The sequence below is a fragment of the Sus scrofa genome, chromosome 15 (assembly GCF_054392235.1).
Source record: "Sus scrofa isolate SSC_HxYL_T2T_F1_AM1 chromosome 15, Sscrofa_HxYL_maternal_Yorkshire_Landrace_v2.0, whole genome shotgun sequence".
Taxonomy (NCBI): Eukaryota; Metazoa; Chordata; class Mammalia; order Artiodactyla; family Suidae; genus Sus; species Sus scrofa.
In genome coordinates, this window is record NC_139397.1 from 45,616,190 (window position 1) to 45,734,944 (window position 118,755).

The window sequence follows — 118,755 nt, forward strand, 5'->3', positions numbered from 1 at the left end:
CATACAATGTTAATTTCATTTTGCTATGTTTGAGGATCTGGCATCCTGTTTTCCACAGAATGTGTACCATTTTACATTCCCACCAATGGTGCCCAAGAATTCCAAGATTTCCAATTTCTTCACAACTTTACCAGCATTTTTTTTTTTTTTTAATAGTGTAACTGAGCAGAGCCCTGTAGGGCTCCTGGGCACAAAAGGTTTTCTGTGTCCCCCATTTCTTGTTTTTAGGAAATGGGCCTCATTCAGCCTCCATGGCCTTCCCCAAGTTCCAAGGGGGCAGGTTCAGACAGTTGCTGATCAGGGAAGGAAGGGGAGGCAAAATAAGAGGGGAACAGTCAAAAAACAATAGGACAGACTTGGGGCAGGATCCTGATTCCTTCTCAAGGGATACACATAATGATGAGGCATCTTATACACCTCAGAGGAAAGTTATCTTTCTTATGCCTCTTTTAGAAATGAACACTTTAAAATTGAACAGCTTGGAGGTTTTCCTTGTGCTTCTCTGTGATGGATTGCACCCTAAACACTATCACCCATAAGCTAAAGATTAGTACCCTGAGCACAATTGCCTGCGGGTTGAAGATTATTAGCACTGATGTTTTCCAGGAACTTTCCTAGTTTGTTCTAATCTCTCTTCAATATGCCCTTTTAGCAAGTACTGTTATTCTAGGCAATAACCCAGAAAACCACCACCAGGATCATGCCAAGTTCTCCTGTTGCCGGCTTTGATGACTAAGATTCCTCCAAAAAAAGAAAAATGCATATTTGTCCCAATCCTGATCCTTATCTGAAACCCTGTTTTTCTCCTTTTATTTATTTATTTTTTTGTTTTTCTCCTTTTAGACTATAATTTAGACTCTGCAATTCTTCCCCAAGGGAGGGAGCAGTCTTTAAGGCCTTGGCCTATTGTGGCCTCCTTTGCCTGGCAAAGCAATAAAAGCTATTTTTTCCTCCTTTACCCAAAACCCTGTGTCCGAGTTTCTATTTGTCACTAGTGGACAGAGGCCAAGTTTCAGCAACAATAGTAGACATAGCAGTGTGTGTGAGGTGGTATCTTGTAGTTTTGATTTGCATTTCTCTAATGATTTAGCAGCTTGAAGCACTCTTTCGTGTGTTTATTGGACATTTGTATCTATTATTTGGTGAACGGTCTATTAAAAACCTTTGCCCATTTTTGCATTGGGTTGGTTTTGTGTGTGTGTGTGTGTAATTGAGTTTTAGGAGTTCTCAATACACTCTAGATATTAATCCTGTATCAGATATATGATGCAAATGTTTTCACTCATCCTGTGAGTTGCCTTTTTACTCTGAGGACATTGTCTTTTGATGCACAAAATGTTGAATTTTCATAAAGTCCAAATTGTCCATTTTTCTTTTGTTTCCCATGCCTTTGGTGTCATATCCACAAAATTATTGCCAAATCCAATGTTGTGAAGCTTTTGCCCTATGTTTTCTTCTAAGAGTTATGTAATTTTAGATCTTACATTTAGGTATTTGATCCATTTTGAGTTAATTTTTGAATGTGGTGTTAGGTAGGGTCCAAATTAATTCTTTTGCATGTGGATATACAGTTTTCCCAGGAATACTTGCTAGAAAGACTGTTCTTTCCTGATTGAATGGTGTTGGCACCTCTGTCAAATATCATTTGATCTTATATATGTAAGGGTTTATTTCTGGGCTCTTTATTCCACTCCATTGGTTATAGATTTTATATATATATGGTCTAAATATATATAGAGTCTAAGTAGTAGTCTATTACCTAAAGCATAAAGCTGGTATTCACACTGTTTTGATTACTGTAGTTTTTTATTATTTTTTTTTTTTTTGTCTTTTTGTCTTTTTAGGGCCGTACTTGCAGCATATGGAGATTCCCAGGCTAGGGGTTGAATCAGAGCTGCAACTGCTAGCCTACACCATAGCCACAGTGGCATCTGAGCCGTGCCTGTGACCTACACCACAGCTCATGGCAATGCTAGATCCTTAACCCACTAAGTGAGGCCAGAGATCAAAATGGCAACCTCATGGTTCCTAGTCAGATTCGTTTCTGCTGCACCACTCCGGGAACTCCTGATTACTGTACTTTTGTAGTAAGTTTTGAAACCAGGAAGTATGAGTCCTTCAGCTTTGTTCTTTTTCAAGGTCTTTTTGGCTGTTCAGGGTTCCTTGAGATTTCAAGTGATTCTAGGATGGCTTTTTCTATTTCTGGAAGAAAGAAAAAAAAAAAAGTCATTGGGATTCTGGATAGAGATTGCATTGATCACTTTGGGTAGTTGTGCCATCTTAATAATATTGTCTTACAATTCATGATCATGGGAAGTATTTCAATTTATTTATGTCTTTAATTTCCTTCAGCGGTGTTTTGTAGTTTTTAGTGTACAGGTCTTTCAACAGTTTGGTTAAGGTCATTCCTAAGTATTTTATCATTTTTGTTTCTATTGTAAGGGGAATTGTTTTCATAATTTCCTTTTCAGACTGTTTACTGTTAGTGTATAGCAAATGACTTTTGTCTGTTGTCTTTGTATCATGTGGTTTGTTGAATTCATTTATTATTAGCTCCAACAAGTTTTTGTGCAAACTTTGGGTTTTTAAACATAATTATATGTCATCTATGAACTGAAATAATTTTACTTCTTCCTTTCCAATTTGGAAGCCTTTTATTTCTTTTCCTTGCCTAATTGTTCTGGCTACAACTTCTAGTACTATGTTGAATACAATTGGTGAAAGTAGGCATCCTTGTCTTATTTCTGACCTTAGAGAAAAAGCTTTCAGCTTTTCACCATTAAGTATGTTTGCTGTGACTTTTTCATATATGGCTTCTATTATGTTGAGAAATTTCCTTCTACTCCAAGTTTACTGAGTGCTTATTTGTGAAAAGGTGTTGAACTTTTCAAATGCTTTTGCTGCATAAATTGATCATGTGGTTTTTGTCCTTCATTCTGTTAATGTGGTATGTTACATTGATTTTTGTTGAACCATCCTTGCATTGCAGGAATAAATTTCACTTGGTCATGATGTATAATCTCTTTAATATGCCGCTGAATTTGTTTGCTAGGATTTTGTTGAGAATGTTTGCATCAGCGTTTATAAGGGATATTGGCCCAACATTTCTTCTTTTGTAATGTCTTTATCTGACTTTGGTATCAGGGTGGTGCTGGTCTATGGAATGAGGAAGCATTCCTTTCCCTTCAACTGTTTGGATAAGTTTTAGAGGGATAGATAATAGTTCTCTAAATATTTGGTAGACTTTATCAGTGAAGCCATCAGCTTCAGGTCTTTGCTTTGTTGGGAGATTATTGATTATTGATTCAATCTCCTTACTTGTTATAGGGTTTTTCAGATTTTCTATTTCTTCACAAAATTCTTCCCAAAGGGGATTTTGGCCATAAGTAACACACCAAGAGTTATTTATGTTCTAATTACTATTCAATTGATTAAAGTATCAAGTTTAAATATCTCATACCTCTTAAGCCTAAAGTCTCAACTTAAAATATTGTTATCTATTAATACATACAGTAGTTTTTGCATAACAAGGTCTTGCAGAGTTCCTGCTGGGGCACAGTGGTTAAGAATTTGATTGCAGCGGCTTGGGTTGCTTTGGAGGTGTGGTTTGATCCTGGTCCAGGCAGTGGATTAAAAGATCTTGCATTGCCACAACTGTAGCATTGGTCACAGCTGCAGCTTAGATTCAATTCTTGGTCCAAGAACTTCCACATGCTATGGGTGCAGCCATTAAAAAAAGAAAGAAAGAAAGAAAGAAAGAAAGAAAGAAAGAAAGAAAGAAAGAAAGAAAGAAAGAAAGAAAGAAAGAAAGAAAGAAAGAAAGGAAGGAAGGAAGGAAGGAAGGAAGGAAGAAAGAAAGAAAGAAAGAAAGAAAGAAAGAAAGAAAGAAAGGAAGAAAGAAAGAAAGAAAGAAAAGAGGTTTTGTTTCTACTTGTTCTTTGGTTAACTTTCAATTAACCATGGGCTTTACAGATTAAATCTTCCTCTTAATTTTTTCATACCACTTCTGTACTTAATTGATCAAATCCCTTGGACATCTCAAACTATACTTTCAAATTTAATTTAGCTGATTCTCTTAAATACACCAATACCCACCCACTGCCAAGTAGTCTTATTCCCAAGTCAAATCTCATCCTAAACCATTAGGCAACTCCTTTTTTTTTTTTTTTGGCCATGCCTTCGGCATGTGCCAGCGAGCAAATCTGAACCACAGCAGTGAGCCATGCCGCTGCGGTGACGATGCCAAATACTTAACATGCTGTGCCACAGGGAACTCCTTAGCGACTCTTATGAATCTAATAAAACAGACCCAGAAATGTAACAGATTTTCTTACCTGTTTTAAACATCTGAAATGAAGTACATATGAAACAGTAGAATATAACTCATTATTACAGATAATCTACCTAGCACCAAAGTATCAACTCAGGTAGATTCTTCTTTACATCCTGTAGCCAAAATCCAGCCTTTGCACATCAACACCAATTAAGTCTCAGAGACAGAGTTTGGGGTGAAGCAAAAAGAACACCTTCATTGCTTTGCCGGCAAAGGAGGCCACAGAAGGCTAATGTCCTCAAAACTGTGTCCTCCCTTGAGAGAGAAGGGCAAGGGGTCTTATATGTTTAGCTCAAAAAACAGGGCTGTTGATAAGGACTGGGGTGCTGCCATTTTTCCTCCTGCGTAGATGATTTCAGAGGCATCAAGGCCGACATCAACTTCTGGTCCAGTGACAGCTGCTGGAGTTATTCCCCTTGACCTTCTGTCTTCAGTAAAGATGCTCACAAAGGGAAGGGGGCGTTAGGAAGTGTTTCAGGGGAGAAAAACTACCATGTGCATGATGGGATTGTAAACACAAAAGAAGAAATCTGTGAAAGGTAATCCAGCAAGTAACCATTTATGAGAAGCAGGTTAGTGTGAGTTAGTGAGAGTGCAGCATAAGGGGAATGGCTTTACCTAGTTTTTTAGCTGTACCAGTACCTCCTCATCATTAACTCTTGAGTCACCCTTTTGAAACTTGAGGGGAGGCCTGGGAGGTTAAAGGAAAAATCTTTTTTTTTTGCCTTTTTGCTATTTCTTTGGCCCGCTCCTGTGGCATATGGAGGTTCCCAGGCTAGGGGTCGAATCAGAGCTGTAGCCTCCGGCCTACACCAGAGCCACAGCAACACGGGATCTGAGCCGGGTCTGCAACCTATACCACAGCTCACGGCAATGCCGGATCCCCTACCCACTGAGCAAGCCCAGGGATCGAACCCACAACCTCATGGTTCCTAGTCAGATTCGTCAACCACTGCGCCATGACGGGAACTCCAGGAAAAATCTTTTACTTCAAAACAGAGCCCAGGAGCTTGTATGTGCTTTCAATCCCGACACCACAAATGCACCCCTCTTAACCCAGGGGCACAGAACCATTCTCTCAGGCCACTTCACACTGAGCTGCCGTGGGCTGAACTCTTGGTGGGATATGATTGCCCAGGACAGGGGTCCAGAACGATTTCCAGGATGATTCATCCTAAGTTGGTCTTTACTAGGCTGAGTCACTATGGAGATAATTGGACTTCTTAAGCCTGTGTCTTTTTTTTTTTTTTTTTTTTTGGTAATAGTAAAATCTCCCGTGACTTTTCATCGCTTGAGTACAGCTGATAAGATCCTGCATCCCCCCCAGGATTGCAGTGGATATTTTTATTTTATTTTATTTTTTTTCTTTTTAGAGCTGCACCTGCAACATAGGGAGGTTCCCAGGCTTGGGGTCGAATCGGAACTGCAGCTGCTGGCCTACACCATAGCAGCAGCAATGCTGGATCTGAGCCATGTCTATGAGCTACACCACAGCTCACAGCAATGCTGGATCCTTAACCCACTGAGTGATGCCATATATACTAGTCGGGTTTGTTACCTCTGAGCCACAACGGGAGCTCCTACAGTGGATATTTTTGCTGTTTGATTTGTAATGATGAAATTTTGATGTTGACCAAAATTAAATATAATATACACAGTCTGGCTTCTTCCACATACTGTAAACATCATTAAAAACTTGTACATACCTCCCCCCCTTTTTTTATAGCATGCCTCATATGGCTCTGCAGAGAACTATTGCTTTCTTTCCAAGGCCAAAATCATCACAATTTGCCCAGTGGGCACCTCTTTCAACTGGCTCCTTTATCTTCTAAAATTGCCCTGGATCATTTTGAAAGCATACTTTCCGGCAACACATTGGTGTTCCAGGCCCACCTTAATTATCTTTGCTGTAAGATATAGAATCAGATACTTACCAAGGCAACCTGCTTCCTTTTGGGGAATTTTATTTGAGACCAAAATCTAGGAATGTAGGGTACACATTAGATCACCCTACTTGATCCTGAAAGTGGGCAATAGCACAGCAGCCAGTGTAGAGGCAACCCCAGAAAAGATACATTTTTAAAATGTCACGAAGGAGTTCCCATTATGTCTCAGAAGGTTAAGAACCCAGCTAGTATCCTTGAGGATGTGGGTTTGATCCCTGGCCTCACTCAGTGGACTAAGGATCTGGTGTTGCAGCAAGCTGCAGCATAAGTTGCAGATGCAGCTTGGATCCTGCATTGCTGTGGCTGTGGTGTACGCCGGCAGCTGCAGCTCTGATTCAGCCCCTAGCCCAGGAACTTCCATATGTTGCAACTGCAGCAGTAAGAGTGGAAAAAAATATCCTGCAATCACATAATTTTATTTTTATTTTTATTTACTTATTTTTGACTGCACTCAAAGCATGCAGAAATTCCGGAGTCAGGGATCAAACCTGTGCCAGAGCAGCTACCCAAGCCATAGCAGTGACAACACTGGACCCTTAACCTCCTCAGCCACCAGGGAAATGCAGAATCACAACATTTTAAATTCAACTCCAATTTAACTGACTAATTTAACAAATATTGTTCTACTTTCTACAGAAAAGAAATGCATGGACTTTGAGAAGAGACTTGTGGTTGTCAAGGGGAAGGGGGAGGGAGTGGGATGGACTGGGAATTTGGGGTTAATAGATGCAAACTACTGCCTTTGGAATGGATAAGCAATGCAATCCTGCTATATAGCACTGGGAACTATGCCTGGCTACTTGTGATGGAACATGATAATGTGAGAAAAAAGAATGTATACATGTATGTGTAACTGGGTCACCATGCTGTACAGTAGAAAATTGACAGAACACTGTAAACTAACTATAACAGAAAAAATAAAAAGCATTATAAATGAAAAAAAATCTTGTTCTAATGTAAGATATTTTCTTGTCCTTTCTGAAATACCAACTTCCTTTATTGCCACATTCTTTTACTGACTTTACTGAGCATGCCTGTTATAATACTGACCCACATAGACCAAAGTAGATCCCAGATTCCTTGCCTAGGCTGCCCTGCACAGTCCCCTCTTGCTTCCAAAATCCTATTTTTCCACCATCACTCCTTGGTCCCTTTTGACCTCAGAGGCTGGGACTTCTGGTGATGACCGTGGCGTGAACAGTTTGATTGAGCAATATCAGCTCACTGAGGTATAACTGAAATGACTTTATTTTTCCAATAATTGCTTCCTACTGTGCTCTTCAAACCCTCCAGGTTCCTGTGTACTACAGGCTGCCTTAGGGATGCACAGTCCAGATCTGTAATTTGTCAGTTCATATCAATTCCTGACACAGTATCATTTTGGTTAAGACTCAGTCTCATCGTTGTTTTGAAGCTTCAACCTCGTCTTTCCTCCAAAACTGCCTCTACCATGTCAACCTTCAATGTAGACTAGATGTTCAGCTTCCATGACTTGGGGTGGGGGCTACACTCTTGTCTATTTTCCTAGGGATTTTTCATTTGGTAAGAAGGACAGAAAGAGGATAAAAGATGTTTCGATCCATGACTGCTCATTGCTGGCCCTCCTTCCTGTTGGTCATGATGTGAACAGCTGAGGCTGGCAGTAACCTCGTCCTGTCTCCGTCAGTCAGTCTCTCTGCTAATCCTGCCTGATTTCTGGTGGTAGCGGAGGCAAATAGGCAAGGCAAGAGGAGATGAGTCTATTCCTTTTTTTTTTTTTCTTTTTAGGGCCACACCTGTGGCTATGGGGTTCCCAGGCTAGCTACGCTACAGCTGCAGCAACACCGGATCTGACTAGAGTCTGCAGCCTAAACCACATTTCATGGCAACGCTGGATCCTTAATCCACTGAGTGAGGCTAGGGATTGAACTCGCATCCTCATGGATTCTAGTTGGGCTCATTACTGCTGCGCCACAATGGGAATTCCTCAGCTGTTTTGTTTTTTTTTCCTTTTTTGCTATTTCTTTGGGCCGCTCCCGTGGCATATGGAGGTTCCCAGGCTAGGGGTCGAATTGGAGCTGTAGCCACTGGCCTACACCAGAGCCACAGCAACTCGGGATCTGAGCCGCGTCTGCAACCTACACCACAGCTCACGGCAACGCCGGATCGTTAACCCACTGAGCAAGGACAGGGACCGAACCCGCAACCTCATGGTTTCTAGTCGGATTCGTTAACCACTGCGCCACGACGGGAACTCCCCCTCAGCTGTTTTTTGACGCAGCTCTCCAAGTGATTCTGACATGCAGCCAGGTCGAGGGCTTTCTATCAGGGAAGAGCAGTTAAATCATTTCCCAGAAGAAAGCCCGGGCACTGGCCACCCCTTGTTTGAGTGCTCGATAACGGCCTGTATGGCCTGGATGGTGGTGGGCAGGGGAGCCTCTCCACCCCACACCCCAGGCTTTGGACCAGAGCACAAGATGAGTCTGACCCTGACCCTGAGATGAACCTGACCAGCCCACCCCAAAGAAAGGCCTTGGTGCCGGACAGAGGAATTCTGACTGGAACATTCTGGCGCTGGGTTCTCTCTCGGTCTCCTGGCTGGCCTTCCTTTTTGCAAGCTTGCTCCCTATGGTGAGTTCTCCATACAGGCCCATAAAGTTTGTTTAAAACATAAAATATCTCATGCTACTTTTCTGCTCAGAACTCTCCAAGGGTTCCTTCCCATCTCACTTACAATGATGTACCCAATCCAAAGCTGTCCCCTGGCCACAAGACCCCATGTGACCTGTCTCCTGATGGCGCTCAGCCACCCTTCTGAATTCTGTGCGTGTGTGCGCATGCGTGTGAGGTGTGTGCATACGTGTGTGGGTGGTGTGTGTGCACACACATACAGTCCACATGGGCCATCCCAGGTTGCAACTGAGCAGGACACTGTGAGGCTTTCCCAGAGTGGATCTCCACCCATGTCCTCTGCCTGCCTTTTGTTTATAAAAAAACTTTAGTCAAAGAATCATTTTAGGAGTTCCTGTTGTGGCGCAGTAGTTAACGAATCCAAACTAGGAACCATGAGGTTTCAGGTTTGATCCCTGGCCTTACTCCGTGGGTTGAGGACCCGGCGTTACTGTGAGCTGTGGCGTAGGTCACAGACTGCAGCTCGGATCTGGCATTGCTGTGGCTGTGGCTGTGGCCAGCAGCTGTAGCTCTGATTTGACCCCTAGCCTGGGAATCTCCATATGCCACGCTTGTGGCCCTAAAAAGAAAAAAAAGAAAAAAGAAAAAAAATCAATTTAATCAGAAAAGTGAGAAAATACAGAGAAAAAGGAAAACAGTCAATAAGACAGAATAATAATAGTTTAGCCTTTCAACAAAGACCTTTAGTTCTTCCTCAAGGACTAGAGATAATATCCTGAGTCATGTCCCTGGAGCTGTTTTGCTGGTGCTGAAGCTTCCACTGGGCGGAAGAAGTCAACTGTATGCTGCCCGCAAGCACGTAGACCCCATCGGGTCGGAAGCAGGAGGTTGAAGATGCTGACTCCCAATGACCTCATTAGCAACCAATCAGAAGTATGTCCGTGAGCTGACCACGCCCTGCTCCTTGAATATGATAAGACTCCTCACTAACCCCTTCAAGGGGGGCGCAGTCCTTGAGGTACTAGCCTGCAGTGTCCCCTCTTTGCCTGGCTCTTACAGCTATTTTTTTCCTTTTCCTCCAACTCTGTCTCCGCGTTTCTATTTGGCATCAGTGTACAGAGGCAGCTGATATTTTGGCAAGAAGGCCACTCCTCTTTCGGCACCTGGCGAACCACTGGGTGGCTGGCAACAGTTGCTTTGTTCCCACAGCTGATGGGCACCCATCAGATGTCAGCCTGCAGGCAGCTCGTGCCAGGGCAGCCAAAGGTGGTCCATCAGGACCAGCCTCATGCTAAGGAAGACTTCCTAGGGTGCTTGGAGCCAACCTGGGAAGGAAAAGGAGCTTGTGGAACCCCTGTGCCGTTGCTATTACAGGTGGGATGGGAGATATCAATTGTGAACTTGGAGGAGGAAAAGTGCTGTGACCTCATTCTCTTCCTTAAGCTGATGAGATAGGATTAAGTCAAGACAGAAAACAGCATCAGTTGTGGGTGGCTCTTGAATGAAGACTGGTGACCTCAGGCAACTCAGGCAGTGTCTTGTCTCCAACTGCCCCTCTCACCCAGCACTGCTGACCAGCTGTGAGTTCTGGGTTCCCAAGAACCCTCTCGATTCTGTCCAGGCCCCTGTAGCCATTCAGTCACTCTTTATTGTACTGTATATCCAAAGACTGCTGGGTGTCAAGTAGTGTTATTCAGAAAATAAAAATTGGAATTCCCATTGCAGCTCAGTGGTAATGAACCTGACTAATATCCATGAGAACTCAGGTTCGATCCCTGGCTTTGCTCAGTGGGTGAAGGATCTGGCATTGCTGTAAGCTGCAGTGTAGGTCACAGATGCAGCTTGGATCCTGAGTTGCTCTCGCTGTAGTGTAGGCCAGCAGCTATAACTCCAATTCGACCCCTAGCCTGGGAACCTCCATATGCTGTGGGTGTGGCCCTAAAAAGACAAAAAAAGAAAAGAAAAATATAGGATGCCCATGGAGTTCCCTGGTGGCTCAGCAGGTTAAGGATCCAGTGTTGTTATGCCAGGCCTCAGGCATGGCCAAAAAAATATATAGGAAGCCCAGATAAATATGAATTTCAATATAAAATGAATTACTTTTTATTGTAATATGTCCCAAATAGTACATATACCATTGGAACATACTTGCACTAAAGCATTATTGATGGTGAATCTAAAATTCAGGTTTCACTGGGCACTACTGTGTCTGGCAACCTTAGTTTTGAGGAGTGGGCCCTGGCCTTCTCCTCCCCAGGGCACCTCTCACATGGACTTGGTGCAAAAGAGAGTGATGGAAACTTCCATTTTACATACGGGCTCGGTTTGCCTTTAAGAAATCAATTTCTGGAGTTCCCTGGTGGCCTAGCAGTTAAGGATCTAGTGTTGCTGCTGTGGCTCCAGTTCAACCCCTGGAACTTCTGTATGCCATGGGTGCAGTCCTGCCCCCCCACCCAACAAAAAACAGACCTAAGTTCACTTGTTTACATCCTACATTGAATGACAACAGGACAATGGCTATTAACATTTAATTAAAGTGTGTGAAGAACTGCCTGGAACACATTGTAGCAGGGGCCTGTCTGTCCCTAAAGAGTTTTGGTTTCATGATGAAAATAACAAATCCCAGAAAAATGTCAGAGTCAACAAGTTAATGAAGAGGCCTTTCCAAATGGTACATACGGCCTGATATCAGCTATTTAAATGTGTGCATAGAAGAAAGAATGGGGGGAAAAACACATGCAAATATATTTGGATAATTATGGGCTGTTATAAAGCACTGTCACCCGCCTTACCAGCTTGTGCAGGAGAATGAAGTAATTGAACACACAGTCAAAAGGCCTGGTTTTCACGGATTATTCACAGGGACTCCTGGCCCCAGGCAAAGACCTCCTGCCCCAGGTGTTTCTGGGTGTGACCCTCTTCTCTCAAGCCAGTCTGCAAGCTTTGTCACCCCTCAACGTCCCCTCCATTTCCAGTGCCCCTGCACCTGGCCTGTGTCTGCTGATGCACAGGGAACTTGGGGGACCCAGTAGCCTTGATCTCGGAGAGACAGCAGTGGGTGATGGCTTGAAGGAATTGAACCTGGGCAGCCTGGGTGAAAACCAGGAGTCCTAATCACTAGACCAGCTAGAGACTAAGAGTAGAACTGCCTTGGAGATCCCGTCATGGCGCAGTGGTTAACAAATCCAACTAGGAACCATGAGGTTGCGGGTTCGATCCCTGGCCTTGCTCAGTGGGTTAACGATCCAGTCTTGCTGTGAGCTGTGGTGTAGGTCGCCGTCGCGGTTCGGATCCCGTGTTGCTGTGGCTCTGGCGTAGGCCGGTGGCTACAGCTCCGATTAGACCCCTAGCCTGGAAACCTCCATATGCCGTGGGCGTGGCCCAAGAAATGGCAAAAAGACAAAAAAAAAAAAAAAAAAAAAGAGCAGAACTGCCTTGATTCTTGTCCCCTGTTGAAAGCAAGAATGTTTCAAGGAGGCAAATGCTGTGAAAAGAGGTATAAAGTTTATTGTGAGAGTCACAGTAGAACCTGTGGGAGAGCACACGGAGAAGCAGTCTGTTTTATCGAAGGCAGAAGCAGAGCAGCAACACACACCCAAAGGAGCAAGGGTGTGGGCGTCCCCAGAGTGAGGAGCACCAGAGAGGTGACTTAAACCACTCAAATGGGGCAGATCTTCCCGGTCTTTGTTTCCCTTTAGCCAATTATCTTGTTTTACCTTTTACTCCTGACCAGACCCAGGCCCCTCCCTGATCTGCATGCGCATCTTTTGGCCAAGATGGATTCCAAAGCAAAGCATGGCAGGAAGGTTACCTAGACTTATTATGGTCTGGCACCCCCTCCCATTCTGATGGGGTCGGGGGGATCTCTCTGGACATGTGTTGAGGTCTCCCAACCCTGAGGATAGGGAGTACACAAGCTCTTGGTCTTTTGTCCAGGCCGGGCTCAGCCTCTCTTCCGATGCTGTCATTACCATTGTTTAACAAGTTCACAGAAGACAAGTACCAGTTATTTGCCTTGTGCCTGTTGACATTTCTATCTTGAAGGGTAGACAGGTGGCTGGTTGCAAATGTTTATCCAGTAGCCCATCTATCTCCTGCCTCGGGAAGTGTAAACAAGAGGCCAGTTATAAATGTCTTTCCTGGAGCCCATCTATCTCCTGCCTCATCCTCACCAACACTGCTCTTTCCAGGAGTGGCTACTGAAGCCAGGGTCAAGGCTGCTGCAGGGCCAAAGGGTGGGGCCAGAGCTGGCGGGTGGGGTGGGGGTGGGGGTGGGGAGCAGCCCCTCCCCAACCCTTCCTGCCTCTGGCCCGAGGCGCACACCTTGCTCTGGAAGTCTTGGCACCACACTAAATCTTGCACCAGGAAGCTCCAACAATGGCCATTATATTAATGACACTTGATTTCTATAAAGAAAAAAAAATTTTTTTTTTTTGGTCTTTTTTAGGGCCGTGCCCTCGGCATATGGAGGTTCCCAGGTTAGGGGTCTAACTGGAGCTGCAGCTGCCAGCCACAGCCACAGCCACAACAACACAGAATCCGAGCCCTGTCTGTGACCCACACCACAGCTCATGGCAACGCTGGATCCTTAACCCACTGGGCAAGGCCAGGGATCGAACATGCAACCTCAACATTCCTAGTTGGATTCGTTAACCACTGAGCCATGATGGGAACTCCAAGAAAAATAATTTTAAAATATATACATCATATCTACATTTCATTTTTTTTTTCTGAAGAAACGTTAAGAAGAAACTTTAATTCCTGAAATGGCTGGGACACAAATAGACCTGAAGGGCCACAGTGACCTGCAGAAAGCAAGTGGGAGGAACTGACCTCTTGAGGAATCTTTATTCTAGAATCAGGTATGAGTTGAGAGCTTTGCCCCGAAGATTCTTCATCTCCTCAAGCACCTTTTCCGCTGCCTTCTCCACCGGCTGTGCTTGGTCTTTCATCTCTCTAGATATATTTAAAAAACACAAACCCCACAAGGACACATCAGGGCACCTCATCAAACACTCCGGTCAACTCACCATCAGCATTGCCAGTGATGCCTCGCTAAGGCTGGACAGTTTAAACTATATTCAGCGATCATTTAGTTACCAGTGAAAACACCTGGCTGATAAGTGACTCAAACCAGGCATCGACAGAGAAAAATGTGCAACCTTGAAGTCGAGAGTTGTATTTTATTTGGCGGATAGAACTGAGGACATAATCCCTGGCCACAGCCTCTCAGTTCTGAGGGACTGTTCCGAAGAGGTAAGAAGAGAGCCAGGATATCTAGGAGTTTTTGCAACAAAGACCAGGTAGTGGGGCCATCAAAAGTTTACTAATAATTAAAGAAAACCAGTGTCTCAAGTTAAGGAATTTAGCTCTTTTCTGTGTATGGGAAGATGCAAAAGCCTGGGCTCACTGACATCATGCCTTTGACAGGCACCTCAGGTATCTGGGGCCAGTGTCCTGTGCTTTCTCATCTGAGTCCCTTCAGGGCTCACCATTGGGGTGGGGGAGTGGGGGAGGAGGCCACAGTGGCAAATGATTTGATGGCCAGCATCCTATTTCTACCCTGAGTTCCTTCAGGGCTCACCCTTTTTTTTTGGTCTTTTTTGTCTTTTTAGGGCCACACCCGTGGCATATGGAGGTTCCCAGGCTAGGGCTCGAATTGGAGCTGTTGCTGCTGAGCTACGTCAGAGCCACAGCAGTGTGGGATCCGAGCCGTGTCTGTGACCTACACCACAGCTCACAGCAACGCTGGATCCTTAACCCACGGAGCAAGGCCAGGGACAGAACCCGCAACCTCATGGTTCCTAGTCGGATTCATTTCCGATGCGCCACGACGGGAACTCCTCACCATATATTTGTAATGTGATGACTTGATAGCTGCAACATCCTTTGTTTACTGATACAGCAGGCAACATTTTTCATTCACACTGGTTTCCAATCTCAGCTGCACTGGTGTCTTAGCACAGCCAAGTTACCTAAACTCTCAGTTTCCATTTCCAGGTACACACCCAGTGGTAATTCCCATCTCCCAGGATTGCTGGGAAGATGAGAAGAGAATTTATTTACTCATGGACATCTTATCATGATGGCTTCTAAATGTTCGGTCAGCATGAGTTGATTCTCCGCGTATGGGAATAAAATTGACACACAATGTCTCTGACTCTGACAATGGCTCCTGAAAAGTGCAAATCAAGAGGAAGGGTTATGCACCTGGGTCACGTAGTGGCTGATGTGAAGCCTAGAAATGTTCCTGGAGTGGCAAGTGGTAAAACTTTCCAAATATCTGGGAGGACGTGATGAGTGTATTTGGTGGAAAGCATAGATGTCTTGAGATTGTGAGCTCAGCTATATATCTGTCTAGATAGAAGACTTCAGTACAAAAATTAAGTGCTTCCCCCATGTCAGAGCAGCACTATTTACAATAGCAAAGACATGGAAACAATTTGAATGCCCGTTGACAAATGAATGGATAAAGATGATGTGGAACATATAGACAATGGAATACTACTCAGCCATAAAAAAGAATGAAGTTATGCCATTTGCAGCAACATGGATGGATCTAGAGATTGTCGCATTAAGTGAAGTAAGTCAGACAAAGACAAATACATATGACATCACTTGCATGTGGAATTTAAAATATGGAACAAATGAACTTAATTATGAAACAGAAACAGACTCACAGACATAGAAAACAGACTTGTGGTTGCCAAGAGGGAGAACTGGGAGCTTGGGATTAGCAGATGCAAAATATTACATATAGAATGAATAAACAACAAGGTCTTACTATACAGCACAGGGAACTATATTTAATAGTAAAACATAACGGAAAAGAATATGAAAGAGAATGTATACATTTATGAAATACATATTTGCTATACTTTGCTATACCACAGAAATGAACATAACATTGTAAATCGATTATATCTCAATAAAATAAATTTTAAAAAAGAAAGGAGTTCTGAAACATTTCCTAAAGAGAGTGAAATGAAAAGTTTTGGCAAAAGCCTGAAAGATTTGAAAAAGCAGAACTATCTGAAAATGAAAAATTAAAATGTTCCCTAATGCATATAATTAAAAAAAACTAATTGGCACCACTTATGAGATCAGTCTAAAAATATACAGATTATGTCAGCCCTTCAATATATTAATGACTGAATGATATGATAATCTAAGGAGGGCTGAATGATGTGTCCATGTGTCGGCAACCAAAGCCACTCGCACAGTTTCTTGCACATTTTGCAATATAATTCTCCTTAGTGGGTCTTCAGGGGGGAGGAACACTATCAAGGCAGCAAAGAATCTCTCAGGTTAATGAAAGTCATCGAGGGAGAGCAGGTGATGCTTTGCATCCATGAAAATAAATATTTGCTAGAAACCAAATAGACAGCATTCTACATGGGGACATCAAGTACCACTGATGTGTTATGTCCATCCCGGCCTGTCCAAGCTCTGGTTATGTGTGTGTCTGATAGTGAAGACTCTGTCCACTTCTGGCTGAGGCTGAAGGAAACAAGGAAAAGGCGCAAAGTATGGACAGAGAAGACAAGACTGAGCATCAGGTGATGCTTCAAATGAGCTGAAGAGAGTTTCAGAACCAAATAACTTTCAAAAATTGTCCATGGGACCTACTGTAGAGCACAGGGAAATTTACTCAATATCTTGTAATAACTCATAGTGAAAAAGAATCTGGGAGTTCCCACTGTGGCTCAAAGGGATTGGTGGCATCTCTGCAGTGCCAGGACGTAGGTTCGATCCCCAGCCAGGCACAGTGGCTTAAGGATCTGGTGTTGCTGCAGCTGTGGCGGAGGTCGAAACTGTGGTTTGGACCTGATCCCTGGCCTGGGAACTCCATATGCTGCAAGATAGCCAAACAAAACAAAACAAAAAAACTATTTAAAAAAAAGGGAAAAGAATCTGAAGAATAGATATATACAACTGAATCATTTTGCTGTATACCTGAAAGCAACACAACATTGTAAATCAGCTATATTTCAATAACAGTTTAAATAAAAGAAAAAAATCACCTGTGGGTTATCAATCTGTTGGAATACTATGCAGCGAACAAATGGATAATTATACTGACAATTTTGACACATTGTCAAAAAGTAATTTAAACTACCAAATAGGTGAATTCAAAATGCCGTGGATCCATGTGTTGAAAATGTGTGAAATGTATGTATAGTTTGAAAAAAACTGAAAGCTAAGATGGCATGTGGAAAATGTTTAGAGTTCATTGTTGGGTTGTTTTGTTTTGTTGTTGTCTTTTTGTCTTTTTAGGGTCGTGCCCATGGCATATGGAGGTTCCCAGGCTAGGGGTCCAGTCGGAGCTACGGCTGCTGGCCTACATCATAGCCACAGCAACGCCAGATCTGAGCCATGTCTGCGAACAACACCAGAGCTCATGGCAATGCTGGATCCTTAACCCACTGAGCAAGGCCAGGGATTGAACCTTTGTACTAGTCAGATTGTTTCTGCTGAGCCACACTGGGAACTCCCATTGTTGGTTTTTTTTGTTTGCTTGTTTGTTTTAGTAAAGTAGCGGAGCTGAAATACATAATAAAAGAAAAAAGATCTTCTATTTTGGATGAATATATAAAGTAATAATTTCTATTCCATTTAATAATCATCTGAGTAACCAGTAGACCTCAATATTAGCTCTGTAGTGAAAATGGAGAAAAACCAGGTTAAATAGCAAATGAGCAAAGAGCTACTGGATGTTACTGTGCTCACCGGGCAAACCATTTTATGTCCAGGAATAATTTTTGAAACTGAAAAAAAAAGTTTTTATTTAAATCTCTTATTCAACTGTTTGAAAACTGAAGCAAAATGGAAAGTGCATCTATTTGCTGTTTTATGTGCTATGCAGTCTAACATGATATTTCATTGTTAATTAGCTGATCAAAACAGATGCTCACTGAAATTCTAATAAAATCACTATCACAAACAAACCAAAGGATCCCCCTGCTTCTCTCAGATACATAGGCATTCCTTTCAGAAAAGGCAGGGCCTCCTCAAGACACTCCCTAAAAAGAGGACGGAGTTCCCACGGTGTCGAAATGGGGTCGACGTCACCTCTGCAGTGCCAGGACCAAGGTTTGATCCCTGACCCTGCACAGTGTGTTAAAGGATCTGGCAGTTGCTGCAGCTGTGGTGTACATCACAATTGCAGCTTGGATCTAATCCCTAGACCGGGAACTCCATAAGCCTCGGGGTGGCCAAAAAAGAAAAGAAAGGAAAAAAAGAAAAAGAAAAAAAAAAGGACAAACTGAGAAATTTATGACAAATACAGGAAGGGTAATTATCCTTTATATACAAGGTACTCTTCCAAATAGGTAAGAAAAAGAGAAATACTTTCCGTAATATAGGCAAACAAGCCTCTCATAAAAGAAAAATAGTTGCTGACTATAGGAAAATTTTTTACTATTAACTTGTAAACAAAGAAGTTAGAATTAAAACAATGACGTGGTCATTTAAAAATCTAACATATAGGTAAAGAAGAAAGAAAGCAGGATAAAAAGAATGTATATATGCGTGTATATATATGTATGTATAACTGAATCACTTTGCTGTATAGCGGAAGTGAAGGCAACATTGTAAATCAACTCTATTTCAATAAAGTAAACTTTTTTTAAAAAAAGCATGGGAGTTTGTTGTAGCTCAATAGGTTAAGAATCCAACTAGTATCCTTGAGGAGTGGGTTTAATCCCTGGCCTGGCTCAGTGGGTTAAGGATCCAGAATTGTTGTGGCTATAGCATAGGTTGGAAGTTACAGCTCCAATTTGACCCCTAGCCTGGGAACTTCCATATGCCACAGGTGTGGACGTAAAAAGAAAAGAAAATTTTTAATTCAAAAAATAAGAATAAAAAAGCATGACTGTAGTCCACTTTGTTCAGGGCATTTGAATGTGGGCAGCCTGCCCTCTGCTGGTAGGAGGCATGTTGATAGCCTTTCCAGATGGCAATGAAGCACTATACATTAAAACCTTAAAATGGGAGTTCCCGTTGTGGCTCAGTGGTAATGAACCCGACCAGTATCCATGAGGACGTGGGTTGGATCCCTGGCCTCGCCGAGTGGCTTAAGGATCTGGCATTGCTGTGAGCTGTGGTGTAGGCTGGCAGCTGCAGCTCCAATTCAGTCCCTAGCCTGGGAACTTCCATATGCTGTGGATGCAGTTCTATAAAGAAAAAAAAAAAAAAAAAAAAAAACTTAAAATGAACATTGATCTAGCATATACGGTTCTAGGAGTTTATGCTAAGGAAACAGTCTGATAAGTCTGCAAGGAATCATGGCACAAGGATGTTTATTGCAGCCCTGCTGGTGAGAGCAACACCCTGAAAAGAGTTGCTGAGGTCATCAGTAGAGGATGGGTTAGACAAATTATGGTACATCTACAAGTGAGAGATAAAGATGTAGGTCTGTATTTATAAATACATGTTTACAATATACTGCTAAATAAGAGTCTGGAAGATAATAAAAATATGATTAATATGATTGAAATCCTATAAACATGTACTGTTGGCCCTCTGTATCCGTGGGTTCTGCATCTACAGGTTCAACCAACCCTGGATGGGAAAAAATTTCAGAGTGTTTCAAAACCCAGAACTTGAATTTGCCACGTGCTGGTAACTATTTACAAATCATTTGTGTCGTATTAAGTATGATAAGTCATCTAGAGATGATTTAAAATATACGGGAACAAGTCTACTCTCCAAGTCCATGAGTCTATTTTCTGTGGAAAGGTTCATTTGTGCCGTATATTAGATTCCAGATATAAGTGTGGGATGGACTGGGAGTTTGGGGTTAATAGATGCAAACTATTGCATTTGGAGTGGATAAGCAATGAGGTCCTGCTGTACTGCACAGGGAACTCTATCTAGTCACTTGTGATGGAACATGATGGAGGATAATGTGAGAAAGGAATATATATATATATATATTCGTGTGTATTATTAGGTCAGTTTGCTGTACAGTAGAAATTGACAGAACATTGTAAATCAACCATCATGGAAAAAATAAAAATCATACACAAAAATAAGATATCCTTTCGAAAAAAATTTAAAAATAAAAATGCAAAAAAATAAAATATACGGTAAGATGTACATAGGTTATGTGAAAATTCTACACCATTTTATATGAGGGACTTGGGCAACCATCAAGTTTGGTATCCATTGTGGAGGGTTGTCCTGTAACCAATCCCCATGGATACTGAGGGATGACTGAACATATGATTTAATAAAATATAATAATGGAATCCTAAACATCTAAAGCATTGTAAACATGTCTCTTTTGACACGTTTTTAGATTCAAACAACATGACAGTTCTATAAGTCACGGAGGACAAATTCTGCCCCAGGCTACCTCTTACCAGTAAAGGCATAAAAGCATCCACTTACTTCTCCTTCTTGGTGTCCTTGTAGTCCAACATAGGGAACTCCACTTCGATCATTTCTGGAGTTAGCATAATTTCTACACTCTGTTCACAGAGCTCACTGAAAACGAATAAGATATTTAGCTGGAATGGTTTTTCCTTCCAAAAATAAAACAGAAAAAATCTTGTGATCATGTAAGAATTAGGCAGTTCTATAGTTCCCACCGTGGTGCAGTGGAAATGAATCTAACCAGGAACCATGAGGTTTTGGGTTTGATCCCTGGCCTCTCTCAGTGGGTTAAGGATCTGGCATTGCCGTGAGCTGTGGTGTAGGTTGCAGACACGGCTCTGATCCTGCATTGCTGTGGCTGTGGCATAGGCTGGCAGCTGCAGCTCCGACTGGACCCCTAGCCTGGGAACCTCCATATGCCAAGGGTGCGGCCCTAAAAACAACAAACAAACAAACAAACAAAAGAATTATGCAGCTCTTGTGGCCTTCAATGTTACTTCCACCTACTCTTTAGGCTGATAAATAGCTTTCTACCAGCAAACAATAGGAATGGTTATTTTTAAGCAGAGTATAAAAAGCAGTTTAAAAATGGGTTACAGGAGTTCCCGCTGCAGCTCAGCAGTTTAAAAACCTGACATAGTCTCTGTGAGGATTTGGGTTTGATCCCTGGCCTCACACAGTAGGTTAAGCATCCGGCATTGCCACAAGCTGCAGCATAGGTGGCAGACAAGGCTTGGATCTGGCGTTGTTGTGGCTGTGGTGTAAGCCAGCAGCTGCAGCTCCAATTCAGCCCCTAGCTTGGGAACTTCCATATGCCACAGGTGTGGCCTTAAAAAAAAAAAAAAAAAAAAGAATCCATATTCTTTCCATATGTACATGAAACATCTACTAATATTGACCATATCTTGGACCACAAAGAAAGCTTGAATGATTTCAAATTCAGAGTATGTTCTATGGCCACAACAGAATTTGAATAGATATCAATAGCAGGGAAGATAACTTATAAAAATCCACAACTGCCTTAAAAAATTAAACCGTGTATTTCTAAACAGTGTATGTGTGAGAGAAGAAATTACAGGGACCGAGGTTATTTTTATCTTGTGGTCTGCTCTCCCCTTGAGCAGGGCTCAGCAAACTTTTCCCATAAAGGCCTCTGTGGGTCACATGGTGTCTTTCACCATTGCTCAGCTCTGCTGCTGCAGCATGAAAGGAATCCCGGAAAATACATACACGGATGATTGTGGCTGCGTTTCAATAAAACTATTTACAAGAACAGGTGGCAGGTCAGATTCGGCTATTTGCTGACCCCTGGCCTGCAGCGCTGATGTTTTATGGTCGGAGTTGGGTCACTGCAGGTGGGGACTCCAGCTGCAGCAAGGTAGGGAGAGGGTGGAGGATGCAAACTCACTCCATCAGGGATCCTGCCCTGGAAGGAGAACATCTCCCGTCTGCTTGTATTCCTTTGGCAAAGGCTTTGTCCAACGCATGACTTAACTGCAAGGGAGGCTGGGAAATTTAGCTTCTGGGTTTCTACAACTCTATTCCTTTAGAAGAGGGGAGGAATGGACTAGCGGTTTGGGATTGGCATATGCACACTGGTATAAGGAATGACTGGCCAACGGGGTCGTGCTGTCTAGCACAGGGAACTGTACTCAATATTCTGTGATAATCTATACAGGAAAAGAATCAGAAAAACAATGAATTTGTGTATATGTAGAATAGTTACTTTGTTATACAGCAGAAATTATTACAACAATGTAAATCAACTATACCTTAATAAAACTTTAAAACATTAAAAAAAAGAAGAAAAAATTTTTTTTTCTTTTTAAAGGTTTCATCTGTGGCATGTGGAAGTTCCCAGGCTGGGGGTCGAAATGGAGCTGCAGTTGCTGGCCTACACCACAGCCATGGCAAAACTAGATCCTTACAGATCCCTGTGGCAAAACCAGCCGCACCTACAACCTACGCTGCAGCCTGCCACAACTCTGGGTCCTCAACCCACTGAGCGAGGCCAGGGATGAAACCTGCATCCTCAGGGACTTTACATCAGGTTCCCAACCCGCTGACCCAAAACAGAAATTTGCGATTTAACTTTGCGGACAGCTGCAGTCTCTACCACACTCAGTTACAGAGCTATGCCCCCAAGATCAATAAATGCTTTGACATTTAGAATTACAAACAGGAACACTTGGCAGCCATACCTAACCAGAGCTGGGCGGAGCAGCTTTGGGAAAATAGCCTTGAAAACTGCAAGACGTTCCAATCCCCTAACCTTCGCTAAGCAGCTGCCCTAACCGAAACCGGATGCTGGGACTTCGCAAACTTGGTCTTCCTGTTGGCAGTTACCTCACTGTTCAAGTGCGGGTGATTTCAGGTTGCCCGGTGAATGTGACTGATCGCAAAGCATGGCGCCTGATGCAGATTTAATGCTCAGTAAATGTTAGTTATTATAATGACCACCCTCCTCCTCTTCTTCACCTGTAAAGTAGGTGCTATTATTCCCATTTCAAGACGAGGAAACTGAGTCACTGTAGTCTGCACACCACTGTGAATGGAAGAGGGGCAGCAGACCACCTCCCCAAGGCGCCGTCCAACAGGACTCTTTCTTCAAGAAAACGTGTATCACTCCGCCGGCTGCGGCCGCGGCGGCCTCAGCAAATTGCCTCTGCACTGAATTGAGTGGCCAACGCTTAACCTCCAGGTTCAAACCTGGATTCCAAGATTTAGACGCTGAAAAGTTGCTAAGTATCACTGCCTAGGGGCAGATCTTAGAGGAACTAGATAAGCACCGCAGATACTGACGTGATTTCACTTCTTGATTATTTACACGGAAAAATGTTTGAGTGACAAGAATAGGTCTTTGACCTATTCTCACTGGCTCATTAGTAACATTAAAGTAAGCACCTCGGTGTGGAAGCCTACATTTCTCCCCCCCCACCCCGACTCTCTCCCCCATTTTTTTTTTTTTCTTTCTTTCTTTTTTTTTTTTTTGGTCACACTCGCAGTATGTGGAAGTTCCCAGGCCAGGAACTGAATCCAAGTTGTAGCTGCAACTACAATGCCACAGATGTTTTTTTTTTTTCTTAAAAATTTTTTTTTCTTTCCTTTTTCTTTTTTCTACCTTTTTTTGGGGGGGGTGGGGGCCTATAGTTTTTTTTTTTTTAAGTATTTATTTATTTAGGATGTGTATTCAAAAGTTCCCTGGCCAGGAATTGAACTGGTGCCACACTGGTAACCAGAACTCACAGCAGTGACAATACCAGATCCTTAACCTGCTGAGCCACCTGGGAACTCCCGGCAATCTGTATTTCTTCATACCTCTCCAAATCTTACTGGTCCTCCAAGTACTAACTCAAGTTCATGTGACCACTGAACCCTTCTCAGCCCACGAGTACCACCTCTGCTCACCCCTCGCTTGAGCACCTCAAGATCAGCCAATCTGAGACCTTAGACTGTTCTCGACCATGAACTCAGCCTCCTACCTTCTTCGGGGTACAGCTGAGTGTTAGCCTTGTCTGGTTGGGTTGCAAGCTCAGGCACTGTACACGCTCTTTGGAACCCTCTCATAGCACCTGGCATATTTTTGGAAAACAGACTACACTAGAGGCCAAAGATTAAAAAAAAAAAAAGTACCGTTCAAATGTCTCCATCTTGTCTTCTTCTGGTAAGGCATCAAGAACGGCAGGGACATTTACAGGAAGCATGACCAAATTGAAGGAATCACAGCTATGGAAAAAATCACAGGAGCAGCCAAGGATAAATGACCACGTTAGTGATCTCGGGATCTTTCTCAGTTTTCTAAAGCACTTCTGTTTTACCACTGGTATTTTAGAGTCTCCTTCACTCTTGGAAACCTACTCGTGTGTTTCCCTAGGGGTAAAGGCAGGGGGGATGATATGTATCAGTCAAATACAAGAGAATGTCACCAAATATGACATTTCCCAGGGTTTAGAAAAAGAACTTTTCAAACACGTAGTGTCTAAACTTACATAATTTTCAGAGTTCCCACTGTGGCTCAGTCAGTTCCAGAAGATTCTTCTGGACATTTCATTCATCTCTAAAATCCCAAAGTCTGGGCACTAACACTTCTTTGGTTACTGCTGACTCTCAGATCTCATGGAACTCACAGAGACTCAACAAATTCTTTCTGAATTTATCAATGAGCTGTTTTGATCATTACAAATACAAAAATGACCTTGTAATCAATAAACATTAAATAACGATATTGTGATATTGCGTGGTTTAACAATAAGCAGATACCTGGGAATTTGGGGTTAGTAGATGCAAACTATTGCATTTGGAATGGATAGGCAATGAGATCCTTCTCTGTAGCACAAGGAACTCTATATAGTCACTTGTGATGGAACATGATGGAGGATAATGTGAGAAAAAGAATGTATATGTATGTGTGTGTATATATATATGTAATATGACTGAGTCACTTTTCTGTACAGCAGAAAGGAACAGAACATTGTAAATCAACTATAATAGAAAAAATAAAAATCTTAAAAAAAACCCTGCAAACAAACAAACCAACAAACAAAAAAAAAATTAACAGATAACTCTCAGGGACAAAAACATAAGGGAAATGCCAGCTAAGAAATAGGTCATCTATTCAAATAAAATGACTGTAAAGTTGAAGTATCACTAGCAGATTTGTAGGAAGTTAAAAAAGGACTGCTGTTATTATAACTCTTTTAGAAATGAAAACATGATCTAGAATCTTACATCATGGAAATGCATGATAAAGAAAAATAGAATCCTCGCTTGATTTTCTAATCTGTTATACAATTACAGTTTATTTTGACACAAATTGGCTCAACAGAGCACTCAGGCACAGAAGCTGGAAGTAATAACTCCCAAGTGGAGGGCTTTCTTTAATTCATGTAGAATTCATGTTTATTCATGGTTAATTCAAACCCTAGGTAACTGCATTCTGAGTGCTTTTTGAAAGAACAGCCTTGGGAGGTTTTTCCAAGGACATTGCTCTGGGGAGAAAAAAAAAAGGATGTTTTTCTCTTAATTCTTGAGACCTGTCCTTGCTGACAGCTGGTACACACTGGCAGTGTCTACAACCCACCGTTTCTCATTTTGCTTATTCAGTCCCCAGACGGGAACCCCACACCCAGCGATGTTTGGTTTACAGATGACAGGGGTCAGGGTTTTGTTTTTCGTATTTTTCTTTTTAAGGTACACCTGAGGCACAGGGAAGTTCCCAGGCTAGGGACTGAATCGAGCTGCAGTTGCCAGCCTATACCACGGCCACAGCAACACTAGATCCTTAACCCACTGAGCGAGGCCAGGGATCAAACTCGCATCCTTACAGAGACAACATCGGGTCCCTAACCTGCTGAGCCACAATGGGAACTCCAAGAGGTCAGTTTTGCAGTGACCTCACCCCACAGCAAAATGAGGCCCTGTGTCAAAGTGGTGGCAGGCCATTGCCATCTGGTGGCAGCAAAGTGATTTCAAGTTTTGGTGGATGGGGGATAGGGTAGCGCAGATGAGGGAGGAGAGTAATTAAAGATGGTGCTAGATGTTCCACTTTATTTTTTTTATTTTATTTAAGAAGAGTTGATTTACAATGTGGTATTAATTTCCGCTGTACAGCAAAGTGATTTATATATATCTATAAAATTATATATATATAAAATTTTTCATATTCTTTTCCTTGATGGTTTATCACAGGATATTGAATCTAATTCTCTGTGCTCTACAAAAGGACCCTGTTTGCCCCTCCTATAGATGCTCCACTTGAGTCCTCACAAGCACCCAACACAGTGAGGATGCCAACATGGTCCCTTGTTTCACAGATGAAGAGGTTATTGCTCACAGGGCTTCAGCAATAGGTGACTTGCCCAGGGACACAGCATGGGTGACAGGGCCAACAAGTAACATCTCTCAGATGCCAAAGCTTTCCTTCTCTATACAATGTCATGGTTCTTCCTGGCCCTTGATGTGGGAGAGTCCCGATTTTAGGAATATGCCAGGATGGAGTTCAGGGGTGCTGAGTGTATTTTGAATTGGCAGAGGGATGCGTGAAGCATGGATGAGCGGAGCCAAGAAGGACCCCATGGGGCCTCCCTAGGTCCTCTCTGAGGCACCTAGATAACAGTAGCTGATACACACTCCTGAGTATATAATATGTGAAAGTCCTAGTACATGGAAGATGTTAACTACTTGATGACCATGAGCAGTAGCCCCTAGACCTACTGAAGACTGAGGATTGATCATGTCAACCCCTGTGACCCAATCCCATTTCTAACCACTAGCCAATCAGAGAACTGTACATGAGCTGTTCACACACCCTGCAACCCCCTCTCCCCAACCTGGCCTTGAAAAATACTTCCGTGATATAAATTGGTACAACTACTATGGAAAACAGTATGGAGCTTCCTCAGAAAACGAAATATAGAACTGCCATATGATCCACTCCTGGGCATATAACCAGACAAAACTACAGTTCAAAAAGATACATGCACCCCTATGTTCATTGCAGTACTACTCACAATAGCCAAGACATGGGAGCAACGTAAATGTCCATCAATAGATGAATGGATTGCGAAGATGTGGTGCATATACACATGTATACAATGGAATACTACCAAGCCATAAAAAAGAATGAAATAATGCCATTTGCAGCAACATGGATGCAACTAGAAATCTCGAACTAAACGAAGTAAGTTAGAAAGAGAAAGATAAATACCATATGATATAACATATGTGGAATCTAAAATATGGCAAAATGAACCCATCTACAAAACAGAAACAGACTCACTGACATAGAGAACAGACTTATGGTTGCCAAGGGTGACAGGAGGAGGGAGTGGGATGGACTGGGAGTTTGAGGTTAGTAGATGCAAACTATTCCATTTAGAATGGAGAAGCAGTGAGGTCCTACTGTACAGCACAGGGAACTATATCCAATCTCTTGCGATAATACATGATGGAAGATAGCATGAAAAAAAGAATATATATGTATATGACTAGGTCACTATGCTGTATACCAGAAATGGACACAACAATGTAAATCAACTATACCTTAATACAAAATAAATAAAAATGCCTCCTTGGAGTTCCTGCTGTGGCACCGTGGGTTAAGAATCCAACTGCAACAGATTGGGTCGCTATGGAGATGTGGATTCTATCCCCAGCCTGGTGCAGTGGGTTAAGGGATCTGGGAATATCCATATGCCTTGGGTGGCAATAAAATAAAATAAAATAAAATGCCTCCCTGAAACTACTCAATACTCTGATAACCTATATAGGACAAGAATCTGAAAAAGAATGTATATATATGAATAACTGAACCATTTTGCTGTATAGCAGAAATGATCACAACATTGTAAATCAACTCTACTTCAACAAAACTTTAAAAAAGAAGAAGAAGAAATTAAGCCCCCCCCCCCCAAAGGAAAAGCCTCCCTGAAACCCATCAGGAGTTGGGGCTTTCTGAGCACTAGCTGTGCTCCTTATCTGGCCCCTATACCATATGATAGCACTTATATGTGGAATCTAAAATATGACAGGAGTTCCCGTCGTGGCGCAGTGGTTAACGAATCCGACTAGGAACCATGAGGTTGCGGGTTCGGTCCCTGCGCTTGCTCAGTGGGTTAATGATCTGGCGTTGCCGTGAGCTGTGGTGTAGGTTGCAGACGCGGCTCGGATCCCGCGTTGCTGTGGCTCTGGCGTAGGCCGGTGGCTACAGCTCCGATTCGACCCCTAGCCTGGGAAGCTCCATATGCCGCGGAAGCAGCCCAAAGAAATAGAAAAAAAAAAAAAAAAAGACATAAAATATGACAAATTGAACCTATCTACAGGACAGAAACAGACTCACAGACATGGAGAACAAACTTGTGGTTACCAAGGGTGACAGGAAGGGAGGGGCATGGATGGGGACTGCCCTTTCCTCTAGCACAAGCCAGGGTCAGTAGACTGGTGTTTCTGCACGCAGGCAAGTGGGCCCAAGTTTGGTTCAGCAACGCGAACTCAGAGAAAAGGAACTTAGATTTCTGAGCCCTTGCCATGTCCCAAATCCTATGCTTGGTCTCATGTTAATCTCCAGGCAAAGGAGGGTCGTGGAAAAAAGCCCTAAGGGAATAACCCCAAAGGGAGAGCATGTGGAAAAGCCTCTGGAAATAAGGCTGGATTTTATGTAATTCAGGAAGAGCTTTTCTGCTGGTGCTGGAGGAAGAAGTTAAGTGTTCTGGAGTCACAAGCTGCATTTCAACTATCTCCTCTAATCCCCGGAGAGGAGGTGATGGGCTGCATATATGGGGTTGGTGCCCACTGGGGTGAGCATTCCTGCTTCTCCTGAAATGCAAATATCAAGGCCAAGCAAGGTTTTCACAGCAAGTCCCACTGGCTTGTCTTTTGGAAAAGACACCTGGTCCTAGAGAGCGTGGCTGAGGTCCTACAGCTCCTGGAGGCCATGGGGCATTCTGGTGACAGGGAGGATCCAGGACACATTGGAAGGAGCCGAGGGTGTGAGTCACAGGCCAAACCAAGTAGGGTACAGAGCTCAGGCAGAGCTGCAGACTCCCGGGGCCATGGCAGGGCTCTGCCCCCTCGGGGGAGGGGGGGCCCTCACTCTGGGCCAAAGGATTTGAACAAAGGGTCACCACTGATGCTCATCCTGTTGGGATATTGGTCACCTTTGCTTGCTCACCAGCCTCATTTAACTATGTTAATAAAGACAATGGACTAAAGAAGCAAATTCAAGGGCTGGGGAGGAGGTTACTAACTGCACAGGATCCTAAAGAAAAGGCATCAAGCTACTTGTTTGATATCTAAGAGCTTCAAAGAGGTGTTACATCAGAAAATTAGCAAGAATGCAGTTACTCTAAATTTCTTCCTTCCTGGTCTACAGTGGTCTCATCCACCTGTTCCGTCTCTGGAGCAGGGTTCTGCCAATGTGTGATGATGGCTGTGGGGCCTTCCTGTGAATGGCCAGGCTGGGGCACAGACACAAGTGGAGCCTTTGGAGTTGGACATGGAGGGTATAGAAGACTAATCATGGCAACTCGAAAATGTTAACAATGAAAAAAAGGGGTTTCCCTTATAGCTCGGGGGTTAGGGATCTGATGTCACTGCAGGGGCTCAGGTTGCTGCTGCCACCTAAGTTCAATCCCTGGTCCAGAAACTTCCTACATGCCATGGGTTTGGCCAGAAGAAAAAAAAAAAGGAAAAAAGAATACAAAAAGGAATTCCACTGGAGTTCTTGTGGTGGCTTAGCGGTATCAAACCAGACTAGTATCCATGAGGATGTAGGTTCGATCCCTGGCCTTGCTCAGTGGGTTAAGGATCCAGTGTTGCTGTGGCCATGATGTTCATCGGCAACTGCTGCTCTGATTTGACCCCTAGCCTAGGAATTTCTACATGCTACAGGTACAGCACTAAAAAAAAAAAAGAAAAAGAAAAAAAAAAAAGAAAGAAAGAAAGAAAGAAAGAAAGAAGGAAAGAAAGAAAGAAAGAAAGAAAGGAAGAAAGAAAGAAAGAAAGAAAGAAAGAAAGAAAGAAAGAAAGAAAGAAAGAAAGAAAGAAAGAAAGAAAGAAAGAAGGAAAGAAGGAAAGAAAGGGAAAAAAAGGAGTTCCTTGGTGGTTCAGTGGATTTCTGATCCGGCATTGTCACTGCTGTGGCTCTGGTTTGATCCCTGGCCAAGGAACTTCTGCATGCTGTGGGTGTGGCCAAAAAAAAAAAAAAAAAAGAATATGTGATGTTAAAAAATGGACCATGGGAGCTCTTGTTGTGGCTCGGCGGGTTAAGAACCGGAAATAGTGTCCATGAGGATTCAGGTTCCATCCCTGGCCTCACTCAGTAGGTAAAGGATCCGACAATAACATTGCCACAAACTGGGGAGTAGGTCGCAGATGCAGCTCTGATTCGACCCCTAGCCCAGGAACTTCCATATGCTGCAGGTATGGCTGTAAAAGGAAAAGAAAAAGGACCATAAATATTTCAGCAGAGTTGTATGGAATATGGATTGGTTTCTACTCTAAAAGTAAGGACTATAAGCCACCTGTGACACTGATTTTTTCTTTTTTAAAATTTTTTATTAAAGTGTAGTTGATTTACAATGCTGTGCCAATTTCTGCAGTACAGCAAAGTGACTCAGTCATGTGGTCTATCCCAGGAGACTGGATATAGTTCCCTGTGCTGTAGAGCAGGACCTCATTGCTTATCCATTCTAAATGGAATCGTTTGCATCTACTAACCCCAATCTCCCCATCCATTCCACTCTCTCCCACCTCCCTGATTTTTTAAAAGTATATAATATAAAGTCAAAATTAATATAAATGAATTAATATAAAGTCAAAATACGAATCACCACATTGTATTTCTCTGGCTAGCAAATTTCCCTCATGGGCTGAAAGCATAATTTGACATATTATTGGCATGTAACTCTGGGGGGGGGTCACAGCCTCCTAAGTCCATGGAGCACACGTACCTCAGTGAGATGACAGTGCACTGGGCTTACCTCTGTGACGTCTCTATCTTACTGGTTTCGGGCAGGGATGAGAGGGCCAGGGACTGGAACTTCTTCCAGGTCATCACTCCGGGAATGATGTCCTATAATTGCAGCCGGCACCAGAGTACCAAACATAAATCCTAGGAAGAACTTCCATTTCATTCAACTAACTCTTTTTCAGTCTTAGGTTTAGTTCCCAAATGTATCATTTCATTAAGTTTGGTAGAGTTTCTTTGAAGCTAAAAAAGACAACTGCTTTATCAAAGGACGTTCAACAGGGCAACTCGAATTAAAGTGGAGGGAGGAGAGGTTCCCACCCCTGATTTATTAGGCGCAGGAGCAATGGTCCTGATGATTGGAGGCTGATCTTGCCTCTCAAAGCATTTTGATTACTGTGAATGTGATGCTAATGCAACATTCAAAGAGGATGGGCCAGTTCATCAAATGGTTGTCCAGGCAGGGGCACACGTGCAACTGCATGGAAAATTCGAGGAGGGTGTTGTCAGGAGACTGCCAGCTGAGTGCAGGGAGTGCAATGGGGACTGACATGCAATATGGCTGGAGATGCAGGCTGGTCATGAAGGGGCTTGTGGGTCAAACTAATGCGGCTGGAGTTGTTCCCTTGTGCAGCAGGGACCACGGCAGGTTTTCAAGCTGGAAAACGATTAGATTTGTGTGGGAGGGAGATTTCTAGGGAGGGCTGATGCTGGTACAGTGGGGGACCATGGGATGGAGGAGAGGGAGGGTCACAGGCTGTTTGAGGCCACTGGTAAAACCTCCAGGATGGCTGGATCTGGAGGATGAGAAAGAGGAAGGGAGCAAGGACCACAAAGGTCATTGCACAAAGTCACAGAAGCAAGAGGCAAAGGTAATGGGGAAAGAGGTGTAAGGTGGGGCTGGCAGAAGTCGGGGTGAGTTCATGACCCAAGGGAGGGTTTCACTGAGTTTGAAGGGCATGAGGGCAACCCCTGAGAGATATCGCTGGATATTGAGGTCAGGCTGATTATCTAGAGGAAGAAGGAATTCTTGGGAGCCTCTTCTTTACTGTGCCACCTTGTCCATTCTGACATTTCCAAAGTGTTGGGGACCAAAGAAAGAGGAAATTAGACCATGAGGTTATGGGCACTATGTGCTTGTTGAAATGGGAATAAAACGAATATTAGGCATGGCCTTTGAGGGAAAAAGAGAATAAGAATGTTGAAAAGGAAGTTCCTATTGTGGCTCAGTGGTAATAAGCCTGACTAGTATCTTTGAGGATATGGGTTCAATCCCTGGCCTCAATCAGTAGGTTAAGGATCCAGCATTGCCATGAGCTGTGGTGTAGGTCACAGAAGGCTTGGATCCCTTGTTGCTGTGGCTGTGACATAGGCTGGCAGCTGCAGCTCCAATTAGACCCTTAGCCTGGGGAACTCCATATGCCACACTTGTGGCCCTAAAAATCAAAAAATAATAACAATAATAATGTTGAAAAAAGTACCACTGGGAGGTAAGCACAGGCGGGATGGGAGTGGTGTTGAGTCCCCACCTGCACCTCTTTAGGGCTGATGGTGTGAGAAGGTCCACAGCCGTGGTTCCCATCCTTGTCCTGAGGCTGTGGCTGCAAACCTTCTTTTTCTCAGTTCCAGCTGTGACCCTTCCTCCTTGTCCCCTGCGTGCCCCTGCAGCCCAGGGCCAGCTCTGCCAATGAGCATGGTGATGGCCTTACCGTGTGGTGGAGAAACTGCTTCTGGGTGAGGGGAATGCTGGATCCAGAGTGGGACTCTTTGGTGAACCTGTACTTGGGGTGAGAGCACAGGTGGTAATCGATCAAGGTTTCTGCATAGGTCAGAGGGTGCATCACAGCAAATAGTCCTGGGCTGGGATTCTGCAGGACAGAGAGGAAAAAGGAATCTCCTTTGTTTACCAGTCTCCTGGTTGGGCATAGGACAGACGTCAGCTGATGTTCCCCACATCCCACCGGTGTGAGCGCTCTGACCCCATGTCAGCCCGTCTGGGAAAGAGAAGCAGGAGAGCAGAGGTGGCTTCAGGTGGACAGTGGTCTCCGTCATTCACAAACATCACTTTTCTGGTGGAAGGGCTTCATTCCGTGCCACGTGGATTTACTAAGCTCCCTTGGAAATAAGTACAAATGAAATCACAGCTTAAACAGCTTAAAGTATTTGTTTCTAAATTTGACCAATTAGGAGGATTTATTAAATAAGAAAACTGGTTTTAAAAAGCAAATAAGTCTCTGGTTTGGAAGACAAAAATAGCTTCTTAAAAACTACTTTACAAAGAAGACAAAGAGGGTGGCATTGGATATATCAGGAAATGTCAACATTTAACATTGTTTTGGTAATGTTTTTAATTCAGGAAGGCTCCGTCGGGATGTAGTATCTGGCTTTAAGGGAGATCCTGTTTTTATACTAATTTTCCAACAGTACTAATGGAGGCAGAGAGCAAGCACATCAAAACAGACAAAAATATAGAGCCTTTTAATGTTTCTTCCTGGGCTTGTCCAACAAAAACCCTACTCTTTGGCCCAAACAACATAGTTTTTTGATCCTCACAGTTGTTTAATTTCAGCTGTTTGGGAATCACTAAGTTGAGATTTTGTTCTTTTTATTTGTTTGACTAATGTTTAAAAACAATTAAAGATGGAGTTCCCATTGTGGCTCAGCAGTAACGAACCTGTCTGGTACCGTGAGGATTTGGGTTCCATCCCTGGCCTTGCTCAATGGGTTAAGGATCCAGTGTTGCCATGAGCTGCAGCTCCAACTCCTAGGCTTGGAAATTCCATGTGCCACAGGTGCAGCCCTAAAAAGCCCAAACAAAAACAAACAAAAAAAGAAAAAACAACCAATCTCCACATAACTTACAGAAACCCAGGTTTGCCAAGAAATAAACATCTCCCACAACTGAAGGGCTGGGGGCCAGGGAGGAGTTAAGTACTCAGAGGCCATATGGGGAGAGCCTAGATGCTGGGTATGTGATAAATGTGTTCTAAGAACGCTGGGAAAGACTGTCCTTTGCTAGTGCAGAGAGGCTGACCTGCAGCCGGGGCTGAGAAGGAAGATGCCAGGGTGCTCTTGCCCAAATGCCTGGGTGTAAAAGGAGGAGGGCATGGAGGCAGTGATTCCCACTGGGGGAGTCAGCCGTGCCCACAGTGAGCTCTGCAGCAAAGGGAAGAGTGAGGAACCACCTATATGTCTACAATGGCACCATCTTTTCTGGCTTCTTGAAGTGCTGCAGGGAGGTAGGGCAGAGATGGAGGAAAAGGCAAAGACTGGGTCCCCCCACGCTTCCCCAGGTAGGGGCTGGGGAGTTGGAAGGGAACAAGGAGAAAGGTGGGGGCCTGGTGAGACAAAGCGGGGAGGCTGAGAATACAGACAAAGGTGGGTGTTGGGTGGGGAGGTGGGGGTTTTGTTTCCTGCTTCCGCACAGGTCCCCTTAAATAACAGACTGCAAGGACAGGACGGAAGGACGAGCAAAGGTCAGAAGACAGAGCAAGTGCCCCAGCCTGGGCTGACCAGGTCCTCTGCGCCTAATTATATCCAGAGACGTCCAGAAGAGGATCGAGGACCTTAGCCCCAGCCAAGGAGCCGGGGAGACACACAGGGCTGAAGAAGCTCACTTCACGGTAAGGGGAGAAACTGGGGTATAAGAGCCTGAAAACTGCTGACACCCATTGCCAAGAGTCACCCCTGTGGTTACAAAGGCCAATCAGGACAGCACCTAGGAAGAGACAGAGACCCCGGCTGGACTTGGTCACAGTGTGATCAGGAAGCAGTGTCATTGATGGGTGAGAGGCTGGCTGCCTCGTAGGGACGAGGATCGGGGCGAAGGTGCACGTGACCAGGGTGCTTCCTTTCCCCTTAGGGAACCATAAGTTTGTTTTCTATTGGCTTCTGTCTTCTTATGAAGTAACTGCTGAAATAAAAAGGACGGCAAACAATGACTTCTGCCCCTATCACTTACAAAAATGTAGAGTGGGTCATAATCGGGGGCCCTGGCCAAGGCCTCCGGGAGTTTGAGGCTCAGGATGGAGGTCTCTCCTGGGAGCTGGGGCGCGCACACTGCATCCTCCTTGGGCAGGGCTATGACAGTGGTGGCTTCGTCCTGCACCAGGACCAAGGGCAGTGTGTTAGTCCCCATACTGGGGAAGCAGGAAGGGGAGGCAGTTTTCTCGAAAGTGGGGGGACGTTACCTCAGCTCCTTGCTTCAGGGCCCGGGCGAGCTTCTGAGGTCTGTAGCTGTTTGAAGCCTTCTGGACAGAGATGGGCTGGTACCCCTTGATCTTGTACTGTTGAGGAACCTGAGGTGAGAGAAGCCCTTGAGAGGCATTTCCCAGCCACCTGAGGGCCAAAGGAGAACGAGCACCACGTCTAACCATCAGATTGTGGGCACAGTTGGTTTGGACCAGCCCTGAATGGGTTTCAGTCCCGAGCCCTGTTCCAGCACTCAGGACTGTTCACAGTTACTCACCCTATCCCACAGCTTAACTCTAGAAATACACTGAACACTGGTTTGTCAGTTTAAAACATGCATATTTTGGACTTCCCGCTGTGGTTAAGAATCTGACTTCAGTGACTCGGGCAGCCTAGGAAGTGCAGGTATAATCCCCAGACTGGCACAGTGGGTTTTAAGAATCTGGTGTTGCTGAGTAAAACAGCAGCTGCGGCTCGGATTCAGTCGCTGGCCTGGGAACTTCCATATGTTACAGATGTGGTCATAAAATAAATAAAGAAATAAAATTTGCATTTTTTTTTCTTTTTTAGGGCCACACCTGCAGCATATGGAAGTTCCCAGACTATGGGTTGAAATGGAGCTATTTCTGCCGGCCTATGCCACAGCCACAGCAATGCCAGATCCAAGCCACATCTGTGACCTACACCATAACTCATGGCAACATCAGATCTTCAACCCACTGAGCGAGGCTAGGGATCGAACCCACATCCTCATGGATACTAGTTGGTTTCTTAACCCACTGAGCCACAACGGAACTCCAAAATATGCATATATCCTATAGCACAAGAAAGGCTGACTCACTTTTGTTCACTTATCCTGTGTCTTTTCTTCAAGTTTCTAACATACGTAGTTCACATAGCTTCAGCTATGCAGAATATCTGGTATATCCACAGAACAGATTCTGGTTTCCATGAGCCACATTAGGAAAAGAAAAGGTTACACCTCATGTGCCACATAAAATAATAACAGAAAAGTACAGCATACTACAATATAATCCATAATGGAATAAAACTAGTAAAACAGTGCAATTCAAATTCAAAAATATTTTGGAGTTCCCGTCGTGGCTCAGTGGTTAACGAATCCAACTAAGAACCATGAGGTTGCGGGTTCGATCCCTGGCCTTGCTCAGTGGGTTAGGGATCCGGCGTTGCTGTGAGCTGTGGTGTGGATTACAGACTCGGCTCCGATTCTGCATTGCTGTGGCTCTGGCCTGGGCAGGCGGCTATAGCTCCGATTCGACCCCTGGCCTGGGAATCTCCATATGCCGCGGGAGCAGCCCAAGAAATGGCAAAAAGACAAAAAAAAAAAAATCAAAAATATTTTGTTCACTTTATAAGTTACCCAATTAATGAAACCATTTAGTAAGTCTGACCTGCAAATTGAAGAAGGAATAGGGCTGCTTGATTTGAATTTCTGATGATTTAATTGGGACTGGTCCAAGGCCATCAGGTGCCTAAAATGCGAAAATTTAAAAGTGACACATGAACAATGTAAAACAACTATATTTCAATTAAAAAATTTTTTATAAGTGACACATGATCAACACTGAGCAAAAGTGGCTATGCTTCATCCCACTCCTGGGTATGTATCTGGACAAAACTATAATTAAAAAGATGCATGCACCCCTATGTTCATAGCAGCACTATTCACAAGAGCCAAGGCATGGAAACAACCCAAATGTCCACTGACAGATGAATGGATTAAGAACATGTGGTATATACACACAATGGAATACTACACAGCCATAAAAAACAACAAAATGATGCCATTTGCAGCAACATGGATGGAACTAGAGACTCTCAAACTGAGTGAAGTAAGTCAGAAAGAGAAAGACAAATACCATATGATATCACTTATATCTGGAATCTAATATACAGTACAAATAAACCTTTCCACAGAAAAGAAAATCATGGACATGGAGAACAGCCTTGTGGTTGCCAAGGAGGAGGGGAAGGGAGTGGGATGGATTGGGAATTTGGGGTTAATAGATGCAAACTATTGCCTTTGGAGTGGATAAGCAATGAGATCCTGCTGTGTAGCACTGGGAAGTCACTTATGTCTAGTCACTTATGATGAAGCATGATAATGTGAAAAAAAAGAATGTATACATGTATGTGTGACTGGGTCACCTTGCTGTACAGCAGAAAATTGACAGAACACTTTAAATCAGCTATAATGGAAAAAAAAAAAATCAGTATAAAATAAAAAATAAAAATATATATCTAGGTTCCACAGTAAATATTTAGTGATCTCTTTTTATCTCTATCATCCTTTCCAGCCATTAATTATCTAAGTCTCAGATAATTCTTATTGCTTGAAAATCACAGATTTCTTATTTCCTAGAAACTAAAGATTCTGATATTTTAAATCATTTAATTATCTAATGCAGAAAACACATGGAATTTTTAAAGCCAGTCCTGTAATTCTTGAATAGATTAACCTGCAAAGCCTAACACATTATAGGATGTGAAGTTTATTCTTTGAAACTATAGAACTGTTTTGCATATGCTCTTTCTTTTTTCTTTTTCTTTTTGCCTTGCCCAAGGCATGCGTAAGTGCCCGGGTCAGGGATCAAACCCACACCACAGCAGTGATAACAACAGATCCTTAACTGCTGAGCCACTAGGGAACTCCTGCATGCACTCTTTCCATATCGATTTAAACACGCTTTTTATGGCTAATTATGTGAACCTGGGGGACTCAAGTGACATTTTATTACTGATAGGGTGACTCTGTGTCCCTGTTTCCCTCTCAGCTGTAAAAGACTCGTTGAAAAATTAAATGAATTGACAGAACTGAAGCCATCAAGAGGGAGGGAAGGAGAGAGAGAGAGGTGGACTTGTGAGTCTGGTGGGTTGGACTGTTAGATGTGGGACACCCCCACCCCACCCCCAACTTGGCTTCTGCAGTCCCCAGAAGCAGCAGGGGAGCTTGGCTGAGTGGGCGCCTTCCTGGGCCATGCCAGGCTCCCCTGGTTTCTCTGTCCGCCCTTCTGCTCTCATCCCATTCCCTGGCCATCCGGTGGGGCTCTGTGGTCTTGCTGGGGTCCAGGCTGGGCAGGACCTGGGCCAGGCACTCAGCAGCTCTGCAAGGGTGACCAGGTGCCAGGCAGGGGGGTGGGGGCAGCCGGTGATCCCAGGTCTCCCCGGGGCACCTCTCAGGAGGAGGGGGTGGAGGAACAGCGAGCAGAGGGGCACCTGCCTGACAAGCCCCTCCCTATAGCCTAAGCGCACCCACCAGCTCGTTGGAGGCCTGCGGAGGGCTGTAGGACGGGAAGGCAAAGGGCAGCACGGTCTCAGGTGACACAGGGAACTGGATGGGATAATCATCTTGGCTGACCTGGGACCGCAGGTATTTGGAGGAATTCTGGTCTGTGGACAAAAGACAAAACAGCACTCTGTTAGGGGAGGTGATCCTTGAGGTATTTTGGAGGGACCACCACCTTTTATCTTTTTACAGCTGCACCTGCGGCATATGGAAGTTCCCAGGCTGGGGGTGGAAACAGGTGCAGCTGCTGGCTTAGCCACAGCCACAGCAATGGCGGGCCCTTAACCCACTGAGAGAGGCCAGGGATCGAACCTGCATCCTCACAGACACTGTGTCAGATTCCTAACCCACTGAGCCACAATGGGGACTCCGGACCACCATCTTTAGTTGTGTATGTGCCACACACCAGTTAGTGGGTCCTTGCTACACACTGTAAATTAACCATACTTTAATTTAGAAAAGAGGAAAAAAACCTTCATGTACAAATGCTAAAGACATCACCAGATGTAGAGACACTCAACAGGTATAAATGCCAACTGTTCGAGTCTCTCTGGTGATGGGAGATAACAGCACAAAACAGGAGGTCACAACCGAATGTCACAGACGTTAAACCTGGTCGAGTGGTCAGCCTTGCTCACAATCAGTTGGGCAGGGTTCCAGCCACAGATGCTGTGGAGGTCTGATTCACATCAGGCAGGGTGAGTGGTGCCTCCCCAAGCCCTTCCCCCTACGCAATTCTATTCCCCGGACCTGCATCATAAAGGGGACTTTGCAGACATGACTATTTAGGATCTTGGGATGGGGTGATGGTCCCAGGTAGTCTGGGTGGGCCCAGCATCCTCACACGATGCATGTGAGAGGGAAGCAGGAGGGCTGGAGAAGGTGTGATGGCCAGACAAGCAGTCAGAGCCGTGTGAGGAAGGGGCCACAAGCCGAGGAGTACAGGAGGAGGCAGGCACTGGTTCTTCCCTGGAGCCTCCAGAAGGAACCAGCCTTGCCCACACCTGGGATTTACCCCTCTGACCTCCAGAACCATAGGATGATAAATTGCATGGTTTTTTTTTTCTTGTTTTTTTGTTTTTGTCTTTTTGCCATTTTCTTGGGCTGCTCCTGGGGCATATGGAGGTTCCCAGGCTAGGGGTCGAATAGGAGCTGTAGCCACCAGCCTTGGCCAGAGCCACAGCAACACGGGATCCAAGCCACGTCTGCAACCTACACCACAGCTCACAACAACGCCAGATCCTTAACCCACTGAGCAAGGCCAGGGATCGAACCTGCAATCTCATGGTTCCTAGTCGGATTCGTTAACCACTGAGCCACGATGGGAACTCCAAATTGCATGGTGTTAAGCCACTAAGTTTGTGGTGGTTTGTTTTATCAATATAAAACCAAACAGTACACACAACTTATAAAAACACAGCTAACTTCATTATAAAGACCTCCTCTCAGAGGACGTTCCCGTGGAAGCACAGCTGTTCTGAGCACTACCTTGTGCTGTGGACTGTCTTCCCTCAGTGAACTTTCTTATGACGGCTTCTCCACGCATGTTACGGACAGCATCCAGCATGGTAAGTAATCGGCGATGCACAATGACCTGGCGTTAGAAAGAGCAATGGCTGCACACCATTAGTTGGCACATGCTCATGGCGGCATTCTGTTTAGCTCACTTTTCCCAACCACAACCAAGGGCTGAGGCCACCGCTCTACATGGTGATTCCCAGGGAGGATGGCATGCTACCCTAGACAAGGTCTCAGGACATCAAGGTCTGTGCGGTGCAGGCCCGCCTGGGCACAGAAAAAGACCAGGTTATCAAATGGCCCTGTCCCACCCAATTTATGAGCCCCAGTTTTCTCATATTTCCAGAATGGAAAGAGTGACTGGTTCTATGTTCCTTCTTTTCGGTGTATCTGAGTAGTAATGCTCCCGCCGCGTTATTTACAAGGGGCAAACTAAGGGGCAATTGGGTTTGGGGCTGCAGTTGGGGGCCATGCTGACGCAGGCTCCTGAGTTTGGCATTCAGAACAGATGCTGCTGGGGATGTACAACCTGCACACAAAGCTGCTCGAAGGGTACCTTCATCCCACGGTTCCTGCCTTTCTCCATCCTGAGACAAATTCATTTAACAAATACTGTGAGGTGGCTGCTCTGTGGACCATTCTTTCCAGGTACTGCAGACACAGTGGGGGACAAACAAGTGTCCTGCCTGCATAGAGCAAGTGTGTGTGTGTGTGTGTGTGTGTGTGTGTGTGTGTGTGTGCACGCGCGCGCGCGCACGCAAAGTGGAATGATAACAACCACGTGAATGGGACTTCCCCTTGTGGCTCAGTGGTAACAACTCCAACATAGTGTCTGTGAAGATGTGGGTTTGATCCCTGGCTTCGCTCAGTGGATTAAGGATCCAGCATTGCTGTGAGCTATTGTGTAGGTTGCAGATGTGGCTCGGATCCCTCATTGCTGTGGTTGTGGTGTAGACTGGCAGCTACAGCTCCAGTTTGACTCCTAGCCTGGGAACTTCCATATGCTGTGAGTGCGGCCCTAAAAAGAAAACAAACAAACATATGAACAGACAAACAAGATAAAGCCCATGAAGAAAAGAAAAAAGAGTAACACACAAAGACGTGACTGGAGGGGGGGGCTGGAAGAGGGGTAGTCTAGCCGATTCTGCGAGGATTCAAGGCCTCTCGGAGGAATGAGTTTTGACCAGAGACTGTACTGATGAGGAGACAATGAGCTTGGAAAGAGTTTTGAGCAGAGGAAGCAGCAGGTGCAAAGATCCTGATTCAGGAACAAAAGAGGCAGGTTTAAAAGACAGAGAAGTTTAAAATGATGCAAAAGAACTTATTTACAAAAGAGATACAGACTGACAGATTTCTAAATCAAATTTATGGTTATCAAAGGGGAAATCTGGGGAGAAGGGATAAATTAGAATTTAGGGATTAACATACATACACTCCTATATATGTAATAGAGAATCAACAAGGACCTGCTAGATAGCACAGGGAACTACACTCAATATTCTGTAATAACTTACATGGGGCAAGAATCTGAAAAAGAATGGATACATGTCTGCGTATAACTGATTGATTTTGCTGTACACTTGAAATTAACACAATGTTGTAAATCAACTATGTTCCAAGAACATTTTTTTAAATTTATTTTATTTTATTTTATTTTATTTTTTTGTCTTTTTGCTATTTCATTGGGCCGCTCCCGCAGCATATGGAGGTTCCCAGGCTACGGGTCTAATCGGAGCTGTAGCCGCCAGCCTACGCCAGAGCCATAGCAACATGGGATCCGAGCCGCATCTGCGACCTACACCACAGCTCACGGCAACGCCGGATCGTTAACCCATTGAGCAAGGGCAGGGATCGAACCTGCAACCTCATGGTTCCTAGTCGGATTCGTTAACCACCGCGCCACGACGGGAACTCCCCAAGAACATTTTTAAAGAAAGGACAGAGGGAAATCCAGTATGGCCTTGTTGCCTGGATACAAACTGTACATCTCATTCCAAATGCAACGCGAGGCCTTTGGAGGGTTTTACGGGGAGAGGCCTGATCGTCTCTCGGCTTTGGGACTCCATGTCTGGCTGCTATGCAGGCACAGGAAGAGGAAGGCTGGGTGCACGGGTCTGGGCGAGAGAGGATAGAGCTGTGACCGGGCTGTGACCGGGCTGGGGAGACGGCAGGAGTCACCAGGCTAGTGACACATTTGCACATCTCTCTGACAGTACTTGGTGGGGAGTGTGAGGAAGAGCCGGAGTCATGCTTCAGAGGCAAACACAAGCCTGATGACACAGGGGAGCTGGCTCCAGAGCAGCCAAGGTCGTCCCACTCAGAGGAAGCAGGCTGGGCCAGTGTCTTGCTGTGCTCCACCTTTTTTTTTTTTTTTTTTTTTTGCCTTTTTTGTCTTTTTTAGGGCCGCACTCACAGCACATGGAGGCTCCCAGGCTAGGGGGGTCTAATCAGAGCTGTAGCCACTGGCCTACACCAGAGCTCACGGCAACGCCGGATCCTTAACCTGCTGAACGAGGCCAGGGATAGAACACGCAACCTCATGGTTCCTAGTCGGATTCGTTTCCACTGCGCCAGGAGGGGAACTCCTGCTGTGCCCCACCTTTGTGCTGCCTCTTTCCACCACTTCCTCCCCCACATGGAGCATCTTGTGGCCACCTCTGTTCTGCACAGGTACAGAGTCCACCTAGGCAAAGCCCCAGCAGGAACATTGGTTTCCAGGGCCTGCGAGGTTGGTGAGCAGGTCACTGAGGCAGCGAGCCACTCCCCACTCCCAGACTGTCACCAGGCTGGAAGCACTGTTTACAAGCTCACCTGGTACATAAAACTTTTGGAGTTTCTTCTATGTGTGACTCCTTCAACTTTCACAACAACCCTTTGAGACACGTCTTACTGTTATCCTCGGTGACAAATGAGGAAGCTAAGGCCCAGAGGTCATGGAACTTGTCCAAGAGCAGAGAGCTCCTGAGGAGTAGCACCACGAGTTAGGGGCAAGCAGCCTGGCCCCAGGAGCGCAAGTCTTCACCTGTCTCCCTGCCTGAAGGTGCTTCTGCCTGCCCTCGCCAGGCAGCCACGTGCCGGCAGCAGAGACAAGAGATCCAGATGCAGCATAAGATGCAAGAGGAACCCTGGAGATGATGCAGAGCGGAAGCTTACAGGACTGTTTCCTGGAGGAGGGGCAGACTGAGCTGGCGGAAGGATAGGTGTGGACAGAGGCCGGCCAGATGGAACCACATTTCAGGTGAAGGCTGAGGGGCGGGGAATAAGCTGGTGTTTGGGAAAGAAGATGGAAACCGGGACAACGTAGAGCTGTGGGGCTGCCGGACCTGGGCCTCCTTTCACACTTTATTGACCTTAGAGGCTAAGAGGTCTTCACGGGATCCTGATCCCAGGAAATGGGGATGGAAGACCAGAGTGACAGTGAGGAAGCCAGGATGCTAGAGACAAGACCCCACAGGAACACCCCATTACAACTGATCAGCACCCTCCTATTCCAGAGTCATTACATGGCCCAACAATCCTGCTCTTAGGTACAGACACCCAAGAGAATTGAAAATATATTCACAAACATAAATGTTTGTAGCCTCATTAGTCCCCCAGTGAGAGCCCAAAGGTGAGGACAGCCCAAATGTCTCAGTCGATGACTAGATAAACAGAGCGTGGTACTTCCATACAGTGGAACAGTGTTCATCCTGAAAAAGGGACGAGCTCCGGAAACCTGCTGTATCGCAGATGAACCTTGAAAACATGTTAAGAGAAAGAAGCCGGTATATGAAATGTCCAGAATAGGCAAATCCCCAGAGACAGAAAACAGACAGGGACTGGGGGTGGGGAGTGACTGCTAATGGGAGCCAGGTTTCTTTAGGCAGTGATAAAAATGCCCTAAAGGGAGTTCCCATCGTGGCTTAGTGGTTAACGAATCCGACTAGGAACTGTAAGATTTCCGGTTCGGTCCCTGGCCTTGCTCAGTGGGTTAAGGATTCCGAGTTGCTGTGGCTCTGGTGTAGGCCGATGGTTACGGCTCAGATTAGACCCCCAGCCTGGGAACCTCCATATGCCACGGCAGTGGCCCAAGAAATGGCAAAAAGACAAAAAAAAAAAAAAAATGCCCTGAAGTTAGACAGTGGTGATGGCTGTTCAACTCTGGCAATGTCCGAAAAAATACTGAATTGCACACTTAATAAAAGTGAATTTTATGGATGTAAATTGTTTCTCAGTAAAGCTGTTATTTTTTAAAAAAGCTCATTGTTCAAAAGGGAACCCTCTTATACTGTTGGTGGGAATGTAAATTGGTTACGGTCACTATGGAAGACAGTGTGGAAGTTCCTCAAAAACTAAAAATAGAACTACCATGTGATCCAGCAGTCCCAATCCTGGGCATCTATCCAGACAAAACCATTAATCAAAAAGATCCATGCACCCCAGTGTTCATTGCAGCACTATTCACAATAGCCAAGACATAGAAGCAACCTAAATTTCCAATGACAGAGGAATGGATAAAAAAGATGTGGTACATATATGCAATGGACTATTACTCAGCCATAAAAAAAGAAGGAAATAATGCCATTTGCAGCAACATGGATGGACCTAGAGATGAGCATACTAAGTGAAGTTAGGCAGACAGTGAAAGACAATTATCTTGTGCTATCACTTGTATGTGGAATCTAAAATAAGGATACAAATGAGCTTATTTGCAGAACAGAAACAGATTCACAGACTTTGAAAAGAAACATGTGGTTACCAAGGGGAACAGGTAGGGGGAGGGTTGGGCTGGGGGTTGGGGATCGGCATATACACACTGAGATATATAGAATGACTGGCCAACAGTAACCTGCTGCAGAGACAGAGAATTCTACCCAATATTCTGCAATAATCTAGGTGGGAAAAGAATCTGAAGAAGAATGGGTGTGTGTACATGTATAACTGAGTCACTTTGTTGTATGGCAGAAATTATCACAGCATTGTAAATCAACTATACTTCAATGAAACTTTAAACATGAAAAGAAAAAAGGTCATTGTTCAATTTCCTTGTGCTGATGACTAAACAGTTTACAACTTCAATCTGGTGCTGAGACTTACCTTGCGTGCTGCTTGTTGAAACCGTCTTTGCGCCCTGAACCTGTTGACCCAAGTGTTATTAATGACAGGATCAAAATTAGGATGAAACTCCCTGATGTTCTGTAAACAGAAAATACAGGCACATCTTAGATTTATATGTTAACTCCTGCCATGAGCATTTAATAAAAATGTGTTTGAGTTGGATCTCAAACCAAGATATTATTTGTTCTTCCACTGAATGAGCATTTATTAAGCACTTCTGCTGTACACAGTATTCTAGGAAATACTTCTTGGGTGAGGGGCCAAAAGAGGAAGACAAGATTTGGGTTTTAAGAAGTGTACAGCCTGGGAGTTCTCATTGCAGCTCAGTGGTAACAAACCCGACTAGCATCCATGAGGACATGGGTTTGATCCCTGGCCTCGCGCAGTGGGTTAAGGATCTGGTGTTGCCGTGAGCTGTGGTGTAGTTCGCAGATGCAGCTGGGATCCTGCATTGCTGTGGCTATGGTGTAGGCCAGCAGCTACAGCTCCATTTTGACCCCTAGCCTGGGAACTTGCATATGCCAAGGTTTGGCCCTAAAAAGACAACAACAAAAAAAAAAAAAAAAAAAAAAAAGAAAAAGAAATGGACAGCAAAGCTGGACAGCAAAGCTCAAGCAGACGCATGTGGCCCTCAGTTATAAGAATGAAGTCACACAGAAGTCCGTCCCCCGTATGGGTACTGGCCCTGCACACAGAACTGGGAGGCAACGACTGCATGATTCCAGGTGGAAAGGCTGCACATGTGGGTGAGAATGTTTGTGAATCAGTCAATGAATGCGAAGGAAGGGGGGCCTGGGTGTGTTGTAAGGCCAGCCAGAGCCTCAGGCACTGCAGGGTCTCAAACCCAGGAAAGCAACACAAAGAGAAAGTCGTCAGAAATGAATTAGTCTCGCACTGGCACCTGCAGTGGGCGGTGGAGGGGAGGGCAGACCCACTGTCAATCGATGGCTGGATTAGGTGAGGGTGGACATGATGGCTGGACTTGGACCTGGCCTTGTGGAAGAGCTTCAGCAAGACTTTGTGGCCAGATTAAATGTGCGGGAGGAGAAAAGAGGTAAAAATAATTCAGAGATGGCAAACCCAGAAAAGTGAGAATGATGGAGGTGGGAAGATTAGGAAGACTTTTTATTTATTTATTTATTTATTTATTTTTGGTCTTTTTTGCCATTTCTTGGGCTGCTCCCGTGGCATATGGAGAATATGGGTGGAATCGGAGGCTAGGGTGGAATCGGAGCTGTAGCCACCAGCCTACACCATGCCACAGCAACACAGGATCCCAGCCTCGTCTGTGAATAGACCACAGCTCATGGCAACGCCGGATCCTTAACCCACTGAGCAAGGCCAGGGACCGAACCCGAAACCTCATGGTTCCTAGTCGGATTTGTTAACCACTGAGCGACAACGGGAACTCCTTTTTTTTTAATTTTTAAAATTGAAATTTTGATTTTAACCAGAAATGATCACATGACAGAGGACACACAGGTGGACAGGCTACTGTCCCCATTTTATACTCGAGGACACTGAGGCACCAAGCCTATGAGGGCTCTTCCTGAGTCCCAAACCCGCTGTGGAGCTGGGACCCCAACTCTGGCTTCTGACTTCCTGCCTTGAATCCTTCCCACCAAGGGAAGGGGGCAAGGCACAGTGGCCCACCGAAGGACCTGGGGACAGGGGTGTGGAGAGCAAAAGGAAATAAAAAAGGAGACCAAGAGGAGAAAGGAGAGTTGTGGAAAGGAGGAGGCAGTGTGCGATGCTGTTAATTCCAAGGGGAACATTAATTGTGGATACTGGACTCATGCATATGTATTAAAAAAAAAAGGGAAAAACTCCAGAAAGGTAAGCAAATTAATATTATTAAATATCCCTTGGCGAGTTCTTGCTGTGGCACCATGGGTTAAGAATCCGACTGTAGGAGTTCCTGTCGTGGCATAGTGGTTAACGAATCTGACTAGGAACCATGAGGTTGTGGGTTCAATCCCTGGCCTTGCTCAGCGAGTTGAGGATCCTGCGTTGCCTTGAGCTGTGGTGTAGGTTGCAGATGCGGCTCGGATCCCGCGTTGCCATGGCTCTGGTGTAGGCTGGTGGCTACGGCTCTGATTCAACCCCTAGCCTGGGAACCTCCATATGCTGCGGAAGCGGCCCCAGAAAAGGCCTGGGAACTTCCATGTGATTTGGGTGTAGCCAAAAAAAAAAAAATTAAAAACCCCTTGACAAAAGGATTTCTATAACATTGTTTATCATTCAAAAAATAAGCATCAGAGTCCCCATTGTGGCTCAGCAGGTTACAAACCCAACTAGTATCCATGAGGATGCAGGTTCAATCCCTGGCCTCACTCAGTGGGTTAAGGATCTGGTGTTGCCATGAGCTGTGGTGTAGGTCACAGACTTGGCTTGGATCCCGTGTTGCTGCAGCTGTGGAATGGGCCGGCATCTGCAGCTCTGATTCAACTCCTAGCCTGGGAACTTCCCTATGCTACAGGTGAGGCCCTAAAAAGCAAAAAGCAAACAAAATAAGCATTATACCACAGAGAAATCTACTCAATACGCTGTGATGGCCTATATGGGAAAAGAATCTGAAAAAGAATGGATATATGTGTATGTATACCTAATTCAGTTTGCTGCACACCTGAAGCTAACACACCGCAAGTCATCTATACTCCAGTAAAATTTTTAAAAATAAAAAAATAAAAAATAAGCCTCATAAAGAGCTGCTGATAATTAGATTCCAAATAAAGAAAAGTTACTCACTTCTTCCAGATCCCGTACAACCCGTTTGGGGTTAACTTCTGTCTTGAGTCTCTGAAATTCCTCTTCCAAAATGGGATCTCCTCTGTCTAGCTGGGGTTTTCAATTATTAAAAATATTAAAATTGAAGGTCAGTGCACACAACTGCATTTCTCTTTAAAACTGGTAGAAACCCATTAAGCAACTGGTCAAGTTACCCTTGGGAGCAATGGTTAAAATGAATGTTGTAATTACACTTACTGTTTAAACAAGGGAAGTTTTTACGGAAGCCCAAACCCAATATCTCCTTCCTATCATTAGAGAATAGTCTCTGGAAATTAGTTCTGAAGTATTTAAAATTCACAGAAAAGTAAAAAATAAAAATTCATGGAAAGGATTTTAGGAGACTGTAACCATGGGAGAATCATGGCTTAGCAGCAATGAACCCAACTCGTATCCATGAGGATGAGGGTTCGATCCCTGGCCTCCATCAGTGCGTTAAGGATGAGGCATTGCTGTGAGCTATGGTGTAGGTTGAAGACTTGGCTTGAATCCCACGTGGCCGTAGTGGAGGCCAGCAGCTGCCGCTCCGATTCGACACCTAGCCTGGAACTTCCATATGTCACTGGGTGCAGCCCCCAAAATAAATGAATAGATAAATAAATAAAAGAAATGTAAGGGGTCTGCCAAGATTTAAGCTCCTCAGAGCTGATTATCTGGGTTTAGCAAAGGATGTGATCCCTCCCCTTTCCAGGAGCTGGAGATTGGGAGTCCGTCCCCTCCTAGGGTTAAGTGTCCCCCAGGTGCTCCCCTCCCCCACTGCCTGCTTCCGTGATGCCCCTGAACAATTGTTCTTGGCCCCCCGGGAGCCACTGGGAAACCAGGTCATCACCAGGAATGCAGGCTGGGCTTGGATCAGCATCTACACAGCCTGCCTCCATGGCCAAGGGGACGGTGCACACCACAAAAACATGTGTCATATGCCTGTCTGTGGGTTTTGTTGTTTGTTAGGTAACTTTTTAAACTAGCTTGGGTCTCAAGTACACTGTTCATCATTTTTAAAGATTTAACTGGAAGAAATCTATTCGGATCACCACACCTACACCCTGTTCAGAAATATGAGATGCCCTGTGATGGTCACCAGGGCAGGGAGCTGCCCAGCTCTTATCTGCATGCAGGGGGAGCCTAAGCTTGAGATGGGACGTTGGGCTCAAAATACAGATTTCGTGGATAGAGAAACTCAGTCCTCCGGCACCACTAAAAGTCGAATAAAATATAGGCACTTTAAAGAAGAGACTGGCAAATGCATCGTTAGCTACAAGAAAGAGAAGGGAGACATATCTTTATTAGGACTCTACTTGGTTATGATAAACACTTCAGAATTTAATAATAATAACATTTTTGTTATTATTTTGGTCACACTCTCTGCATGCAGACGTTCTGGGCTTAGAGGTCGAACCTGAGCCACAGCAGGGATAACATCAGATCCTTAACCCGCTGAGCCACTGGGAAATGCCCAGAACTTGGTATTATTGACCAGCTCCCGTGAGTGAGAAGTGATCACCCCAGAGACTCTAATGCCCAACCCCTTCCGCAGTCTCTGGCTTCCTGCCAAATGCCTCAGCCTCCAGCTTTAGTTCCATCTGCCTCCAGTTTGGCTCCTGGTCTTTGGGTCTCTCACACCATGCTCTGCAGATCGCGGGACCGGCACACCTCACACCCCACATTCCAGCCCAAATTCGAGCTAGTTCCTGCCTCTAAGTTGGACGCCTTTTTCCTTTTTATTACTTTTCAAAATTTTACTGTGTCTACTAGGAAGCTTTCCAGTTAGATGAATCCTCTCTCCTCGCTGGCCTCTGAATCCCCACAATATTTAGGAGGGTCTCATATGACATTCACATTCAGCCTTGATTTGCAGTTAATGATGGACTTGCTAATAGCCTCCCCTCCCAACTGTGGTATTGTTTTTCCTTCTGGTATGGCGTCTTGCAATATGGCAGGAATTCAAAATATTTAGTGAAGTAAATGATATCAAATTGGCAGTACTTCTGACCTTGTACTTCTGGTTTATTCTTTGCCGCTCCTCCATAAGGTCTTTTTTCAATTTAAAGGACATGGGGTCTTTCCCGAGGTGCACCTGCCTGGGGAGGGGGAAAAAACAAACAAACAAACAAAAAAACAGCCTCCAGAAGCCATCAGAATACCACAATCCATTTCAGGATTGTCTTAGCTATGCTCCACAGCTGAAGAGACATGCTGAGACACTGGAGGAGACCCCAATGGGGGAGAGAAGTTGTAGAGATGCTGGCAACATAACTAAGGTGAGTAATGTGTTTGATGAAGTGAAGCTTATCTTCCAGTGACACAGGCTAAAATACTTCTGCATTAAAAAGTCTGGGTGCCCAGGAGTTCCCATTGTGACTCAGTGGTAACGAGCTAGACTAGTGTCCATGAGGATGCAGGTTTGATGCCTGGCCTCGCTCCGTGGGTTAAGGATCAGGCGTTGTTGTGAGCTGTGGTGTAGGTCACAGACGTGGCTTGGATCCCGAGTTGCTGTGGCTGTGGCGTAGGCCAGCAGCTGTAGCTCTGACTCTACCCCTAGCCTGGGAACCTCCATATGCCACAGGTGTGACATAAAGAGAAAGAAGAAAACATGTTCAGATGCCAGTTACAAAAGGCCATATATTATATGATTCCACTCATATGAAATGCACAGAATAGGCAATACGACAGAGACAGAAAACAGATTAGCGGTTGCCAGAGGATGGTCGTGACTATTTTATGGTTCTGGGGTTTCTTTCTGGAGAGATGCAAATATTCTGGAAATAAGTAGTGATGGTTGCACATCATTGTGAACATACTTTGAACTTCTGGGTTGTACATTTTTAAATGGTTAATTTTATATTGTGTGAATTTATCACACTTAAAAAAAATTCTGGTATGTAATGGACCCATCATGGAATCTGACACATATTCAAAGAATAAAGTAGCTATGATTTTAAAAGCAGAGTGGGGGGCGGGGGGTATGTCTAGAGAACTGTTATAGATTAAAGGAGACTAACACAAAAACTAAATACAAATTGTATGCTCTTTGATTGAACCTCGGATTCCCCGTTCCAAAAACAAAAAATCCCATGTATAAGAGACAGTGTTGGGACGACTGGGTAAATTTCCATATAGGCTGATTATTTAATATTGTGTCAATATCAAACTTCTTGGGAGTTCCCGCTATGGTGCAATGGGATTGGTGTCATCTCTGGAGCACTGGGACACAGGTTCCATCCCTGGTCTGGCACAGTGGATTAAGTATCCAGCGTTCCTTGGATCTGATCCCTGGCCAGGGAACTCTATATGCCTCAAGATGGCCCAAAAAGAAAAAAAAAATTGAACTTCTTAGAAATGATTATGGTGATGCTGGAGAAGGTCCTTATTTTAAGAGCTACGTGCTTAAGTCTTCAAGGCTTCATGACACCGGCAACTTACTTTCGAATGGCTCAGGGGGTAAAAAGTGTGTGTGCATGGGTGTAATTGTACTTGTGCATGTACAGGGTGTGTTGGTGTGTAAAGAGTGGAGGAAGTACACATGGCCTGGTGTTAACTGATGGAACTATAGCAAATGTACATGGGGGTTACTGGCAGGTTTAAAAATCTTACAACAGAAAAACTGAGAGAAAATATTAAATGAACAACACAGGATCAGAACTGAATTTAGTAAGAAGAAATAGATCAGCTGAACAGACCAATCACTAGAGATGAAATTGAATATGTCATAAAAACACTCCCTGCAAATAAAAGTCCAGGATCGGTTGGCTTCACAGGCGAGTTCTACCAAACATACAAAGAGGAACGTATCCCCATCCTCCTTCAACTTTTCCAAAAGATTGAGGAAGAGGGAACACTCCCAAAGACATTCTATGACACTACCATCGCCCTAATACCAAAGCCAGACAAAGATACTACCAAAAAAGAAAACTATAGGCCAATATCTTTGATGAATATAGACACAAAAATTCTCAACAAGATTTTATCCATATAAAAAGGATCATACACCACAACCAAGTGGGATTCATCCCAGGTTCACAAGGATGGCTGAACATACACAAATCAGTCAACGTCATACACCACATTAACAAAAGAAAAGTCAAAAACCACGTGATCATCTCAATAGACGCAGAAAAGGCATTTGACAAAGTCCAACATCCATTCATGGTAAAAATTCTTACCAACATGAGTACAGAGGGAACATACCTTAACATAATAAAAACCATTTAAGACAAACCCACAGCAAATATAATACTCAGTAGAGAAAAGCTGAAAGCCTTTCCAATAAAATCTGGAACAAGACAAGGATGCCCACTCTCACCACTTTTATTCAACATAGTATTGGAAGTCCTAGCCACAGCAATCAGACAAACGAAAGAAATAAAAGGTATACAAATTGGAAGAGAAGAGGTAAAACTGTCACTGTATGCAGATGACATGATACTATATATAGAAAACCCCAAGGACTCAACCCAAAAACTACTAAAACTGATCAACAAATTCAGCAAAGTAGCAGGGTATAAGGTTAACATTCAGAAATCAGTTGTGTTTCTGTATACTAACAATGAAATATTAGAAAAGGAATACAAAAATACAATAACTTTTAAAATTGCACCCAAAAAATCAAATACCTAGGAATAAACCTGACCAAGGAGGTGAAAGAATTATATGCTGAGAACTATAAAACACTAATCAAGGAAATTAAAGAGGATTCAAATAATGGAAAGATATTCCATGCTCCTGGATGGGAAAAATTAATATGGTAAAAATGGCCATATTACCCAAAGCAATCTACAGATTCAATGTAATCCCTATCAAAGTACCTATGACATTTTTCATAGAACTAGAACAAACAATCCAAAAATCTATGTGGAACCACCAAAGACCCAGAATTGCCAAAGCAATTCTGAGGAACAAAAACCAAGCAGGAGGCATAACTCTTCCAGACTTCAGGCAATATTACAAAGCCACAGTCATCAAGACAGTGTGGTATTGGTACCAAAAAAGACATACAGACCAATGGAACAGAATAGAATACCCAGGAATAAACCCAGACATCTACGGTCAATTAATCTTTGACAAAGGAGACAAGAATATAAAATGGGAAAAAGTCTTTGCATCAAGTGGTGCTGGGAAAACTGGACAGCTGCATGCAAATCAATGAAACTAGAACACACCCTCACACCATGCACAAAAATAAACTCAAAATGGCTTAAAGACTTAAATGTAAGACAAGACACCATCAAACTCCTAGAAGAGAAAAGAGGCAAAACATTCTCTGACATCAATCTTACAAATGTTTTCTCAGGTCAGTCCCCCAAGACAACAGAAATAAAAGCAAAAATAAACCAATGAGACCTAATCAAACTGACAAATTTTTGCACAGCAAAGGAAACCATAAAAAAACCAAAAAGACAACTTACAGAATGTGAGAAAATAGTTTCAAATGATGCAACTGACAAGGGCTTAATCTTTAAAATATACAAACAACTTATATAACTCAACAGCAAAAAAGCCAACAACCCAATTGAAAAACAGGCAAAAGACCTGCGTAGACATTTCTCCAAAGAAGATATACAGATGGCCAACAAGCACATGAGAAAATGCTCAACATCGGAGTTCCCATCATGGCTCAGTGGTTAACAAATCCCACTAGGAATCGTGAGGTTTCGGGTTTGATCCCTGCCCTTGCTCAGTGGGTTAAGGATCTGGCGTTGCCATGAACTGTGGTGTAGGTTGCAGACGCGGCTCAGATCCCACATTGCTGTGGCTCTAGCATAGGCCGGTGGCTACAGCTCCGATTCGACCCCTAGCCTGGGAATCTCCATATGCCGCAAAAGCGGCCCAAGAAATGGCAAAAAGACAAAAAAAAAAAAAAAAAAAAAAAACAAAAACAAAACCCAAAAAACTCAACATCACTGATTATTAGAGAAATGCAAATCAAAACTACTATGAGGTACCACCTCACACCAGTCAGAATGGCCATCATTAATAAGTTCACAAATAACAAAGGCTAGAGAGGGTGTGAAGAAAAAGGAACCTTTCTACACCATTGGTGGGAATGTAAATCGGTACAACCACTATGGAGAACAGTATGGAGGTACCTTAGAAAACTGTGTATAGACAGCTACCATATGACACTGGAACCCCTCTCTTGGGCATATATCCAGACAAAATTTTCCATGAAAAATACAGATGCACCCACATGGTCATTGCAGCACTATTCACAATAGCCAAGACATAGAAACAACCTAAATGTTCACTGACAGATGATTGGATTAAGAAGATGTGCCATATATACACAATGGAATACTACTCAGCCATTGAAAAGAATGAAATAATGCCATTTGCAGCAACATGGATGGAACTAGAGACTCTCATACTGAGAGAAGTAAGTCAGAAAGAGAAAGACAAATACCATATGATATCACTTAAATCTGAATCTAATATATGGCACAGGTGAACCTTTCCACAGGAAAGAAAATCATGGACATGGAGAACAGACTTGTGGTTGCCAAGGGGGAGGGAGTGGGATGGACTGGGAGTTTGGGGTTAATAGATGCAAACTAGTGCCTTTGGAATGGATAAGCAATGAGATTCTGCTGTATAGCACTGGGAACAATATCTAGTCACTTATGATGAAGCATGATAATGTGAGAAAAAAGAATGTATACATGTATGTGTGACTGGGTCACCTTGCTGTACAGTAGAAAATTGGCAGAACACTGTAAACCAGCTATAATGGAAAAAATAAAAATCACTATTAAAAAAAACTGAATTTAGGATGTGATTTCAGGTATGTTACAAAGAAGCAGAGAAGGAAGGAAATACACCAGTGCTAACAGTGGTCACTGCATTAGAGTGATTTTTTTTTTCTTTTCTACACTTAAAATTTTTTTTTCAAGTTTTCTTGAAAAACTACACACAATGTCAGTGTGTCCATTGTGTGTCATTCTACACACAGTGAGAGTGTGTCCATTTTTTTTATAACAAGGAAAGGATCCCTAACCCACTGAACCAGGCCAGGGATGGACCCTGCATCCTCAAGGATACTAGTTGGGTTCATAACCCCCTGGGCCACAATAGGAACTCCTGGAAAGAGTATTTTTTAAATGGTCATGTGTTACTTGGCACACTTCCTGTTCAACTGAGGCCAGACATTGAACACAAGCTCACACAGAATTCTGTGGCACAGAAGGGCTTGTTTCTCATGAGGGGGTAGCAGGTGGTGAAGCCTGAGCCTGCCCTGGGTCTTGGGGCCTGTTCTCTGTCTGAGAGGCCAGGAGGTGAGGGTGTGGACGAGGTAGCCTCTCAATGACCCTTTCCAGGAGTCTCTTTTAAACTCAGTTCAAGAGTTCTAAAGTTACTTCAGCTAAATCTGTACACATGGATATATGTGGGATGATCTCCTTAAGACATGTAAAGAGGGAGTTCCCTGGTGGCTCAGAGGGTTAAGGATCTGGTGTTGTCACTGCTGTGGCATGGGTTGGATCCCTGGCCCAGGGACTTACACATGCTTCTGGTGCTGCCAAACAAACAAACAAACAGACAAACAGACCTGTATAAAGAGTTCCATTTTTTTTTAATTTATTTTATTTTTTGTCTTTTTGCTATTTCTTGGGCTGCTCCCACGGCATATGGAGGTTCCCAGGCTAGGGGTCTAATCGGAGCTGCAGCCACTGGCCTACGCCAGAGCCACAGCAACGCAGGATCCGAGCCGCGTCTGCAACCTACACCACAGCTCACGGCAACGCCAGATCATTAACCCACTGAGCAAGGGCAGGGACCGAACCCGAAACCTCATGGTTCCTAGTCGGATTCGTTAACCACTGCGCCATGATGGGAACTCCCAAGAGTTCCATTTTGTTTGCAGGAGCACAAAGCAGAAGCCCAGTATCTGAGTTTTACAAATTCCACTGGGAGCCTCCACCCCCCACCAAGCCTGCAATGCCAGGCCCCCAAGAGGGTCCCTGGGGACATACAACCCAGGGTACAGGGGACTCGGAGTGAAGTGAGGGTGATGGCACAACACTTGGGGTGACTGAGTCCCCCAGATCTGTCCTAGAGTGAGGGGTTCCTTCAGCTGGGGCAGCAAGGAGCAATGTCCCAGCTTCTCTCCCATAGTTCCCCCACACACCCCAATTCCCTCCAGTTCTGCCACTGGTGACACTTAGGAAAAAGCATGCTTCCCTCACAGTGACTTAATCCTAATAGAAAACTCATTCTGAAACAGAGGATCCATTAAAGGGGAGAAAAATAATCAAATACTTCAAAGGGTCTAAAAAAGTTATTACACTTTAGTCTCGTATAAAAAACCATTACTAAAAACACTGTTACTTGATACAAATAATCACTCCATATTTACCACTTAAGGTGATTTTCAAGCTCTTCATAAGTGTCCTGTCTGACCTTCTGTTCAAAGAGCGCTTCCTTCATCTGCCTTGTTTTTGAAATCTCAGTGCCTTGGTCCAAAACTGTGGGCGGGGGTGAACAACGATGATACCAGTAATCAAATGAGTCATTTGCTGAGAGAAAAACACATTTCTTTCTCTTTTTAATTTCTTTCTTTCTTTTCTTTTCTTTCTTTCTTTCTTTCTTTCTTTCTTTCTTTCTTTCTTTCTTTCTTTCTTTCTTTCTTTTTCTTTTTTTTGTCTTTTTAGGGCTGCACCCATGGCATATGGAAGTTCCCAGCTAGGGGTTGATTTGGAGCTATAGCCGCCAGCCTACACCACAGTCACAGCAATGCCAGTCTGAGCAGCGTCTTCAACCTACACCACAGCTCTTGACAACGCTGGATACTTAACCCACTGAGCGAGGCCAGGCATCGAACCTGCGGCCTCATGGATACCAGTCGGGTTTGTTACAGCTGAGCCACAAAAGGAAGTCCAAAAAACGCATTTCTAATGGCAAAACATAACATCGATCTGAGTTTCCTTGCTATTGCTCAGAAAGGGTAAATATGGTGAGTTCCCGTCCTGGCTCAACAGAAACGAATCTGACTAGCATCCATGAGGACGCAGGTTCGATTCCTGGCCTTGCTCAGTGGGTGAAAGATCCGGGCGTTGCCGTGAACTGGGGTGTAGGTCCCAGATGCAGCTCAGATCTGGTGTTGCTGTGGCTGTGGTGTAGGCTGGCGGCTATGGCCCCGATTAGACCCCTAACCTGGGAACCTCCATATACCTCAGGTGCAGCTCTAAAAAGACAAAAAGCAGGGGTTGGGGGAGGGGGGATAAATGTGACACACAACCCTCTTTCAGATCCTGCCCAGGGGCTAATTTATGGTGGGTAAACTGCTTACCTTCTCTTAATTCTTTAATCTTCAATTTTCCTGGCTCTTGGTTTAGCACAGTTGCCACGGCAAATGGATTTGATAAATCTACCGGAAACCTCAAGTTCTGATATTCAATTTCCTGAGACCAAATCAGGAGGGAAAAGTCATTATTTTACTTCTCTGTAGTTCCCTCCACTGTGCTTAGCCTAACTCCCACTTTACCTTAAGCTTTGGAGGCTTAAGATTTGTTGTCAGTCGGTGAAAACGGACAGGTATCATTGCCTTTTCTGGAGGAACAGCTACTTTCCTAGCAAGAGTATTTAATCTTTCAAATTCTTCTAATCTAGAATTTAAAACATATATTAAATTATTATATAGCCCAACAACTCAAGGTGCCTAATCTTAGTCCCTTCTGATAATACCATGACTTATAGTCCATTAAATATGATATTGAAACTGAAAATGAATCTGGTGCTAAAACAGGGGCTTACTGAAATAAATGCGTCAGAATTTCAGAGCATAAACATTTAAAAACAGCCTGCCGATGGCTGCTTTCCTTGTATTCCAAAGAACATCACAGGTGAAAACAGAACATGCTGAAAAATGCTCACAGTCTAGCATAATTTCATTTCTAGGCTGTTCGTTTGCCTCAGCTAAATGTATTTACTATGCTAAAAAAGAATTTACAATGATTTATGTTCCTAGTCAAAGAGTAATTATGCCCACTGTCTGTTGCAGGATCTTTAAAAAAGGTGACTCAGGGAGTTCCATTGTGGCTCATTGGGTTAAGGACCCAACACAGTCTCCAGGAGGATGTGGGTTCGATCCCTGGCTTGGCTCAGTGGCTTAAGGATCCAGCATTGCCGTGAGCTGTGGTATAGGTTGCAGACTCAGCTCGGATCTGGCGTGGCTGTGGCTGTGGTCGGCAGCTGCAGCTCCGATTAAACTCCTAGCCTGGCAACTTCCATATGCCACAGGTGGGGCCCTAAATAAAAAAGAAAGGGAGAGAGCGAGCGAGCGAGAAGAAAACGCCAAGAGTGTTTTAAACACAGATGTGAACTAGTTTATATAGGATGGATAAACAACAAGGCCCTACCATAAAGCACGGGGAAGGATATTCAATATTCTGGGATAAACTGTCATGGAAGAGAACATGAAAAAGAACATACATCTGTACGGCTAAGTCACTTTGCTGTGCAGCAGAAATTAATACAACATTGTCATATATATGCATCTATTATATTTCAATTATATTTTAATGCTCTTTGGAAATTAAACATCTATTTCCCATTACATGTTTCTTTAGAATTGTTACTTTTAAAAAACATAAGAAGCCAATTAGATGTTTTGTACAGAAATTTGGTGATTCTTATTTACTGTCCTTGAAATAAAGTAGAAAAGTCTAAACAAACAAAAAATACTCACAACATTGTGAATAATTAGACTTCAATAATTTTTTTTTTGGTCTTTTTGCCTTTTCTAGGGCCGCTCCCGCGGCATATGGAAGTTCCCAGGCTAGGGGTCGAATTGGAGCTGTAGCCGGCCTATGCCAGAGCCACAGAAACTTGGGATCTGAGCTGCGTCTGCGACATACACCAAAGCTCACGGCCACACCAGATCCTTAACCCACTGAGCAAGGCCAGGGATCGAACCCGCAACCTCATGGTTTCTATTCGGATTAGTTAACCACTGAGCCACGACGGGAACTCCAATAAATGTTTTTTTTAAAGAGTGTTCTAAAAGGATTTCCCACTGTAGTGGGTTAATGACCCAGCTTGTCTCTATGGCAGTGAGGGTTTGATCCCCAGCCCATCACAGTGGGTTAAGGATCCAGCATTGCCACAGTTGTGGAGTAGGTTGCAGCTCCAACTTGGATTCAGTCCCTGGCTTGGGAACGTCCATATGCTACAGGTGCAGCTGAAAAAGAAAATAAATAAATAAACAAGATATTAAACTCTAGGTAGGAAACTGAAACATCACAGTTTAGGAAAAGTGTGCATCTTCACCTGCAGGTTATTTCTGCTGTGCGATGCTTCAGCATCCATCAAAGCATGTCTGTGGAAGGATAAACATGTAAAAATCCCACTCCAGTATTGCCTCTGAGAAGGTCGGTTATGTGTTGCAATGCAGATAGGAGCTGGCAAACAGCATCCTGCTTAGCCAGTTAACCTGACACAGGAAAAATCAGCTCTGTCTTTCATTCTTATCCAATGTTACTTGTTTGTTGGCTGAGTTCTACTGAGCTAATGTACGGGGTTTGGGTTCAGCAGGCACATCAATATTCTACAGTTGATTTGAGCTGCTCTGGAATTTTTAGAGAGACAATCATAATATACATACAAAATAAATCAGGGAGTTTCTTTCTTTTCTTTTCGGGCTGCAACTGCAGCATATTTAAGTTCCCAGGCTAGGAGTCAAATAAGAGCTGCAGCTGCCAGCCTACACCACAGAAACACTAGATCCTTAACCCGCTGAGCGAGGCCAGGGATCGAACCTGTATCCTCACAGAGACAACACTGGGTCCTTAACCCACTGAGCCACAGTGGGAACTTCTGTTCCTTCACTTAAATATGCCTGATGATGTTAATATGTGATGTTGATTATGGGTGAAGGGGACAGGAGGAAAATCACACTTCTTCATTTCCAAAATATTTGTAAGGCGTTTCCAAGATTAATATTTATGCTGTAAAAATGTTTCCTCTTAACTTTTATATAACTAGATACACTTGGATATAATAATTCAAACTGGAAATGGAACTGGGGGATAATTTGTTACAAAGGAAATGGAAGTTGGGGGATAATTTGTTACAAAGGAAAATTGAAACGCATTTTACACCTTTACTCTGTCTTGAAGGCTGATATTGCTTTAAGAAAAGCGTTTTCCTTTCTGCCTTATGTCAAAGTCACTTGTCACACATGACTTATTTGGGCTTTTCTGTCATATCTTCAGAGTGTGGACCATTTCCCATTGGGATTTTCAGTGGACATTGCCCATGACAAGCACTCAGCCCATTATGTTATGTTTAAACTTTGAACATAGCTATGTTGATATGGTCTTATGATTTAAATTTTCAAATAGACAATGATTCACACATATGGCCAACAACTCAAACAGCACATCAGTATTCATCAGTGAGAGAAAGAGTTCCCAGAAAACCCCTTTTCTCAGTCATCTCTTCTCCTCTTGGTGGAAGCAATTACTGCCACAAGCACAGAAATATTTTATGCATCACTGTTATATTTTAAAGTGTATTTTATGAAGGTTCATCATTTAAATACATTTTGAAAATTGAGATCTGACACAGACAGTATATTAGTTTCAGGAATATTAGTAAGTTTTTGTTTGTTTTCAATGGCCGCACCCATGACATATGGAAGTTCCTGGGCCAAGAATTGAATCTGAGCCGTAGCTGCCACCTACACCACAGCTTCGGCAATGCCAGATCCTTTAACCCACTGCACAGGTCATGGTTTGAACCCGTGCCTCTGTAGTGAACTGAGCCACTTCGATTGGATTCTTAACCCCCTGCATCACAGCAGAAACTCCTTAAGTAAGTTCTTGATGACATTCTGTTACATAAAAGAAGCACAGAATGGAAGAAAGGAAGACTTTGAAAAAATTTTGAGAATAAACAAAAACAGGGAGTTCCCATTGTGGCTTAGTGGTAAAAAACCCAACTAGTATCCATGAGGATGTGGGTTCAATCCCTGGCCTCGCTCAGTGGGCTAAGGATCCAGCATTGCTGTGAGCTGTGGTACAGGCTACAGATGTGGCTTGGATCTGGAGTTGTTTGTAGCTGTGACTTAGGCCGGCAGCTGTAGCTCCGATTCAACCCCTAGCCTGGGAACTTCCACATGCCAAGAGTGCAGCCCTAAAAAGCAAAAAAAAAAAAAAAAAAAGTTAAAGAATAAACAAAGACATGCCCAGGTGACCGTACTTTAAAGCCATGTTGGGGTAGCATGTTCCTGTGAAGACACATTCATAGGGCTGAGAGTTGAACTGTGAGATCCATAGCTGCAGTTTGATCTGTGCGGTCCCATACTGAAAGGGGGTAAACCTGACAGTGGCATTCATCTTCCCATTCGCCGGAATTATTCCTGAGAAGAAAACAATGAGAAAACGTGATACTTGCTCTTCCAGCCAAGTTCGGGCAAAGACCCTCACACACACACACACACACACACACACACACACACACACATTCTTCCCATGATAAGCACAAGTATTTCTATTATCTCTATGTAGTCTTTTTATTAAATACACATGAATAAACTTCTGCATGTTTACACTGATCTTATTTACCAATGACTACATTAATGCTCTGTAATAAGAACGAGAGCGTGTCAGTTATATAAATACATACCTACCAGTCAGCATTAGGGAGTCAGAATTGATTCCCAGAACCATAACCTTTAAGCTAATTCCCAGATGTCAATGTCAATGCTGTAAGCAGCAAGGAGAAGCTCAGGAACACATGCAAAAGTTTGTGTCCAAAGAATTCAGTTCCCTATGTTATGTAATTTGAATTCTCTCCTTTCAAAACTTCAGGATGGATGACTGTTCTCCAAAGTCAATATCAAACAAGGCTTATTTCTCCTTTGTATCTCTGGTGCTAAAGGGCTTGGAACCCAGTAAGTGCTTGGCAAACGTGGAAAGAAAAATAAAAGGCGGGGGGTGTCAGTGTAGCAGGTGCGAGAAGGGCTAGTGTTTCTGACTTCTGCTGAAGGCTCTCTGGTTTGCTTTGTAGGGGGCTTCCTTGGCCCTGGGGCATCTGGTATTCCCACAGTCCCCGCAGAGGCCTTATACAACCCACGCATTTGCCTGGCATCCCCTCCTTTCCACCTGTGCCTCCCCCTCTTCCCCGGAATCCTGGCCCACCCTCTCTCCTGCTCTCTGTGCCAACCCCATGACCCTTTCATTCAGCCACCCAAGCCGGCACTGAGTACTCACTGGGTGCCTGGCACAGATATAGTCATAAACAAAACAAAGTTCCAGATCTCACAAAGTTTACATTCCAGTCAGGATATTTAACAAAAAGGAATGAACAAGTGAATGTAAACTCTCAAGTCCTGTCATGGATACAAAGCAGGCCACAGACAGGCAAGCGGAAAGCGGAGTTCGGTGGGCTGAGGTGTGGGGAACGCTGGGCCCGGGTGAGAAGATACTGCAGCCCAGCCTCAAGGAGGAGAGGGGCCTCTGCACCCCAGGGTCTTGGAACCTACTGTTCACTCAGCCTGGGAAGTCCTTCCTTTAGGTTTTCTTTTCTTTTTTTGCTTTTTAGGGCCACACCTGTGGCATATGGATGTTCCCAGGCTAGGGGTCTAATCAGAGCTGCAGCTCCTGGCCTATGCCACAGCCACGGCAACGCCAGATACAAGCTGCATCTGCAATCTACAATGCAGCTTGTGGCAACGCCAGATTCTTAACCCACTGAGCAGGGCCAGGGATCGAGCCCACATCCTCAAGGATACCTGTCAGGTTCATTACTGCTGAACCGCAATGGGCACTCCCTCCAGATGTTCTTTTAGTTCTTGACTCCCACCCTCTGAAATTACCTCTTTATTGTCTGCCTTCCCTGCTAAGTCTTAAAAAAGCAGGTGCCTGCTCATTACTGTGTTCCCAGCTCAATAAACACTTGTTGAAGCTGAATGAACCCAAACTTAAAAGGCTTCATCAGTGTGCGTGTTACAGGAAATGCCTCCTGATGCTCCACTGACAGGAGACTCCTCTCCCCCCACTCTCAGCCCCCCGAGGGTGTTCTGCTACCACCTGGATGGTTACACTTCAAGGTTTCAAGTCTCCCAACTAGACTGCAACTCCCTAAGGCAGACATCAGGCTCAGAGCTTTTTTATCTTCCCAGATCCCGAGCATGGTGCTTCAGAAAACTACAGCCAACCCCAAAGACTCACCAAAAAAGTCTGCTAGAATTAATAAAAATTCAGTAAAGTTGCAAGATATAAAATCAATACAGAAAAATCAGCTTTGTATCTATACACCAACAATAAATTACCAGAAAGTGAAATTTTATTATTTTTATTTATTTGTTTTTATTTTATTTTATTTTTTAGGGCGGCCACACCTGTGGCATATGGAAGTTCCTAGGCTAGGAGCTACAGCTGCCGGCCTATGCCACAGCCACAGCAGTGCAAGATCCAAATCGGGTCTGCGACCTACACCACAGCTCAGAGCAGCACTGGATCCTTAACCCACTGAGTGAGGCCAGGGATCAAACCTGCAACTTTAAGGTTACTAGTTGGATTTGTTTCCACTGAGCCACTATGGGAATTCCCAGAAAGTGAAATTTTTTAAAAAAAATCCCATTTACAATAGCAACAAAAAGAATAAAATACCTAGGAGTAAATTTTTTTCCAGTTTTACTGAGAAATAATATACAAATCTCTGTATAAGCTTAAGGTAAATGGCATAATAGTTTCTTTACGTATTTGTGAAATGATTGCCACAATAGGTTTAATTAACATCATTCATCTCAAATAGATATAATAAAAAGAAAAGAAGGTGTTCCTGCTATGGCTCAGCAGTAATGAAACTGACTAGTATCCATAGGTTGCAGGCCCAATCCCCAGCCACATTCAGTGGGCTAAGGATCTGGTGCTGCCAGGAGCTGTGGCATAGGTTGCAGACAAGGCTCAGATCTGGCATTGCTGTGACTCTGGTGTAGGGCGGCAGCTACCGCTCTGATTTGATCCCTAGCCTGGGAACTTCCATAAGACTCAGTGCAGCCCTAAAAAGTAAAAAAAAAAAAAAAAAAAAAAAAAAAAGAAAGGCAGAAAAGAAAAAGAGAAAAATTCTTGTGATGGGGAATAAATTTAACCAGGGAAGTGACAGACCTGAACACTGAAAACTGTAACATGTAACACATTGATGAAAGAAATTGAAGAAGACAGAAATAAATGCGGGAAAAAAAAAAAAAAAGAAAGAAAGAAAGGAGTTCCTAGTTAGATTTGTTAACCACTGAGCCATGAGGTTTCAGGTTTGATCCCTGGTCTTGCTCAGTGGGTTAAGGATCCTTCGTTGCCGTGAGCTGTGGTGTAAGTTGCAGGATCCCACGTTGCTGTGGCTCTGGCATAGGCCCACGGCTACAGCTCCCATTAGACTCTTAGACTGGGAACCTCCATATGGCACAGGCGTGGCCCTAGAAAAGACAAAAAGACAAAAGAAAGACAGAAATGGAAAGTTATCCCATGTTCATGGATTGGAAGAATTAATATTATTAAAATGTCCATACTACCCAAAAGATATACAAATTAAATGAAATCCCTGTTAGACTTCTAATGGTATTTTTAAAATAGGAATAAAGCAAACGATCCTGAAATTTGTATGGAATCACAAAAGACTCAGAATAGCTAAGACAATCTTAGGAGAGAAGAAAGGAGCTAGAGGCATCACTCTTTGTGGTTTCAAATTCTATCACAAAGCTACAGTAATCAAAAAGAGTATACTATTGACACAAAAATAGACAGATAGATTAATGAAAAACAATAGAAAACCCAGGAATAAAACCATGCATACATGGTCAATTGAGAACAAAAGCCCCTTGGAATATACAAAGTGGAAAGAAAAGTCTCTTCAACAAATAGGAAAAAAATGAAATGGGGACCGCTATCTTACACCATACACAAAAATGAATTCAAAGTGGATTGAAGATTTGAATGTAAGACTTGACCATAAAGCTCCTAAAAGAAAACACTATAAAAAGCTTCTGGGCATTGGTCTGGGCAATGATTTTTGGGATTTGATACAAAAAGCAAAGCAACAAAAGCAAAAATAAACAAGTGGGACTACATCAAATTCAAAAGCTTCTGCAAAGCAAACCAGCAACAAAATGAGAAAGCAATGGAAGAAAATATTTGCAAGCCACACATCCCATAAGGCATTAATACCCCAAATACACAAGCAACTCATATAACTCAATGGCAAAAAACCCCAAATAACCCATTTTTTTAAATGAGCAAAGGACCTGAATAGACATTTTTCCGAAGAAGATATACAAATGGCCAACAGGTACATGTTCAACATCATTAATCATCAGGGAAATGCAAATAAAAAACACAATGAGATATCACCTCATACCTATTAGAATGGCTGTTATCAAAAAGATAAGAGATAACACATCCTGGCAAGGATGTGGAGAAAAGGGAACCCTTGTGTACTGTTGGAAATATAAACTGGTACAGCCACTATGGAAAACAGTACAGAGTTTCCTCAAAACATAAAAATAGAATTATCCTATGATCCAACAACCCCACATCTGGATACAGATCTAAAAGAAATGAAGGAGTTCCTGTCATGGCTCAGCAGAAAGGAATCTGACTAGCGTCCATGAGGATGCAGGTTTGATCTCTGGCCTCCATCAGTGGGTTAAGGATCCGGTGTTGCCGAGAGCTGTGGTGTAGGCCAGCAGCTACAGCTCAGATTTGACCCCCAGCCTAGGAACCTCCATATGCTGAGGGTGCAGCCTTAAAAAAAAAAGGAAATGAAATCATTATTTTGAAGCAATAGCTGCACTCCCATATTAACTGCAGCATTATTCATAGTATCCAAGGTATGGAAACCTGTGTCCATCAACAGGTGACTGGATAAAGAAGCTGTGGGATAGATAGATAGATACAGATATGTAGATATATGCGATGCAATATTATTCAGACTTAAAAAGGAAGGAAATCCTGCCATTTGTGACAACACATATGAGCCTAGAGGGCATTATGCTAAGTAAAATAAACCAAAGACAAAACGCATGGTGTCACTTACAGGCATATCTAGAAGAAAAGAAAGTCCAGTTTCTAGAGACAGAGTAGAAAAGTGCTTACTGCGAGCTGGGGGCTGGGGGGTTGGGGAAAAGGAGAGGTTGGTAAAAGGGTACAAACTTTCAATTTTAGAATGAATAAAGTCTGAGGATCTAATGTAAAACATGATGACTATAGCTGGTAACACTGTCCTGTAGAATTGAAATTTGCTAAGAGAATAGAACTTTAAAAAAAAAAAAGTTCTCACCAAAAGAGAGAGAGAGAACTACATGCTATGTGAGCAGATGGATATATTAATTAACTCAGTAAGGGTCCCCTTTCACAATGCATGCCTATGTCAAATCATCACATTGTACCCTTTAAAAAGCTTATAATTTTATAGTCAACTATACCTCATAAATCTAAAAGAATGCAAAGTAAAAACAAAACTATTTCAGTATTTCCAGCAGACCACAGTGGGCAGATATCCAAATCCCAAACCTACACATTCACAGATGGAAACTGGGAAGAGGAAATCAGTTCAGGAAGAGATTTCCCTCTCAAAAGTCCTAAGCGTCTTTGAGATCTGTGCTTTGGGGTGTGAAAAAGCTGATGGCCTACACCACATCTGATGCAAATTCCTTAGACCCTTCACTAAGATTCTGAAGGCTTGGAAAGAGACAATGTTCTCTGTATAAAGAAAATGTGTACATATATACAGCAGAATACTACTCTGCCAGAAAAAAGAAATCATGCCATTTGCAGCAACATGAATGGACCTAGAGATGATTATACTAAGTGAAGTTAGTCAGACAGTGAAAGACAAACATCATATGATATCATTTATATGTGGAATCTAAAAAAGGATACAAATGAATTTATCTGCAGAATAGAAACAGAAGCACAGACTTTGAAAACAAACTTACGGTCACCAAAGGGGACAGGTCATAGGGGGAGGGATGGACTGGGGGCTGGGGATTGGTATATGCACACTCTGGTATATGGAATGATTGGCCAAGGGGGACCTGTTACGTAGCATAGGGAATGGTACCCAGTAGTCCATTGATGGTCTATATGGGAAAAGAGTCTGAAAAAGAATGGATGTGTGTATATGTATGACTGAATCGCTTTGTTGTACAGCAGAAATTATCACAAAATTGGATCAACTATACTTCAATAAAACTTTAAAAGTAAATAAAACTATGACACAGGAGTTCCCTTTGTGGCACAATGGAAACAAATCCGACTAGTAACCATGAGGTTGCAGGTTCAATCCCTGGCCTCGATCAATGGGTTAAGGATCCAGCATTGCCGTGAGCTGTGGTGTAGGTTGCAGATGAGGCTCAGGTCCTGCATTGCTGTGGCTGTAGTGTCAGCTGGCAGCTGTAGCTCTGATTTGACACTGTGGTGTTGGCCGGCAGCTATAGCTCTGGTTTGACCCCTAGCTTGGGAACCTCCATATGCTGCAAGTGTACCTCTAAAAAAAAATAATAATAATAATTAAAAAATTAAAATTAAAAAAAAAAACTATGACACAAATGAACCTATCTACAAAACAGAAACAGATTCCCAGACATAAAGAACAGACTTATGGTTGCCAAAGGGGAAGAGGTTGGGATTAGCAGATGTAAGCTATACACCCAGAATGGATAAACAACAAGGTCCTACTGCACAGCACAGGGAACTACATTCAATACCCTGTGATAAACCATAAAGGGAAAGGATGTATTTTTAAAATGTAACAAAAAAGAAACAATATTTCTATTGTGTCTGAAACAATTAAAAGTGACTACTAAACCAAGGACGTACCTAGAGTCAAAACTAGAATTAGAATGGATTAACTTCTAGGGAGTTCCCACCATGGCACAGCAGAAACGAATCTGACTAGGAACCGGGAGGTTGCAGGTTCAATCCTGGCCTCACTCAATGGGTTAAGGATCCGGCGTTGCCATGAGCTGAGGTGTAGGTTGCAGACAAAGCTCAGATCTGATGTGTCTGTGGCTGTGGCTGTGGCCAGCAGCTGTAGTTCTGACTCGACCCCTAGCCTGGGAATTTCCATGTGCTGCAGGTGTGGCCCTAAAAAGCAAAAAAAAAAAAAAAAAAAAAAAAAAAGAATGGATTAACTTCTAAATTCAAGTTTTGATTTTGGGAGAAATTTACCTGGACACTATTATAATTTATCTGCATGATGCAAATTATCCTAAACTGTCTTTATTCCCATGTTGGTGTCCAATTCCAATTACACGCTATGTCAGATACATAAAAGTTTGTTAGTCTTACACTTTTGAAAATAACATAGTCAAAGCTGCCTTATTCTCTTTCATAACTTGGCACCTACTTTCCAAATCTTCTTTGATCTGAGAATTCTTGGGGGATGAGAAACTTGAGAATTAATTCTCCTTACCTGATGATGGCTCAACAGTAAAGGCTGGATGAGACTGAATCAAGGTGACATGAAACTCGAAATCCACAGGGCAACTGCATTGCAGAGGAATCACATAACTTTTGCTACCAAAAAAAAAAAAAAAAAAAAAAAAAAAAAAAAACAAAGAAAGAAAAGAAATGTGGAAAATATTGTTTTTCTTTAGAACCAGCTCTCTTGGTACCAAGGAATAGAGACTCATTATGTAATAAGCAGCCACAGAATGACGACCGTCCCGATACTCATGCAATAATTCCTGGGTCACGGCAACCTATGCATTTCCCAGAGAGTGAGCTGTGCCAGTCCTACCCAGCGGTAATATGATTCCCTCACTGACAGAGGAGGAAACCAAGGCACAGGGAGGGTTACCGTCCTGCCCACCCTGACATGGCTGGTTAGTGGCAGAACCAGGATTCACAGCAGGTCAACTGTCCTGAGTTTCCACCCCAAACATCTCAGGCTTGCTGCCTCTTGAGTCTGAGCAGGTTTACCCTACGGACGCTCATGGTCATGGGGAGAGGGCATGTCCACTACACAGCAGGCCCTGGGGAAGCCTGGAACTTGGATTACCAGGCTTCACGGACAGCCTGGGAAGCCGTGGCCTTCACGGAGCATGGCACTAGCCCATGTTGAAGAAACCACACTGCAGGCTATGTTTGACTGAAATTTGCTAGAGGCTTCATTCGGTTAGAAGCTCAACAGCCAGCAGAGGAGCCAGAGAGGGACCATGTTTTCAGAATTGCTCTCACAGGGGAAAAGGCCAACTTTGTGATGAGCTTGAGGCGAGGCTTACGACATCACAGGAGCTGCCACAGTTGTGGCACTTTTTTTTTTTTTCCTTGGGGCTGCACTTGTGGCATATGGAGGTTCCCAGGTGAGGGGTCTAATCGGAGCTACAGCTGCCAGCCTACACCACAGCTATAGCAACTCAGGATCCGGAGCTGCATCTGTGAACTTTGCCTCAGCTCAGAGCAACGCTGGATCCTTAACCCACTGAGTGGGGCCAGGGATCAAACCTGCATCCTCATGCATACTAGTCAGCTTCTTAACCTGCTGAGCCACAACAGAAACTCTGAGATGGCACTTCTTAGAGAACCCTGAGCACCTCCATATCCACTCCATTTATGAGGACAAGCACAGGTCAGCCCGAGTCTGTGGGATGAGTGTGGGGAGAAGCAGGGTTCTCTGGCCAGCACTTGGCTTCCCGCGTGGAGCTCAGACAGGTCATCTGGATCCCTTTCGGCAGCTCCGCTGCAGGGGACTCAGCCCTGCCCCCGGCCCGGCCTCTCCTGTGCCTCCTCCCTTCTTTCTCCACCACCTAACTCCTGCTCCTTCCCGGCCCATCATGCCCTCCTGCTTAGTGGCTGGTTCCTACCTTGTGACCTTTTCCATGGGGACTTCCCTGCCAACCAGGTTTGTCCCTCACTCCCTCAGTAGGAAACTTGTCTCCTGGCTCCTACTCCTGGGAGAACTGGATGGTAATGGGTCTGAGCAGAGCTGCCAGGTTAGCTTTTGTGTTCCCTTCCAAGCAGTGCTCATCCCAACCTGTCTGCCTATGGGCTTTTCCCATCAAGACCACCTTCTGGGATGTGAGGGCGCTCTGGCTGTGACACCTGTCACCCCACTGATCGCCAGGGTTGATTCGGCTGATCTGGCTAGCTAGGTGGGTGTCCCCTTCCTCCCTCACCACTCCATGAAGGTCCTTCCCTCAGTCAAAGAGGATGACCATCCCCAATGGAGAAGGACCATTCTTCAGTCAAGGGTATACCAGCAGGCGCACTCCCCTGCTGGAATCCAAACCAGCTCTCAAGGCCACTCCTTGACCCACCAGCACCTGTCTACCTGGGAGGCTCAAGTTCTCTGAAGGCAAAGCCGAGCTAACTTGCTTCCTCAGCACAACCTCAGCAAAATCCCAGACTCCGGCACAGATTAACTCAATGAATATTTGTTGGAGAAAAGTAACCCTTCTTCAGTAACAACTTGAGGAGGAGTCCAGTACAGCTCAAATGTGGCTTTAAAACTTAAGCCAAAGCATTTTTATTTGGCTTTAAATTCATTACCTTTTTTAAATGTCTGAAATATTCCAGTTTAAAGAAGAATATAGAGAACAACATAAAGATCCCTTTATCCACTACCAGGTGCTATTAATTCTTTTGCTTTGGGCAGGTCAATGTCTTATTTCTTTGTTGTTGTTGTTTGTTTGCTTTGGCTGTAGCCTGCAGCATGTGGAAGTTCTGGATCAGGGACTGGACCTGAGGCACAGCAGTGACAAAGCCAGATCATTAACCACTAGGCCACCAGGGAACTCCTTACTTTGAAAGACATAACATTGTGGAACAGTTGAAGCTCTCCGTACACTTTTCCCTGGTGCTTGTCTCTTCCTCCCTCCCCGGGGGTGACCCCTACCTGTATTCACTACCATCCCTGTGGATTTTTATTACATCATCACTTATGTATGTACCCATAAAATACATGATATCCACTGCTTGCTTTCAACAATGTCATTTTAAAACTTGCTGATTCTGCTCAACACTATGCTTTTGAGACTGATCCATGATGACACATGACATCCTGTTGGTTCATCCTAACCAGTGTGGGTCTACACCAGCCTTAGTTCTCTATCCTCCTGCTGAGAGGCGTTCAAGTAGTTTATGCCTCTTCACCACTGCAATGTGGTCGGGACTCCCTGTGCATCAGTACCAGAACTGCTCCAGTTATAACAGAGAAATGGAATGACTGGTTATTGGTCAAGTAAAAATACCAACTTTACTAGAAATGGCCAAAGTGCTCTCCAAAGCATGGGTACCAATTTGCCCTTTCACGAGTGGCATCTGGGGGCTCCAGGTGGTTACCAACACAGACTTCACAAACATGTTAACTTCTTCCAACCCAATGGGGTGAAATTGGCACCTTGTTGTATTTTGCTTTTCATTTCTTTGACGTTGAGCTTCTGCTCAGATGTGTCCATTTGGTTTTCCCTGCCTATGAACTGCCTGTGTGTATTCTTTGCCTATTTTTCTACTGCGTTGTTCTGTTCTCTTATTAATTTGTAAATTCTAGATATTCACTTTGACAGTGATATTCCTTGATATAAATTCTAGACAAGGGTCATTATCAGAGTAATCACTTAAGCCAAAAGTGAGATGAATACTTCATAGGTTTTTTCCCCCAAACTCATAAATCTTATCCCAAATCAGTCTCTACTATAAGTATAGGTTCATCCATCTTTACTTTCATTCTCTCTCTTTTATTTTATTTTATTTATTTATTTATTTATTTTATTATTTTTTTTTCATTTTTTCATTTTTTGGCAGCCCATAGGCATATGCAGTTCTTGGGCCAGGGATCAGATCTGTGCCATGGTTGCAAACTACACTGCAGCTGCAGCAATGCTGGATCCTTAACCCACTGTTCTGGACTGGAGATGGAACCTGGGTCCCAATGCTCCAGAGACGCTGCCAATCCCATTGCACTGCAGTCGGAACTCCTCTTTTTTTTTTTTTGGCCACGCCCACGGCATACAGAAGTTCCCAGGCCAGGGATTGATCCCATGCCACAGCTGCAGCCCAAGCCCCAGCAGTGACGATGCCAGATCTTTAATCCTCTGAGCCATCAGGGAACTCCAGCTTTACTCTCTTTAGAGATGCTTTCTAATTCTGAAATACAGGGTACATAAAAGTCATTACATTTTCAAGGCTATTCAGCCTAACAGATACTCAGGCCCCACTGGGTATCAGCTTCTTTACCACACTGGGTAGATAAAACTAACATTACAAATTACAAGCACCCCTCAAGATATAAGTAGCCTTGGATAGTGGTCAATGTGAAGCCTTAAACTGCCCAAACCTGCTCTCTGAAGAGTAGGCCAGTGACTCACAAGCCCCATGGGCCATCCGACCCTCCAGCCAGTACCCTCAGGGGTCTGCTCAGAGCTGCCCCAGAAAGGCAAAGTCTACCGCTCAGGGTTCTTCTGCTAAAAGTTGAATGCTGCATTTCCCTGAACTAAAACAAAACCAAAAAACCCTGCTAGGGATTTTAGTATATGCCCAATCTGTAACTAATTTCAAAGCTCTGATAATTCCCATAGAAAAGGTGTCAGAGTATTTGTTTAATGATGATTACATGAAGCCAAGTTCCTGATGCATTAATCAGTCGGAAAAACAAACAATTCCTTAAGGGCACAGAATTCCAGGTGCCTCAATTTAGAAGGAGACACAGCAGTGCAAGGAATACAAATTCAGTGGGATCCCTGAACCTTGCTTTCATTGCTGCTGTTCATATTAAGGATGTCACATTAGTGCAGTTGGCTTCCTTCATCATAAATCAAGGGCAGTCTAAATTAATTTGGGCCAAGAGAAATTTGGCAAATATGAAGTTTAGCCTATTTAGAACTTTTCCACGTGTGAAGAAATAGAATCTCATTAGATTCTGAAGGGACTTAAAAATTCTCAACTAAATTCCCATTGCTAAACACAGTTTGAACTCATTTGCAATGAATAAGCATGAATAAATATACACATCTTATACTTATTAATCCTTGGATGCGAACAAGAACCTGAATTACAGTTCTTATATAACTTATAGAAAGCAGCCAATTATTAAAGCAGGTGCTCCCCTTGTGGCACATCGGAAACAAACCTGACTAGGAACCATGAGGTTGCAGGTTTGTTCCCTGGCCTCGATCAGTGGGTTAAGGATCTGGTGTTGCCATCAGCTGTGGTGTAGGTCACAAATGTGGCTCGGACCTGGTGCTGTTATGGCTGTGGCGTAGGCTGGCAGCTGTAGCTCGGGTTTGACCCCTAGCCTGGGAACCTCCAAATGCCACGGGTGCTACCCTAAAAAGTAAAAAAAAAAAAAAAAAAAAAATTAAAGCAGATAAAAGTTAGTACTTTTGGAGGTAATTACAACTTTTATCACTGTTGCTTTATTATTTAAGCATTAATCAAATACACTGAGGCTATGTATAAAAATATATTAAGTACTTTAAAAGAATTATCCCCCCCCTGCTTTTTTTTTTTTTTTTTTGGCCAAGCTCACAGCATGAATTTCCCAGGTTGGGATGGAACCTGAGACACGGCAGTGATGATACTGGATCTTTAACCTGCTAACCCACCAGCAAATTCCAAATTATTTCTTATTTTTAATAAAATCCAACCCAAACCTTTTAAATGTTAGACTTATATTATGATCATGTACAAACTCTGTGCCTATTAGAAGAAAAAAATACAAATTTGCATTACAGAAAGTAAATATAGAAAATACCCCGATATAAACTTAAATTTCTTTCTTGTCCCATCTCTAAATAAACGTTAATAGAGGACCAGAGCCCACATTCATTTCTAGTAAATTATGTAACATTTGTTTTTACCTTATTCTGATGTTATTTTTATCATTTACCCAAGTATTTAATATTGTGTTTGTCTAAGCAGTAATCGAGAATTTCCTGAGAGAATGATATTGTGAAATTACTATAGATAAGATTTCCTCCCTAATTAAAAAAATCTCGGAGTTCCCATCCATGGCTCAGTGGAAGCGAATCCAACTAGCATCCATGAGGATGTGGGTTCAATCCCTGGCCTTGCTCATTGGGTTAAGGATCCAGTATTGCCGTGAGCTGTGGTGTAGGTCACAGATGATGCTTGGATCCAGAATTGCTGTGGCTCTGGCGTAGGCCAGCGGCTACAGCTCCTATTCGACCCCTAAGTCTGGGAACTTCCATATGCCAAGGGTACTGCCCTAAAAAGCAAAAAACAAAAAACAAACAAAAAAAACCAACTCAGTGTTTAGGGAGTGGAAGGAGCGAGCCATCTTGCCATAAGTAGTATTTGACTCCTTTTTGTAGAATGAAAGTTAAATGATAATAAGCATGACAAATGCTAACTTATTACAAGGTGCTAGATTCAGATGGCACAATAAATTAACCATTGTGCAGGTACAAAATTCAAGGGAAACACCATCAAGATGAAGGGACTCCTCCCCACAGAGACACATGAATAATTTAGACTGTAACATGGATTAGAACATATCAATTTAGTAAGTCTATCCCTTTGCCAACTATTGATATAGGAATCTTTCTTTCGGCCCTGTCTGCAGCATGTGAAAGTTCCCAGGCCAGGGATCGAACCTGCTCCACAGCAGTGACCCAAGCCATAGCACAGACAACACCAGATCCTAACCCTCTGCACCATCAGGGGACTCTAATCGCTGCTTCTTCTGCATCTAGCAGTGGCTGGAGCATGTCCAAAATTGTAGGGAGGAGTCTTTTTATCACTAATAATATTTTGCATTGTTGATGCATGGTAACATTTAAATGCCAGTGCTGCAAAGCCACGGCAAGCAGACGCCGTGCACCCAGTGGTCCAGGAAAGGAAGGAAGCCCAGAAATGGTACACCTGGCACACATCAGCCCTACACTATCCAGTCATGACACCACCCACGTGCTCACCTGTACCGGACAGCAGCTCACACCAGCTCAACTGCACATGGAAGCCACCCCGTCGCTCCAGAGAAGTATAATCACAGAGCAAAAGGAAGACAGATGGAGAGGTGACAAGTGGGTGTGTAAATCCAGGGCCTGTCTGCTTGCTGTGGCTTTGCAGCAATGCTCCTGGTCTTCTCCCTCACCAGTTGGTGTGTCCATCACCGGCTCTGAGAGGGCTGTGGCTGAGGATCTCTCCTTGACCTTCTCCAGACAAGTGCCCTTGGCTGAGGGCCTGAGCACCCCCTTCTCTGCCCTTTGCTCCTTTATGAGTTATGCCTTAATAAATCATGTGCAATGAGTTTTTGTTTCTGCTTCTGCCCTGTGGGGCTCATGGGCACAAAAGCCTTTCTGTGTCCCCTCATTTCTTATTTTTAGGCAATGAACCTCATTCAACCTCCAGGACCTTCCCTGAGTTTCTAGGAACAGGTTCAGACAGTTGCTGTTCAGGGGAGGAAGGGGATGCAGAGACAAGGGAGGAAGAGTCAAGAAAAAATAGTACAGGAGTTCCCACCATGGCTCAGCGGAAACGAATCCGACTAGGAACCATGAGGTTGCAGGTTCAATCCCTGGCCTCACTCAGTGGGTTAAGGATCCAGCATTGCTGTGAGCTGTGGCGTAGGTCACAGACGAAGCTCGGATCTGGCGTTGCTGTGGCTGTGGCATAGGGTGGCAGCTGTAGCTCCAATTCGACCCCTAGCCTGGGAACTTCCATATGCCAAGGGTATGGCCCTAAAAAAAGGCAAAAGACAGAAAAAGAAAGAAAAAAAGAAAGAAACAATAGTACAGCCTTGGGGCAGGATCTTGGTTCCCTCTCAAGGGATACACATAAAGATGTAGGCATCTTATACACCTAAGAGAAAAGTTATATTTCTTATGCTCCTTTTAGAAATGAGTACTTTAAAACTGAACAGCTTAGAGTCCTTCCTTGTCCTTCTCCCTGGCTTAATTGCACCCTAAACACAATTACCCATAAGCTAAAGATTAGTCACCCTGAGCATAATCGGCTGTGGGTTAAAATTATTAGCACGTGATGTCTTACAGGAACTTTCCTAGTTTGTTCTAATCTCTGATCAATACGCCCTTTTCACAAGTACTGTTATTCTAGGCAATAACCCAGAAGACCACCACCAGGATTGTGCGGAGACCTCCTGACACCAACTTTGATGACAAAGATTCCCCCAAAGAAAGAACACATGTTTACCCCAATCCTGATCCTTATCTGAAAACCTGTTTTTCTCCTTTTTACCATTCAGCTCCCCACAATTCTTCCCAGTGGAGGACACAGTCTTTAAGGCAGTAGCCTGCTGTGGCCCCCTTTGCCTGGCAAAGCAATAAAAGCTCTCTTTCTCCTTCATCCCAAACTCTGTCTCCGTGTCTTTACTCAGCACCAGTGGAAAGAGGCAGAGTTTTGGCCACACTGCTAAGGAACCTAAGACCCTACTACCACGTTGAAATATTTGCCATCATTGCATGTTTTTGAGGTGTTCCAGGCCCTCTCCTGTCTCAGGTCTGGCTCTCCACAGCAGTCCTGACCAGCACCCCACCCCGCCACCCCTGCGATTCCCCACACAGGCCACCAGAGTGAGGTTTCAACAAGGGAGATATGACTCTGCGCTTACATCCTTTGGTGGGGGCCTCAGGGCAGAACCCACATCTCCCGGCAGAGCTTCTGAGGCCCCCCTCACTCAGCCCTCTCCCTACTTCCCCTGCCACAGTCTTATAACCCAGGTCCAGTCTCATGAACGCTCTAGACAGGCCCAAACCTGCTGTGCCTTTCACATCTCTGACTCTGCCCAAGCCTTTGCAGTGCCTGAAACAGCCCTCTTCTCTCCTATTCTGCTCCCTTCTGCTGCTGGCTGATTTCTTGTCATCCTTCAAAAGCTCAGGGCAGGGGAGTTCCCTGGGGGTCCAGTGTTAGGTTTGGGTGCTTTTGCCTCTGTGACCCAGGTTCAATCCCTGGTCTGGGAACTAAGCTGTTACACCAAGTTGCTGCACGCCACGGCCAAAAGGAAAAAAGCTCAGTGCAGGCTAGTTCTCCTCTAGAAAGTCCTGTCTGAGCTCCCCTGTCCCACCTGCCTGGCTCAATTCACACTGAGCTAGATTAGGTAACCTTGCTCGAACACACTGAATTAGAAATAAGAAGTGTCCATTTAATCGTGAGATCAGGGCTTAATCATTTCTGGAACTAGTAGTGCTTGGCATATAGTAGACATTCAATAAAGGTTTGTTGAATGAATGAATGAATGCCAGATAAAGTGCCTACCCAAACGATACCTTCAACCCCCAAAGCAGCCCAGGATTACGAGGGGACATTTCAGGTGAAAATTCTTTCAAATACTCACCCTTTGTGCTGCTACCTTTGTGGGCTGAACACTGCAAGGGCAGTTTGGGCGGTTAAAAGTTGGGGAAAAGCCATTAAGTCAAGTGCATCAAGTCTTAGGAAGGCACAGCCTGCTGCCCAAATGTTGGGAGAAGCAAAGTAGCATACCTATCTTTTGAAAGATTTTTGAAAATATCACAACATGACACACAGTAACTCAGTTTCATAAAGTGTTTAGCCACAGTTTTCATTCTGAGTACAAATGAAGGGCATGATGTAGGAAAGAGCTTGGGAGAAGCCTCCAGGGGAAGTGGCTAGATGTATGTTTTAAGAACCAAGACTGGAGTTCCCGTCGTGGCGCAGTGGTTAACGAATCCGACGAGGAACCATGAGGTTGCGGGTTCGGTCCCTGCCCTTGCTCAGTGGGTTAACGATCCGGCGTTGCCGTGAACTGTGGTGTAGGTCACAGATGCGGCTCAAATCCCGCGTTGCTGTGGCTCTGGCGTAGGCTGGTGGCTACAGCTCCGATTGGACCCCTAGCCTGGGAACCTCCATATGCCGCGGGAGCCGCCCAAGAAATAGCAACAACAACAACAACAAAGACAAAAAAAAAAAAAAAAAAAAAAAAAAAAAAAAAAAAAAAAAAAGAACCAAGACTGATACTAAAGCCGTCATTTCCCCCTGCCTACGAACAAACCAGTGCTGTCAACCTTGACAGCCTCGCTGACGGTCCAAACAAGGAGTGCCTTGTGGAGGAGAGAGAAAAAAAGAGAGAGAAAAAAAGGAAGAAAGGAAGACTTGAACTAGGAAGTTAGTTGCTTCCTGCCACTTTAATTTTGCTTAAAAATTGCTCATTTACCCACTTAAAGGAAATAGTTATATTTGGCCCTAAAATGCACAGAGTGAGTGGGTCCTGCCAGGAAGGACTCTCCTTGGTTAGGTCCTGGGGGTCCCTATACTGACCACTTAGTGCTGAGAAGGACTGGGTGAAGGGAAAGGCTTGATATGGGGAGGGAAAAAGTTCTGGCAGAATGTTTTGGGGAAAATAAATAGAGATAAAAAGAGTAAGGGGCCAAGAATATCCATCACCCAAAATGTGAAAGTCTGATAACACCCAATGTCAGCAATAATGCAAGAGAAACAGGAACTCTCATGCACCACAGGTGGGTGTGTGATGAGTACACCCATTTTGGAAAACAATCTGGCGTCAGTGACACTGAAGTCGTGTGGACCTGCAATTCCCCTGCTACGTGTGCAACCTGGAGAAACTCTGGAACCTGCGCCCTAGGCTGTGTACAAGCATACTGAGCAGGAGTGCTGGTCACAGCAGAAAAAGGAGTGGCAATAACCCTCAATTAGCTGCAATACAGATGTAAAAACTTTGGTAAGTCCATACAGTGGACCCCATGGCAATGAACTAGAGCTTTATGGATTAACATGGCTGGACAACGAATACATAATGTTGAATGAAAGAAAGCAAGTTGCATGGAGTTCCCACTGTGGGGCAGTGGGTTAAGAATCCAACTACAGTGGCTTGGGTTGCTATGGAAGCAGGAGTTCAATCCCTGGCCTGGCACACTGGGTTAAAGGATATGGTGTTGCTACAGCTATGAAGTGGAGCCTGCTGAGAAAGAAGCCTGCACAGGGCAGCAAAACCCAGATATGGGGGGGCGTCGGGGTCCTGAAACCTGAATTAAACCCCTAGATCCAGCCATGCCTGAAGATGCATCCTGTATCTGTCAGGTTAACGACCAATAAATTCCTTTTATGATATCTTGACTTAGCTGGGTTTGGGGATTTTGTTTGTTTGTTTGCTTTCTTCCCTCCTCCCTTCCTTCCTCCCTCCTTCCCTCTCACCCTTTCTTCTTACTTTCTTTTGCCTTTGCAATTACAAGTCCAGTCTAACTTAGCTGTAAGGAAGACTTCCCATTAGGAAAAAATAGAAACCCAAGTTTTTAATCTATGTATCTCTTAACTTTTTACATGCCACTTTGGCAATTAATTTTGATCACTTACCTTTCACCAAGTAGAACATTTGATAGATTTATAAATGAGGGGAAGTCCAGTGTGTTCGCAACAGGATAGGCATGGATGGGAACAAGCAAAGTCTCGTCTCCCTAAAATTAACAGGGAAAAACCCAAGCTTACCACACGTACAGCTATAATTTTTGAAGACAGATTTATAGATAATTTACTTCTTATTTTCTACCATGAAAAAATACCCCCCCAAAAAAAAGAAAAAAAGGAAAAAAATCTTTAAAAACCTGAGTACTTAAATAGAACATTTGAAATATTGAGTTTTCTTAGCTATAAACAAACTAGAGGAAATTTTAAGTACATCTTATTGAAATGAGAGTCAATATTATCCAGGAAAGCTAAAGGTAATGCTGTCACAGGAGATGAAGACAGTAATCTGTTTCTATTTCAGAAAATTATAGGGAAACATAATCCTAAGGGGCCTGAGATAAAGAGAAACCAGCACAGAATCAGCTGATCCAGACAAACTGGCCAAAGTCCAGAGGCCTGCTTCTAGACCTGCATGGGGCATGATCTTAAGTAAGACCTTTGACCTCTCCACAAGCCTTTCTTCCTTTGCTTTCAAATGGGGACAATTCTGCCTTTTTTTAAAGGTGTTTAAGAATTAAAGCAGGAGTTCCCGTCGTGGCGCAGTGGTTAACGAATCCGACTAGGAACCATGAGGTTGCAGGTTCGATCCTCGGCCTTGCTCAGTGGGTTAAGGATCTGGCATTGCCGTGAGCTGTGGCGTAGGTCACAGACGTGGCTCAGATCCTGCGTTGCTGTGGCTGTGGTGTAGGCCGGCAGCTGTAGCTCCAACTGGACCCGTAGCCTGGGTACCTCCATATGCCGCGGGTGTGGCCCTAAAAAGCAAAAAAAAAAAAAAAAAAAAAAAAAAAAAGCCTCTGATCACTTTCAATCACAGAATAAAATGCAAACTTTAAAAAAAAAAAGAATTAAAGCAGATGGTGGCGGGAAGGGAGTGGGACGGACGGGAGTTTGGGGTTAGTGGATGCAAACTATCATATATAGAATGCATAAGCAATAAGGTCCTACTGTACAGCACAGAGAACTATATCCATTCTCCCGGGATAGACAAGGATGGAAAAGAATACAAAAAAAGAATGTATATATATGTATAACTGAGTCACTTTGCCATGCAGCAGAAAGTGTCACAAAACCATAAATCAGGAGTTCCCGTCGTGGCTCAGTGGTTAACGAATCCGGCTAGGAACCATGAGGTTGCAGGTTCGATCCCTGGCCTCACTCAGTGGGTTAAGGATCTGGCATTGCCGTGAGCTGTAGTGTAGGTGGCAGATGTGGCTCGGATCTGGCATTGCCGTGGCTCTGGTGTAGACCAGCAGCAACAGCTCGGATTCGACCCCTAGCCTGGGAACCTCCATATGCCGTGGGTGAGGCCCTAAAAAGATAAAAGACCAAAAAAAAAAAAAAAAAAAAACCATAAATCAACTAGAATTTTTTAAAAATCTGAGGTTAAAAAAATAAATAAAGCAGATAATGGCCTTAAAAAGTTTAAAGTACAAGAGATAATTACAAGGTGTTAGCTAGCATTGCAATTTAGTTGCAGGACACACTCCCTGGCACTCTACACATTGTCTGTTCTAGGGATTCTGTTCTTGGTACAGAATACTAACAGCAATATTTTGGTTTCATTTTTAGATTTTTTTTTCTCCTTGTATTTTTTATTTATTTACTTTTTAAAAAGTAATTTTATTTTTACTTTATTTATTTATTTATCTTTGGCCACACCCGCAGCACGCAGTTTGCTGGGCCAGTGGCTAAACCTGAGCCACAGCAGTGGCAATGTCAGATCCTTAACCACTAGGTTACCAGGGAAATCCACCCCTCTTTTTAAAAATTGAAACTCACTTGTTACTAAAGCACACTCTTCCACTTTAGTTTTGAAAAGTTATATTTCATTAATCTGGAGTTCCCATCGTAGCACAGCAGAAACGAATCCGACTAGGAACCATGAGGATGCAGGTTCGAACCCTGGCCTCGCTCAGTGGGTTAAGGATCCAGCATTGCCGTGAGCTGTGGTGTAGGTTGCAGATGCGGCTCAGATCTGGCATTGTTGTGGCTGTGGTGTGGGCCAGCAGCTGTAGCTCCAATTAGACCTCTAGCCTGGGAACCTCCATATGCCATGGGTGTGGCCCTAAAAAGCAAAAGAGAAAAAAAAAGTTACATTTCATTAATCTTAAGGCTTTTCAACTTTTAAGAGTTGGGCACAGAGCACAGAGGGAGACGAGGGGTAGGTGGGTGCTGCCAGTTTTGGAAGAGGGATTGATAGAGTGTAAAGCTGGCTCTGGCTGGAGACCAAGGATGAATCAGGCGACCTGGAAAGCATTCTCAAGAATCCCACAGCACAGCCCTATGGGGTCAGGCCGCACAAGTTCCCACCTCCCTATAGACCCCTGGGGTTACCTCAGAGGACATTCTGGTAGAATGTCCTGCCAGTCCTCAGTGTTTATAGACACAACTTAGGGCTGCTGGTGATTTTTTAACACAGCACTTAAATAAGGATGTTTAAGTTATTTGAAAAGCCTTCTGCATCTACTGACCATGTGGTTTTCATTCTCCAATCTGTTAATATGGTGTGTCACACTCATAGATCTGCAGATATTAAAGAATTCTTGCATCACTGGGATAAATCCCACTTCATCATAATAATGATCCTTTTAATATATTGTTGGATTCGGTTTGCTAATATTTTGTTGAGGATTTTTGTGTCTACATACATTAATGACATTGGTCTGTAATTTTCTTTTTGAACTTTCCAGAAAGTGAACATAGAGGGACCCTACCTCAACATAATAAAGGCCATATATGACGAACCCACAGCTAACATCATTCTCATTGATGAAAAGCTAAAAGCTTTCCCACTAAGATCAGGAACAAGGCAAGGATGTCCACTCTCACCACTATTACTCAACATTTGGGAAGTCCTAGCCACAGCAATCAGAGAAGGAAAAGAAATACAAGGAATCCAAATTGGAAAAGAAGAAGTAAAACTGTCATTGTTTGCAGACAAAATGTTTCTTTGCACAGGAAAGCCTAAAGATACTACCAGAATACTATTAGAGCTCATCAATGGATTTGGTAAAGTGGCAGGATATAAAATTAATACACAGGAATCTTTTGAGTTCCTATACACTAACAACAAAAGATCAGAAAGAGAAATTAATGAAAAGCAACATCAACACCATGGTATTACAAGATGAATGAGGTCTGGGGGCTTGGGCAGATGGGAACCTAAGCAAGCAGTGTCTCTGGCCCTGCCCCAGCTCTCAGCAACTGGAGGTTTCCCAACAGAGACCAACAGACATCCCTGGACAAGGACTCTCCAGCCACTCAGTCTGGCTGCCCTTGACATTGGGCTGAACAACCTCATACTCAGCCTTCTGTCTCTCTTTCTTCTTCCCTTGAGGATATAAGTTCTGATACCACTCTCCACCCCACCAAAAAATAGCTTGATTTTAAGAAACTTACCTTACAGTGAACACGGATACAATCATAATAGTATCGCCACTCATCTGGGGAAAATATAACGGTGACTGTGAGGGACAAGCCAGGGACAAGGCGGTTCTCCTAGAAGATAAGGGAGCTCTTGTTGGGACAAGCCCCAGGGCACCAGGAGAAGGACCAGGGTGACAATGCTTTACACACCCACTCAGGCATATCCCACCGTGAACACCATGGGAGGGAGAAGGGCCACCAAAGGACTCTTACTTACCTTTTTTACATACTTGATCTGAAAGTATTTGGTTTGTGGGGGTAAAATATGAACATGCGTGTCTTCATTGCAAATGTTGACCAGATGCTGGAGAGGAAAAGGAGCATTCAGTTAACACACTGCTTTATCTGTCTGCATACTCACCTCCTCATTCATTTATACCTCATCCTTTGCTGAAGGGATTTGACGAGATACAGTGCACTTTTAAACTTTTTAAAAGATTCAGAATCTACCAAATGCAGCCTAAAGAAAAATGAAAAAGGAGTTTCCTTCATGGCTCAGCGGTAATGAACCTGACTAGTATCCATGAGGGTACAGGTTATCGAACCCGGACCTTGCTCAGTTGGTTAAGGATCCGGCATTGCTGTGAGCTGTGGTGTAGGTTGCAGATGCAGCTCGGATCTGGCGTTGCTGTGGCTGTGATACAGGCTGGCAGCTACAGCTCCAATTTGACCCCTAGCCTGGGAACATCCACTACTGTGGGCACAGCCAAAAAAAAGAAAAAAAGAGAGAGAAGAAGGAAATAAACACAGCAAACACCATTTAAAGGTTCGGATCTGGTGTTGCTGTGGCTGTGTGTAGGCCAGCAGCTGCAGCTCCAATTTGACCCCTAGACTGAGAACTTCCATGTACCATGGGTGTGGCCCTAACAAGGGAAAAAAAAAAAAAAAAAAGGAAGAAAGAAATATGCCCATTTGTCTCTGCCCAGCCTAAAAATTTTCTAGAGCTGCAGCCCTGGAGGCCCCAGGCCAGGCCTCTCATGCTCCCCCACCCTTGTCCCAATCAGCTACCCTGGGTGCCTTTTTGTGGAACTCAGCTTAGTCCTGTGAAGTAGCTGAGCTAAGAAGACAGCCAGTCCCCACTCCCAGTTTCTCTGATGACATGTCACATGTCCTGGGGACACAATGACATTCAGGCAGTCAAAAAATCAGGAAAAAGAGTGTGGTTTGGTTTCCAAAATTAAGGCCAGAGGCTGGGCCTGTCACACAGCCCACTGCCCAAGGCCTCGCATTCACTGAGGCCCTAAATTAAACATTATCTTCTGATGAGGTTACGCAGACATTTGCATTGGTCAAAAGTTCTCATTTGGAGTTCCCGTCCTGGTGCAGTGGAAACGAATCCAACTAGGAATCATGAGGTTGCAGGTTCCATCCCTGGCCTCACTCAGTGGGTTAAGGATCTGGCATTGCTACGAGCCATGGTGTAGGCAGAAGATGGGGCTCAGATCCCAAGTTGCTATCTATAGCTGTGGTGTAGGCTGGCAGCTGCAGCTCCGATTCAACCCCTAGCCTAGGAACCTCTATATGCCTCAGGGACGGCCCTAAAAAGCAAAAAGAAAAAAATGTTCTCATTTGTCTGTCACCTGTGAACATTCTTCAAGTACAATTTCTACGACCCTGTTTTGCATATCTTTTTTTTTTTTTTTTTTGGTCTCTTTAGGCCCGCACTTGTGGCATGTGGAAATTCCCAGGCTAGGGGTCAAATCGTTGTTGTAGCTGCTGGCCTACACCACAGCTCACAGCAACGCCGGATCCTTAACCCACTGAGTGAGGCCAGGAATCAAGCTCACAGCCTTATGGATACTAGTTGGGCTCTTAAGCCACTGAGCCACAATGGGAACTCCAATAACATGTATCTTGTTGGAGGTTTACAGGAACATTGGGACCTGCCTTCTGTGGACAGCTGCAAGAACAAAGGATTTCTGGAGTTCCCTCCATGGCTCAGCGGTTAACGAAACTGACTAGGATCCATGAGGCTGAGGGTTCCATCCCTTGCCTCACTCAGTGGGTTAAGGATCCAGTGTTGCCATGAGCTGTGGTATAGGTTGCAGTCATGGCTCAGATCCCTTGTTGGCTATGGCTGCAGCATAGGCAGGCAGCTGTAGCTCTGATTCAACCCCTAGCCTGGGAACCCTCATATGCTGCGGGTACAGCCCTAAAAAGCCCTTAAAATTGCTTTGCAGGGAGTTCATGTCACGGCGCAGTGGGAACAAATCCAACTAGGAACCATGAGGTTTCAGGTTCAATTGCTGGCCTCATTCAGTGTGTTAAGGATCTGATGTTGACGTGAACTATGGTGTAGGTCACAGACACAGCTTGGATCCTGCATTGCTGTGGCTGTGGTATAGGCTGGCAGCTGTAGCTCTGATTGGACCCCTAGCCTGGGAACCTCCATATGCCACGGATGCACCCCTAAAAAGCAAAAATAAAAATAAAAATAAAAATAAAATAAAATAGCTTTGCAATTTTGGTTCAGGGAATTTGGGATATTTTGGGGGCACGAGCCACCCACCTCCTTGCATGGTCCTGCAATAAACCTTTCTCTGCTCCAAATTTTAGACCCCTAGCCTGGGAACCTCCGTATGTCATGGGTGCAACCCTAAAAGGCAAAATAAATAAATAAATAAACAGCAAGAAGAAAATACTGAATGATTTTTTTATAGAATAAAACAATATAGCCCTTATTCATGATAATAAAGATACATTATTTGGCTGCAAGATCCCATATTCACTGTATGAGTCTGGATCTACAATTATTCACATTTGGATTAACAAAGAAAAAAATAAGATTAAATAAGAAATAATAAAAAGACTCAAGCAAAAATTTAGATATTTACAAAGGGGAAAGGTGGGAGGAATGGACTGGGGTGTGGGATTGGCATATGGACACGGAGGTATATGGAATGATCAGCCAACAGGAACCTGCTGTACAGCACGGGGAACTCTGCCTAATATTCTGTGATAATCTATGTGGGAAAAGAATCTGAAAAAGAATGGATATGGGTACTTGTATAACTGAGTCACTCTGTTGTACGGCAGAAATGATCACAACATTGTCAATCAACTATACTTCAATAAAACTTTGAAAAAATGAAAAAAAAATAGATATTCAGGTACAGAGAGTGTAGAAAGAGTAAGAAAATGTTTAGCTTTTACTTGAGATCTGATGTGAGATGGGGACTCTTTAGGACTGAGGCTGGGCTCACGGTCCCACAGGCAGCTGCAGAAATCTGAGAGGACAGTCAACAAACAGACCATAGTGATGCTGGGGAGAAAAACCCTCTTCACAAGGACAGTTACATTTCAGTGTTGCCTAAGACAAACACGTTCCAGGGGACATGTTTGCCAATGAACTTTTTCTGATGAACTTAAAACAACACAAAGAACAACCCACTCTCTACATTTTGGAAAGTAAAGTTAACCACCAAGAGACTGACTTCCAAAACATATTGGGGGAGTTTGCATTGTGGCTCAGCAGTAATGAACCCAACTAGTATCCATGAGGATTTGCATTCGATCCCTGGCCTTGCTCAGCGATTTAAGTATCCGGTGTTGCTGTGGATGTGGCGCAGGCTGGCAGCTGCAGCTCCAATTCAACCACTAGCCTGGGAAATTCCATATGCTGCTGGTGTGGCCCTTAAAAAAAAAAAAAAAAAAAAAAAAAAAGGCAAAACGTATTGGGAATACTGGATAGTCTATTAATTTTGGAATTCTCCATTTTTGGTTGCAAATACTCATTGCATGCTATGATAATCCTTATTCTCTGTCCTATTGAAGTCTGTGCTGTCTGAGCCTAAGAAGGACTGAAAGCATCTTTTGGATGATGGACATCTGTGCAAAGACACAGCACCCGGGTTAAGAGGCAGCACTGAGTCCAGAACCCTGGGGAAGAGCCGGGGTTTAGGGCTCTTCCCTCTACTGCCTCATTGCTCAGGACCTATCAGTGCCTAAATTGCACCTCCTGTCTTTCTTTTGATACTTTGTCAGCAGGTCAGTTTGTTAAAAATAATGTCCTTTCAGGGCTAAAATGGTATTCCTGACTTTTTAATTACAACTAAAACTGGGGGCGGGAGGGGGGGATCATCATTCAAGGGGAAAGCAAGGCCTTGAGATGAATTGTTGAGAAAGTGTATTTTAAATTAATATTTGAAGTTTATTTGAAAATGTGAGCAACCCAGAATTGCCCTTGAGATGAGAAAAGAAAAAAATCACCTAAATTCTACAGTCTCACAAACTGGGAGCAATAGATGTCCTGACCCCCCTCTGAGCAATCTGTTTCCTGGGAGCTGACCTTCTCCTGGACCTGATCCTCACAACTGATGCTGCCTCCACTGGGCACCACATGGACTCTTAAGTGAAAAATCAGGCCCCAGTTCAGTTTTTCAGAACTGCCCACAGGTAAGCAGTTTGGGGCAGGAAAGAGCTCTCTGCAGGAGGCCCTTTGTCAGTCACTAACCTTTTTTTTTTTTTTTTTTTTTGTCTTTTGTCCTTTTTAGGGCCGCACTCGCAGCATACGGAGTTTCCCAAGCTAGGGCTCTAATCGGAGCTATGGCCTACACCACAGCCACAGCAACGCCAGATCCAAGCCATGTCTGTGACCTACACCACAGCTCACGGCAATGCCAGATCCTTAACCCACTGAGTAAGTCCAGGGATCGAACCCGAAACCTCATGGTTCCTAGGCAGGTTCTTAACCACCTAAGCCACAAAGGGAACTCCCTCCCCGCTGCTAACTTGAAGCCAGGCATTCATCTCTGGCCCAAGCACACTGTTTTAATCTTTTGATCACATAATACTTATCTAACTTGTCAGTTTTTCCCATAGACCAAATAAGTAGCAATGAAGAATCAGTCATTAGAGAGTTCCCGTCGTGGCACAGTGGTTAACGAATCCGACTAGGAACCATGAGGTTGCGGGTTTGGTCCCTGCCCTAGCTCAGTGGGTTAACGATCTGGCGTTGCCGTGAGCTGTGGTGTAGGTTGCAGACGCGGCTCGGATTCCGTGTTGCTGTGGCTCTGGCGTAGGCCGGTGGCTGCAGCTCCAATTCGACCCCTAGCCTGGGAACCTCCATATGCCGTGGGAGCGGCCCAAGAAATAGCTAAAAAAAAAAAAAAAGAAAAAAGAATCAGTCATTAAAAGGTGACCAGATCTCTTCCCCAGCTTCCCCTTCAGTGATCTCACAAACACACTGTGTGAACAAAACAGGATCTAAAGAAAGATCACAGGCCCACAGTGAGATCACTGAGATCGCTTCCTGTCCCCTTTAAAAGCTCACAGCCAGGGAGAATCTTCAGAGACTGTTTTTGGGGGGCACTGAGTCCACCGTCTCCCCAGATTATCGGCATACTTTTTGCTTTCTTTTTTGCTTTTTAAGGTTGCACTCGCAGCATATGGAGGTTCCCAGGCCAGGGGTCAAATCCTACACCACAGCCACTGCATCCTCATAAATCCTAGTTGGGTTCGTTGACCGCTGAGCCATGAAGGGAACTCCCTTGGCATTCTGATTAAAAGCAACTCGCCTTTCTACCAACATTTGCCTCTTCTGATTTTCGAGAGGCGGGCGGGGAGCCAGACCTGATTTTGTAACACCCACAACAAACCAACCTACAAGGCAAACAAGGAACTGGACACCAGGCAGCTGTGGGTTCAAAAGCTTTCACTCACAGGGGTTTCCCAAGCATTGCTCACAGCTCTCGACCCCCTCAGGAGATACCTGTCTCCTCCCTCCACAGGGCAGAGCAAACCCAGCCCTTCAGTGAACACTTCAGCCTCCAGGTCGGGGGCGGGGGTGGGGGGGGGGGCGTTTCAACCCCTCCCCTTGAGGACACAGCTTCTCAGGTTAACACCTAACAGGGATCTGGGGGCAAAATGCAAGCAGCCGTGTAATGTCTTTAAAGTGTTTTGAGACAGGTGGAGCCTGGAGCCTGGGACTCTTTGCTGCAGTGCTTGCACCTGGACAAACATCTCCTCCAAATGATAAGGCACTACAAATAACCGTGTCCATGTGCAGTTGGGGCAAATTATGAACAACAAGATTCAAAAAGACCAAAAACCCAGCTGCCCCTTCTGAGGTGTTGGGAGCAAAAGCAGGGTGTTAGGCATGATCTCTGCACTCAGCACCACCAAGGGGGTGGGCAGACTACCCAAGCCATCCCTTCAGCCAGACCCCTGGACCTGTCCCCACTGTCACTCCATTTAAGGACCTAGCTCCCCTGACCCCCCTGAGGAGGGAGCAAGGGAACTTACTTACTTTCACCTGAGTCCCAATAAAGCCTTGTCTGCATTTCCTGCCCGGCCTCTTATCAATGTCTATTGGCTTAGGAGGTCAAGAACCCTGGTCGGTAACACTTTTATCTTAAATGCATGTTGGTAATGGATTTTACTCTAAGATTTTGCTCTATAATGCATTTGTCCAAAATGGGAGAGTAAAACTGATGCTCCAGAAAAAGCACTGTGTTTACATGGGTGGCTTCAACTCTCCACCGTCACAACTGAGAAGCTGCTTGGGATTCACACCCCCAGTTTTGAGAAGCGAGATCCTGTAGCAAGGGTGTCTCTGGAGGCTGCAACAGAGAATGGAAAACTAACACAATTATTTCAGAAAGCCTGAAGGGACTGTTCCTTTACCTAAGTTCCTCTAGGCTAACAACATGGTTTTGGGCTGGCAAGAGTTAACACCGATTGTCTCAGGGGAAAATTAATTACTTAATAAATAGAGTTTCCCAGACAAAGTCTTTCTGCAGAGCAGAAAAAGAATGAAAGAGATCCTGGTTTTGAGAAAACTGGGAACCATTATTTCGACTTTTAAAGTAAATTGAAACATTGATTGTGATATGAATCTAAGTTAAAGGCTTTAACCAGATCGGGATCAATCTCAAAGGTTAATGAACAATTTTTTTGCGGTTTTAAACACACATTCAATCATTCCATTCTTGGGCAATTTGCAGTTTCCTGTTACAAAACCAAGATAAAAGCAGAGTTGGATTCCCCCATTTCCCCCCACCCCCCCAAACACCACCACCTTGTTTAACAAGAATCTCAAGGTAATCGCCTTAGGCTTCTGCATTTTTGCTGATAGAAAATGGGAGGCTGGCTCTCCCCGAATGTTATTGAGATGAACTAATTCGGCACTTTTATCTATTTCTGTTTGTTTTCATGTCTGATAGAAACAGTGTGATTACTGAGACTTTACCCTGTGTTTACTTGGAATCAGTGAATCTCTGCCAAGTCACTCTCTTCCAATAAAGTGAATTCATTATCTTGACAAGTATTTATTGAGTGCCTTCTGTGGGTTAGGCATTATGTTATACAAAAGACAGAGATGGCTTCTATTCTTCAGCAGAATGAAGTTTTTACCTCCCTCCAAAAAATCCCATGATCCAGGTAAACTACATTGTACCCTGGTCCCCAAATAGGCCACATGCTCACCCGGCTGAACCCCTCTCCATGTCTCCTGCTGAACCCTAGATGTCTGTTCCCTGCTTCTCACTCTGCTTTGTGCTATCCCAAAAGGCTTCTCCCCTGCAAGCCTTTGGTACAATGTAACCAGTAAGCTTAAGAAAAGATGCTCAACTTCATTATTCACTAAGGAAAGGCAACTGGAACAGTAGTGAGTTGAATGGTAAACTCAAAAAGATATATCCACACCCTAATAACTTGAGTGTGACCTTATTTGGGAAAAGAGTGATTGCAGCTGCTAGTAAGTTGAGGACCCTGAGATAAGATCATCGTGGATTACCTAGATGGGCCTTAAGTCCAGTGATGTGTCCTTTTAGAGACAGAAGAGAAGACAAACAGAGTCAGAGAAGAAGACTTGTGAGGATGGAGGCCAAGTATAGCAGTATGCAGCCTCGAGATAAAGAACACCTGGAGCCACCATAATCTGGAAGAAGAGAGGAGATATTCCTTCTGGGGCCACCAGAAGGATCATGGCCCTGCTGACACCTGGATATTGGACTCTGGTCTCCAGAATAAGTTTCTGGATTTTTAAGCCTTGAAATTTGTGGTCATTTATTAAGGCAGCCACGGAAAATTAATATACCATACAACCCAACAACTCGACTTCTTTTTTTCTTTTTGTCTTTTTTGCCATTTATTGGGCCGCTCTTGTGGCATATGGAGTTCCCAGGCTAGGGGTCTAATCGGAACTGTAGCCGCCGGCCTATGCCGGAGCCACAGCAACGCCGGATCTTTAACCCACTGAGCAAGGCCAGGGATCGAACCCGCAACCTCATGGTTCCTAGTCGGATTCATTAACCACTGTGCCACGACGGGAACTCCTCAACTTCTTGATGTATATCCAGGAGAACTGAAGATATGTCCACACAGGATAACCTGCTGTAACGAAGTGGGTTAAGAATCTGGATGTGGCAGCTCAGCTAACTGTGGAGGCACAGGTTGGATCCCTGCCCTGGGAACTTCCACATGCCAAGGGTGTGGCCATAAATTTTTTTTTTTTAAATGTGAACACACAAAAGCATGGGCACGGATGTTCTTTTTTTTTTTTTTTTTTGCTTTTTTTGCTTTTTAAGGCTGCACCTGCAGCATGTGAAAGTTCCCAGGCTAGGGGCCTAATCGGAGTTGTACCTGCCAGCCTACACCACGGCCACAGCATCAGGGGACCTGAGTCACATCTTTGACCTACACCATAGCTCATGGCAACACTGGATCCTTAACCCACGAAGCAAGGCTAGGGATCAAACCTGAGTCTTCATGGTACTAGTTGGGTTTGTTAACCCCTGAGCCATGACAGGAACTCCAAGACACAGATGTTCATGATGGCATTACTCCTAATAGCCCCAAGACAAAATCCAACTGTCCATCAGTTGATGAATAGATAAACAAAATGTGGTCTATTCACACAATAAATACTATTTGGCCATAAAAAGGAATGATGTATTCATTCATGCTACCAACTGAATGACCCTGGAAAACAGGCTGCATGAAAGAAGCCAGTCGCAGAATGACCACATGCTGTGTGATTCCATTTATAGGAAATGTCTAGAACAGGCCAATCTACACCCACAGAATGTGGATCAGTGGTTGGCTAGGGTGGGGCTGGGTAGGTAAGGGAATTAGGAGAGCTGGGGGGGCTGGGGATGGGTGACGAATTGTTCATTCATTATAGACAATGAATAACTATGAATGATAGTTATTTTAGACCTATCCTATCATCATCTAGATAGCAAACATAATTACCAGGAAACATAAGTCCCCACATGATTCACTTCGGTCTTTGTGTCCTTACAGGCTGAGGGGTACATTTCCTAACTGCAGTTTTATTTTTAATTAATTAGGAGTTCCCGTCGTGGCGCAGTGGTTAACGAATCTGACTAGGAACCATGAGGTTGCAGGTTTGATCCCTGGCCTCACTCAGTGGGTTAAGGATCCAGCGTTGCCATGAGCTGTGGTGTAGGTCGCAGATGCGGCTTGGGTCCCACATTGCTGTGGCTCTGGCGTAGGCCAGTGGCTACAGCTCTGATTAGACCCCTAGCCTGGGAACCTCCACATGCCATGTGAGTGGCCCTAGAAAAGGTAAAAAAAGACCAAAAAAAAATTAATTAGTTAATTAATTAATTTGCCATGTCTACAGCATGCAGAAGATCCTGGCCAGGGACCCAATCTGCTCCACAGCAGTGACCCAAGCTACAGCAGTGATCATGCCAGATCCTTAACCTCTAGGCCACCAGGGAACTCCTTTCCCTTGAGAGGAAGCACTTGGCCCCTGACCAGTCCCTCTCCTGATCCCTTCTCTCTCCCTCCACTTTGATATGTAAGAACACATGGAAGCTGAATCCGGTAGTTCTGATATCCTGCTCGTTGTGACTTAAGGGGATTCTGGTGGGGTCACTGAGGTTGTAGAGCTGATCTAAATGTTCAGGACCCCTTTACTGGGGAAGACAGGAAAGCTGTAGTCACCCCAAGGCCACACCAATCTGACCATCCAGATCAATGAAGGGGACCCAGAAGGCCAGGATCTTGCTGTGGCTCTGGGGTGGACTGCTGTCCCCATAGCTTCAGCCACTCTCTGTGCATCCTTTCCTCTGTCCCTTCTGGATCCTATTCAGTGGTACCCCTGCCATCCCAGATCCAGCTGGAATCCCTCTGGCCAGAATGACTGATTTAGGTATGGACATCTGACCAGAACAGATGAAGCAGAACCCTTGCTGGGGCTCCTAAGGACCCACCCTCCTTTCCCTGGTGGTGTAGTCGTGGAGCAAGAATGCACTGGTTTGGAGGAAGGCGGCCTGAGAGTCAGTCTGTCTCTATCACTGGATTCTTGAGGCAACTAGTTCACCTTTTGCAGTCGTGGTTTCCTCTCTCTACAAAAGGGTAATAATACAACCTCCATGAAGCTAGTGCAGGGACTAAACCAGTCACGTGAGACACAAAGCCCAGTTCCTGGTCCCTACAGTCATTCAGCCACAGGACCAATTTGGAAAGAGTGTTGAGAGGAGCCTTTGGCCTGGGAGGAAACTTGTCCAAGGACACTGACGCAGCTTTAAAATTTCTCATCCTAGGCTGGGATTAACAGGTACACCCTGCTGTATCTAAAATAGATAAGCAAGGAGTTCCTGTCGTGGCTCAGTGGTAACAAACCCGACTAGTATCCATGAGGACACGGGTTCGATTCCTGGCCTCGTTAAGTGGGTTAAGGATCTGGTGTTGTCGTGAGCTGTGGTGTAGGTCGAAGATGTGGCTCGGATCCTGCATTGCTGTGGCTGTGGCCGGCAGCTATAGCTCCAATTCAACTCCTAGGCTGGGAACTTTCATATGCTGTGGATTCGGCCCTAAAGAGCAAAAAAAAAAAAATTAAATAAGTAAATAATAAAATAGATAACCAACAATAGATAACCAACAATAGATAAAGACTTACTGTATAGGACAGGGAACTCTATATCTTGTAATAAGCTATAAGGAAAAAGAATATACATATACATATATGTGTGTGTGTGTAACTGAATTACCATGCTGTACACCTGAAAATAACACAATATTGTAAATCAACTACACCTCAATAATTAAATAAGTAAATATCAGATAAATTATTAAAAAATTATTTCTCATCCTAAAACTACCTTTCTGGTCCAATTTACATCTGCACTTCTACTGATTCTATTGATTTTGCCATCTTTTTTTTTTTTTGAATGCACCTGCAGCATGTAGAAGTTCCTGGGCCAGGGATCAAACTCATGCCACAGCAGCAACCTGAGCTGCTGCAGTGACAACGCCAGATCCTCAACCTGCTGCGCCACAAATAAATGAGTAGCATAAATGTAGAATGTTCATGTCATTTCATTATTATGATTAATTATCCCCCTTAAAAAGTACCTACCAGGGAGTTCCTATCATGGCACAGTGGAAATGAATCCAACTAGGAACCAAGAGGTTGTGGGTTCAATCCCTGGCCTTGCTCAGTGGGTTAAGGATTGGGCGTTGCCATGAGCTGTGGTGTAGGTCACAGACATGGCTCGGATCTGGCGTTGCTATGGCTATGGTGTAGGCCGGCAGCTGCAGCTCCTGTTCGACCCCTAGCCTGGGAACCTCCATATGCCGCAGTGCGGCCCTAAAAAGAAAAGAAAAAAGAAAAAGTACCTACCAGTATCTGTTGATGTTGTTTTTCTACTTGATAGCCTCCAAAATGCAAGATGCCAGGTTTTGCCTGTAGAACTTTATTTTTCAGAAGTTTTGCATAAACCTCTATAGAAACAATGTAGATAAGTAAATCATGAGATGAGATATGAAAAAAATATATTAAATGAAAGAAGATCCTATTAACATGTGCTCCCTTTAATCCCCCTACATCGTTGGGGGAATATAAACTGATGCAACCACTATGGAGAACAATATGGAGGTTCCTCAAAAAACTAAAACTAGAAGTTCCTATCGTGATGCAGCAGAAACGAATCCAACTAGGAACCATGAAGTTGCAGGTTCAATCCCTAGCCTCACTCAGTGGGTTAAGGATCTAGTGTTGCCATGAACTGTGGTGTAGGTCACAGACACAGCTTGGATCCTGTGTTGCTGTGGCTGTGGTGTAGGTCTGCAGTTGTAACTCCAATTCCATCCCTAGCCTGGGAACCTCCATATGCCGCAGATGTGGCCCTAAAAAGCAAGAAAAAAAGAAAAAACTAAAAATAGAAATACCATATGATCCAGCAATCCCACTCCTGGACATCTATCCAGAGAAAACCATAATTCAAAAAGATACATCACCCCAATATTTACTGCAGTACTATTCATAATAGCAAGACAAGGAAATAACCTAAATGTCCATCGACAGAGGAATGGATAAAGAAGATGTGGTATACACACATGATGGAATACTACTCAGCCATAAAAAAGAATGAAATAATGCCATTTAGCAACATGGATGGACCCAGAGATTATCATACTAAGTGACATAGGTCAGACAGAGAAAGACACATGTCATATGAGATCACTAACATGTGGAATCTAATAAAACATGATACAAAAGAACTTATGAAACCGAAACCGAGTCAAAGTTTTCAAAACCAATCTTATATTTACTAAAGGGGAAATGTAGGTTGAGGGAGGGATAAATTAAGAGGTAAGAGGTAAGAGGTTAGGACTGACGTGCACACACTACTACATATAAAGTAGATATCCAACAAGGACATATTGTACAGCACAGGGAAAAGTACTCAGTGCTCTGTAATAACATATATGGGACAAGATTCTGAAAAAGAATGAATATATGTATATATATGATTGATTTACTGGGCTGTATACCTGAAACTAACACAACTTTGTAAGTCAACTATACTCCAATAAAATTAAAACACACACACACACACACACACACACACACACACACACCATGGGCTCCCTTTAATTTAGGCTATTTTAAGCACATGAAAGTTTCAGAGGCTACAGCTGTCAGCAAGGTGAATGGTCTGTTCCAAATGAACTGAACGGTTTCTCACTCTATGTTCATACATCACTTGGGGGATATTATCCACATGATACAAATCCACATTTATTGTTTATTCCCTATAAAAATAATTTGCTCTGAACACATTTTGTATAAGTCTTCATAATAAGACACACGCTCATAAAGAGCACAGTTTGTTTTCTCTGTGTAATAATACTGCAATGGCTTATTATGTAATGAATATCCACTTCAAAGAATCCAAACACCAAGTATTTAATTTTATTGTTGTGTATTTAACTGGCATTATTGGGATTTCCTGTGAACTGAATTACAGTGTGATAGAGAGTATTCCTAAAGCTCTGAGTGATTATCACTCTGGACAGGAAAGTCTCAGACTACTTTTGTCACGTGAACATCTTTTTTCCTCCCCCAGTTTTGAGAACAAGGGCAAGACAGCTGAGCCCACAGAAATGTCCGGATCCTCCTCATTTAGCAGGAGTTGAGATGTGTGAAGATATGGGGTCATGGTTGTTTTCCTGTCTTGCTCGCTTCCTGCCAGGCCCATCCTCACTCCAACCCTGTGACAGAATATTTTTTTCCGTTTTGTAGATAATGATGTTGAGACTCAGCGAGACTAAGCAACCTGCTCACATCTGGTGATTAAAACTCAAGCCCAGGGAGTTCTCTGGCGGCCTAGTGGTTAAGGAACTAGTGTTCCTGCCGCTATGGCTCAGGTTGCTGCTATGGCATGGGTTCAGCCACTGGCCTGGAAACTTATGCATGCTGCAGGTGCAGCCAAAAAAAAAAAATTAAGCCCAGGCCTGATTCCAACCATCCCACTGCCTCCTTCAATAATAATGCACTGTCCAATTTCTTACAAATGGTAACCTTTCCCCTTTGGCTATATCCAAATCTTGTGAGCCACAGACACGATGCTCCCATCCTTTACCCTCTGATTAGGATACATCTGAAGTGGGTGTGAGACTCTTGGTGTTTCTGTTCCTCCCAGGTCACTGTCATCAGGGTTGGATTAGGATAAGGATGGCATCTCAGGGGGACTACGATCTCTGTAGGTTATTTAGTAAATTCTTAAGTATTGAAATTAACATTATTTGGTAATTTTTTTTAATGCTGAAGATTTTGGTTTTAGGGCTACAAAGCAGAAGTAAAATGAGCCTTTTGCTGTTAATGCCCAGAAATAGTCAGGTATATTAACTTGCACCTAGTATGTTCTACAGTGACAACAGAGCTACTCCAAATGCTGCACTGGCAATGGGCCTCGAACGGCAAGTGGAAAGCGAGCTAGTGTGACAACGCAGAGAGCTGGACACTGAGCAGCAACAGCTGAACACCAACTCCCCACTTGGCTGGGCTACCTTGGGGAATTCATTTGACCTTTCTGAGTCTCAGCTTTCCCAACAGCACCACTGAAATAGAAGGTGTCGATGTTATGACGGATTAGTGAGAAGAATGTAAGCAAAATGATCAGCCGTCTACATATAGCTATAGGATTTACCAGGCTTTCCAGGCTAAGGGATGTGCCTAGGGAAAGGCAAGAAGGCGTAAAACGCAAGTGGCCTTGAAGGAGTAGGAGTAACAGGCATGGCCGGAGCTGCAGATGGCAGGGGAAGTAGGTAGGAAGGTTCAGATCGACTGATGGCAAAGGAGTCCAAATGCCAAGCAGAGGAATGGCTGCTTTATTCTATACACAAGAGGATACGCTGACAGTATTCAAACAGGATAGGTACAGGAGCCAGCCTGGATTCTGGGAAGGAAGATGGGGGGCGAGGGGTGGAAAGGGAGATGGGAGGAGGGTATGGCCAGGGAGGAGGGCACTGCTGCTGAGGACCAAGTGGGGACAGAGAGGAAAGATACTTGAGGAAGTGGAAGCAACAGGACTGGGCAACTCATTTACACCATAAAAGTCTATCAGTTAACATTTTTACTTACTATATAAACATACACATATGTATTTTTATATTAGAGTATAGTTGATTTACTGTGTTGTGTCTATTTTTGCTGTATAGCATGGTGACCCAGTCTCACACACACATATATGTATACATATGTATACATACATTCTTTTTCTTTCATATTATCTTCCATCATGTTCTATCCCAGGAAACTGGATACAGTTCCCTGTATATACAGTAGGACCTCATTGCTTATCCATTCTAAATGTAATAGTTTGCATCTACTAACCCCAATCTCCCAGCCCTTCCCACTTAATTGAGAGTGTAGAGGTATGGGGGATGTGGGATGTGGGATGATGGTGGTGGGTGAGAGAGAAAGGAAGTTGATAGAATACTTAAAATTGAGAAGTTAAAAAACAGCAACATTTGCACATTAAAAAATATGAAGGTAAATAGTGAAGAAACAACTAAAAGTGTTAAAAGTCATTGGCCTGAGAGAGTGGGAATTAGTAGTGGGGGGGATGAGATGGAATTTGCTATTTTTCATTATAAAACTTTTACTACAGCATATATTCATTACATAGATTACTCTGAAAAATTCATTTTTCAAATGATCATACTGCATACCTTAAATATATTAAATACCTATCTTTAAAAAATTTTAAATATATATCATACATATCTTCTATCATTACCATTAATTTCTGTCTAACTTCCTGGAGCAATGGATGAAATAAAATGTAAATTTTTTGATGAATCTAAACAAAAAGTCTATTAATTAAGCTGATGGATCTAAATAGAACCTTTGTTCATAACACTAAAAACTGGTAGAAGCCTGGAGTTCCCATGGTGGATCAGCGAGTTAAGAACCTGACCAGTATCTACAAGAACTTGGGTTCGATCCCTAGCCTCACTCAGTAGGTTAAGGATCCAGCATTGCTGTGAGCTGCAGCATAGGTCCTGGATATGGCTTGGATCCACTGTTGCTGTGGCTGTGGTATAGGCCAGCAGCTGCAGTTCCAGCTGGACTCCTAGCCTGGGAACTTTCATATGCTGAAGATGCATCCCTAAAAAGCAAATAAATAAATAAATAAATAAGTCCTAGTATGAGCCTGTAAAACAATCTAGATAAATTGGCACCCAAAATTCCATTATGCTTTCTGGACTTTGGGTCCTCTGGGAAAAGTTGTAAAGCAAATGTGCTTTCTAACCACTTACTGGATTCCAGGAGGTGATTAGGTACTGCTCCTCTTTTCTTAGGTTCCTCCACTAGGCTCCTCAAAGGGAGGGGTGACATGTTCTGAAATGGTTCTTCGGCATTCTTTACTTCTCTGCTGGGGGTTTTCACTGCTGCCATTTTATCGTAAAAAATGGAGTCTTTTTAGAGCCAAAGGTCATTTCCTGGGAAGAAAACAGTAGGCGTATAATCATCCACGGGAAACCAGGCACTTTTATTTTTTTTTTTCCTCAATCCTTGACAAAGGTACCTCTTGTCACTGTGTGGTTTCCTGCAGCTCCGGCTCCTCCCCACCCGCCTCACCTGCCGCCTCTCCCCCAGCCACTCCATTCCCACACAGGCTGTCCCATTAACCTTGCATCACACATCAAACCCATTCCATGGTCAAAACACTTCCATGGTCCTTAATCCTTTTGGAAAGCTTTGCCCCAAATGTCCTGATGCTTCTTGAGCTGTTGCTGTTAGTAGGGGCACAAGAAGGGGAAAATAAAGGCTCTCACAGTAGACTGAGTTTGGAATTTTTTTTTTTTTTTTTTTGCTTTTGAGGTCCTCCTATCCTCCATCCCCTGCTGGGAGTAGGGTTGATCCCACAGCCATGCGCCACCCCCATCCTCATTTAACCCCTTAGGCCCAACCTCTCCTCCGACCCCCAGCAGGGCTGACTGGGGACTGGACACTCTCCCCGGGCTCAGGCCGTCTACCCGCCTCCATCACCACCCAGTCCCAGGTCCCAGGCCGCTCACTCGGGAGCAGGTTCCGGGGTAGGATTCTGAGGTGCCGCGGCCTACAGCCCGGAGCGTCGCCATGACGACGCGGACGCCATCCCAGGGGTCGCAGAGGACGCAACCAAATTCCCCTGAGATACGGGGAGACCCGGGCGGCGTGATTCGAGGTCCGGAGGCTGTAGGCCACTTCTGGGGACTCGGGGTAGTCTCTAGAGCCTTGGAAGAACTGAGATAAAGACTTATCCGGTGCGAGGCCAACGGATTCCCGAGTGGAAATGAGGAAGTCGGGAGACAAGGTAAACTGGACGCCCTGAGAACAGTTGGCGGGAGAGCTCGACTGAAAGGGGCGGGGCCTATTAAGTTCAGTGGGTGGGGCTTCCCCGACTGACTTTCAGTCCTGGCTGTTCTGCTGTAATACTTTCTGTGCTGATTTCTATTATGAGAAATTTCAAACATATACAAAGGCAGGTAGTGTAGTATGATGAACCTGCAACAAAGATAAAATCATGGCCAGTCTTATTTCATCTACACCTTTCCCCTACTGTATTTTTTTGAAGGAAATCCCAGACATCATAGCAACCATAAATATTTCATAATATACCTCCAAAAGATTACGACTCCTGGAGTTCCTGGCGTGGCTCAGTGGTTAAATAATCCGACTAGGAACCATGAGGTTGTGGGTTCGATTGCTGGCCTTGCTCAGTGGGTTAAGGATCCAGCGTTGCTGGGAGCTGTGGTGTAGGTCGCAGAAGCGGCTGGGATCCCGTGTTGCTGTTGCTGTGGCTGTGGTGTTCGACCCCTAGCCTGGGAACCTCCATATTGCCGCAGGTGTGGCCCTAAAAAGACAAAAAAACAAAAACAAAATACTATGATGTCCTTTAGATCTCCCCTCTTTTGGCTACACCTGAGGCTTGTGAAAGTTCCCAGGACAAGGATCAAACTCGCACTGCAGCAGTGACAATGCCAGATCCTTAACCTGCTGCACTGCAAGGGAACTCCTAGGTCTTTTTGGGTTTTGGCTTGTTCGTTTTGCTTTTTTTAGGGCCACACCCTAGGCACATGGAAGTTCCCAGGCTACAACTGCTGGTCTACGTCACAGCCACAGCAATTGGGAATCCCAGCTATATCTGTGACCTACACCACAGCTCACAGCAATGCCAGACCTTATCCCACAAGCAGGGCCAGGGATTGAACCCTCATCCTCATGGATACCAGTTGGATTCATTATTGCTGAGCCACAATGGGAACTGCCCCTGGGTCTTTTTTAATCAGTAAATCCTCCTTCCATCTCTTTTTGTTGTTGTTGCAATTTATTCATTGAAGAAACTGTATCTGTCCTAATACTTATATTTGGGGGTTATAAACATGAAGCTGGGCCAATTCCCCTGACTTCCTGCCCTGTCTACTCTACCCTGCTCACCCATGGATATTACTTTTTACGCAAAGGGCTCAGGCCTCTCTTCCTAGGATATGTCCCTTTCTTGCTCCTTCCTTGTATGACTTGACACTTGCTAAATGTTATTTATGGCTTTATGTTGATAAGAGATTGCAGTAGGAATCCAATCAACCTGCCTTTTCCACACCCACATCACTTGTGCTGCATGTGCTTTGTCCCTCCACACCGCCCCCCAAATTGGAATGTTCATTTTTCCATCTTCCCATTCTCCAATCCCTCCCTTCTACCTGCCATCATCACGGATTAAAAATCTCCCCATCTAAAGGATATATGTATACATATAACTGAATCACTTTACTGCACAGCAGAAATTAACACAACATTGTAAGTCAACCATACTTCAACAAAATTTTTAAAAATGAAATTCCTATCTCCCCATCCTTCAAGGTTATCACTGGAGATGGTATGTCTTCAACCGTCCCCATAACTCTCCAGACAGGAGGACTGTTTCCTTCCCCTGGGCTTCCCTTCTCCTAAGAAACAGACATACATAGATACAGTATCTTTCCCTTTCTGGACATTGTTCTGTGCAGAAGTGATTCCCTGGAACTGTGGCAGCCACCAGAGGCCATGAGGCCCCTAGTGTGAAGGCGAAGGAGAAGTTGAAGGAGGGTATCAGAGCAGAAAGACAGGAAGAAGACTCCACCCCATGACGTCATCTCACCTCTGATTGGCACCCAAATCCCATTATCTCTTTCTTTCAGCTGAAAATATTCCGACATACAAAGATTTCTCTCTCTTTTTTTTTTTTTTTTTTTTTTTTTTTTTTGTCCTTTTGCCATTTCTAGGGCCGCTCCTGCGGCATATGGAGGTTCCCAGGCTAGGGGTCGAATCGGAGCTGTAGCCACCGGCCTATGCCACAGCCACAGCAACGCCAGATCCGAGCCGCGTCTGTGACCCACACCACAGCTCACGGCAACACCGGATTCTTAACCCATTGAGCGAGGCCAGGGATCGAACCCGAAATCTCATGGTTCCTAGTTGGATTTGTTAACCACCGCACCACAACGGGAACTCCTGAACATACAAAGATTTCTTTTTTTTTTTTTTTTCTTTTGTCTTTTTGCTATTTCTTGGGCCGCCCCTTCGGCATATGGAGGTTCCCAGGCTAGGGGTCGAATCGGAGCTGTAGCCACCGGCCTACGCCAGAGCCACAGCAACGTGCGATCTGAGCCGCGTCTGCAACCTACACCACAGCTCACGGCAACGCCGGATCGTTAACCCACTGAGCAAGGGCAGGGACCGAACCCGCCACCTCATGGTTCCTAGTCGGATTCGTTAACCACTGCGCCACGACGGGAACTCCATACAAAGATTTCTAAATGCTCACTACTAAAAGTGTAAACTGTAGCAAGAAGCTTCTTAGGGGAGTTCCCACTGTGGCTCAAGGGTAATGAACCCAACTAATACCCATGAGGATGCAGGTTCTATCTGTGGCCTTGCTCAGTGGGTTAAGGATCTGGTGTTGCTGTTAGCTGTGGTGTAGGTCACAGAAGCAGCTTGGATCCAGTGTTACTGTGGCTGTGGTATAGGCTGGCAGCTGCAGTTCTGATTCCACCCCTAGGCTGGCAACTTCCATAAGCCACAGTAACACTGGAGCATCTTGTTTTAGAGCAAGACCCTAAAACAGCAAAAAAATAAAAAAAATAAGGAAGAAGAAGAAGTTTGCTAGAAATGTAGAATTTCAGGTCACCTCAGACCTCCTGAATCAGAATCTGCATTTTAAGAAGACCACCCCCGCCTCCAGGATTTTCCTAGTAGCCTAGTGGTTAAGGATTAAGTGTTGTCACTGCTGTGGTGCAGGTTCAATTCCTGGCGTGGTGCAAGTATGGAAAAAAAGACACTCACCCCTCCCCCCAGGAGATTCATGGACATGTTAAAGTTTAGGAATCATTGAACCGATGCCCTACAATTCCAGCTGTTCTAGCTGGTCGATTATTTAATTAATTCATATTTCACATTTATTTTACTTAGCTTTTGCAATAAGCAAGTACAAGTTATCCCAGTCTCTGCCAAACTAACACAATGAAATGGGTGTAACAGCAGGCACGGAAGATGTAAGCTATAAACTTTGGTAGCTCAGGGGAAGCAGTGAATTTCCTTGTTCAAAACTTCTCAGTGGCTTCAGACTGTACAGAAAAATAAAATTCAAAATCCCTACCAGGAGTTCCCGTCGTGGCGCAGTGGTTAACGAATCCGACTAGGAACCATGAGGTTGTGGGTTCGGTCCCTGCCCTTGCTCAGTGGGTGAAAGATCCGGCGTTGCCGTGAGCTGTGGTGTAGGTTGCAGACGCGGCTCGGATCCCGCGTTGCTGTGGCTCTGGTGTAGGCCGGTGGCTACAGCTCCGATTCGACCCCTAGCCTGGGAACCTCCATATGCCGCGGGAGCGGCCCTAGAAATGGCAAAAAGACAAAAAAAAAAAAAAAAAAAAAAAAAAAAAAAATCCCTACCACAGTCTTCAAGGCTCTGCATGTCCCTCTCTTCACCGTCCCCTCCCCTCACTCTACTGCCCTCCTCCCACAGCTCCACAGCCTGGAGTGCTGAGCTAAAGCTGGCTGAAGATTCTTTGACACTCCTCCATGAACAGTTGGAGACCCTGTGCCCTCCCTTTGAATGGGAGGGGTTGTTTGGGGAGGGGGTCTGAGACTGCTTTAACTGCCCAGTCCAGTCCTGCTTGAGTTTCTGATACCACAATTTAATAGATATAATAAAATAGTTGTTGTTTCAAGCCTGCAAGTTCTGGGACAGATATAGTTGCATCAATAAAGAACCGAAAACTGCAAGTTCCCATGGTGCCACAATAGCTTAATGATCCCTCAGATGCAGCCTGGATTTGATCCCTGGCCCCAGAGATTCAATGCGGACAAAAAGGGGGGAAAAAAAACCTAGGAACTTGGCTAAGTTCTACTTAGCCTAAGGACCCGCTTTTTTAGAGGGACTTTTCCTGGCTTTTCTAAATCAGGTATCACTCCATCATCCTCTCTTCCAGCCCCAGGTTCCCTCCCTTCATGCATTTATTGCAGTGTGTGATTCTAGACTGATGGCTTTACCTGTCTAACTTCTTAGACTGTCTTCCTAGACCATAAGTTCAGTGAAGTTTGACTTGTTTATTGCTGTATACTCATCACCTTCCACACTGCCTAGCACATGGTAGGACTTCCAAAATATCTGTAGAATTAAGTCATTAGTGAGTTATGCCAAGAGAGTTGTAAATTTATGTATATATTTAGAATATATTTATATTCTCGCTATATATATATATGTTTCAAATAGAGGTAATATATTCACATGGTTCAAAATTCAAAAAGTACAAATGAAGCTATCTACAAAACAGAGACAGACTCCCAGACACAGACAACTGACTTGAGGTTGCCAAGGGGGAGGGGGTGTGGGGGAGGGAAGGACGGAGAGTTTGAGATTAACAGAGGCAAACTATTGTATATATGATGGATAAACAGCAAGGTCCTACTGTACAGCGTGGGGAATTATATTCAGTATCTTGTGACAAACCATAATGGAAAAGAATATGAAAAAGAATATATATATATAACTGAATCACTTTCTATGCAGCAGAAATTAACACAACCCTGTGAATCAACTATCCTTCAAAAAAACTTTTAAAACTTCAAAAAGTCAAAAATTTCTTGCCAAATGAATGAAGAAATGAATCACTTTGTATTTGTAAAGCACTGATATCAAAATGCAAAATGTTGCTGTTTAGGGAGTAAGGATTCTTAAGTCAACATGCTACATCTTATAAACTTCCATCACAGTTTATTTTCCTATCAAAAAAAAAAAAGTAGAAAATTTTCCCTTCAACCCCTATCCTTAAACTGCCAGTTTCCCTTTCCTAGAGGTAATCCACGTTACCAGATTCTTGTTATATTTCCAGGCATATGATGGGCATACCGAAGCATTTATATGTATGCTTGTATTTGTAAGCAGTTCACTCCCCTATTTAAAACCTCAAATTGCTCATCTTCTGTCTCCTTTTTTTTTTCCCCCACTTAAAAATATAACTGGGTGATCATGAAACTGTGCCCCATGCCTTTCACAGAAGTGGATAACTAACAGAAATTCTTGAACTTGTCTTATGGAACAGATGAGGGAACAGCTTGTTAAAACCCCTTTGCTTGTAACCTGCCTTCATTGATTAAGTTCACGTTAGTTTCTTGCTTTCTTTCCCTTCCTTCCCTCCCTTCCTTCCTCTCTCTCTCCCTACTTTCTTTCCTCCCTCCCTCCCTTCCTTGCTTTCTTCCTTCTTTCCCTCTTCTCTATCTTTTTTTTTTTTTTTTTTTTTGTCTTTTGTCCTTTTAGGGCTGCACCCATGGCATACGGAGGTTCCCAGGCTAAGGGTCTAATCAGAGCTGCATCTGCTGGCCTGCACCATAGCCACAGCAACACCAGATCCGAGCCTATACCACAGCTCATTGCAACGCTGGATCCTTAACCCACTGAGCGAGGCCAGGGATCAAACCCTCGCCGTCCTCATCGATGCTAGTCAGTTTTGTTAACCACTGAGCCACGATGGGAACTCCAGCCTCCCTCCCTCTCTCCCTCTCTCTTTAATAGAATGTCTTCTCAGCCTCATGCAACCCAGTTATTTTATAAGAGTTTGGTGTCAGTTCCCACTCTCTGTGAACTGGCTGGGGCTGGTTGGGACCACCAACTCTAAAACTGGGTCTATCTTGTTGTCCTATGAATGGCCCATTGACCTCAGAGGACTGGAAAATTCTACCCTTCAATTATGCACAGTACCTCCCCTTTGAATATGCAGAAGCATGTGACTGAGTCTTACCTGCACAGAACACCCATTACCTCAGCTTTCCTCTACCTCCAATCACCTTGCCTAATGCCTAGGACCACCCTGCTTATCCCATGAGTATCTGAGTTCCTTGCATTTGGGGAGGTGGACCTGAGACTGGTTCTCCCATCTCATTTAGTTGCCTCCTGAATAAAGTCTTTCTCAACTATAAACCTCAGTGTCTCAGTGTTTGGCTTGCTGTGTGGCCAGCAAATGGCCCTGGTTTGGTAACAGTCATTCCACATATGTATATAAAGTACCTCCTCATTCTTATTTTATGGCTGCAAATATTCAATAATTTATGTGACTGGTCCCCTATGGTTGGCTATTTAGGTGTTTCCTGATATTTTGCTGTTATAAACAAAGTTGTAATGATTTATTCAAATGAGTATATCATTTCTGTAAGCTTTTGCATATACTCATTCATATACATGTGCATATATTTGCAGGAAACATCCCCCAAATAGAAATGCTAGGCCAAAGTGGTCCATGTGGAGAGAGGATTAAGACGGTGGAGTAGAAGGACTGGAACTCAACTTCTCTCCTAAAAACAACAAAATTCACAACTAAAGGCTGAGCAGTCTCCACCCAAATGGATTGGAAACCTTAAAAAAGATACCCTACTCCAGAAGAAAAAAGAGGAGGCCACATCAAGAGGTAGAAGGGGCGATTTCATGATATAAACAAACCCATACCTCCTGGGTGGGAAGCTCCACAGACTGAAAACTAACTGGTTCACAGAGACTCACCTACAGCAATGAGAGTTCTGAGCCCCACATCAAACCCTCACGTGTGGGGATCCGGCACTGGGAGAAAGAGCCCCTGGAGCATCTGGCATTGAAGGCCAGTGGGGCTTGTGTGCAGGAGCTCCACAGGACTGGGGGAAACAGAGACCTCATTCTTAAAAGTAGCACATGGATTTTCACGTGCACTGGGTCCTAAGGCAAAGCAAAGTCTCCATAGGAATCTGGGTCAAACCTGACTGCAGTTCTTGGAGGACCTCTTGGGAAAACAGGGGTAAATGTGGCTTGTTGTTAGGGAAGGACATTGAAGGCAAAGCTCTCGGGAATATTCAGCAGCTGCCTTTCTCTGGAGCATTTGGGAAAATCTGGCCCCATCCATCAGTGCTGAGAAGCCCCAGGCCAAACAACAATCCAGGTGGGATCACAGCCCCATCCATCAGTAAACAGGCTGCCTAAAGACCCCTCAGGCACACAGCTGCCTCAAATCCCATCCAGAGACTAGGCCCCACCCGCCAGAGGGATTAGAATCAGCTCCACCTACCAGTGGGCAGGCATCAGCCCCTCCCATCAGAAAAGCCTACAGCAAGCCCCCCATACTGACTTTAGCCACAAGGAGGGCAGACACCAGAATTAAGACAGGCTGCAACTCTACTATGTGTAAAAAGGTCACCACACCAAAAACCTATGAAAAGGAAAAGGCAGAGAACTATGACTCAGATGAGGGAGAAAGGAAAAACCCCAGAAAATCAGCTAAGTGATGAGGAGATTCTTAGCCTCCAGGAAAGACTTTAGACTGTTGATGCTGAAGATGATGCCAGACAGTGGAAATAAACTGGAGGCAAAGATGGATAACTTACAGGAAACACTGAGCAAAGAGACGCAAGACAGAAAACTGAAACAAGAAGAGATGCAAAATACAGTAACTGAGATAAAAAATTCACTAGAGGCAGCTAACAGCAGAAAACAGGAGGCAGAAGAACGAGTAAGTGAGGTGGAGGACAGATTAGTGGAAATTATGGATGCAGAACAGAAAAGAGAAAAAAGATTGAAAACAAATGGAGAGAGTCTCAGAGAACTCTGGGACAATGTGAAATGCACCAACATCCATATAATAGGGGTGCCAGAAGGAGACGAGAGAGAGAAGGGGACAGAAAAAATACTCAAAGAGATAATAGCCAAAAACTTCCCTAACATGGGAAAGGAACCACTCACTCAAATCCAGGAAGCCCAACAAGTACCATATAAAATAAACCCAAGGAGGAATACCCTGAGACACATATTAATCAAACTGACCAAAATTAAAGACAAAGAGAAAATCTTGAAAGCAGCCAGGGAAAAGAAACAAATAACATACAAGGGAACCCCGATAAGGTTATCAGCAGATTTTTCAGCAGAAACTCTGCAGGCCAGAAGGGAGTAGCATGATATACTCAACGTGATGAAAGGAAAAAACCTCCAACCAAGATGACTCTACCCAGCAAGGCTCTCATTCCGATTTGAAGGAGACATCAAAACCTTCACAGATAAGCAAAAGCTGAGAGAATTCAGCAACGCTTAACCAGCCTTACAACAAATACTAAAGGAACTTCTCTAGGCAGAAAAGAAAAGACAGCAACAGGAAACAAAAATTTCTCAAATGACAAGGCTCACCAGTAAAGGTATATATACAGCAAAGATACGAAATCATCCATGCACAATTATACCACCAAAATCAGAAATCATGAGAAGAGGTGCGTACAAATGCAGGACACTGGAGATGAACTTGCAATTAAGAGAACAACAACTTAAAACAATCTCGTATACATATAGACTCTTCTATCAAAGCTTCAGAATAACTGCAAACCAAAAATCTACAAGTGATACACAAACAAGGAATCTCTGGAGAAGAAATATATCTCATAGTAAATAAGTGCATAATCCACCATGAAGGGGGTCATTTGACATCATTCTTGGAATGCTAAAGTCTCCTTAGATCTGATTCTGATTTCCTCTCCATCAAAGAATTTATAATTATAATTAAATAATGCAACTGTACAACTAATACAGTTCTACAATTGTATTATTAATAACCATTTCTCTCCATGGTACAATGTAAGGTCTATAATGTCTTGTTTATCACATCACCTAGAATGGTGTAATGCCTATAGTGAAGAATCAATAGATGTAACAAATTGTGAGGACATATTTATATAGTAACACTGTTTTTTAACCAATTTATGTATTGTATATTTTACTTATTTTCAGAGGGTGTATTATTTTTGTTATTCTTACCAGTGAAGTTACTCTTTTTATTATGCTATATAAAATATTTAATGGTATATAAGGCTTTCTTCTTTATAAATTTTAGTTGTATAATATACACAATTTTAATGTAATGCTAATATTTAAAGAAAAATTGAAATGTAATAGATAATACTAAATAGTAAAGATGAAAGCCACACAAAATGGGATAAAGTATAGAATAAACTTCCTATTTGTCTCAGCATATTTTCCATTCCACTTCTCCAGAGGGAGTCGCTTAATCTGTTTCTTAAGATCCATGATATAATAACCTGTGTGAATGTAATTGTGTTTAAATATATGTATTTTATTCTGTAAAGAAAATTAAAATAAAGTTTAAAAACCAAACCAAACCAAAACAAAAAACAAAGTGGTCCATGTGTGTGTAATATTGATAAATACTGTCAAGTAGCCCTCCCTGAGCTTTCCATTAATCTTTATTCCTACTTATAATGTGTGAGAGGAAATCCCATGTGGCTCACAACATAATGTGTGAGAGCACTTGTTTTTTTTTTTATAGCCTCACTAACAGAATATATTATAAAACATTGATCTTTGTGCCAATTTGGCGGATGAAAAATGGTAGTTCACTTCAGCTTTATTTTGTATTTCCCTTATGATAAGTGAAGGTGACCACATTTTCACATGTTTAAGAGACATTTGTGCTTCCTTTTCTATAAATTCATGTCCCTTACCGGTTTTTCCATTGGGTTCTTAATCTTTTTCTTAATGAGTTATGGGAGCTCTTTATGTATTAGAGAATCAGTCTTTTGTTCCTTGACAAATATCGCAAAAATTTTTCTGGCAATAGTCACTTGACTTTTCTGTTCATGGTTTTCACCTTGCAGAATTAAAAAAAAAAAAAAAAAGTTTTATTCATTATGCATTGCTCCATAACAAATTGCCCTAAAACTTAGTGACTTAAAACAACTATAATCATTTACTATCTCTCAGGCTTTCTGTGGGATAGAAGCTCAGACAGGGCACAACAGAGATAGCTTGTTTCAGCTCCGTAATCCCTGAAAGCTGGGAGTTGTGGTGGTTGGAAGGCATCAGCTGGAAGTTGATGTTAAAGCTGGGACCATAGATGAGGCTCTTGGCCAAAGTACCCACAAGGGGCCTGGACTTCCTCACAAGATGGCCACTGGGTTCCAAGGTGAAGTGTCCGTGGAGAGAAAAGGTTTAAACTGTATTTCCTCTTACGACCCAACCTTGAAAGTTGTGCAGCCTCACCTCCTCTTCACTCTATCAGCTGAGGCCATTACCAAGGTCCATCATGTATAAGAGGGAACATAGGCTCTACCTTTCATGAAGAAGTGCTGACATCTGAAGAGAACCATGTTTTCTGCTCCCGTAGAATTGATTGCAGACATGAGACTACAGAACTGCTGCAGCTATCTTACAACCAGCCTGAGGTTATGCAGCTCAGAAGAGAGCAAAGCCAAGAGAATCATAGACATACAGAGCCTGATCCAGGCACTAGTCTACCAGGAACTCTCAGTTACAGGAGCCGATACTTAGACTTATTGTTGCTTCAGCCAGTATGACCTGATTTACCTGCAGCCAAATGCATCTTTTTTTTTTCTTTTTTCTTTTTTTTTTTTTGGCTGCCCAGAATAATACGGAGTTCCTCAGCTAGGAATCAGATCTGAGCCACAGTTTCAACATACAGCACAGCTGCAGCAACACCAGATCCTTTAACCTACCATGCTGGGCTAGAAGTTGAACTTGCATTCTGACACTGCAGAGACGCTGAAGATCCCATTGCACCACAGGGGGGACCTCCTGAATGCATCTTAATTGGTATATCCAGAAAATTTAATTGCACTGTATTATTTTCAACCTCATAGCAATGCTTAAAGATTGGTATAATATTCCTCATTATACAAATGAGGAAATCGAGGCTTAGAGGGCTTAAGTAACTTGCCCAAGGTCACATGGCTAACTGATGACTAAGTTATGATTTAAATCCAAGTTCGTCTGTTGCCAATATTTTTTTCTGTATGCCAAGCCAAAGTGCCTCGGTAGGCAGAAATGCGGGGAGCCTCTGGGAGGCTGGGGTGGACTTGCCCTTTCTTTGCTCCAGCCAGTGAAAATAATGCCTTGAGAGCACTAGCAACATTGTCTTTCAGATATGGTTTTATTTGCTCTCTCTTATTTGATCTGTTTTTATGATAATATTTCATACAAATATTTAAAAGGATGCTGATAAATGGAATAGGAAAATAAGAAAAGTAAAGTAAAAACTGCTTTCCTGAAAAAAGCCAGCCCTCATTTCCAGTGTAAACAGTGAACCTGGACCATAAAAACCTCATTAAAATGTCAGTGTTATACCTTTGTACTTCAGCACTGAATAGGAAATCATGCTCACCCCATTATTTATGGCTCATCAATAATACATTAGCTTGATTCCCAGAAGAGCTCACACGCAGAAGAGAACAGACCTTTTTGTTTGGTTTATTGAGCAGCTGAAGAAGGAAGGCAAGTTCACGTCATTGGTGGAGTCATTGGGTAAAGGCTTAGACCTGGACAAGCAGGGATGGCCAACTCCTTACCCCTGCCCAAAACCAGCCCCTGGTGCTCAAGGAACACTTTCCTGGGACGCTTCCTTAAGTGTACACAAGGATCTTTTTGTTACAAGTAACAGGTGTGAATTCAAGAGTTAAAAAAAAATGTTAATTATCGATCCCTCTATCCATCTAAGCTTTTGTCGTAGCTGTGTGCAGGAGCCAGAGGATGGCTTCTTTGCCCCTTGGATGGGTCCAGAACATTGAAAGGCAGCCATCTTGCTTCTAGCTTGAGCTTCATATGAACACGTAAGTTTGATTGGTGCCACTCCTTCTGCCTTCTGGCCGGGTTCAGTCACCTGCTCATCCCTGAACCAATCACTGTGGTCAGTTGGTGGGGGTGCCTCCCCTCGATCAGGTCTGGGTCACATACTCACCTCTGGGCTGCCAGTTATGAAAGCTCTGCCCAAACCACGAGGTCTGAGAGTGGGGAGGGAGAAGGGAGCTCCTTGTACCAGGAGAAGGAGGAACGGAGGCTGGCCAGACACAACAACCTGCAGATGTCTAGTAGGTTGAACCTTATAAAATTATCAATACGCAAATGTAATTTACCTATAAGAATGATGAAGAATATGACTCAGCCTCATACATTAACCCACAAAGCTTAGTCTCGTCCCTCAGTACATGCTCCCATAAAATTTATCACAGTTTACGATGCTCACCGTACATTCTGCAGTTGTTTACTACAGCCAACCAATAGGTTTGTTAAATGTGTGGTTGTGCAAACTTCTGAATGCTTGACTACCAGGCTTGGTGGTCTTTCTGGGCCTCCTGGGAGGGGTGCAATCGGATCTCCAGGGGTTCCTTTGGGCAATTTCCCCAGGCCTCTATCATCCTGGCACAGCATGTGGAAGAGAGTAGATGCTCAATAGTCATGGAATGAATTGCTTAAGTTCTCCAACAGGTGTTTGTTGCTATTGAAAACATGCAGTATATATAAAACCTAATTTCTTGTTGGAGAAATAGTTACAAAGAATTCTCCAGCCAACCAGGTGACACCCCACCCACCCACCCCCCAAATGATGACAAGAATGAATCAGTTTTATTGTAAAGTAAGCAGGTAAGCATTACATCAGACTCTGATGCATATCACCAGCAATCCACAAAAGAAATGGCAAAGGCCAATAGGAATCTGACAATTTTATATAGCCGGGCAGATACAATCCATTGCACATATGCTCATTTTCTTTACCAAAAATTACAGCTTGGAGCCAAGTGCCTGGGCTAAACTCTCATAGTATTAGGGAGACAGGGCACCATCCTCCTGGATGTTCACATTACAAAGAGGAGGCTCTAAGAACTTCAAAAAGACATTCCTGGGATGTGAAACTGGCAAGCGGCTTATTTAGCTTTTTTAAAGCTTTCCACACAGCTCAAAGCGGTGGTGGGGGGGGGGTGTTATAAATTTTCAAAAGGAAATGCTGGAAGAAAAGATCTCTTTCCTTTGGACACGAGGGAAATTTTTTAATTAAATTAAATTTATTTCTGCTTTTTAGGGTTGCAGATGCGACACAGGGAAGTTCCCAGGCTAGGCTGAATCAGAGCTACAGCTCCCAGCCTACACCACAGCTGCAGCAACAAGGGATCAGAGCCACATCTGTGACCTACATCGCAGGAACCCTGGGAAATTTTAAAATTTAATTGCTGGGGGAGGGTGTTTGTATTGCGGGGGGGGGGGGGATGAGAAATCTTATCCCCCCCATCCCCTTCCCCCCACTCCGCCTCACCCCCCCACCCCAGCCCCTTTCAGTGGCTGAAGCCTGGGAATCAATATGATAAAAGATTAACAAGAGAAAACCCAGTTTTCGTTACCTACATATGTATGGACTTTCACAAGGAAATGAGAATCCAGGAGGCCATCAGACAATTGAGGTTTACATACCATTGTAGGCTAAACAAAGGAAAAGGGGCCTGGGGGCTTCTGGGAGGGGGGGCAAGCTAGGAAGGAGAGGGGAGCAGTTTTTCCTGTGTCTGTCACTTCTCAACTGCCTTTTTTTTTTTTTTTTTTTTTTTTTTTTTTTGTCTTTTGTTGTTGTTGTTGTTGTTGCTATCTCTTGGGCCGCTTCCACGGCATATGGAGGTTCCCAGGCTAGGGGTTGAATCGGAGCTGTAGCCACCGGCCTACGCCAGAGCCACAGCAACGCGGGATCCGAGCCGCGTCTGCGACCTACACCACAGCTCACGGCAACGCCGGATTGTTAACCCACTGAGCAAGGGCAGGGACAGAACCCGCAACCTCATGGTTCCTAGTCGGATTCGTTAACCACTGCGCCACGACGGGAACTCCTCAACTGCCTTTAGCTCAAAAGAATCCTTAAGCCAAATTGGACTATTTGGGGTGACCTATTCTGGTGTCTTACAGGATTTAGCCTTATATTCTACTCACTGGGGTGATAATATCTGTATGAAACCCTTAGAGAACAAGTTATTCTGGAACCAAATACTTGATCTCCCACCCTCAGAGTAACTTTAGAAAAAGTTTTTATTGAAACATAGTTGATTCATGAGCTTGTGTTAGTTTCAGGTGTACAGCAAAGCGTTTGAGTTATAAATACAAATACATATTCCTTTTTTAGATTCTTTTCCATTTTAGGTTACAAGATCTTGAGTGTGGTTCCCTGTGCTATACTGTAGGACTTTGTTGTTTACCTGTTTTATGTGTAATGGTTTGTATATATTAATCCCAATCTCCTAATTTTTCTTCCCACCTGCCTCTTTCCCCTTTGGTAACCATAAGTTTGTTCTCTATGTGAGTCTATCTGTGTTTTGTAGATAGGTTCAAATATGTAGATATCATATTTTAGATTCCATGTATAAGTGATATCACATGGTATTTTTCTTTCTGACTTAATATGATAATCTCTATGTCCATTATGCTGCTGCAAATGGCATTATTTCATTCTTTTTTATGACTGAGTAATATTCCATTGTGTATATGTACCACATCTTCTTTATCCATTCCTCTGTCATGGACATTTAGGTTTTTTCCATGTTTGGGCTATTGTAAATAGTGCTGATGTGAACACTGGGGTGCGTGTATCTTTTCAAATTATGGTTTCAGGGTAACTTTTAAATTACTTTTATAAGAACATGATTTGTAGTGTTTGGGGCTGTCATTCTTAGGTTTGTAGGTCCTCTACCTCTGTAGTATAACTCTGAGAAGGGAGAAAGATTTAAGATCTGGAAAATCATCAAAATCAAAGAGCTAGCCCTCTCTGTCTGTCAGGGGCCGAGTGAGTGAATGAATTTAGAGGGTGGACATCTAATATTCCCCACAGCCCCCTTAATGCCTCACAGGCTCCTCCAGGATCTTCCTACTCTCCCATCAAGAAGTAGAGTCTAGGAGTTCCCTGGTGGTGCAGCAGGTCAAGGATCTGGCATTGTCATTGCTGTGGCTCAGGTTGCTGCTGTGGCATGGGTTTGATCCCTGGCCCGGGAATGTCCACACACCAAGGGCATGGCCAAAAAAAAAAAAAAAAAAAATAGAGGCAGTGTCTATGCTGCCTTCCCTAGAATTGGCATTGGCTTATGTCATTGTCTTGACAACTAAGCAGCAGAAGCAGCACCATGTGACTTCCAAGGAGGCTGGGTCATAAATCACAGCCTACTTTCCACCTGCTCTCTTTTTTGGGACTACACCTTTGGGATCAAGAGCTACTATGTAAGAGGTCCAGGGACCCTTAAGCTGCCTGATCCTGAGACTATGTGGTGAGAGCACACAGCCACAGAAAGGGACACTGAGTGAGTACATCTTTTTTTTGTTTTTCTTTTTAGGGCTGCACCTGTGGCATATGGAAGTTCCCAGTTTATGCCAAAGCCACAGCAACACCGGATCTGAGCTGCACCTGTAACCTATGCTGCAGCTCACATCAACACCAGATCCTTAACCCACTGAGCAAGGCCAGGGATCTAACTGGCATCCTCATGGATGCTATACTGGGTTCTTAACCCACTGAGCCACAATCGGAACTCCTAAACAAGCGCATCTTAGGGTGACTGTCTGACTGCAACCACGTAAGACAGCCCGAACCAGGACTACCTGCTGAGCCCAGTCAAACCCCAGAACTGTGAAATGATGGTGAATAATTGCTGAAATTTTCCTAGACTTGGATGTAATGGGGTTAAGTCTGATGGAGACAGCTCAGGAATGGGAATCAAAAGTACTAGCAATCCAGGAGTTCTCTGGTAGTCTAGTAGTTAAGAATCAGGTGTTGTCACTGCTGTGATTTTATCCCTGGCCCAGGAACTTCCACATTCTGTGAATGTGATGAAAGAAAGGGAGAAAGAAAGATAAGGAAAGAAAGAAAGAGAGAGAGAGAGAGAGAAAGAAAAAGAAAGAAGGAAGGAAGGAAAGAAAGAAAGGAAGAAAGAAAGAGAGAGAAGGAGGAGTTCCCATTGTGGCTCAGTGGGTTAAGAACCCAACGCGGATCCATGAGGATGTGGATTCAATCCCTGGCCTTGCTAAGTGGGTTAAGGATCCAGCATTGCCAAAAGCTGTGGTGTAGGTCACAGATGTACCTCAGATCTGGCGTTGCTGTGGCTGTGGTGTAGGCCGGCAGCTGCAGTTCTGATTTGACTCCTAGCTTGGGAATTTCCATATGCCACAGGTACAGTCATTTAAAAAAAAAAAAAAGTCAACAACCTTCTTTCCCAACTGCATGATCTGGAGTTCTAGCCCCATCCACCTCAGCTTTTCCATCTGTTTAATGGGTATGAAAATATTTTCAAGTGGAGTTATTCTCCTTTTGCATCACTGCTCCCAAATCTATTTTCTACTTTCTCCACCCAGGAGGTTAAACTCTGTGGACAGTTTCTCCCCCATCAGTCTGCCTTGTCTCTGGCTTTGGAATGGTCTCCACCAATAGAGGACATCGCCTGGAGACTCGGCCAGTGGAAGAGAGGTCAGGGTGTCCATCCCACCACCTGAGTCCCTCCCCAGGCCACAGTGTTGATGGGCTGCCTTCCTCAGTGGGTAAGACCCTATGGGTGGCTCCACTCCCAAGGTCAGTTCTTGCCAGCTTCAGGGAGAACCGCTTTCCCACTCTGCTCCTTGTTAGTGGATAACTATCTGACACTTGTTAAAATGGTCCGGAAGCATTTTATGCAAGACTGTTACAATGGGCATATTGCAAAAGGGAAGAGAGCTGGGGCTCAACTTCGAATTCAGCAGAACAAACTGGGAGGCATAGCCGAGATGCAGGGTGAGGGGGTCAGGGGATGGAAGATGACTAAGAGGGGAAAGCAAAATAGGGAGGTTCTTGCTGAACTGACTTAACAGCTTTCCTGCAGAAGGCATGACAGGATTTAGAAGCCCATGGTGGGGGTGTTCCCATCGTGGCTCAGTAGTTAGTGAACCTGACTAGCAGCCATGAGGACGCGGGTTCGATCCTGGGCTTTGCTGGGTGGGTTAAGGATCCAGCGTTGCCATAAGCTGTGGTATAGGTCACAGACGCAGCTCAGATCTGGCATTGCTGTGGCTCTGGTGTAGGCCCGCAGCTACAGCTCAGATTGGACCCCTAGCCTGGGAACCTCCATATGCCACAGGTGCAGCCCCAAAAGCCAAAAAGACACACTCACATATACACATGCATACACAAAACTGAAGTCCATGGTGGGGAGTTCCCATTGTGGTTCAGTGGCTTAAGAACCTCATATTTTCTTTGTGAAGATACAGGTTCGATCCACTCAGTGGGTTAAGGATCCAGCGTTGCCATGGCTGGACTATGGCTATGATGTAGGTCAGCTGCTACAGCTCTGATTCAACCCACAGCCTAGGAACTCCCATATGCTTCAGGTGTGGCCATAAAAAGAAAAAGGAAGAAGAAATCAAAGGTGGGGAATGATGATGGAGTTCCCTGGTGGTCTAGTGGTTAGGATTTGGTGCTTTCACTGTGGAAGAATCTTGCCAAGGTTGCATGAAGCAGTCCAAAGACGGATGGGGCCTAATCAAGAAGAGGCTGAGAGCAGCCTGAGTAAAGTCTGGCTAAGGAGAGAGTGTCTGTCACCCTTCAGGCCCACTGCTGCTGACCCTGGCACCTCATATGCCTTGTCCATTCCCTTGAGCCTGTCCACACCTCTGCATGTCATCCTTTCCTTAAACTTGCTCCCATGAAACCATGTAAGCAATGGTTTCTCCCTCTCCTCTGGGCCCCTAACAGCTGGTCCTACGGACCCCAAGGAATTGTTTTGAGGACCAAATGAGATGGCGCATGCAAAATAGCTCTGAAAACTGAGATAAGAAAGTCATCTTCATGACAGAGAGAACTTCTAGTGACGAGCAAAGGACACTGGGGCCCCGGCTTGGGGCTCAGTCCTGGGCTCAAATCCTGGCCCCGCCCCTTGTTAGCTGTGTTATGGGGAGGGGGAAGGTTTATCTTCTCCAAGCCTCAGGTTTCCAAATGTTGACTTACAAAAAAAAAAAAAAAAAGCACGACCTATGGGGTTCCCATCGTGGCTCAGTGGTTAACGAATCTGACTAGGAATCATGAGGTTGCAGGTTCCATCCTTGGCCTCACTCAGTGGGTTAAGGATATGGCGTTGCTGTGAGATGTGTTGTAGGTCCCAGATGGGGCTCGGATCTGGCGTTGTTGTGGCTGTGGTCGGCAGCTACAGCTCCAATTAGACCCCTAGGCTGGGAGCCTCCATATGCCACGGGTATGGCCCTAAAAAGCAAAAAAACAAAAAACAAAAAACCCCACAACCTAAAAGTTGACAGTTAAGTTTTATTTTGGGCAAAATGAGGACCTAGGCCCAAGAGGCAGCATCTCAAGAAACTGCTCTGAGGAGGTGGGTGGGTGGGGGAGTTAGGATATATAGGGGTTTTTGCAACAAAGAGCAGGTAATAGGAACAAAGGGTTACTGCTAATAGCAGAAAACAGGGTATCTCAAAGCTCAGGAATTTAGTGCTTTTCTCTGGGAAGATGCAAAGGTCTGGGTTCCCTGAAATCATTCCTTTGATTTGTACCTCCGCTCTCAGGGCCAGTATCTTGAGCTTTCACAATCTGAGTGCCCTCCGGGCTCACTATTAGGACTGGCTGCAGTCTGATGGCCGCTAAATGGCAGGTATTCCTTGTTTCCTTCCTGAGTTCCCTCGGGGCTCACTGGCAGCCTTGCACACTTTTCCAGAAGTTTGCTGCTGGTCTCATGAAGCTTACTACTAGTCATGAGAAGCAGACGCTAGTCACCGTGAAGGATTTTAGTTTTTTTAGATACCAGGAGATGCAAGAATTGGGCTCATAAAATCTTTTCCTAAAAATATCTAATTATCTGAAGACCTGTTCCGCCAGTTTTCTCAGAGCACAGAATGCCTCACTCCTGGTCTCCACTCTGAGCTCTGCTCAGGAGGTCCTGCAGGTGGGCAGCTGCAGTGGCTCATGATTCAGTCCGTGTAAAGGCAGGCAGATGGCAAGTGATGGCAAGTGCCAATTTCCTGTTCACACATCATATTAACCAAGGAGAGCAAATGTCCCTCATAGAGGCCTGGAGGATTGGCTATGATAACATTTCAAATTATTAAAAGACTCCCCAGCACGTGGCAGGTATTAAATATAGTGTTAGGGAGTTCCCTTTGTGGCTCAGCGGAAACGAATCCAACTAGTAACCATGAGGATGCAGGTTTGATCCCTGGCCTTGTGTTGGGGATCCAGCGTTGCCACACGTGGCTTGGATCCTGCATTGCTGTGGCTGTGGCTGTGGCCGGCAGCTGTAGCTCCAATTGGACCCCTAGCCTGGG

General features: G+C 44.0%; 1 protein-coding gene across 16 annotated transcripts; it reads right to left on the minus strand.

Moving 5' to 3' along the window:
- Positions 1-1,787: 1,787 nt before the first annotated feature.
- CFAP221 (cilia and flagella associated protein 221) lies at positions 1,788-99,251 on the minus strand. 16 transcript variants are annotated; one of them, XR_014829660.1, is made up of 26 exons: positions 99,191-99,251; positions 98,429-98,611; positions 94,002-94,102; positions 82,623-82,709; positions 82,379-82,477; positions 78,869-78,969; positions 68,034-68,137; positions 60,822-60,981; positions 57,106-57,226; positions 56,911-57,022; positions 55,978-56,086; positions 49,624-49,711; positions 47,595-47,684; positions 44,826-44,924; positions 39,720-39,825; positions 38,202-38,335; positions 36,337-36,417; positions 34,924-35,031; positions 34,695-34,835; positions 32,443-32,601; positions 30,747-30,838; positions 23,902-23,994; positions 20,284-20,379; positions 13,723-13,845; positions 13,213-13,295; positions 12,374-12,983 (listed from the first exon to the last, which is right to left on the minus strand). XR_014829660.1 is itself a non-coding variant. In XM_021075445.2 (25 exons), the coding sequence occupies exons 2-24, from the start codon at positions 98,565-98,567 to the stop codon at positions 13,737-13,739; spliced, it is 2,529 nt and encodes an 842-aa protein (XP_020931104.1). In that variant the 5' UTR covers positions 98,568-98,611; positions 99,191-99,251; the 3' UTR covers positions 1,788-2,202; positions 13,723-13,736. The 16 variants fall into 16 exon arrangements, 12 of the variants coding, with proteins under 12 accessions (XP_020931104.1, XP_020931106.1, XP_084855771.1 ...); XR_014829661.1 differs by having other exon boundaries at positions 12,374-12,987; XR_014829663.1 differs by having other exon boundaries at positions 12,374-12,987; positions 99,083-99,251.
- Between the last annotated feature and the right edge of the window lie 19,504 nt (positions 99,252-118,755).

Bases quoted from the DNA above. Each gene is read 5' to 3' on its own strand.
- CFAP221 (XM_021075445.2), bottom strand. From the start codon at position 98,567: ATGGCAGCAGTGAAAACCCCCAGCAGAGAAGTAAAGAATGCCGAAGAA. The intron at 60,982-68,033 runs GTAAGGAGAATT...TTTTCTTCTCAG, and splicing joins TACTGTTGAGCCATCATCAG to GAATAATTCCGGCGAATGGG. The intron at 30,839-32,442 runs GTAAGGCCATCA...CTGCAATTATAG, and splicing joins AGCAGTTTCTCCACCACACG to GACATCATTCCCGGAGTGAT.